The 144,179-nt window shown below is 44.3% G+C and overlaps 2 protein-coding genes across 14 annotated transcripts; one reads left to right on the top strand and one right to left on the bottom strand.

Annotated features, from left to right (window-relative positions):
- Positions 1-10,071: 10,071 nt before the first annotated feature.
- Positions 10,072-38,487, bottom strand: LOC144505038 (uncharacterized). Of its 8 annotated transcripts, none has more exons than XR_013499757.1 (5): positions 38,218-38,347; positions 28,761-28,893; positions 19,991-20,271; positions 13,456-13,533; positions 10,072-12,009 (listed from the first exon to the last, which is right to left on the bottom strand). XR_013499757.1 is itself a non-coding variant. In XM_078230724.1 (5 exons), the coding sequence occupies exons 2-5, from the start codon at positions 28,836-28,838 to the stop codon at positions 11,928-11,930; spliced, it is 501 nt and encodes a 166-aa protein (XP_078086850.1). In that variant the 5' UTR covers positions 28,839-28,893; positions 38,218-38,487; the 3' UTR covers positions 10,072-11,927. The 8 variants fall into 8 exon arrangements, 5 of the variants coding, with proteins under 5 accessions (XP_078086850.1, XP_078086852.1, XP_078086853.1 ...); XR_013499759.1 differs by having other exon boundaries at positions 28,761-28,887; positions 38,218-38,317; XM_078230724.1 differs by having other exon boundaries at positions 19,991-20,253; positions 38,218-38,487.
- g3bp1 (GTPase activating protein (SH3 domain) binding protein 1) lies at positions 36,971-67,973 on the top strand. Of its 6 annotated transcripts, none has more exons than XM_078230721.1 (12): positions 36,971-37,035; positions 40,579-40,695; positions 43,539-43,620; positions 50,177-50,350; positions 51,175-51,265; positions 55,075-55,168; positions 57,856-58,036; positions 59,712-59,813; positions 61,521-61,623; positions 62,657-62,800; positions 65,664-65,782; positions 66,273-67,973. In XM_078230721.1, the coding sequence occupies exons 2-12, from the start codon at positions 40,601-40,603 to the stop codon at positions 66,537-66,539; spliced, it is 1,452 nt and encodes a 483-aa protein (XP_078086847.1). In that variant the 5' UTR covers positions 36,971-37,035; positions 40,579-40,600; the 3' UTR covers positions 66,540-67,973. The 6 variants fall into 6 exon arrangements, with proteins under 6 accessions (XP_078086847.1, XP_078086849.1, XP_078086846.1 ...); XM_078230723.1 differs by having other exon boundaries at positions 37,014-37,035; positions 62,672-62,800; XM_078230720.1 differs by having other exon boundaries at positions 37,021-37,280.
- The last annotated feature ends 76,206 nt before the right edge of the window (positions 67,974-144,179 follow it).

The raw sequence follows: 144,179 nt of genomic DNA on the forward strand, positions 1-144,179 counted from the left end.
GCACATGTATTGCTGGAAATCTGGCAGATAACCACAGGTTATTCTGTATCTGAAAAAAAACAGATGACATTCAGTTTCCATTGGCCCAGGAGAAGAAATGGGAGATACACTCTACAATAAAATAAAACTAAAGTCTAAAAGAAAGGGCAGCGATTAGTAAATGAAACTGAGGAAAAAGATATGGGTGATGATTGATTCCTGTTGTCCTTTGAAGAGAGATATGAGTAGAAGAATCCTGAGCCATTATTCACTGGAGTTTAGAGAAATAAGAGGTGATTTCATTGATACCAATAAAATTCTAAGAGGATTTTTCAGGCTAAATGCTGAGAGGTTGTTTCCCTTGGCTGGAGAATCCAGAACAAGCAGTCACAAGTAGTTGAAAAGGTGATTGGATATTTAGGAAAGATGAGAATTTTTTTCACATGAACCTTTGGAACTCTGTCCCAGAGGCGCTGTGGATACTCAGTCAGTGAGTATATTTAAGACTGAGGATTTTTGAGTACGAAGGAAATCAGGGGATATGGACATTCAGTGGAAAAGTACAATGAGTACAGTTCAGTCCTGATCTGATTGAATGGTGAAGTAGCCTTGAGAGGTTAGATAACCGACTCCTGCTTCTCTTTCTTATGCTCTTAATGTTCATGCTAGGAAATGAAACAGAGATTTAGTAGCACAGACTCTCAGTTCACTGCTGGTGAGAACATTGTCTTGAAACCTGTTGATTTGTGGCCCTATAATGCAGCTGTACCGAAGGAAATTTGGCATGTCAGCTACGACTCTCACCAACTTTTACAGATGCACCATAGAAAGCATTCTTTCTGGTTGTATCACAGCTTGGTATGACTCTGCTCTGCCCAAGACCGCAAGAAGCTACAAAGGGCTATGAATTTGGCCCAGTCCAGCAAGCAAACCAGCCTCCCATCCATTGACTCTGTTTTCCCTTTCCGCTGCGTCGGAAAAGCAGCCCATAAGGACCCCATGCACCCCGGACATCCTCTCTTCCACGTTCTTCCGTCAGGAAAAAGATACAAAAGTCTGAGGTCACGTACCAACCGACTCAAGAGCAGCTCCTTCCCTGCTGCCGTCAGACTTTTGAATAGATCTACCTCGCACTAAGTTGATGTTTCTCCCCACCCTAGCTACGATTGTGACACTATGGGCCCGATTTTACCATTATGTTGCATGTGTGTGGTGGACTTCAGTTGTGCTTTTGTCCTACCTGGACTATTGTTGTGTGTTTGTCGTGCCTGGACACATCCCCTGCCGACTCGGCTCCTCCCCTTGTCACCTAGTATAAAGGTGGCTGTCTCCTCCCCCTTATTCAGTTCGGGTCGGTTACCTGTTGGGATGTGCTCCTGATTCTGTTATGAATAAAAGCCTACAGTTGTATTGGCACACAAGTAGTCCTTTGCCTAATTGATAGCACATCGATTTTATTCATAACATTTGACCGACATGGAGCAGCTTTTAAAACCCGACAAGTTAACATTAGACCCTCAAGAGGTCGGAGTCTCTGATAAGTTTGACCATTGGCTGGACTGCTTTGAAGCATTCATCGACGCCGCTGCGGTCGTCGACTCCGACGGCGCTAAGCTCCACGTGCTCCGCGCCCGGATAAGCGATGCAGTCTACGGTATCTTCCGGGACACTACTACATACGCGGACGCTATAGAACTCTTAAAAGGGCAGTTTCGAAAGAGCCCTAACGTGGTCTACACCAGACATCTCCTGGCTACTCGCAAGCAGCAGCCAGGAGAATCGTGTGCCCAATTTCTGCGCGCCCTGCGGGTCCTAGCTCGAGCTTGCGACTGTAAGGCTGTTTCAGCAGCTCAGAACACGGAGGACCTGATCTGGGATGCCTACGTTGCGGGTGTTGAGTCTACTTACATTTGGCAGCGCCTGCTTGAACAGGATGGCCTGGATCTCCAGAAAACGGCCACGATGGCTGAATCGCTAGAAGCGGCCTCCCGCAATCTCAGGGCCTACCCCGCATCCCATTCCATCGACGGTTCCACCGCAACGGCTGTTCCAGCGGGGCCCAAATGCTACTTTTGCGGCCTATCCAAGCATCCTCGGCGTCGCTGCCCGGCGAAGGATGCGATCTGCTCCGGATGCGGTAAGCTAGCCCACTTCGTCAAAGTCTGCCGGGCGAAGCCGATCGCAAAGCCTCGTGACGCCACATGTGTTCCGCGGGCGCAGGCATCTTTAATGCAGTCAGCGGCTGCGCGCGAATCGCCATCTTTGATGCAGTCGCCGGATGCGCGAGAGTCACCATCTTTGATGCAGTTGCCGGATGTGCAGGAGTTGCCATCTTTGATGCGATCGCCGGATGTGCGGGAGTCGCCATCTTGGATGCCGTCATCAAGACGCGTCGAGCAGGAAACTTTATCCATGACGTCATCAGACACGGACGAAGATGGATTCTTCCTGGATTCGACGGTGGCATCGATTTGCCTGGACCAGTCGCAGCCTCACCAACTCTCCAAGTCAATAATGGAGATCAAGGTAAATGACCATGCTGAAAACTGCCTGTTCGACTGCGGGAGCACAGAAAGTTTTATACACCCTCGCACAGTGCGTCGATATGCCCTTCCCGTGCGGCCCTGGAGACAGACTATCTCCATGGCTTCGGATTCCCACTCAGTGGAGGTCCACGGATGCTGTTTGGTAACGCTGACGGTACAGGGCACAGTCTACGAGTGTTTTAGGCTCCTTGTGCTGCCGTGACTCTGTACTGCTGGGGTTAGATTTCCTCACCCATCATGGGAGCGTCACCCTGCAGTATGACGGCCCTTATCCCCCGCTCTCCATCTGCAAGATGCCGTCACTGCAGCGCCCCCCGCGTGCCACCTGCAGTCTCTCGACCCTCAAGATTACCCCCCCCCCACTTTATTCGATAATCTCACCCCGGATTGCAGGCCTATAGCCACCAAAAGTAGGCGCTATAGTGCGGAAGACCGGGCCTTCATTCGGTCCGAAGTACTACGTTTGCTCAAGGAAGGGATTATCCAGGCCAGCACCAGCCCCTGGAGGGCATAGGTGGTCGTAGTTAAATCGGGGGAGAAACACCGCATGGTGATTGATTATAGCCAGACCATAAACAGGTATACGCAACTAGATGCGTACCCTCTCCCCCGCATCATGGACATAGTCAACCGCATCGCGCACTGTAGGGTTTTCTCTACGATTGATTTAAAATCGGCCTACCACCAGCTCCCTATCCGCTCGGAGGATCGCCCATATACTGCCTTTGAGGCGGACGGTCGCCTCTAACAGTTCCTCCGAGTCCCCTTTGGTGTCACCAATGGGGTCTCAGTTTTCCAGCGGGCCATGGATCAAATGGTGGACCATCACGGGCTACGGGCCACTTTCCCGTATCTGGATAATGTCACCATCTGTGGCCATGACCTGCAGGACCATGCTGCCAACCTACAAAAATTCCTCCGTACTGCCACTCTCCTGAATCTGACATATAATGAGGCAAAGTATGTCTTTCGGACACGCCACCTCGCCATCCTTGGGTACGTGGTAGAAAATGGGATCCTTGGTCCCGACCCAGCCCGTATGCGTCCCCTTATGCAGCTTCCCCTCCCTACTACTCTCAAAGCACTGAGGAGATGCCTGGGCTTCTTCTCCTACTATGCCCAGTGGGTTCCCCGTTACGCGGATAAAGCCCGTCCGCTCCTAAAATTGACCTCTTTTCCCCTGGTGGAGGAGGCCCGTTGGGCCTTCGACGACATCAAAGCGGACATCACGAAGGCCGCGATGCATGCTGTGGATGAATCCAACCCATTCCAAGTGGAAAGTGATGTGTCTGACTTTGCCCTAGCCGCCATAACAAACACACAACGGTAGTCCAGGTAGGACAAAAGCACAACTGAAGTCTAGCACATTCACCCCTCCTTTTAAAAAAACGGGGAGAAGCGGAAACAAAGGGGCCGTCTGGTGGCCTTTTTTTCCTGGACCCTACAAGGCCCTGAAATTCGACACTCCTCGGTTGAGAAGGAGGCCCAGGCCATCGTGGAAGCCGTCCGGCACTGGCGCCATTACCTTGCGGGCCAACGGTTCACTTTAATTACGGACCAGTGGTCCGTTGCCTTCCTGTTTAACACCAGGCAGAGGGGCAAGATTAAGAATGACAAGATCTTGCGGTGGAGGATTGAGCTCTCCACCTACAGATATGACATCATGTACCGGCCTGGGAAGCTCAATGAGCCCCCAGACGCCCTGTCCCGTGGAACATGTGCCAGCACCCACTGGACCAGCTACAGTCCCTCCATAACGATCTCTGTCACCCGGGTGTCACCAGATTTTTCCACTTTGTCAAAGCCCGTAACCTGCCCTACTCCCTCGAGGAAGTCCGGTCGATTACCAGGCAATGCAGGGTCTGCGCAGAGTGCAAACCGCAGTTCTACCGGCCAGGTGGGGTGCACCTTGTAAAGGCCACTCGCGCGTTTGAGCGCCTCAGCATTGATTTTAAAGGCCCCCTCCCTTCCTCTAACCGCAATATTTATTTTCTGAATGTCATCGATGAATACTCGCGTTTCCCTTTTGCCTTCCCCTGCCCGGACATGACCACGGCTACGGTGATTCGGACCCTGAACACGTTCTTCTCCCTGTTCGGCTTTCCATCCTATATTCATAGCGACCTTGGGTCCTCATTCATGAGTGACGGGCTGCGGCAGTACCTGCTCGCCAAAGGCATTGCCTCCAGCCGCACCACTAGCTATAACCCCAGGGGTAATGGTCAAGTAGAGCGGGAGAACGCAACGGTCTGGAAGGCTGTTCTATTAGCGCTACAGTCTAGGGGCCTTCCAGTCAGCCGTTGGCAAGACGTCCTCCCGGACGCATTACATTCAATTAGGTCACTCTTGTGCACAGCGACCAATACGACCCCTCACGAGCGGATGTTCACTTTCCCCAGAAAGTCCTCCTCGGGTACTTCGCTCCCAGCTTGGCTGATGTCCCCGGGGCCCATTCTGCTTCGGAAGCATGTCCGGACCCATAAGGCAGACCCCTTGGTCGAGGAGGTCCAATTGCTCCACACTAATCCTCAATACACTTATGTAGCGTACCCTGACGGGCGGGAGGACACGGTCTCTGTCCGCGACTTGGCACCCGCAGGTGTCCCCGAGGCCACCACATCCCTCCGCCCCACTGTCCCTTGTGTTGTCCGCCCAGAGACCACTATGCCCCTCCCCCCTTCAGTCCCAGTCTCCCATATAGTGCGCCCCGAGCCCTCTACAGCCCCCCACCCCCCAGCCCCAGTTCCCCCTGTTCTCTATACACCACCAGGGCCACAGCTCACTCCTCTCACCCCTATGTACAGCTCGCTTGAGTCGCCGGTGCCGTCGCCACGCAGTACCCGACTGTTGGACAGGACGACGGATGGGTCTGCCTCACACCACCTGGCGCCTCCTCTCGACGCTCACTGCATGGAGCCTGGGCCGACTCTGCTCTCTGCTCGGACGACTCTGCAACCTGCCCTACGATGATCGCGACGGCGGATCAAGCCACCAGATCGTCTGGACTTGTGATATTGTTTCTGCTTCACCCCGTGTTTTTTTTTAAAGGAGGGGTGAATGTGGTGGACTTCAGTTGTGCCTTTGTCCTACCTGGACTACCGTTGTGTGTTTGTTATGCCTGGACACATCCCCTGCCGGCTCGGCTCCTCCCCTTGTCACGTAGTATAAAGGTGGCTGTCTCCTCCCCCTTGTTCAGTTCGGGTCGGTTACCTGTTGGCATGTGCTCCTGATTCTGTTGTGAATAAAAGCCTACAGTTGTATTGGCACACAAGTAGTCTTTTGCCTAATTGATAGCGCATCAATGTGCTTTCAGGCGCAAAAACTTAAAGTTGGGCGTGAGACGAATAGCACGATCTGCGCCAGCGTCTGAGCCGATTCCCACTTTACCAAGGCCCAGAAATGGCCGCGATCAGGACCAAGGCCAAAACGGGCATGACATCAATTTAAATAAAGTTACCAGCATTTCCCCCGTTACCATCGCGTTCGCCTGTCCAGATTTGGCGCAAAACAGACATGCCCATCAAAGGTCTGTTTCCAGGCGCTCCAGCTTCTGAAGAGGTAAGTTCAGAGCTTCCAGCAGCTCTCTGACTCAGATCGGTGGTGTGGGGGGGATGGGAGGCCAGATCATTCTCTGGTGGTGGGGGAGGGGGGGAGGAGGAGGGCCAGATGTATTTCTGGTGGGGGGGGGGGGTGGCGGGAAGGGGGGGCGGGTGGAAGGAGGGAGGCCTGATCATTCTCTGGTGGTTGGGGGGGGGGGGAGGAGGAGGGAGGACTGATCATTCTCCGGTGGTGGGGGGGAGGGAGGCCAGATCGTTCCCTGGTATGGGTGCGGGGGGTCAGGAGCAGGAGGGTCTGCTGCCACTCTGTGGGTAATTGGTGGGGGGCGAGGAGGGGGCCGCTGCCACTCTGTGGGCGATCGGTGTGGGGCAAGTGGGGTAGGGGGTCGCAATTGGTCTGAGTAGTGGGGGGGGGGGTGGGTGGATAAGGGGGACAATTATGTCGTGGGGTGGGGTGATGTCTGTGGGGGCCATCGCTTCCGGGCTGCTTTATCCACTTTTGGCTGCCTGGGACCGATGTGACAGGGGAGCGTTTTTCAAATTTCTTTTCACTGCGCATGCGCCGTTGAAGGCTCTGATCGGAGCTGCGGCGTTTCGGGTGCGATAAGCCCCACCCACAGCGCGATTCAGATTCACGACTTTTTTTCAGGATGAGTGCGTATGGTGGCGCCTGAGAATCTGAATCATGCCCAGATTCAGCACTTAGAATCAAAATGGTAAAATCGCCCCCATAAATTCTGCACTCTCTCCTTTCCTTCTCTATTAAGAGTATGTTTTGTCTGTACAGCGCGCAAGAAACTATACTTTTCACTGTATACTAATACATGTGACAATAATAAATCAAATCAAATCAAAAAGCAACAGAGGAGATTTCATGAAATTATATCACGTTAAAGGTCATTTGGCCCAATCATTCTATGGCAGGGTTTATGCTCCAAAAATCACTCCTCCCTGCCTACTTCATTGTACCCTCTCAACACAGTGTATACTTTAGGTTCTTTCGTCCTCTGTGAGATGGGATCTCATAGAAACTTATAAAATTCTAACCAGATTAGACAGGGTAGATTCAGAAAGAATGTTCCCGATGGTGGGGGAGTCCAGGACTAGGAGTCATAGTTTGAGAATAAAAGGAAAACATTTTAGGACTGAGGTGAGGAGAACTTTCTTCACCTAGAGAGTGATGAATCTGTGGAATTCACTGCCACAGAAAGTAGTTGAGACCAAAACATGGTGTGATTTCAAGAAGGAATTAGATATAGCTCCAGGGGCTAAGGTGATCAAGGGATATGGAGGAAGGCGGGATCAGGATATTGAATTTGATGGTCAGCATGGTCATCATGCATACTCTTTTAGGCACAGTATTTATGTATCTGGTCCACTTAAGATTCTAGTCAACGGTAACCTTCAGGATGTTGATGAAGGGCAATTCAATGATGGCAATGTCATTGAATGTCAAAGGTAGATGGTTAGATTCTGTCGTGTTGACGATAGTAATTGCCTGGCACTTGTGTGGCATGAATGTTGCTTGCTATCTAACAGCTCCAGTCTGACTGTTGTCCAGATCGTACTGCATTTGGACCCGGACAGTTTCAGTAACTGAGGAGCCTTAAATGGTGCTGAACATGATGCAATCATCAGTGAACAGCCCCACTTGTGACCTTATGATGGAGGGAAGGTTGCTGATGAAGCAGCTGAAGATTGTTGGGCTTAGGACCTGAGGAGCTTTTGCAGTGATTTCATACTGAGGATTGACCTCCAACGAAGACAGCAATCTTCCTTTGTATTAGGTATGACTTCAGCCAGAGCGATCCCCTAATTCCTATTGATTCCAATTTTGCTGGGGTTTCTTGATGCCATACTTAGTTAAATGCTGATTTGATGTCAAGGGCAGTCACTCTCACTTCCGCTTTTACAAAGGGTCATCTGGACTCAAAACGTCAGCTCTTTTCTCTCCTTACAGATGCTGCCAGACCTGCTGAGATTTTCCAGTGTTTTCTCTTTTGGTCTCACTTCACCTGGAATAGCTTCTTCAGTGTTCCTTTTTTTGTTTTCATTCCAAACATCCAGCATCCCCAGTATTTTGCTTTTGAGTAAGGATTTGGTTCCTGAATTAGTCCCAAAGGATGTATTGTGTCTCCCAATGCCCCAAGGCATTGTTTAAATCAACTAAATCTGGACATTACAACCTTGAATGTTTGGTAATGAAAGTTATTTTAGTAGATATTCAACTGGACAAAGGATCATTGACTGGAATTAGAGTAGCTATGTCATTTTAAATATAAATAATATTGGTTTGGCAGCAGCAAAGTGCTTAATAAGCCTTTACCTGCTTCCTTTAAGTGCAGTTGAGATTTAGATTGAGATTGAGATATAGCATGGAGAAGTACTGTTCCTGCCAAATATTTTTATTAAACTCCAAGGAATATAAGTTTATTCTAAACCCTGAAGAGAGGCAGGATCCTGGTGTAGGAAACACAGAGTAGGGGATTTTAACATTGATGAGCTCATGTGATACAGAAGTCTGAGATCACGGGCAGGGATTTTATGGCCTTGCTCATCCTGAAACTGTAAAATCCTGCCTAAGGTCAATGGATTTTTCCATGATCGGCCCCCTCGCCCGCTCCGATTCCCGTGGCGGACGGGGAGGTAAAAGTCCGGCCCACGTACCAACTGAATCAAGAACAGCTTCATCCCTGCTGCCATCAGACTTTTGAATGCACCTACCTTATATTAAGCTGATCTTTGTCTACATCCTAGCTATGACTGTAACACTATATTCTGCATCCACTCCTTTCCTTCTCTATATACAGTATGCTTTGTCTGTATAGTGCGCAAGAAACAATACTTTTCATTGTATACTAATACATGTGACAATAATAAATCAAATCAAATCATGAGTTAGGTACAGGTGACAGGTTAAAGTTGACTAAAATGTTTGAGTGCCTGAAAGCTGACTCCCAGCATGCTTTGGTCCATCTGCAAACCAACAGCAGATATCCACTCCATCTGATGAAGGAGCAGCACTCCGAAAGCTAATGGCATTTGCTACCAAATAAACCTGTTGGACTTTAACCTGGTGTTGTTAAAACTCTTACTGTGTTTACCCCAGTCCAACGCCGGCATCTCCACATCATGACCAACAACTTGCACAGCGCTTTTAACATCTTGCAGTGAAAAGCACTAAGGCTCTTCATAGAAGCCTTATCAAATAGAATTTGTCACTGAGCCACATAAACAGATATCAGGTCAGGTGACCAAAAGATTCAGATTGGAGCTAGTTTTAAACAGCATCTTAAAGGAGAAGAGAGAGGTAGAGAATCATTGAGATTCAGGGAGTGATTCCCAGAGATCAGGCTGAGACAATTAAAGGCAATTCTCCTGGGGCATATTGATTAACATTGACGGTGCTCAGCTGACCAGAATGGGAGGGGGAGCACAGACATCGCAGAGATTTCTAGGACTGGGAAGGCTTTAGAGTGGAGGCATTTAAAACTGAGGTGCTGCCGGACTGGGAACTGAAACAAATCAGCAAGCACAAAGGTGACTGGTGAATATAAAATCCCTACAGTGCAGAAGGAGACCATTTGGCCCATTGAGTCTGCACCGACCACACTCCCACCCTATTCTTGCAACCCCACATGTCTACCCTGCGAACGCCCTTGACATTAGGGTCAATTTATCATGGCCAATCCACCTAACCTGCACATCTTTGGACTGTGCGGGGAAACTGGAGCACCCAGAGGAAATACACGCAGACACGGGGAGAACGTGCAAACTCCACACATATAGTGACCCAAGGCCAGAATTGAACCTGGGTCCCTGGTGCTGTGAGGCAGCAACACTAATCACTGTGATTTGATGCAAACCAAGATAAGGATAACAGCTTAAATTAGTAAATCATGTTTGACAGATCAGTTAGAGTTTTTTGAGGTATAGATCAAGGACAACCAGTGGATGTGGTGTATTTGGATTTTCAGAAGGCTTTTGATAAGGTACCAGAAGGGATTTATTAAACAAAATCAGATATAGGATTGGAGGTAATACATTGGTATGGATTGAAAATTAGTTAACAGACAGAAATCAGTGTAGGAATAAAGGGTTTAATCTCGGGATGGTGGGATGTTACAAGTGGGGTACCTCAAGGATCAATGCTGAGGCCACAGCTGTTCATAATCTATATAAATAATTTGGATGTGGGGACCACAAGTAATAATTCCAAGTTTGCCGATGACCCAAAACCAGGTTGGGAATGTAAATTGTGAGGTAATTATTCCAGGAGATTTGGACAGGCTAAGTGAACAGGCAAGAAAGAATATGACAGATGGAATATAATGTGAATAAATGTGTATTTATTAATTGCGGCATAAAAATTAGAAAGGCAGAGTATTCCTTCAATGGTGAGAGTTTGGGAATTGTTGATGTCCAAAAGGACCCGGGTTTCCTGGTTCATAAGTCACTGAAAGCTAGCATGTAGGTGCAGCAAGCTACAGTGAGTCTCGGATCGAGTTCTGGATAAGGGCTGGCTATTTAAAACTGTGAAGATGGGGAGTTTCTTCACTAAGAGGGTGGTGAATCTTTGAAATTCTTTACCCCAGAGGGTTGTGGAAGCTCAGTCATTGCGCATGTTCAAGACAAAAACAAATAGATTTCTGGATATAAATGACATCAAGGCATATAGAGATAGCACAGGAAAGTGTTCTTGAGGTAGATGTTCAACCATGATCTAATGGCAGAGCAAGCTTGACGTGCCAAGTGGCTTGCTTCTGTTCCTTTATTCCCAGCATCTTCTATGAAGTTAAACATATCCAAAATTCTGCTGCTAACTGTATGCTTTGACTAAGCTTGGGATCATTCGTTCTAATTTATCTTTGTCTAATCTGTCTGATAATTCTCCTGTACAGTTCCTTTGGACATTTTACTACAGTAAAAATGCTATATAAATGCCATTTGTTAATTGTGTTGTTGATGCACCTTCAATATGAATGAGCTGCTCTTGGATTCATTGGCCTGGTTTTCAGCATGATGGAGAGGCTCACCATCATACTGAAAATCCTGGAAATAGCTGAAGATTCTAAGTCCCGACCTTGAACCTGGTATTTCACATCTTTGCTGGGATGGGACTGGAGTCAGGCTGGAGCTTACACATGCACAATTTGCAGGGGTAGCTAGTCATTTGTATCATCGGCTGCCTCCACTGATGTGAAATTTTGGAAGAACAGGTATGTGGCATCCGGAGTGCGCAGATTCAAACAGTAAGAGCTCTGAATTTGGTGGAGATGTTGGACTGCTCTAGACAGGTATGGCATCCCTTTGGCTAGGGTCCCATGATATCTTTGGGAGAGTAAGGTACCCCTTGGGATTGTTAAAAGTGAACATGATTGTGCACTTTTTACAAACTAATTGGAACTGAACACCTGTAAAAGAGCTGTCAAACTGCTAAGGAACTGTCAACTGCAAATAAACTGCCCTGCTGTCAAACCTTTACAGGAAGTCTCAAAGCTGTCATGGAACAGTCTAAGGATACTTGATGAGTTGGTACCGAGGGGTGAGAGGCAGGTGGGGGGCATGAATTGGTGTGATTTAGCATTAAGTATCAGGCAATGGGTGTGGGTAGCAGGGCAGCGATTGGCATGGGGGTGTGGGGGCAAAGGGAGTGCATGGGGGTGAGGACAGGGAGGATGTTTTATTTTATTTAAACAGAGTGTTGTTTAAATAAGAGGCAAGCCTTGAGCCCAGCCCGCCTTGACACCCTGGCAGCTTGTACATTCATGCGGGGTTGTCCTTCCCGACTCATTTTTTCTGCCTGCCTCATCCAAGTATAAATCCGATCGCAGGGCAGCCACTTTTAAAGGTTAGATTTGGTGAGTGTGACACAAGGACAAAAATCTAGAGATTTCCACCGATTGCTGCAGCATGCTTGAAGATTCCTGTTGAGAGAAAAATTACAAATTAGTACGAGCACATGTAGAATGTTGCAATTTAGCACTATGGAAATGACCTGATCACTTGCTGCTGAAATCGAAGGTAATTGAGTGTTGTATGATAAGAAGACTGCTGGTTTTTAATTCTGGCACAGTGCAGCTTGGAGGTTTGAATCTCCACACCAATGATGGTCAAAACTGCCAAAATGCCATGTTCTCTTGCACTTCCTCCTCTACAATTATTAACTTTGAAGTTATTAGAAGACCAGTTTGAGTTCTCTCCCCCTCCCTAGTGTTCTGTACTCTCATCTCCCACAATGGAATAAAGAACAGATCTTTAACTGGCTACACTTCAAGTTCCTGTGGAAGAAGGTCAATAAATTTTACTTACCTGCAATCTGGGAGTCTGGCCCCTTAAGTAATATGGTTGCAAGGCCCATCTTTCTTCTTGACACTTTATATGAGGGGGAGTGTTCCTGCTGCCTGAGCTGGCAAACCCACCTGTGTTTGGCCAGCTTGCCCCATAGCCATTTAATGACTTTTAAATGGCGTGAGGTGGGACTTCCAAACTCACCCGAGGGGAAGTCCCGTCTCTTGTCCCAGCGGCGCCATCAGGAGCGGTGGCCACTGCTGGGAATACAGCTTGAGCCCTGAAGAAGAGAAACTCGGAGTGTGGAACGAGGTGATTCCAGGATCTTCCTGTAGCCAGGCTTGAAGACCCTTTTCCAGAGGGTGGGAATTGGGGGGTGGGGGGGAATGTAATTCAAGGTGGATATGGCAGAGGGGAAGGGAAATTCAGAGTGGGATGGGGGTAATGGGGGCAACATGGTGACACAGTGGTTAGCACTGCTGCCTCACTGTGCCAGGATCCTGGGTTTGATTCCCAGCTTGGGTGACTGTCTGTGCGGAGTCTGCACATTCTCCCCGTGTCTGCGTGGATTTCCTCCCGATGCTCTGGTTTCCTCCCACAGTCCGAAAGACGTGCTGGTTAGGTGCATTGGCCATGACAAATTCTCCCTCAGTGTACCCGAACAGGCGCCGAAGTGTGGCGATTAGGGGATTTTCACAGTAACTTCATTGCAGTGTTAATGTAAGCCTACTTGTGACACTAATAAATAAACTTTAAACTTAATGGGGGTGCTCTGATAGATTTATAAATCCCCACTGAATTCAGAAATCCAAGATTTATAGATCTAAACAGTTGTAAAACAATTTTAAAAATTGCAAACTTTTTTTGCCTTTGAAGTTGCTATTTTATTTTCAAAGTTACTCAAGGGAACTACAAAATCGATGACTTATTTTCTTCAGAGTGGTCTTGATGTTGTTAGATAGTTAATTGTGATCTAATTGTCGGGAGAGCATCATATCTGGTAATACGATGAAAATCCTCAATCAATAAAATGCGCCAAGTGTCCCATCACCAGGCCATGGTCTCTCAGAATTCTGGCTTGCCTGTTCAAATGATGGTACCAAAGTGGGGACATTCCTGGTGGTATACTTTGAAACTGTCTCCCAACGTTCCTGGGACATCTATGATAAATAAGAATCATACACGTAATGGAGATTAAATTCAGGACAACAAAAAAAGATTGTCAATTGTTGTAACAATTACTTCTCCCTTTTTCCTTTATCACAATCTGTTCCAATTAGTTACTTGACTATAAAGAAGTAGACCTGCAGTTTTCTAGTACTTTAATAAAGTATGGTATTATGATATAATGATCATGCCATTAATGATATAATGGTCATATAATGGTAATGTGTCTGTGTTGTAATCTCCAATACAGCACAGACCATAGGAATGGTCTCTCACATCATATATCAGCCAATTCAGCACAAGTGGAGATTCAACTAGGGAACTTGCTAGTTTGTGTGTCAGATACTCGCAGGAATATATGTATTGAAATGTTCAATCTCTTGAGCCTATTCTTCCATTCAGTTAGATCATGGCAGTAATGTACTTTAATACTATCAGCCTTCCTTGGCTTCAGAGGGGGAGGGGTAGCATTATTGGTCAGAGATTGTATCACAGTGTCAGAGAGGAGGTTTGATGAGGACTTATCTGTTGAGGTAGTATGGGCGGAGATTAGAAATAGGAGAGGAGAGGTCACCCTGTTGGGAGTCTTTTATAGACCTCCTAAAAGTTCTAGAGAGGTTGAGGAAAGGATTGCGGAGTCAATCCTGCTTAGGAGTGAAAGTAATAGGGCAATTGTTATGGGGGATTTTAACTTGACTAATATTGACTGGAATTGTTATAGCTCTAGCTCGTTAGAGGGGTCAGTTTTTGTTCAAAGCGTGCAGGAAGGTTTTTTGACTCAGTATGTAGACAGGCCAACTAGAGGTGAGGCTATATTGGATCTGGTGCTGGGAAATGAGCCAGACCAGGTGCTAGACTTGGAAGTTGGTGTGCATTTTGGTGATAGTGACCACAATTCGGTTACGTTCACCTTAGTGATGGAAAGGGATAGGCATGAACCTCGGGCCAGTGGTTTTAGCTGGGGGAAGGGTAATTATGAGGCTATTAGGAGAGAATTAGGAAACATAGGTTGGACTAGGAGATTACAGGGACTGGGAACGTCCGACATGTGGAGTTTTTTCAAGGAGCAGCTACTGCGAGTCTGTGATAGGTATGTCCCTGTCAGGCAAGGAGGAATTGGTAGGGCTAGGGAACCGTGGTGCACCAAAAAAGTTTCTTTGTTGGTTAAAAAGAAAAAGGAGGCTTATGTTCGGATGAGACGTGAGCACTCGGGTAGTGCACTAGAAAGCTTTAGATTGGCTAAGAGGGAGTTGAAGAGCGAGCTTAGAAGGGCTAAAAGGGGACATGAGAAGACTTTGGCGGATAGGGTTAAAGAGAATCCTAAGGCGTTCTATAGGTATGTCAAGAACAGAAGGTTGGTTAGGGCAAGTTTAGGGCCAGTTATAGATGGCAGAGGGAAGTTATGTGTGGAACCGGAGGAGATTGGTGAAGCATTGAACCAATATTTCTCTTCGGTGTTCACGCAAGGGGACATGAATATAGCTGAGGAGGACACTGGGTTGCAAGGGAGTAGAATAGACAGTATTACAGTTGATAAGGAGGATGTGCAGGATATTCTGGAGGGTCTGAAAATAGATAAATCCCCTGGTCCGGATGGGATTTATCCAAGGATTCTCTGGGAGGCAAGAGAAGTGATTGCAGAGCCTCTGGCTCTGATCTTCAGGTCGTCGTTGGCCTCTGGTATAGTACCAGAAGATTGGAGGTTAGCGAATGTTGTCCCATTGTTTAAGAAGGGGAACAGAGACTTCCCCGGGAATTATAGACCGGTGAGTCTCACTTCTGTTGTCGGCAAGATGTTGGAAAAAATTATAAGGGATAGGATTTATAGTTATTTGGAGAGTAATGAATTGATAGGTGATAGTCAGCATGGTTTTGTGGCAGGTAGGTCGTGCCTTACTAACCTTATTGAGTTTTTTGAGAAAGTGACCAAGGAGGTGGATGGGGGCAAGGCAGTGGACGTGGTATATATGGATTTTAGTAAGGCGTTTGATAAGGTTCACCATGGTAGGCTTCTGCAGAAAATGCAGATGTATGGGATTGGGGGTGATCTAGGAAATTGGATCAGGAATTGGCTAGCGGATAGGAAACAGAGGGTGGTGGTTGATAGTAAATATTCATCATGGAGTGCGGTTACAAGTGGTGTACCTCAGGGATCTGTTTTGGGGCCACTGCTGTTTGTAATATTTATTAATGATCTGGATGAGGGTATAGTTGGGTGGATTAGCAAATTTGCTGATGACACCAAAGTCGGTGGTGTGGTAGACAGTGAGGAAGGGTGTCGTAGTTTGCAGGAAGACTTAGACAGGTTGCAAAGTTGGGCCGAGAGGTGGCGGATGGAGTTTAATGCGGAGAAGTGTGAGGTAATTCACTTTGGTAGGAATAACAGATGTGTTGAGTATAGGGCTAACGGGAGGACTTTGAATAGTGTGGAGGAGCAGAGGGATCTAGGTGTATGTGTGCATAGATCCCTGAAAGTTGGGAATCAAGTAGATAAGGTTGTTAAGAAGGCATATGGTGTCTTGGCGTTTATTGGTAGGGGGATTGAATTTAGGAGTCGTAGCGTTATGTTGCAACTGTACACAACTCTGGTGCGGCCGCACTTGGAGTACTGTGTGCAGTTCTGGTCCCCACATTACAGGAAGGATGTGGAGGCTTTGGAGAGGGTGCAGAGGAGGTTTACCAGGATGTTGCCTGGTATGGAGGGGAGATCCTATGAGGAGAGGCTGAGGGATTTGGGATTGTTTTCGCTGGAAAGGCGGCGGCGAAGAGGGGATCTTATTGAAACATATAAGATGATTAGAGGTTTAGATAGGGTGGATAGTGATAGCCTTTTTCCTCTGATGGAGAAATCCAGCACGAGGGGGCATGGCTTTAAATTGAGGGGGGGTAGTTATAGAACCGATGTCAGGGGTAGGTTCTTTACCCAGAGGGTGGTGAGGGATTGGAATGCCCTGCCAGCATCAGTAGTAAATGCGCCTAGTTTGGGGGCGTTTAAGAGATCCGTAGATAGGTTCATGGACGAAAAGAAATTGGTTTAGGTTGGAGGGTCACAGTTTTTTTTTTAACTGGTCGGTGCAACATCGTGGGCCGAAGGGCCTGTTCTGCGCTGTAATGTTCTATGTTCTATGTTCTATGTTCTATGTTCATATCCCTTCTACCTTCTCAAGGGCAATTAGGGGGATGGGCAATAAATACTGTCCAGCCAGCAAAGCCCACGTCCCACAATTGAATAAAGAAAAACATCTTTATCTAACAAAGATCGATCATTCTCTGTGTTGACATTTTCTATTGACCTAACCACTACAACTTTTTTGGTGGCCATGATGTGGAGATGCTGGCGTTGGACTGGGGTGGGCACCGTAAGAAGTCTCACAACACCAGGTTAAAGTCCAACAGGTTTATTTGGAATCACGAGCTTTCAGAGCGCTGCTCCTTCATCAGGTGAATGGACAAGGTTCTTTGGTGGACAAGGTTCCAGATTACCACTATCTGTTGTGTGAAGAAATGCTTCCTAACATCATCACTCTAATTTTAAGATTATGACTCCTGGTTCTGGACTCCAGTACCTGGGAATAGTTGTTCTCAATCTACAGTCCAAAGATGTGCGGGTTAGGTTGATTGGCCCTGCTAAAATTGCCCCTTAGTGTCCTGAGATGCGTAGGTTAGAGGGATTAGTGGGTAAAATATGTAGGGATATGGGGGTAGGGCCTGGGGGGATTGTGGTCGGTGCAGACTCGATGGGCCAAATGGCCTCTTTCTGCACTGTAGGGTTCTATGATACTCTGTAAACTTCTGTAACTATCTGCAACAACTCAATAGATCATGCCTTAGTTGTCAATACTTAAGAAAATACAAATTTACTTTATGTAACTTGCTCTTTTAATTTAACTCTTTTTAGCCTTGATGTCATTTTGCACGAATCTGGATTAATTCCAGATTCATGCAGAATAATATTCTTCCTGATGTGCAATGCCCAAAACTGAACACAGGCTTAGCCCAAACAGAGCTTTATACATCAATAAAATAACATTTTAGGGCAGCACGGTAGCACAGTGGTTAGCACTGCTGCTTCACAGCTCCAGGGACCTGAGTTCGATTCCCGGCTTGGGTCACTGTCTGTGTGGAGTTTGCACATTCTCCTCGTGTCTGCGTGGGTTTCCTCCGGGTGCTACGGTTTCCTCCCACAGTCCAAAAGATGTGCGGGTTAGGTTGATTGGCCATGCTAAAATTGCCCCTTAGTGTCCTGGGATGCGTAGATTCGAGGGATTAGTGGATAAAATATGTAGGGATATGGGGGTAGGGCCTGGGTGGGATTGTGGTCGGTGCAGACTCGATGGGCTGAATGGCCTCTTTCTGTACTGTAGGGTTTCTATGATTTCTATGAACATTTACTCTTTTGTGTTGCAACACCCTTGAAATAAAGACCAATATTCCTTTTAAATTACCTTTCACATGCATCCACTGGTTTGTAGCGATTTTTATGCTAAATTTTAAATCTCCATGTTCTTCCACACTTTCTAGCTTCTCACAGTATTTTTTAAAACTCTTATTTAACTTTCTCAGGTCTAAAGAAGGTGATCTCACAAATCCCCACACTGCATGTCCTCAACCACAGGTTCACCTCTCACTTAATTTAACAACTTCCCTTTGAAACTTTCCACTCTAATCTACATCCACCTTGGACTCACTGTCCTAACCTCTGAAGCAATTAATGAAGGTTGGTTTGGAGATTATTTTTTTGTTTTATTCAAATCCTTTATGAGAGATTTTTCAACAAAGTGAGACTGGTGACATTTTGTCAGAGAATAGGTTTCTACTTGCAATCCCTCAGTGAGTTACGGATCTAAGCAAGGTCTCCTAGGGAGGATGACAAATCAAAATTGACATGTTTTCCCGAAGCAAGGGGGGATGGTTAAAAGTCAGAGGTTTGGGCACCTGTCCATTCTCACAGGCTGCTCAACCCAGTTGGCTGCAGTAGAACATGTACAGTCTTGAGAATGGGAAGCTACTTTGGTGTGATTCAAAAGTGAGAAGAATTCAACTTAATATTTTTCAATACTACAGGTAAGAGAAGGACTGTGAGATTTGAACTTTAGTTTTAACATCAATTTATATTGGTGCTCAGTATACTGCAAACATCTAATTCAACAATGATGTCTTAAATTATGCCGATAATATTTAAGTTTAAGTTTGTTTATTAGTGTCACAAGTAGGCTTACATTAATACTGAAATGAAGTTACTGTGAAAATCTCCTAGTCGCCACACTCCGGCGCCTGTTCAGGTACACATGGCCAATGCACCTAACCAGCACGTTTTTCGGACTGTGGGAGGAAACTGGAGCACCCAGAGGAAACCCACACAGACATGGGGAGAACGTGCAGACTCCGCATAGTGACCCAAGCCGGGAATCAAACCCAGGTCCCTGGCACTGTGAAGAAACAGTGCTAACCACTGTGCCATTGTGCTGCCTCAGTTAAAGTGTGATGTTAGTGTACCTTTAAGAGATTTTTTAAAAAATGATGATCTCTGCAGCTCTCACAGCTCCAGTGTTTCTCAGCTAACAGCCTGAGTTGGCTTTTCTCATTGTTGCCGAGCTGACTATGATGAGTCCTTTTATTGCTCCTTAAATGGTTTAAATGGGGATGTTTATGTTTACCTTGGGATTGATTTTATGGCCCTGCATTGTTAGTAGGAAGGTTCTGGTCAGGTTTTTTTTCCTTCCTAGGGAATTCAAGGTTTCATTTTCAGTTTTTGGCTAGCTGCAGTTTGAATTTTAGTTTTAGAAGGGACAGCAAGCGAAAAAGAAGTGTTTCCCTCTCTCCCTGTTGTTTTGGAAATTCTGTTCTTATCTCAAAGAAAAGCTATCTTCCTGCAGTAACAATTCTGCAGTTGATAGCTTGACCAGGGAGTCTCTCCCTGGGGCTTTGAGAAGCTATTTTGTCTTCAACATGTTCTGAGTGAGTTCAGAGGACTGCAGACTTCAACCAAAGGACTTAATTTCCAGGATCATGTAGGCATTAGTCTTTGCTGTGTTGAACTTGTTTAAAGGGTTTTGTCTATGGAAGGTTTTGGTTTTGAGTGGAACACATTAGATATATTTGTTAAGGGTTATACATTATAGTGTTTTTATTTGTAATTGATAAAAGTTGTTGCTAATTTTCTTACTATAAATGTTAACTATGTTCTTAAATAAATTTTGTTTAATAAAAGCTCCCCAGTGGGTTATTTGAAGCATACCTGAAGTGAAACATATCATGCTTATCCTAAATTCAAGATGCAAAACTCAGGCAGGCTCCATAGAACACTTTGGAGTTTCTGACCTGAACCATAACAAAAGTTAATGAACATTTTATAGGTCAATTTTAAATCTGAAAGGGAATGGAAATTGAATCCTCTGTTATTCCATATTCTTAGAGAAACCGCTTTTACACTTCTCTTATATTCCTGACCTAAATTTGTTAGTGCTGAGAGGTGTGAATCTTCTTGAGCTTTGCTTTGTGGATCTGGATGTACTGGATACTGATGATCTTGACTTTTCAGTGGTCGACGAAGATTCTGAACTCCTTTTAGACGCTGAAGATTCTGAACTTTTTTTGGACCCGGAAGATTCTGAACTTTTTTTGGACGCTGAAGGCTTTTTGGCTGCCGAACCTTTTTTGAGAGTTGAACTTCTTTTGGGCGATTTTCGACATTCACAGGGCTGAGATTCTTTCTAAAATGAAAGGAATTCCTGAACAAAGAGAAGATATAGCAATGTTCTCCCCAGATCAAGAGGTTTATATTACAAATTATTTCTACACAAAGATGTACAAGTGACAACAAATTGCACACAAAAAGTGCAGCATTTTTTCTAAATTTAAACTTTAAATCTATAATTGTTGTAGATTTTAATCCCTAGTTATAGCACATAAGCATAACTTACTTCTTCTTTACAGGTATTAGGAATTTAGGAACTTAACAAGGTTAACAGTTGAACTTGACATGAAATCAAAATATAAGTCCCTTAACAAGATTAGCAGGTGGCTAGAGGAATTGAGGTGCAAATTGCCATATCAGGAAAATAGTTCACCTGAGATTAATGGGGCTATACAAATGATAATGTCTAAAGGCAAGGCATCTGAGAGAAGTAGACAGCCAAATCCATGGGGTGGACTATCAAAGAGACTGAACACTATAACTACTAGAACCCTCATTGGGGAAGGAGGCTAGTTTTCCTTCCAACACTCAGACAGGCATCTCCATCAAATCTTCAGAGAGGTCAGTTCCATCTCTGATCAGAGCCATGGACGCCTGTTCTATCCAACATTTAGAGCCACGGTAGATTGTAGATATTCTCCTAGTTTCGTGCTTTTGTTGAACCAGGAAAAGACATTTCGTCGGATGTGGTTATCTAGCTTGTATTGCGTGGTTGTTATTAGCTGGATTTGACTAACATGCCGGAATTATACCGCCCCGCCCGCCATGGAATCGGAGCGGGCAAGGGGCGGACAACGGAAATGTCCATTGACCTCGGGCAAGAATTTCGGTCTCGTTCAAGCGAGGCCGTAAAATCCCGCCCATCGAGTTAATAATTTGGATGTTGTTTGAGAAGACGGGTGTCTCAGTGATTTCAGAGAACGTGGACATGTTTTGGGAACAAGAGGTGATTTCAGATAAAAAAGTGTGTGCAGTCATGAACCTATTTAAGTGTTATAGTGTATATTTGCCTTTCTTGTCGCGTGTTTTGCTTTTACTTCAATAAATACCCTTATTAATTGTTTACACAACAACTAGTTCTTCACTGGGTTCTTCATTGTTCCTCACATTATTCCAAATAAATATACAGCACTAAGAACTAGTGTTTCAAGTTATCCTTCGGGGTTTTGAGACACTCTTGCAGGAAATATTAGTGGGGTTCTTAACACAGGTTCCTTTCTTACATATAGGGACTGTAGGCTAAATAAAAGTTTAGTAAGACCTGATTTCAAGCCATGATTTACCATCTGACCACACCATTCCCAGTGGGCAGCATGCGAAACATTGACCTAACAACACGCAAGAGTAGCGTGTCCTTCTCAAAGGGAAGCTGCTCTGAATTAAAGGAGCTGCTCCTGACTGTCACCACTTTAATTGGAGAGAATGGAAATGGAGCTCTGAGTTTGGAACCTGCACGTCACACATATGCCACACCCCTCTTCCCAGACAACATCCAATTTATTAACTCTATGGGTGGGATTTTTATGGCCTGCATTCCCTGAGCTTGATGGAAGGGGTCATGCTCTACATCATGGGGCCGGCTACGGCAGAGCATCTGGGATCACAAGAACTCTGAGAATGATTGTAAGTTCCTGCCATAGTCCCTTCCCAGCTCCCCTTCATCTTTATGCTATGATACGGGCATGAAGTGCAAGCTACAGATGGTGTGATCATTTTGCCTAACAGCCAACATTCTCATCCCAAATCTCCTCTTTTCAGAACACAAGAACAGCTGAGTGGCCAGCCACTGAGGTCTCAGAACGAAAATGGGGAGCGGCACTAGACCTCCAAACAAGAAAGACTGTCACTTGATCTAACTCTCACAGCCACTGGCATCGTGCAAACTTTAGAGGCTAGTCTGCATTTGGCCTCTGCGTGTGTTGCGTCACAGGACATGAGTGAGCTGCAGCCAGACTAGAAGAAAAAGATCATTTCACAGCTCTCCGAACATTGAGGTCACAGATGAGTTCTACTGCAGGGAACTCAGATGAGGATGAAAGTAGGCAGGGAATCATACAGAAGTTGGAGCCCATCTTTCCCTGTGTTGAAACTGTGGTCAACTCCATGACAGCACTAGAGACCCAACTATGATGGAGCGTCTGGTGGCTGCTGTCTCAATTTCCATTTCAGCACAGGCAGAAGCCACCAAATGTCTATGCTGCAGCGGAAGGTCAGACTGTGATCATGAGATCCATACTTGTTGCCATGCAGGCTCAGACAGTTCAAGGAGAAAATTGACATTATTCCATGTCAATTAAAGGTGACTGGCAAAAGAATCAGAGCGAGTGATTAGGGTCTGGAATGCAGAACCCGAGAGTGTGGTAGAAGCAAATTCAATTGAGACTTTCAAAAGGGAATTGGATGATTATCAAAAGAGAAAAAAATTGCAGGCCTTTAGTGAAAATGTTGGAGAATGGGATTAGCTGAGTACATTTTACAGGGAGCTGGCAAGCACATGATGGGCCAAATGGCCTTTTGTGTTGTAACCATCTATTGACCATGTAATTTTTCTTTCAAAATCTCTGTAGATGAAGCAATGCCAACAAAATGACATGGGAATTTGTGCACAAATGAATGCTGTCCATGGCACCTTTGAATAATAATACCTGATTGTGAGTTAAACTTACAATATAATTTAATCTTTGCTTTGAAGATTCTCATGTTAGAGAGTCCACTGGTGATTATCGTTATGTACCTGCTACCTTTCCATTAATAGATTACGCTCTAATAGGATCTCCGATTGTAATCTGATCACAGACCTGTGCACCTACCTGTAACAGAATAACTAAAAATGCTTCGACGTGCAATAATAGGTTTTCCCACCACTGGTGCTGCCTGGTTTCACCCAGGTCCCTCCATCATTTTATTTTGTCCCCCACTTGTCCAGTGTCTAAAATATCACACAAGTCAATGTTAAAATCTCTCCTCCATTGCTCACAAAGCTGACAGCTGGTAAGGAATATGATCTATATATATATATATATATGTATATTTATAAATTCTGTCTGCAAAAGATGTGCCTGCCTCTGACCCTACCTCCAGCCCTGTCTTACATCTCACCGCTCAGCCTCAGATGACCCTGATTCTGCCTTTAAAAATATTGGGGGTGATTCTCCCATCTCAGCGGAGTGGTGGGGGGGATCCAGGCTAGCAATCGGGCTATGGGGGGTGGGGTCACACGGCTGGCAATGCGGGGGTTGCAGTTGGCCGGCAAACAAGGGCCACTGCACGTTTGCCGATCTCGGCACTGACAGATTGGCGCATGCGCAGTGGCCTGCTCAGCACTATGCTGCCGGCCTCTCCAGCAGGAAGATTTTCGGACTGATTTGCGCAAGTGCACTCTGCACCGCACAGAATGTGGAAGATTCATTTTGAAACTCCCCCTGAAAAGACCAGCAGGATTTACTCCAGTTTTTATGCAAATTCGTCACTTAAGCTGGAATTTTACCGGCACCTCTGCCCTGGAATCGGGGTGGGTGCAGCTGGCAGAATGGCATTCTCCGTTGGCCTTGGGCGGGACCTTACCAGCCCCTGGCAGGCGAGGCGATAAAGTTCTGGCACCTATGTGCCATATAACCTTCTCCTGAGAGCCCAGCTGCCACTTCTCTTCCTCCATCTTCCTGCTGCTTGTCCAGCTCTGTGTCATCTCTGCCTATTCTCCCTTACATGCTCAAGGCCAATGGGGCAATAAACTACCGCACCCATATGCGTGAGCAAGTAGTTTGTGCAGAATCTTTGAAGTCCGGCAAAGGTTTATCTGCACATCCCACACCACTCACAGTAGACTTCCGCAGATTTAAATAACCCTGAAAATGGTCAAAATCTTCACAGTCACAGCAAAAACCTGTAGAACTCTCAGCAATAAACTGAATGTAGTTGATAATTCCTTTAAATAGCACTCATTGTGGTGGGGGTGATGTCCATCCTGCTGCTAAACAATTGCTCAGTTTTGCAAGGTTAAGAGAGGCCATTAGCTAAAGCGTTAAGCTTCAAAATGGCATCAAATCAGCATTACATGCCCTCATTAAAATGGCAGCCAGTGTAGCTAGCAGTCGAAGTATATGCATATGCCATGGACATCTTTAGAGGCAAAATTACACTTGTAATGGCAAATAAGAGATGCTACAGAGCTCAATTACTTTGCCAACTCTGCCTTTGCTCGATAAAAAAATATAGCTGAAGCTGCCTACAACTTGCACACTCCGATCCTGCTACTGCTACTGATGCAAGATGTGGCTCAATGTCTTCCACCATTTGGAAGCTAAATGGCATTAATCAGACCAAAACACAAGTGCTGCAGAGCTGGACTGCAGCCTTGACAATACCTTTGGTTTGTAAAAAACTGATGACTCTTGTCTTAGCCTGGAGAACTCCAGCACATCAGTGCAAAAGATAAGGCTGAAGCTCTATTCTATTATATTCTATTATCCATCTTGGCCTCCTCCAGAGGTCCCCAGCATCACAGATGCTAGTTTTCAACCAATTCAATTAACTCCACATGATATCAAGAAATGGATGAAGGCATTGGATGTGGCAAAGGCTATGGGTCCTGACAATATTCTGGCAATAGTACTGAAGATCTGTGCTCCTAGACCATGTCAAACCCCTAGCCAAGCCATTCCAGTACAATTACAACACTGGCATCTAGCCACCAATGTGGAAAATTTGCCCAGGTATGTCCTGTACACAAAAAGCAGAACAAATCCAACCCGGCCAAGTACTGCCCAATCAGTCTATTCTCAATCATTAGTGAAATGATAGAAGGAGTCACTAATGGTGCTATCAATCAGCACTTCCTCAGGAATAACCTGTTCACTGATGCTCAGTTTGGTTTCCCCCACGGCCACTCAGCTGCTGACCTCATAACAGCCTTGGTTTAAAATGGACGAAAGAGCTGATCTCCAGAGGTGAGGTAAGAGTGACTACCCTTGATGTCAAGGTAGCATTTGGCTGAGTGTAGCATCAAAGAGCTTTAGCAAAACTGGAGTCAGTGGGAATCAGGGGGAAAACTCTCCACTGGTTGCAGTCATGCCAAGCACTAAAGAAGATGGTTGTGGTTGTCGGAGGTTAGTTATCTCAGTTCTAAGACATCACAGCAGGAGTTCCTCAAGGTGGTGTCCTAGACCCAGCCATCTTCAGCTGCTTCATTAATGACCTCCTTCCATCATAAGGTCAGAAGTGGGGATGTTCGCTGATGATTGAATAATGTTCAGCACCATTCGTGACTCCTCAGATACTGAAGCATTCCATGTCTAAATGCAGCAAGACCTGGACAATATCCAAGCTTGGGCTGACAAGTGTCAAGCAACATTTGCACTACACAAGTGCCAGGCAATGACCATCTCCAACAATGGGGAATCTAACAATCACCCCTTGACAATCAATGGCATTACTATTGTTAAAACCCCTACTATCAACATCCTGTGGGTTACCATTGACCAGAAACTGGACGAGCCATATAAATGTTGTGGATACAAGAGCAGTTCAGAAACTAGGAATCCTTTACTGAGTGACTTACCTCTTGATTTCCCCAAAGCCTTTCAACCATTTACAAGGAACAAGTCAGGAGTGTGGTGGATTATTTTCCACTTGCTTGGATGAGTGCTGCTCCAACAACACTCAAGAAACTTGTTATTATCCAATACAATCCATTTGATTGGTACCCCGTCTACTGACATGCAATCCCTCCACCACTGGCGCAGAGTAGTAGTAGTGTGTACCAACTACAAGATGCACTGCAGGACCTCATCAAGACTCCTTAAGCGGCACCTTTTAAACCCATGATCGCTACCATCTAGAAGGACAAGGGCAGCAGATTCTTGGGAACACCATCACCATGAAGTTCCCCTTCAAGCCACTCATCATCCTGAGTTGGAAATATATCACCTGTTCGGGTCAATGCACCTAACCAGCACGTCTTTCAAACTGTCCGGAGGAAACCCACGCAGACATGGGGAGAACATGCAAACTCCACACAGACAGTGACCCAAGCTGGGAATCAAACCTGTGCCCCTGGCACTGTGAGGCAGCAGTGCTAACCACTGTGCCACCATGCCGCCATAAGTATAATAAGGCAGATCACCACCACCTTCCCAAGGGCAATTGGGAATGGGTAATAAATTCTGATCTCGCCAGCGAAGCCCACATCCCTTGAATGAATGGAAGAAAAACCCTATCCTGTTTGAATGCTACTCACAAAAGATGCTGCTCAGCCTCTGGTCCCCATCTTGAACAATTTAGAAAATTAATGGCTTTGCTAGGCCTGCGGTCTTGCTCTGTTCCAACCCAGTCTTGTGGATGGTAATACAAGAACTTCCATTCATTTATCACTTTCAATTACCCCAGGATATTCCGACGCACTTCACAATGAAAACAGAAATAAAGTGAGTCGTCAAATCTGATTATTAGCTTGATAGATACGATTGAAACATTACTAAAAATTCAATTGATCATTGCAATGATTTTGTTTAAGGGCCCTATCTGCTAAGGTCCTAAGCTCTGGAATTCCCTCCCTGAAATTCTAAAGGCAGGATTTTCTGGCCGCGCTCGCCCCGAGACTGGAAAATCCCACTCAAGGTCAATGGACCTTTGCATGATCTGTGTCTCGCCTGCTACGATTCCCATGGTGGGTGGAACGGGAAAGTTCCACCTTGTGTCTCCATCTCTCTTATCTTCTTTAAGACTTTCCTTTCCTTACCCTTTTGACCAAGCTTTTGGTCATCTGTCTCAATATCTCCTTATGGGACTCAGTGTCAAATTTTGTTTAATAATGTTCCTGTGAGGCACCTTGGAATGTTTTACTATGTTAATGGTGCTATATGAATGTAAGTTGTTATTGTTGTAGTTTATTGACAGAGAAATGTTACCAGATACTAGTAGATGCATTGGTTTTAATTTTCCAAAATTCCCTAGATTCTCGAAAGATCCCATCAGATTGGAAAATAGCAAAAATGACCCCTCCAATCAAGAAAAGAGAGAGATAGAAAGAAGAAAACTAGAGCCCAGGGTGGCATGGTGCACAGTGGTTAGCATTGCTGCCTCACAGCACCAACAACCTGGGTTCAATTCCAGCCTTGAGTGACTGTGTGGAGTTTGCATGTTCTCCCCATGTCTGCATGGGTTTCCTCCAGGTGCTCCGGTTTCCTCCCACAGTTCAAAGATGTGCAGGTTAGCTGGATTAAAGTTTATTTATTTATTAGTCACAAGTAGACTTACATTCACACTGCAATGAAGTTACTGTGAAAATCCCCTAGTCACCACACTCCGGCGCCTCTTCGGGTACACTGAGGGAGAATTTAGCATTACCATTGCACCTAACCCACACACCTTTGGAGTGTGGGAGGAATCCGGAACACCCGGAGGAAACCCACGCAGCCACGGGGAGAACGTGCAAACTCCGCACAGGCAGTGGCCCAAGCCAGGAATCGAACCCAGGTTCCTGGCACTGTGAGGCAGCAGTTCTAATCACCATGCCGCCCATTAGTGGGATATATACATGGGGCTAAGGGGATAGGACCTGGGTGGAAGGCTCTGTTGGAGAGTCGGTGCAGACTCGATGAGCAGAATGGCCTTCTTCTGTATTGTAGGGAGTCTATGATTCTGTGAAAATAGCATCATGGCTTGTAAATCCACTTGAGAAGACATATGAGTTTCCTTTTATGGTTCATTCAAAGGACAGCAACTCAGACAGCATAAGATTCTTTCACGACTGCACTGGTGCACTGGCCTAGATTTTTTTTTGCTGAAATCTCTGGTGTGTCTGAGTCAGGGGCGAGAACGCTACCATTAAGCCAGGATAGAACTACTGCACTACTGTACCCCTTTATGAGATTGCAGCAACATTAATCAACTATCAGGACATAGTAAGAGCCTTTTGTGTGTACTTGGGAAGTTTGCCTTGAATATTTGATTAAAATTCTGATGTTTCAATTTATAACGTTTATTTATTCGTGTCACAAGTAGGCTTACATTAACACTGCAATGAAGTTACTGTGAGACTTCACTTCAATGTCTCCTCTTTTGCATCTAGTTTATGTTTGAAGTTGCGCAATGTGCTGTTTTTTCAGTATTTTTCAGACACAATTGTATTGATTAATATATTTTAACACATAAACTAATACGTTAGTTACCTAATAGGACTAATAACATGTACCAGTTGTATTTAATTTGGAGTTTGCTATAAAATATATTGCTTTAACATTGATTTAAAGCAAAACAAATTTGGCTTAATAAAATCCCAATGTAATATTTTGGCATTCATTCTTAATTAATACATCTGTGAAACATGTTAGGAAATCATCTGCAAACTTGAATTCTGTTGAACTGTGTCTATCTAGAGTTGATAACATTATTCAGCTTATCAACATCAATCTTTATTGTTCTTGGATTAGCATTTGTACATTTATAACTCTAAATAGTACCCACAGTTATCCATACATTTCTTGTTTCTACTATTATAAGGCCCAGATAAAAAGTCATCCTTACTTCTATACGTTCCATGGCTGCAATTCTCTTATCAAGGAATCGTTGTTTCTTTAACGCTTCCATGTGGAATGCTGCCATTTTCAGATACCTAATGGCTCAAGTAGATCTGGTCATGAGCAAGGAGGATCTGAAACTTTTAAGTTCACATTGTTAATCATTAATCAGTTGTTACCATAGTAACTGTAACCAAAGCTCCATGTTTGCTTGTGTTCTGATTTATGGTGTTTCTTACTAACCTCTTAGTTTATATGGCTCTCCAGTGTTTGTTTATTAATTCGTAGGCCATGGAGAATTATTATCAACGAATGTCTGCATCAGATCATAGAACCAAACTGTGTGGAAGGAGGCTATTTGACTGCTCACTCTTTCAAAGAGCTACCAATTTGTGCCACTCCCTTGGACTTTCTCTATTGCCCTACATTTCCTTCCCATTCAAGAATTGTGTGCATAAGAAACCCCATCTCATCTCTGCTCCTGCACTTCATTGAAAATTATAATATTGATGGTCCATAGTATGTAGCTGCTGGTGTTTCAGGGCCCATAACCCTTTAATGCAATGTTGTACTATAGTCATGGTGAGATAAAACATAATTTACATTGAATTATGCAGTAACAATAAGAAGACAGTGTTAATATGACACGACCAGGTAGGTGATTCTAAATGCCTTTGCCTGATATCACCATTCATCAGTGAGATTTGCATGTTATACTCACGCTTTTCAATTTGTTTTTATTGGAAAGGTGAAGGATCAAGTATCATCATGGTTGAAAAGAATATTAGAAAGGATAAGGAAATTGTGCAGTGAACAGACCCACAGAGTGGTAACGAAATGATGTGGGACCTAAGTGAGCAGTACTTCTAAATGTTAATTTGGTTAGAATGGGAATTAAAAGCAAAGGGAGAAGCAGAAGCCAATTACCGTATCTGAAATTATAGTTAAAGAAAGAGTATAAATTTAAATTTTTACTAGCACATATAGTAACAATAATACATGGTGGAACAATTCCTGCAGAGTGTGAGCATTTCGAATGGCAGATAGGGACTTGGCCAAACACAAGTGCAGGATTAGATATATTTGCACTCACGAGGCAGCATTTTCTGAGAATGGGGCTCATGTAATGAACTAACAATGCTAGGAGTTATGGGTTTTAAACAAAAAGAAAATATGTAGTTTACACACGTAGATTCAAAGTAACATACAACAGGTTTATTCAAAAACTGCTCTCTGCATAGAACAGAAATTGAAAGTAAACGTCAGCCTGTGAAACACCCTGATGACATCACCATCAAACCATGTGACTAGCTCTGAAAGAAATCATGCAACAACTTAAATATGTAACATCTCTCCCTCTTTATTTCTGTGGTCATGACAACAAATTACTACATTGCACATAGGATCAATAATACTCTAGATATAGTACAATGCATCATTAATCATTATACAACCAGAGGATGTCTGTCTTTGGTTGTGTATGACATTCGGTAATTTGGCTATCCTTGACCCTAGGAGTATGATTTGGAACTTAAGTAGACACTTCTTAAAACTAATTCTGCATCATTCTCATGTGGTATAGTAGCAAAGGCACAATCATCAGACAACCTAGATTCAACTAAGTCTTCCGTAGTAGTCATTACAACACTAGGGACTAAAGAAGTTGGTACTCTTGGATGTGATTTGGAGAAATCATTTTGAGATGACAACAATTGGTCAGCATGGCGTCACCGAATTAATTTATCTTCAGTTTGAACCGTGTAAAAAATTGGACCTGCTTTTGCTAAAGCAATGGCTGGTATCCAGCCCAGTCCTGGAGGTCAGTGTTTAAGAATAAGGGTCTTATTCTTAAGCATAAGAACATGAATAAGTTTAATACATCTAAGACTGAGGAGAATTTTTTTCTCTCAGAGTGTCATTAGCCTTTGGAACTTTCTTCCCCAGAGTGCAAGTGAGGCAAGGATCATTGCATATTTTTATATCAGACTTAGATAGATTCTTGGCTAACAAGGGACTCAAAGGATATGCAGGAATGTGGAGCTTATTGAATGATGGAGCAGGCTTGAGGGGCCAAGTGGCCTACTCCTAATTCATACATTTGTATGTTTGCATACCAAGAAGAGCTCCCCTACTGTTCCACTAACAGTGAAATGGAATCTATTACATCTATCTGATACGTCTACATCCCAAGAATTAATATTCTAAAAGGTGCTGTAGCACAATCGACCAGCTCACATAGTTAAGAGTCAACCATGTTTTTGAAGGATTGGAATCACATATGGAACAGGTGACATAACAGTAGCAAATTTCCTTCCCCAAAGGCCTTATTCGTGAACCAGTTGCATCTTTACAACGATGCAACAGCTTCCCTGACCTGTACTTGTTTTTTACTTCTATGTTCTTAAAACAAATAGTTCAAATTCTTATATGCCATGGTGAGATTTAGTTATCTTTCTGATCTTCTTCAATATGTGAAACAACTGTTCCTACTCCATAAGGTGAAGCATCGCAAGCAAGCAGTGATTCTAGCTTCATACAAAAATGAACCAATATTTCAGACTTCTGCAAAGCATCTTTGACAGCCTTGCATACTCTCTCACATTCTGTTGTCCAGTGCCATGACATTCACACATAGTAAGTTATGCAATGGCTTCAATAATGAAGCTAAGTTAGGAACAAATTTGCCACAATAATTTACTAATACTCAAAAGGACCTCTACCGCGCCACATTCGTTGGATGTGATGCTTCTAAAACAGCGTCCATCTTTTTACGTGCTTTATGTAGGCTTTTACTATCAATAACCTGACCCAAATACTGGACTGACATCTGGAAAAAGTCACACCTGATACACGGACCATGTGCTTGAAGACATTCCAATGTTGCTTCTAAATTATTCAAGTTCTCTTGTTCACTGGACTCTGTAATTAGAATATCATCCAGGTGAAATTGTACACCAGAGAGACCACTTAAAATCTGCTCCATCAATCTTTGGAATGGGGCTCGTGTGGGTGTTATTCCAAAAGTCAATCTTTTATGATGAAAAAGACTGTTATGAATAACGATGGTAAGCTATGGTTGAAATTCAGCAGCTACGTTCATCTGTTAAAAGTATGTGAAAGATCAATCTTGCTGAATTTCTGGCGACCTGACAATCCAGCAAACAAATCTTCAATTAAAGGAAGCGGATATTGATCAGCACATAACACTGGATTTATGGTTTTAAAAAAAATCACAATTACCTTAGACCACATGGAGGGACAACTCCGCTGTTTGTCCACTCAACTCAACATTGACCAAGATTTGACCTTTTAACGGCACAATCTCTTCCATGTATGTCCTTGAAATCACATCTGCTGGTTTTAAAGGAAGATGCTTCAGCTTTTGTTGGTATGTAATCTCAGGAATTAAAGATATAGCAGTATCAGTATCAACCTCCCTTCTAATATGTTGTCCACTTAAATTCGGAATCACCCAAAATCTATGTGATTCACCTTGTATGTTCAGTTGGAACTCTTCATCATATTTCTGGACATTCTCTTCTTTACAGTCTTAATTATTTTCTTCCAAGTTGTAAATTATTTTTGTGGATTGCAACTTGTTCTCTTCTTGAAGGTATCCAGATTCTTCTTTTGAATATTCTTCCCAGGGGAAGCTGGTCTAGCCCAACAAGCTTTTGCAATGCGACCCATTTTGCCAAAATTCTTGCATTGACTATCCTTGCTCCTGCATTCACTCGCTGAATGGCCCATTTTGGCACATCTATGACATGCTTGTTGTTGTTTTGACTTTTTAATGGGCAGTTCCCAACTTGTAGATCTTCATTCCTGCACCAAATGGGCGTCACGGTGGCACAGTGATTAGTACTGCTGCCTCACAGTGCCAGGGATCAGGGCTCGATTCCCGGCTTGGATCGCTGTCTGTGTGGAGTCTGCACGTTCTCCCCGTGCCTGCATGGGTTTCCTCCGGGTGCTCCGGTTTCCTCCCACAGTTCAAAAGACGTGCTGGTTAAGTGCATCGGCCATGTTAAGTTCTCCCTCAGTATACCCAGACACCAGAGAGTGGCGACTAGAGGATTTTCACAGTAACTTCATTGTAGTGTTAATGTAAGCCTACCTGTGACACTAATAAATAAACTTTTAAAAAAAACTTTAAAAATTGTAAAGCTTCTTTAGCAGTCAGTTCCATCAGCAGTGCAATTTCTACTGCTGTCTTTAAAGTCAAAGCATGTTCAGGAAGCAATCTTCTTTGGATAGCCTCACTTTGGACAATGCAAACGAGACAAGAAGAGTATCTTCTAATGACTCATCAAACTTACAATGTTGTGCCAGTCTTTTTAAGGTTGATGACCATTGTCGCTTGATGTAAAAACCTATCAGTTTCGCTAATGTCCTTTAGGGGAGGAAGTCTGCCACCCTTACCTGGTCTGGCCTACATGTGACTGTTGATCCTTTGAAATGGCCTAGCAAGCCATTTAGTTCAAGGGCAATTAGGGACGGTGATAAATGCTGGCCTGAAATGCCTTGAATGAATAAAAAAAGCCAGTTTTTATGGTCCCATTTGGGATGACAATGTAACAAAGGAAAGGCCTGATATCTTACAAAATGGGTTTAGGAGATGAGGAAGCAGATCCAAAAATTTCAGATTACTTCCGGAGCCAATGCTAAAAAAGTGAAGGTTTGCAAGACGATACGGAGCTCAATGTGTGGTTACAGTGTGATTTCAGGACAATTTACCGGCCCTTGACATCATTGTGAAGGAAATGGGAGTTTGTCAGCAAAGATGGGAAGCATGCGAACAGGAGAGGAACTAATGTGCTGGAAAAATAGTGTAGAGCTATTTAAACTCAGAAGGAGGAGGGCAGGAAAAATAACAGCAAGAGCAAGCATATATGTAGATGTGGCTAATATACAAATTTAGCACGAGGGATTGCTTGTAGAATAAGTAAAGTTAATAATGGAAGAAAACCAACTGTTTCATTCAAAGACTAAGATGAATGAACAAATTGTTTACTTGGACAAAGAGGATTAATAGAAAAGAAGCACCATTTTATGTTCAAATGAAATGCAAAGTGAAAGCATCACAATGTTCAGAGTGTTGAAAATAATGCCAGTAAATTGGAAGTAATTAGTCTCAGAAGATAAAGATTTCTTACCATTAAGAGAAACTTTGGCTGAAAACTGGGCAAAAACTAGAAAATAAATATGAGGTTGCAATATTTTTAGGAAACATAGAAACAAAAAATCAGAGAATGAATAGGCCCTTTGGTTCCCCCGAGCCTGCTCGCCATTCTATATGATCATGGCTGATCCTCTATCTCAAGGCCATGCTACTACTCTCTCTCTATGCGCCTTGATGTTCTTTGTGTCAAGAAATCTATTCCCTTCTTAAATATATTCAACGACTTGGCCTCCACCGCCTTCAGTGGATGGAGCTATTACAAGGGGGCATAACTATAGGGTTCATGGTGGGAGATATAGGAAGGATATCAGAGGTAGGTTCTTCACGCAGAGAGTGGTTGGGGTGTGGAATGGACTGCCTGCAGTGATAGTGGAGTCAGACACTTTAGGAACATTTAAGCGGTTATTGGATAGGCACATGGAGCACACCAGGATGGTAGGGAGTGGGATAGCTTGATCTTGGTTTCAGATGAAGGTCGGCACAACATCGTGGGCCGAAGGGCCTGTTCTGTGCTGTACTGTTCTATGTTCTATGTTCTAGAATTCCATAGGTTCACCGCCCTCTGAGTAGAGAAATTTCTCAGTCCTGAGACTGTGACCCCTTGTTCTAGACCCCCAGCCATGGAAACATCATCCTGATATACATTCAGTTCAGCCCTGTCAGAATTTATGTTTCAATTCGATTTATATGACTGAGTCAATTAAAAAGTGGCAATACTGTGGAAGGTGGAAAAGCATGTTATAGAAAGGACTTCTATAATAGCATGACCTTCAATCTCATAACCTGTTGTATACTCCTTCCCAAATAGGACTGTAATGAGAGGTTTTTCAATTCTGTATGCTTTTGTTCCCTGGGACTTATTTCTCCAAATTACAACCCAATTTGTTTTCCTCCCCTTGTCCAATTTTTCCAATGCCCTCCTTTTTCCATTTTCCTGGTATTAGCTGTCTCCTTTTCACCGTGGTCTTCCAGTCTCTCTACGCTTCCAACCCCACCAGAAGAATCTGACGCTCTACACTTCTTTCTTGAACAGAGGTCCAACTAGTCCCCAGTCAATACAAAAACAGAAAAATGCTCGAAAAACTCAGCAGCATCTATAGAGAGAAAATAGTGTAACATTTCAAGTTTGTATGACTCTTCTTCAGGACTCTGCCAAATCATCGCCACCACCCCCCATTTCATTCAACATTTCAAAGGGACCGTTAACCTTGTGACACCCATGTCTACTCTTCAATCACTCCAACAATCACTCCACTTTCCTTGGCACCTACCCATGCGATTGTGAGTGATGCTACACTGGCCCTTTCACCTCATTTTATCCAGAGCCCCAAACACTCTTAGGTGGAACAGTGATTTACTTGTATTTCTTTCAATTTAACACACTGTATCTATCAACATTAATGTCCTGGACTAGCCACATAAATACTGTGGTTACAAGAGCAGGTCAGAGGCTAGAAATCCTGCGATAAGTAACTCACTTCTTGACTCCCCAAAGCCTGTCCGCTGTCTACAAGGTACAAGTCAGGAGTGTAATGGAATACTCTTCACTTGCTGAGATGAGTGCAGCTCCAACAACACTCGAGAAGCTTATCACCATCCAGGACAATAGGCCATTCAGCCCTTTGGCCCTCTACCTCAAATCAAATTATTCAATTGCAGCTTTCGAAATGGAAGAGAAGAAATCTGCAGGGTCACAGCGATGGCAAAGAAATTGGACTAGTTGAGTTGCTCTTGCAGAAAGATGGCATGGGCATGAAGCACAGAATGGCCTGCTTCAGTGCTGTAAATATTCTAGAATTCTATGTGTACATTTCTAGTCATCTCATTACATGGAGGGTGTGATCGAACTAGAGAGTAATGAGGAGAATTATGAGGATGTTGCTTGGACTGGAGAATTTTGGGGAAAGATTGGTTGGGATTGATTACTTTGGAATGGAGAAGGCTAAGAAATGATAATCGAAAAATATGTGGAGAGATTCAATGGACAAGGTATAAATTCCACAGAATTGAGAAGATTGAGGTGTGATCACATTGAACCATATGAAATTCTTAAGATGATGTGAGAATGCTGCACTCAGAGGTGATGGATCTTTGGAACTTGCTGCCCTAGAGGGCTGTAGATGCTCAGTCACTCATATATCCCAAACAGAGAAAGCTCGATTTTGGAATACAAAGAGAATTAAGGAATATTTGGATAGTGTTGATTTGAAGCAGAGGGTCAAAGGGCCGAATGGCCTATTTCTTACCAGCATGAGCAGTGAAGAATACGGTGGACTGAAAACCAGCTATTAGAGGAAGCAGTACCTTCAACACCCAAAAAATTAATATGATAACCAAGATGCCCAGCACACCCTGACTGGCATGATGTCTCCATCAGGTGACTTTGATTGTCCATTACCTTCGAGAATGAATCGTTCTTTCACCCAGGTGAAGAGCAGGCAATGGTAACTACTTTGACTCAGGCACAGCAAATGGAGTTGATGTGTTAATTAAGTTGAGCATTGAGAGGGTATGCAAAAATGATTCACCAGTGACGCTGTGTTTGACTGCTGATAGTATTTGTGACATAAAGGATTACCCTCCCACCCCACCTACCCCCCAAGCTGAGAAAGTAAAAAAACTTTTCAGTATAAAAGCAATTGCAATCTTCTCTTGGAGGTTTGGCCACCTGCTTCAAATCTACTTTTGGGTATATTTACTCGCATAACTTGCACCATTCTTTTGTATATTAAAACACACACTTTTCAGGCACTTTTATTAACTTGGACTCTAACTTTACTGTTGCACCCACTTCTCAGGTTGTCTCAACATTCCTAATATGGAGACAGCAGCTCCCGGGCAGAGCCCGCCCCCTGGGCTGTCAATCAGGACCGATTGCGAAGCCTATTGGTTGTCCTTGGAGGGCGTCCCGCCTCCGCTACGGGGTCTCCCCGCAGCTCCTGCACTCGCTGCCGGTCGATCGAACTTGCTGGCTGCCGTGTTCCCGCCCCCTTCCCCGCTTGCCATTGGCCGGTCCCGGCGCCAGTCCCCGCCCCCGCGGCGCGGGCCCGGCCCGCCATTGAGTGGCGGAGCTGTCAATCAGGCCGTCCTTTTCCGCCAGCAGGTTAGTGTGCGATCGAGCCGGCACTCTCGGCGGTGCGGGGTGTTTTACTGAGAAAAATAAAAAAAAACAGAGACGAAGGGGGCCCCAAAGAATCCCCCCCCCTCCCCCCCAACCAACCAACCACCACACACCCACCCCCCGCCAAAACTTGCTTCGGCGCCGCGGATCGAGAAAGCCGAGGGTTTAGCCTCCCTCCCTGCCCGCTCTTTTCCTCCTGTGTGTGGCTCCGCGGCCGGATTCTTGCGGTGAGTGAGCGGCTGCTGTCGAGGTTCGGGGACCGGGAGCCCCGGGGGGGGGGGGGGGGGGAAGCGAGGCCCGCCGCCATTTTACACACAGCCCGCGGCTCTGAGGGCAGCGGCCATTCTGGGGGGGGGGGGGGGGGGTAAGCGGCAGGTCCCGGGCGGGCTGGATGGCGGGGAACACGGGCTGAGGGAGGAGATATGTGGGATGGCGGCGGGCAGCGTTCCGGCCTTTGTCTGTCTCGGGGAGCAGTGACGCAGGGGCTTGAGGGCTGAAGCCGCTCTCTCTCTGTCCCTCCCCCCATCCCGGGCTGGAGGGCGGCCGCCGCTGCCTCCCCCTTCCCCAACCGAAGAGCGGGGCTTCCACATCGCACGTGGTGATCACCCGGGGACGCGATTCCCGCATCGACCGAGAGGGAGCTGATTCCACCCCCCCCCCCCCATCACATATCATCACCCCCCCCCCCCCATCACATATCATCACCCCCCTTCCCATATCATCATCCCCCCTTCCCATATCATCACCCCCCCTTCCCATATCACCACCCCTTCCCAATATCATCACCCTCGCCACCACTCCCTTCCATATCATCACATCACCCCCTCTTCCATACTATCACACTCCCTCTTCCACACCATCACCCCTTCCCCATGTCCCCGCTTCCATATCATTGCCCCATATTGTTACCCCATCATCACCACCCCCTCACCATCATCATCCCCTCCCCACATCCATATCATCTCACAACCCAATATCATCTCCCCACCCCCCATCCATATCATCAAATCGCCACATAGCACATCCCTCCACATTGCCCACCCTCATATCTTCCCACCTCATATCTAATCATATCCCCAACCCCCCATCCATATCATGACCACATATATCATCTCTCTCAACCACCAGATCATCGTCGCCCTCCATCATCATATCCCCCCTTACCGTGGCCTTGTCCCCCCTCCTTTACCCTCGGCCTTGCACTCTCCCCACGTGTTCGCCCGGGCCCTGCCTCTTGCCGCACTGAGCCTGGTGTTGCCGCCCGGGACCTAGAATTGGATCCTCTTATCAGTCGTTCGCATGTGGCAGGGTAAAGCAGGTGGTCGGGAGATTGACTGGCAATCTTTTCCCCTCGGCCCCTTTCTGCGGGCTGTTTCTGCTCCCGATCACTCATGATTATTTCAGGGGGAGTCTCCGACTTCGACATGCCGCTCTTCTACGAGTTGAATCCTGCTGATCAGTTGGAAAGGGGAAGAACAATGCCTCGTTCTTCCTGTCGTTCAGCATTTTACAGCAATGTCTTGTCATTGTTATTCCTTTGCAAAAGCGGCCATAATCTCTTCGAGCCCTTCAGTTCTTTAGATGACGGATTCATGCGGTGATGCCATCAATGTAAATATAGGGCATTCCTTTGTAAATTAATTATTTGATTGTATGAATAGCAGAGTTTCAATGTTTAACGATTGCCATTGCATGCAATCGTTCGAAATGGATTCACCACAAGTCCTATAATGCTTGCGGAATTGTCCAGGCTGAAATTAGAAACTGAGAAGACCTGTTCCTGTCTATCATGGCAATTTAGGGAGTGGGGCAAAACAAAAGAAAAACAGAATGCTGCAGGGCTTAGAACTCTGGTTAGATGTGTTTCAGATGGAACCACATTCATTTTTCATTATTGGAAGCCTGTATTGGAAAGTTACAACAATTCTAGGTGGCAATGCCAGTTTGACTTTATTTGTCTGCGTAGTGATTCTCCCAAGCCTGTTTTATAGTTTATGATTATCCTGATCATTGTTTTGAGGGTGAATTCAAAAGTAATCTTGAGATGAGAGATTTAAAGATACAGACACCATGAAAAGAATAACATTATTATTAAAGAGGCTAACCTGAAAATTGTTCAAACAAACCAGGGTGGGAAAATTATACTGGCTCAAAGCTGTTATTTTCTAGGCATGGCCTTTCTTGAAATTGGGCAGGTTGAGTGAGCTGCAGTTGCTTTCTGCCTGCATACTGTATTGTCTGATTCATCTTCCGCACTTGTAATGTAACATACAATCCTAATGGGCTCACCATGGTGTTAATTACTCCAGTGACCTGAAAACAAGACTGATTGAATTAGATGTGTCAACTTGCCAGTAAAGTGTCCTCTGGTGAAATAAAGGTGCATTATGTGATTAGTGTAACAAAGATGTATTTTCATTGTTTTTATACCACCTAGCATATATCCTATACTTGCACTAATATTTTGGTATAGAGGAGATGTTGTGATCACATCATGTATTGATTCACCTGCGTAATTTGTCAGATATGAATATCAAAAAATTGTTAGGCAAAAAAGTTAAAGTTTTAGAAAAGTTGATGTTTTCTAAATTCAGAAGAGAACAGAAAATATTGAATTTCAAAACCGGTTACCTAGAACTACATAGAATTTACAAAATGATGGAAGTCGACCTTTCAACCCAACTGAGTTTCCAACCCTTTTCTCTAACCTTATCAGTATATAACTTTGTATTCCATTCTCCATATACTTATCTGACTTTCCCTGGAAAGCATTTGTTAGTCGCCTCAATTACTTCAATTGGTGAATATTCCAATCCTAACCATTGTCTGGGATAATAAGTTAACCCTAAATTTCCTATTGCATCTTTAGTGTCTATCTTCCATTTATTGTCCCTCGTTTGAGTGCAAATGATAGTTTGTGTGGCATTGGGAGCAATAATTGATATTGCCCATTGCTCTGGATGAAATTAAGTCGTATTGTGGGCTGTTCTCGATCCCCATTATCTTCCCCAATCTCAGATGAGCATCCACTGTTGAAGTATTTTGACAGTTTTCCATTTTCTTCTTTATCCTGCGATGACCTTTGAGGAAACTGCCGATCTCCTAAGTTTTGTGTTGTGGATCTGTCTCTACCAGAAGCTGGGTTGTAACTATCCAATCTTAACCCACATAGGGCTTGATTCTGTTCTTTATCGGCTGGAATCCGATCCATGTCCAGTTGTGAGCATCTAGTCCCTGGCTTCAAACATGTTGAGACTGGAGTATGAGGTATTTCGGGTGAGTCGAACGCTCCCAGCCTGGACCTTATGTAGTCAAGTGCAGAAGAAGACTCCGTTTATTCTATCCAGCCCAAATAAGAGTGTCCATTGCACTAGCTTTTGTTTGTTTGAGTTATTTTTTTTGAAGAATTATGAATTAGTGGCTTTACATTTTTGACTTGATTGTTTTAAACTAATATTAGTTGAGAGGTTGGTTTATATAATCAAACGAAGATATCCCTGATTATTTTCTAAATTCTTCTTATAGCAATTCTCAGTTGACCAAAGAGATGGTGATGGAGAAGCCAAGTCCCCTGCTTGTAGGGCGGGAATTTGTGAGGCAGTATTACACACTGCTGAACCAGGCCCCTGACTATTTACACAGGTAAGTTGGCACTTTTTGCAAACATCTGCTTTTCTGTGCTGAACGAAAGCAAGGGCATGTTTGTGACCGAGTCAGCTAAATCCTGGGAAAGTGGTTGCAGGTCAAGTGTGAAAATTATAGCAAGAGAGAAAAATAAGTGAATGTGGGCTAACATTTTCAGGCTGAATGTGATGGTTTGTTTGATTTGTTTCTACCGGTCCAGAGTGGCAGTTACTATCGCTAATACTTGTTCATTTTGGCCATATCAATTGAAGACTTAGATTTGAATTACAGTATGATTTAGTACTTGCATTTCAACTCAGTACCTTCTCACTATTTTACTAATCCGTTGAGCCTTCTGCGGAATTAATTAGAACTTTAAGGAAAATACTTACTGGCTCAGACAGTAACAAATTAATAAAATTATACTTCGCCAAGACCCACAAGACTTAAAACTTATTTATTATAGATTTGAGTTTCAATTGGGTATATATGTAACTGACAGTCTAAAATAAAAACATTAATTGATATGAATTTTCAGTACAGTAGGCTCAGTTACATGATACATATGAACATACAAACTAGGAGCAGAAGTAAGCCATTTGGCCCTTTGAGGCTGCTCTGCCTTTTAATAAAATCATGCCTGATCTGTATGTGTTTTGATTCCCATCATGCCTCCATTACCAAATATCCTTGATAACCTTGATTCCCTTCCTTACAGGAATCCATCTACTTGCACCTTAAAAATATTAATTGTCCTGCCTTCAACTTCTGAGGCAGTGTTCCAAAGTGTCTCAACCCATTGAGAGAGAAAAACGCTCATCTCTATCCTAAAGGAGCAACTCAGTCTTGCAGAAATATTGCCCCTTGAACCATGAATTTTAATGTATGCTCTCTAAGACAGAGGGACTGATCTGTCAGTTGCAGGCTGTGGTTGTTTCCTTGTACGCTAGCACTGTTGTTGTTTTGAGTTTTTGGTGTCTTTGCAGTTCTGCGAATAATGTTTAGTAATTTTTCAGTTTTAATACTTCTCTAACATAGCTTTTGTTAACTAATCAATGCATTGGGCCTCTGAATTAAGTCTAAAATGTACTTCTGATGGTCATGTGTTAGCTTACCTGCAGGCAGTGTAATCCATTACAGATGGGAATTACCGGTGAGTGAAAATAGTGCTGACACAGAATAAAAAAGATGACTAATCATAGAATCATACAACACAGAAGGAGGTTATTCTGTAGACCTTAAGAAATAGGAACAGGAGCAGATTGTTCAGCCCTTTAAGCCTGTTCCGTCATTAAATAGGATCATGGTTGATCTGACATTCCTCATGTCCTTTTTCCTGCCCTTTCCGTGTTCCCTGATTCTCTTACTGGTCAAAAATCTATCCATCTCGGCCTTAAATATACACAAGGACTCTGAATCCACAGCTCTCTGAGACAAGGAGTTTCAAAGGCACTTGACCTTCTGAAAGAAAAATTCCTCCTCGTCTCAGTTTTAAATTGGCGCCCCTTTATTCTGAGACAATGCCCTCCATTCCAGACTCTCCCATGAGGGGCAACATCCTCTCAGCATTTAGTCTGTCAAGCCCCTTAAGAATCCTGTATGTTTCAATGAGATCACCTCTCATTCTTCTGAATTTCTGTGAGTGGAGTTCCAACCTTTTTAACCTTTCCGCATAAGACAGTTCTTCCATATTGGAGATCATCCTAGCAAACCTCCAAACTGCTTTCCATGAAATAATATATTTCTTTACGTAAAGGGGCCAAAATGCTTACAGTGCACCTGATATGGTCTCACCTGTACCTTGTACAGTTGCAGCAAGACTTTTCCTATTCATACTCCAGCCCCCTTGAAATAACGACCATCATTCCATTAGCCTCCCTAAATTACCTGCTGCACCTGTGTGGTAGCTTTCTGTTTTGTGCGCAAGTGCCCCCTTGTGTTGCAGCTTTCTGTAGTTTTTCTCCATTTAAATAATACACTTTTGTTCCCCTTTCCAAAATGAACAACATTACATTTTCCCACATTATACTCCATTCAATCCATCCTGCCTCGGTCAGCTCTTTGAATTGGAGCTGTCCAATTTGTTTCAGTCCATTGCTGTTTTGCATAGCCCTGTAATCTTTCCTCTTCAAGTATATATCCAGTTCCCTTTCGAACGTTACTTTTGAATCTGCTTCCTCCATCCTTTCAGACACTTTAACTGTAGATCTTCATAGCTCGAAAGCAAACACTTGCATCTGTTATTTTTAAGACAAGGACAGTTGAATTTTTGAACAGTAAAGGAATTAAGGGTTATGGTGAGCAGGTGGGTACGTGGAGCTGAGTCCACAAAAAGATCAGCCATGATCTTATTGAATGGCCAAGCAGGCTCAAGGGGCCAGATGGCCTACTCCTGCTCCTAGTTCTTATGTTTTTATGTCTTTGTTTGGGCTGTAATAGATTTACTGTTTTTATTTGACATCAACTGCATTAGGGAATTCTTCCATGTTAATGTGTTAGTGATGGTTTGTGAACTTTGGTATTAACCAAGGATGTAGGAGTTTTCTTCTTCATGGATGTCAAAGTTTCCAATCAATGGATTGAAAATTCTGTTACTCAAAACGATTCAATAGACAAGTATGTTCTTGTTACTGTCCTGAATCCTAACATCTCTTTCTGACTGCACAGATTTTAATATTTTAAAATCAAAAACCAAATATGTTAATTCATATGAGATGCATTTCTTCCATTTGACTTTTTTTAACATTGTGCTATAATATATTATTTCATAACAGAAAGGCTTATCTGTTCATGATGATGGGCACTTTCTCTTTTGCATACAGTGATGTGGATGTTCCACTAATCATGTGTCTTGCGTTTAGGTTTTATGGAAAGAATTCTTCATATGTTCATGGTGGTTTGACTTCGAATGGAGATCCGGCAGAGGCAGTGTACGGACAAGCGGTAATGTTTTTACTTGTGCACATACAAATGTATAAAATTGCGCATATAAGCATCCAGTTATTCTAATGTGAGATTTGCAGCTCCTTGCTGTAGTTCTAACCAGAGTGTGCTAGGCACTGGTTACTATTCAGGGGGAGTTTGCAATTTGAGCTCTGCTACCTGAAACAGGACTCGTGTCATTGTGGCATTTTGGATTCAGTGCTATAAATGCCTTGGCAGACTGCAATCTTCAGATTTGCTTTGAGATTCTGTTACTGGATTACTTATGCGCCTGCACATTTATAGCCGAGGCTTTAATATTCCATTGCCTAATAATCCCACTGCTAAAGAGAGCTTGTTCCAATTGTCTTGTTATTGCTTTTGGTATTCACACCTTTTCTAGTTAGCAACAAATTTTTTGATCCAATCATTCCTGTTTGAAAACTTGTACTAATTTACCAGTTGATATGTCTTGTTCATCAAATTTCCCACCTTATCTTGTTATTTACCTTTGGCAGTAGGAATGGAATCAGTAATAAAACTTCCCATGAGCTCCTTAAGACTGACATTAGCAAGAGATTGAGTTAAGGCTGCCTGTAGAGTCTAATTCTGTATTTATTTGTAATTAAAACTGATGAGCATGTTTATCAAAATCCCACATTAAAGTGAAAATTAAATTATTAATCTACCTACAGATGTAGAAACTGAGTTATTAGCACACAAGCTATGAAGCACAAATTCAGAAGTGACTTCTTGCAACTCACTTACTGCTGGAGAGAATTTGTGTAGAAACATTCCTTAGGAACAAAATTAGAACTTGGTTATGACTTATTTTACTTCCCTCCCTCCTTTGTGGAATAAATTGATATTGGTCACGTTTTAAGTTGGGTAATTGTTGATACTCAACTATAATCCCAGAATGAGGTTTTAAAAACATAAATGAGAGAAGGAGTAGGCCATTTGGCCCTATGAGCTTGCTGCTCCATTCAATAACACCCTGGTTAGTCTATCTCAGGTATGCCTTCTGTATTGTGGCCAAATCCATATATTTATAGATGCTCTAAGAAAATCAATTGACTTGAATATACCCAATGACTGAGTGTTGACAGTTTTCTGCAGTAGAGAATGCTGAAGATCCACGATGTTTTGAGTGAAGACATTTTTCCTCATCTCTACAAAATGGCAAACCCCTTATTCTGTGACTGACCCTAATTTGAGACACTCCAACTAGGGGAGACATGCTCCCAAAATCTAGCCTGTCAAGCACCTTTTAAGAATTTCATGTTTCAATGAGATCACCTTTTATTTTTCTAAATTCTACAGAATATAGGCCTAGTCAACTTGTTATCTTCTGGTAGGATAATCTCCTTTTAGCAGGAATGAGTTCAGTGAATGCTCCCGAGGTAATATCCTTTCTTGGGAAAGGAGACCAAAACTACTCAGTACTTGAGGTGTGGTCTTACTAAGACCCTACACAACTTCAGTAAGACTTCTGTGCTTCAACCACTTTTCAATAAAAGGCGATTGCCGAATTACCTGACATACCACCAACATGTTATCCTTCTGTGATACATGAACAAGGACATTCCGACCTCAGTATTTCCCGGTTTCTCATTGTCTAGAAAAAAATATGCTTTTCTATTTTTCCCTCTAAAGTGGATAACTTTATACTACCCCAGTTAGTACATTCCATCTGCCACATTATTGCTTGCTCATTAGCCTAAATCCTTTTGCAATCTTTTATTACACTTCTCACACATACATTCCCTCTCAATTTTGTATCATTGGTAAACATGGATACATTAAACTCGGTCCTCTCATCTAGGTAATTGATGCGGAATATAAATAGCTGAGACTCTAGCACTTTTTTATACTCCACTGACTAAAGCTTTCCAACTCAAGAACAACACACGATTTCTTTTTATTTACTTGTTCATGGGATTTGGGCCTTGCTGGCAAGGCCAGCATTTATTCCCCATCCGTAATTGCCCTTGAGAAGGTAGTGAGGCAAATACATCCTTTCTCGGGAAGGGAGACCAACCTACTCAGTACTCGAGGTGTGATCTTACCAAGACCCTATTTAACTTCAGTAAGACTTCTGTGCTTCAATCCCTTTGCAATAAAAGGTGATTGCTGCCTTATTGAACTGCTACAATTCATGTTGTAGGAACACCCGCTGTGCTGTTTGGAAGGGAGTTCCAGGATTTTGACCCAGTAACAGTTAAGGAATGGCAATGTAGTTCTTAGTTAGGATGCTGTGTTTCTTGCAGGGGAACGTGCAAGTGGTGGTATTCCCATGCACCTGCTGCCTTGTTCCTTGAGGTAGTAAAGGTTGAGGGTTTGGGAGGTGCTATCAAAGGGATTTTGGTGAGTTGCATCTTGTTGATGGCGCATACTGCTGCAATTACTCATCAGTGATGGATAGAGTGAATGTTGAAGGTGGTGGATGGGGTGCCAATCAAGCAGGCTGCTTTGTCCTGGATGGCAACAATCTTCTTGGGTATTGTTACAGCTGAACTCATCCAGGCAAGTGGAGAATATTCCATCACATTTGTGACTTGTGCCTTGTAGGTGGTGGACAGACTCTGAGGAGTCAGGAGGCAAGTAACTTGCCACAGAATTTCCAGCCTTTGACCTGCTCCAAAATGCACAGTACTTATTTGGCTGGTATAGTTCAGTTTCTGGTCAACGGTACCTTCAGGATGTTGCTAGTGGGAGATTCAGCCATTGAAAATCGTGGGAGATGGTTAGATTTTCTCTTGTTGAAGATGGTCATTGTCCCGCACTTAAGTGGTGCAAGTGTTATGAATGCTGCTTCAATATCTGAAAAGTTGCAAATGGTGTTGAACTTCCGCTTCTGACCATATGATGGAGGGAACGTCATTGGTAAAGCAGCTAAAGATGGTTGGGTCTAGAACATTACCCTGAGGAACCCAAACTGAGGAGCAGTGAGCAGATTATTGCTGAGTAAATCCTGTTTGATAGTATGCCAACGGCCCCTTTCATCAATTTGTTGATGATTGAGAGTACACTGGTGGGATGATAATCGATAAGAGTTGGATTCGTCCTGCTTTTTGTGGACAGCATGTACTTGGACAATTTGCCACATTTCCAGGTAATTGCCAATGTTGTAGCTGTAGTCCGGCTAGGTGCATGGCTAGTTATGCACCACAAGCCTTTCGTGCTGTTGCTGGAATGTTGCCAGCGCCCATAGCCTTTGAAGTATCCAATGCCTTCACTATTTCATGAAATCACGTGGCTGAAAATGGCTTCTGTGATGATGGGGACTTCCATAGGAGGCCAAGATGGATCATCCACCTGGCACTTCTGACCGAAGATGGTTGCAAATGCTTCAGTCTTATGTTTTGCACTAATGTGCTGGGCCTCCCCTATTGAGGATGGGGATATTTGTGGAGGCTTGTCCTCCTGGTAGTTGTTTAATTGTCCATCGCCATTCACTGTACTGTGGGGATTCTATAATTCACGACTGGATGTGGCAAAGCTTCGATTTAATCCAGTGGTTGTGGAATAATTTAGCTCTGTTTGTCACACGTTGCTTCCATTGGTTAGCATGCAGGTAATCCTGTATTGTCGCACAACCACACTTTATTTTTAGGTAGGACTGGTGATGCTTCTGGCATACACTCTTCATTGAACCAGAGTTGATTCCCTGGGTTGGGTAGAATGGGATCCCAGATCATGAAATTATAGATTCTATGTTAAATACAATTCTGCTAATGGCTTACAATACCTCATGGATGCTCAGTTTTGCATTCCTAGCTCTATTTGAAATCTTTCCAATCTGGCATGCTGCTAGCGTCACATAACAGAATGGTGGATATCCTTAATATGGAGGGACTTTATTTCCATGAGAACTGCAGTTAACACTTCTAATACTGTCCTGGACAGGTGCATCTGCAGCAGATAGATTGGCGAGGAAGAGGTCCAATGGTTTTTCCACCCTGTAGATGCAGCTTAGCAGCTATGTCCTTTAGGATTTGGCTTGTTCGATCAGCAGTGGTACTATGGCGCCACTCTTGATGATGGACCCAACCAGATTACATTGTGTGCCCTTGCCATTCTGAGCTTCTTCCAGTTGGTGTTCAACGTGGAGGAGTAATGATTCATCAGCTGGTTGGGAGGGTGGTGGTGAAAAATGGTAATCAGCAAGAGATTTTCTGCTCCATGCTTGACCTGATGCTGTGAGACTCAATGGGGTCCAGAGTCAATGCTGAGAACGCTCCGTGCAACTTGCTCCTGACTATGTACCACCATGCTAGGTCTGCATTGCCAGTGAGTCAGAGCATGTCCAGTGATTGACTAGTTTGTAGGACAAGTCCCCAAAAGTTAACAAAGAGGATATTATCGCAGAGTCATAAGGCTGGGTGTGCCATTGTCGTTTCCAGTGCCTAGGGCAATGTTGGATAGTCTGTCCAGCTCCGTTCCTTCTCAACTTTGTAGATACAACTGAGTGACATGCTAATCTGTATCAATGGGCATTTGAGAATCAACCACATCGCTGTGGGTCTGGAACCACATCGCTGTGGATCTGGAACCACATCGCTGTGGGACTGGAGCCACATGTAGGACAGACCAGGTAAGTATGGCAGATTTCCTTCCCTAAAAGATAATTGTGAAGCAGATGGGCTTTTATGACATTTAATGAGGTTTCATGGTCACCATAACTGAGACTAGCTTTCAATTCAAGATTTACTAATTGAATTTAATATCCATCAGCTACCATGTGGGATTTGAACCCATGTCCCCTGAGAAGCCTGGGTTTTTGGTTTACGAACCAAGTGGCATTTCCACAAGACTATCATCTCACCACTAACGTTTTCTGTCTGTTAACCAATCCTCAATCTATGCTAATATAATGCCCAAAATCCTGTGAGCCCTAACTTCTTTTCTGACAGCTTATCGTAGAATTCTTACAGTGCAGAAGGAGGCCTTTCGGCCCATCAAGTCTGCACCGACTCTCCGAGTATCCTACCCACACCCTTTCTCTAACCCCACATACCCCACTAATCCACCTAATGTACAAATCTTGGGACACTAAGGGGCAATTTAGCATGGGCAATTCACCTAACCTGCACATCTTTGGACTGTGGAAGGAAACCAGAGCACCTGGAGGAAACCCACGCAAACACAGGAAGCACGTGCAAACTCCACACAGACAGTGACCTAAGGCTGGAATCAAAACACGGGTCCTACCACTGTAGGACAGCAGTGCTAACCGTGCCTCCCATGATTGAGTGCTTTATGCAAATTCCGATGCACTTCATCCATTGATCTCCCTCCCCTTATCTATTCTACAATTGCACCCTCAAAATCAGATTGATAAAACGATATTTCCCTTTCATGTTCATCCTGCCCAGTCATATTTTCTAAGAATCTAGGAAATTTTGGATGATCAAAACCAATGCAACCCCTTTTTAAAATCCTCGGATGTAGCTCATAGAATCCAGGCAATTTGTTGCCTTTTGATCCCATTAATTTCTGCAGTATTTGTTGCTAATGCTAAGTTCCACATTTCACAAAATGGCTGGTTCACCACGACAAACTTTTTGACGACAAAAATTTTTGACTTTTCTCATAGACAGATAAAAAATATTTATTTAAATGTGTCTTTTAAATGTGTCAACTTGGCTTAAGTCCTCTGCGAGGGGTTGTTGCCTGTTAAGGTGTTCTTTACAGTCCCCTGCCATATTCAGCTTTTCAAGGCTGAATAGTCCTGTGTTTTTCTTAATGCTTTCGTAATGCAGTATTCTGACACCGATGAGTCTCGCTACTCTTCTGTCCACCTTTTGCTTGTTTGCATTTTTCAGTGATCAGCAGTGAATATAGTTTTTAAGCTGTAGACTGATAAGCAGAGGTTCAGGATGAAGGGCGCAGACTTGAGTTACGATTTGCCACCAAAGTTCAACATTTTATTCCCACCGTTCTTTTCTAGGTATTGCGTATAGCTGTAGAATGTGGCCAAAAGTCTTGCCTCCTTTCCCCACCAGAAAAAAATTAATTTAGATCTAAAGGCAAAATACGGCAGATACTGAAATCTGAAAAATAAACTGGAAATGCTTGAAATACTCATATCAGGCAACACCTATGGGAAGAAAAACATTTCAAGTTTTGACGTGAGGCCGCAAACCTGAAATGTGCATGCTTTTTATATAACCTGCCAATTCTTTTGACTCGTAAAACAGCACAAGCTGATTAAAAGCAGAAACAGAAAATGCTGTGAAAAATACAGCAGATCAGTTCGCATCTTTAGAGAACAGACAAGTTACCGTTCAGATGTGGCTGGACGACTTCGCGTTTTCTTTTTTGGTGGCAAATTCATATTGGCAATTAGTCTTGATGTGGAATTGTAACAATATGAAAGACAGTAGCTTGTAAAAGAATCTGCATGTAGACCTTTTGAAAGGTAAATCTTAAATTTAAGGATTGTGTGGATTATTTCCATTTGTTTAGTTTTTAAGTTTAAAGCAATAACTAAAATATTTTTCTGTAAATAATGGTAGGTTTTGAAGTAGCAGAATCTCATAATCTGAAAATTTGAGCTTTTTTCCTTTTGTAGGAGATCCACAAGAAAGTTATGTCTCTTCAGTTCCGTGACTGCCACACAAAGATCAAACATGTAGATGCTCACGCCACATTGAATGATGGAGTGGTAGTACAGGTTATGGGTGAGCTGTCAAACAACAGGCAGCCCATGAGACGCTTCATGCAGACTTTTGTTCTGGCTCCTGAGGTAAGAGAACTGGTTCTATAAATACTGTAATAAATTTACCTTGCTCCCTTTCGGTGTAGTGATTTGCTGAAGCTTATTACTTAATTTGTTGATGTGGTTTTTATTGTATTTCTATAAACACAACATAATTTAAAGAATTAAATCATGCCTGGAATTGAAAGACTTTGAACCTGAGAAATTTATTTCTTCATAAGGTCATAAAAAATAGAAATAAGGGTAGGCTATTCTGCCCCCCGAGCTTGCTCGATCATTAAATATGATCATGGTTGATCTGTTTGTGTTCAGTTCCACATTTGCCATCCACCCCCAATATCCTTTGATTCCCTTCCCTGACAAGAATCTATATCAGTGCATTTGCATCCTTGAGACCAAAACTGCACACAGTATTTGAGATGCTGTCTCATCAATATCCTGTATGACTTAGGCGGAACATCTTTACTTTTATGTTGAGTTCCTCTCAAAATAAAGGATAGCCTTCCATTAACCTTCTTAATTACGTGCTGCACCTGCATTCTAGCTTTTTGTGACTCATGCATGAGAACATCTAAATCCCTCTGCACCTTGGCATTCTGCAGTCGTTTTCCACTTAAGCAATATTCTGATTTTAAAAAAAAATTCTTTCCTATCAAAGTGAATAACTTCACACTTATCCACACATCATTCCATCTGCCACATTTTTGCCTGCGCATTCAACGTGTGATTCTAACATCGGGCATTGTACAGAGTGAAGTGCACAGTATTAACTTCTGTAAGAGGGAGAAAATGCTTAATGTTTGTTGGTGTGCTATGTCTTTTTGTTTCTCAATCTTTGTTTCTCTTCTCAGGGTTCTGTTGCAAACAAATTTTATGTCCACAATGATATTTTTCGCTATCAAGATGAAGTTTTTGGGGATTCAGATACTGAACCCCCAGAAGGTGAGCAAATATATATCAATAATTTACCGAGTTAACTGTCAAATCCAGGCATATTGTTCACTGAATAATTGAGTTTCACCTTTACTGCACTTGTGTGTTTATTTAAACTATAGTTTATTTTGGCTGTCTGCAATGCTTTTCAGTATTATTATAAGCAGAGACATAAGGCATCAACTGTTGGTTATTTGGAATGACCAATGGAAAGGCTTTTCAGAGAGTTTTTTGGATGGCAAGGCTGTGCAGGTTGCAGGTCCACAGCCTGTTCCAACAAACCTGCTTCTGATTTTTTAAAAAACTTAACTTTTGGTATTTTTTGTGTTAGTTTAGGTATTTCTTTCTCAAAGTCTTTATCACTCAGGCTGTGATTTGCAAACCATTTGCAAATGAAGAGCAAACCTCTTCTTCACTGATCTGTGCTGGTTGAAGATCTTTTGGTGCACAAATCTTAAATTGTCGAGTTTTATCTTGGATGTTGGGGCCATAGTTCGGTTGCATTAAATTTGATGATCAATGTTTCAGAAAAACAGGCTGCTTCCAAATATGGAATGTTGCATATAATTTTCACCTGATGTGAAAAGATGTTCTCTTTTGTATGTCTGATGATGAATTGGATGTCCTTTCTTACCAACTCTCTTGGATGGCTCTTCAAATAATCAATTCTATGTGTTTTTTCTCAGCCAAAACACATCTTAATAAATATTTCTGAAAGTCTTAACTATCTTGGGTGCTGCAGGATTTCTGGAGTATATAGGTTGATATTTTCCAGAAGCAGGTTTCATTTTTTGTAAAAACTTGCTGCATGGGCAAGTCTAGCTGCTTCCAGCTGGTGCTCCAAACACTGACATGATGAATAATTGGGTCAATATATATGATGTGTTGGAAAAAGTGCTGCCATAGTGTACAAGTAGATCCTAAATTTCAAATCAACAAATTTTGTGATTCTAATGATAGTACATTGATACTTGAATTGGGCCATTGATGTAAATATGACTTGGTTCCTGTATGTATTGGTGGTATTAAATGTTACTTTTCAAAGAATGCTGAGTGTGTTAAAGGCACATTGATGTGCCTTTAACACTCTTCTGTCAAGGTGTAATTTATTCAGATAAACCACTTTCATTTTTAAACTAATTGCTCCATTTTGCTATAGGAACAAATGAGAAGTTTAGAAACAGCTCATCAGTTTCCAACAATTTTGTTTTGGTCATTTCAACATGGTGTGTTTTCAAAATGTTTTAATTCCACCCTGAGTTTTTTCTTTACAATTTAGTAAGGAAATTCTCTGCAAATTCTGACCCAGAGTCTCAAATGTATCTCAGTACTTGAAATTGACCAGCTTATGTTGAACAGGCATGGATTTGCCAATATGTTTCTTGTACAAAACAAAATTAAAGTATTCTGCACAGTGTGTGCACACCTATCGAGCCACGCCACCACACAATCAACCTGCTCCTATTCATAGTTAACTCATTGGCGGCTTCCACCGTTTTAATTGTGATTTGTGAAAAATAAGTTAGTGGAGTTTTTTTGTCTTGTCAAATTTGTTATGCCACTGAAATATCAGGATATTTCCTTAGATTTCAGATGTTTCTCCATTAACATTGAAGGTTTGAAGAGTTTAATGAATTGCTTGAACAAGCTGAGGTACTTGATGTGCTGTTTCTGTGGTGATAGAAATGGACATGGGAAATTGCTTGGTATGCAGTTGCCTTCCATTAGCAAGACTAGTGGGTTCTGTACTTTCAGGGCATTATATAGTTGCCACCTATTGCTCATTGAATGCCTGAAACTTTCATTCGCAAATGCATCTGTTTTGAAGTGGTGATATCATCTTCAGAGCTTTAGCTTTGGTATAATCTGGTTGGCTTTTACATTCCTTTCATTGTCTTGTGAATGAGATGCCAATAATTGAATTGTTTTTGAAACAGTCCCTTTCTAAACACCTTTGGGCCATCTTGCTTGTTTATAGGCATTCTCACACCAAGGAATTGACCTTAAACAGTTAACTACATTGAAGAGAGCTTGCTCTCATCTGAAAATGAGATCATAGAGGAAATGTTACAATGATCATCATTCACTGCATTGCAGTGTTTCCTGCATCAATAGACAATGTTATGGCAGTTAAATAGCAGCGTAATACAGTTGAGTACAGCAGCAGTTGGACATCACTTAGCTTCTTCTTTGGAATATGGTGCTGCACTTAACTTTTTTTTCTGCCTCTGCTGTTTCACGCTCCTCCCGCCCACCCCTCATCTAGCCCACCGAGGCTAATTTCCTCTAAGATTTCTCTCTGCCCTAGCCCTGAACTTGCACCTTTCTCTTGGCTCTCTACTATTTTTCTTCATACTCTCGCTGAGCTCATTGTGCCCACAAGATCCACCTCCGCTCCCTCAACTGTATTGCCACTAAACTGCTGACCACCCAATTTTCCTTCCTGTCTTTATTGTTCATTGTTCTATTGCCTCTCCTTCAAATCTGCAGTCATCACTCCTCCCCTCAGAAAACCAACCTTTGATCTCATCTCCAACTTCCCATTTCCCTCCAAGTCCCTTGAGCATGATGTAATCCAAATCAGTGCCCGCCTTCCCGAAACTCCTGGTTTGAATCCCTCCAATTATGTTTCCTCCTTTGCTGTAGTATCAGAATGGCTCTTGCTAGAGTCAAAAAAATGCATCCTGTGCGACTGACTGTGGTCAAACTGAATCTTCCTTAACATTTTCATTGTTGACCACACCATCCACTAATGCCTCTCTGTTGGCCAGCTGGGTGAGACCACACTCACCCGGTCTTGTTTTTATCTATTAAATCATGACCCACATTCGGTCATTTCTGTCCCTGCTCACACAAGGATCTAACATTGACAGTCCCTACTTCTCATCTACTATGTTCACCTTCAGCCGCACCACCTGAAAATATAGAGATGGAGTTCATGGAAGCTCTCTGACCCTCTCCCTGGCAATTTTCTGAGGCCAAACCAGAATGTTTGCAACCTAGTACCACATTTGACCCTGAGATTAACTTCCAACTACAGGTTTGCCCTATCACTAAAGTCTACCTGCTTCAGCCTTTGACATTGCCTTAATTTGCTCCTTGCTTAGCTCATTTGTTGAAATCCTCATCTGTGCCTTTCTTACCACTAGACTTGACTATTCCAGCGCGTTCTTGGTTGGCCTTCCATGTTCTGCCTTCTAAATTTGAGGTCATCCAAACTCCTGCTGCCCTTGCCCTCCAACTTTGTTTACCCATCACTTCTGTTTGCTTAATTGCAAACCAGTGTAGATCAGTAGCACCTCAATTTTAAGATTCTTATGTTAGCTTGCACATTCTTCCATGGTATTGCAGTTTCCTACCTCTATAATCCCCAGCCCCACAATCCTCTGAGCTACCTGTATTTTTCCAATTTCAGCTTCTTAAGCATCCCAAGCTTTAATCAGTCCTTATTGATTGAAATGCTTTCAGTCTCCCTAAGCTGTCAAATTTTCCCTCTGAGCCTCTGTCTGTCTTCCTCTCTATCTCCTCAGAAGCTCCTTAAAATCTGCCTCTTTGACCAAGCTTTTGGTCAACTTCCCTCAAATCTTTTTATATGGTTCAGCGTCATATTTTGTTTTGTAGCACAACTGTGGAGTCTCCTGGGGTGCATTTCACTGCATTAAAAGCACTATATAAATGCAAGCAGTTCTTTAGTTTGTTTCAGGAAGGGGATAGATCTGGGCATTGTGCAAACATCAATGAATATATTGCCCCTTTGGGCATTAGCATGAGGGTTTGTCTGGTGAGACCAGAGTTGCTTAAAGGTTTATTTATTGCAGAGTCTGAGGAAGAAGTCGAGGAACCTGAGGAGCGTCAGCCGTCACCAGAAGCTGCCCAAGATGACAGTGGAGTTTACTATGATGCGACTGTGAGGTAGAGGAATGTTCATTGCTTTAGGCTGATTTTCTTTCAAGTTTGGGGGCGTTGAGTTATTTGTGTTTGGGGCATTGGATATACGACATAGGAACAGGCCATTTGGCCCAACCAGTCTATGCCAGTGTTTATGTTCCACTCCAGTCTGCTCCCATTTTTTTCAATTTAACATTTAACTCTCTACACCTTTATACCTTGTCTGGTTTCCCCTTAAAATGCATCAATGTTATTTGTTTCAACCACTCATTGTGGGTAGTGAGTTCCACATTCCTAACATTCTTTGGGTGAAGGAGTCTCTTCTGGATTGGATTTCTGACTGTTAATTCGATTGACCTCTATCTATGCTCCTCTCTACAAGCAGAAACATTCCCTCTGGTATCCACTCTCTTGAAACCTTACAGAATTATTAAGACCCCCACCAGGTCAGTCTTTTCAAGAGAAGTCGCCCGGCCTGTCAACCGTTTCCTGGTATATGCCTCAAATTTCTATCATCATCCTCATAAATTGTCTCCTGCGCCTCTATAATATGGGGGCCAGAGCTTCACGGCATATTCTGTGTTCCAGAAATAAAGGCTCGTGTTTGCTTTATTTTTTGTGGTCTTACTAATGTGGCACAATTTTTAATGATTGATATGTTTGTATTCTGAGATCACTTTGTTCCTCTACCCCACCTAGACCTGCACTTTCCAAGTAATAACTGACCTCCCTACTCTTCCTACCAAAATGTACGAAGGTATGAATTAGAAGCAGGAGTAGGTCATTCAGCCCCTTGAGTCTGCTCTGCCATTTGATATAATCTTAGCTGATCTGACTGTGGCTTAAATGTCACTTTTCCTGCTGACCCCAGATACCTTTAGACTGTCTTGTTGGTCATGTCTTAAAAATAATCAGTTACCCAACACATTTTTTTTTGTGTTGAACCTCTTGGCAGTTATTTGTCCATTGTGTGATTCATTGGCTACATTTTGCTAACCTGAAATGATTCAGTTATCTTGATTTGCAATTGCAGTCCTCCTCAGTATTGACTGCCCCTCAGTATTGACTGCCCCTCACACCCCAATTTGGTGTGATGTAGAAATTTGGAAATTGTGTTTTTGTTTCCAAAGTCGAAGTCATTGATGTAAATTTTGAACAGCAGTTGTCCCAACTCCCAGCACGGATTATTGTGGAACACCGCTTCCCATCCCTGCCATTCTGAATAACTATCTCTTATTCCCACTCTCTGCTTTCTTGAAGCTAGCTAACAATCCATTCTACCACTTGTCCCCTGATTCCACATTTTTGTTCATTAGTCTATTATGAAGCACCATATTGAAGGCCTTTTGAAAATCGAATTACAGCTGCTGCACTTCCATTGTCTACTCTGTCACCTCCTCAAAAAAATCAAGAAGGATAGTTGAGCAAGATTCTCCCTCTTGAAATCACTACTGACTATTCTTTACGCTTCTCGTTTCTGGATGTTCTTCAGTTCTCTCCTTGAGTAAAGATTCTATTATTTTCCTGACCACTGATGTCCAGGGAATTACAGACCAGTCAACTTAATGTGTTCTGTCCCCATCTTAAATACAGGAATTACATTAGCTATCCGTCGGTCCTCTGATACTATACCCTTTATTGATTAATTGTTGAGTAGAAATTATTCTGCAATCTCTTTCCTAAATTATTTTTGAAAAGTAGATGCAATCCATCCAGACCAGATCCATTGACTTTGTTGACTTTTAGGTATTTAGTACATGTCCTTTTAAAGATTTTGAATAGACTTATCTCGTTACTTGTTATTTAATGTAAGGCCAAACAACCTGTTCAACCCTCTTAGCAAATGCTGAAGCAAAATAATTATTTAATATTTCTGACATGTCTTCAATTTTACTTGAGGTTTATTTTGCCTATCCCTTAATAGCCCTATTGCCATCACAGTCACCTTTTTTTGTTATTGATGTGCCTGTAAAATATTTTACACTTTATGCCTTGATAATTTAATTTCATGATTCCTCTTTGCCTTCATGATTGATTGTGCTAGAGATAGCTACTGCCCATTATCAAATCTTTGGGACAGCTTTGTAACAGGGGCATGGATGTATGAATGAGCATATTAAAGGCATCTTTATTATGGTTATATTTAAAGTCTTTATCATGGTTGTTCTTAAAATTTAAATTGTACAAATTTAATAGTTTTTTAAAAAACTTAGTCTGGCTCTCAGAATTCATGGCAATTGAATGTCATTACGCTGAGGGGATACAAACAATATTTTGGCAGTGTAGTAGATAATGATTTTTGTTTAGATTACAGTGATATCCTAGATTTTGCCATTTTGACTGCTGAGGTGACACTGCAGGTGTACATTTACCTGTGTTTGACAGAGGGATTCGAGATACCAGTGCTTCTTGATCTTTAATCACTTCCCCCTCGTTCGAGGGGCTGAGTGGCCTGCTCCTATTCCTAATTTCGATGTTCCCTGACCTACCTGCGTGCTCAATATTGATAGATGATTGAAGGGTTTTGGAATAAAGATGTATCTTGTTAATAATGAGCCAGATCTGCCTGTGTAATGTCTGACAGGCCCATTATGACTAATGATACTAGATTAATGGTGCTGATGTTTGGATTGCCTGGCAATAGTTTTTTAACTGATTAATTGTATCAAGATGCATGACGAATCTTGACTTTGTCCGGTGTCTAATTACAGCAATGGGTTAGAGGAACCCTTAGAAGAACACACTGTTCCATCAGAACCAGAACCAGAGCCACCTGTGGAGGAAGTGAAGCCTGAGCCTGTATTGGAGGAGGAAGTTGCTGAAGACCCTGTGGTAAAATCTCCATCCCCTCCACCTGCTGATCCAGCACCAGTTGTAGCTGAGGATTCCAGGGTATGAGCAAATTCCTTTAATTCGCTGTAGAAGAGACCTTCTGCACTTCCACAGGCCATTTATTATTTGTATTCTTAATTTCACTTCTAGCAGTTCATTCATTATTTTGGGTCATGTTTTTAAAACAATTTTCACAATAGCAGTTTCATTTATCTTCATAAAGCAAAAAAAACCCAACCCCAGTTTAATCTTTCCTGGGACGAAGGGATTGTCGCTTGAGGAGATAATGTATGGACTAGGCCTACTTTGAGAGTTTAGAAAAATAAGAGGCAATCTAATTGAAATAAATAATTCTTTAGTGGCTCGATGGGGTAGATGCTGGGCAAATGTTTCCCCAGGCTTGGGAATGTAGAACATGTGGTCATGTTCCCTGAATGGTGTGGGGGGTGTGCATTTAGGACTGAGATAAAATATTTTATCACTCAAAGGGTTGTGAATCTCTGGCATTCTCTAGCTTAGGGAGATGTGGTGGCTAACATAAGAACAAGATCTATAGATTTTTGGGTGTTAAGGGATATAAGGATGATGTGAAGTTGAGATAAATAATCAACCATGACTATGTTAAATCGTGGGCAGGCTTGAAGGATCATGTGGCCCACTTCAACTCATGTTTCTTTGTCATTATGAACTGACTTTGAGATTTTATTTGCTAAGTTCACTTTTTCTTCAGAACTTAAGAAATCCTGCAGCTCGGGTACATCCTTGTTCTTGATTTGTGAATTCATTGTTTAAAATGACAGTTTTAATTTGCATGTCAGTACATTGGATCTGATTTCAAACCTATTCAAAAACTCTCCACTTTTACGGGGTTAAAACCAGGTGCATAGGTCCAGAACTTATGATCTCTGGGGGGTTGTACCACTGAAGGACTCCAGAGGATGTGCTGAGGGATCCACTTCAAAGATCCTCTTGCAAGGACAGCACGAGAATTGCCTGGGAAGTTAAAACTTCTGATGTCACTGACCCTATTCCTGAAACTATCCAATGCACTGATTTAAATCAGAGACTTCAGGTGGTTTTCACTGTCTAAGCAGAATAGTTACCCAGGGAAAGTTAGAAGGATTCAAACCTCGACAAACTCCTGAGTAACTATAATCCTGACCCCGCCCAGACCTCATCCTCTCTTTCCCCAACTATCTTACGAACTATTCCCCGTGAGCCATCTACTCTCTCTCCCCCCCCCCCCCCCCCCCCCCCCCCCCCCCCAAATCCATACTCATTCACCTTCTCCATAGCCTCTTAAAGTAGCTGAGATCTTTGAAACTTACCCGGTTTACATCAGCTAGGGCTGTATTAAACAAAAAGGATGTGGCTTCACTTCCCCAATGCTGTTGCCTGCTTTGAACTGTAAGTTCCAGGAACTGGTGCGCCGTGCGTTTCTCACCAGGCCTGAGTCAGAAGATCGAGCGAGAAATGTCAAACTCCAGACTAAGTGAAAAGGAGTGAAGTGGCAGTCAGACTGTGATTGTCACTCCTTGGAAGTTTTGGCCCTAAATAATGTCTGAGCATTTAACATTTTGTGTTTTGGTGCATCTTCTATTTCAGTTACTTGGACTGTGACTTTATGCAGTACACTTAGATATATTGCATATTATTGCTGTGTATATCGGTGGCAATTTGTTTACTGTGGTAACTTCTTCTGAGTTTCTGACTATCACAACTGCTTTCTCCCCAGACATTCTCCTGGGCTTCAGTAACAAGTAAGAATCTGCCCCCTAGTGGCGTTGTCCCCACTACTGGAATTCCACCTCATGTTGTCAAAGCCCCAACACCACAGGTAATGTAACCTGTTAATGCTAGCACTAAAGTTCTGTTCCTTAAATCCACTACTACAGTTTCTTCTCCCGCTCGTTCCCTGATGACTGCTTATTGGTGTACAGTTCAGTGGGTACCAGTTACCATTTTGTACTTCACAAAACAGCTGCTAGTCATCTGTAGACATGATGTGGAGATGCCGGCGTTGGACTGGGGTAAACACAGTAAGAAGTTTAACAACACCAGGTTAAAGTCCAACAGGTTTATTTGGTAGCAAAAGCCACAAGCTTTCGGAACCTTAAGCTCCTTCTTCAGGTGAGTGGGAATTCTGTTCACAAACAGGGCACATAAAGACACAAACTCAATTTACAGAATAATGGTTGGAATGCGAATACTTACAACTAATCAAGTCTTAAAGGTACAAACAATGTGAGTGGAGAGAGCATTAAGACAGGTTAAAGAGATGTGTATTGTCTCCAGACAGGACAGCCAGTGAAATTCTGCAAGTCCAGGCAAGCTGTGGGGATTACAAATAGTGTGACATGAACCCAATATCCCGGTTGAGGCCGTCCTCATGTGTGCGGAACTTGGCTATCAGTTTCTGCTCAGCGACTCTGCGCCGTCGTGTGTCGTGAAGGCCGCCTTGGAGAACGCTTACCCGAATATCAGAGGCCGAATCCCCGTGACCGCTGAAGTGCTCCCCAACAGGAAGAGAACAGTCTTGCCTGGTGATTGTCGAGCGGTGTTCATTCATCCGTTGTCGCAGCGTCTGCATGGTTTCCCCAATGTACCAATGAATTTCACTGGCTATCCTGTCTGGAGACAATACACATCTCTTTAACCTGTCTTAATGCTCTCTCCACTCACATTGTTTGTACCTTTAAGACTTGATTAGCTGTAAGTATTCGCATTCCAACCATTATTCTGTAAATTGAGTTTGTGTCTTTATTTGCCTTGTTTGTGAACAGAATTCCCACTCACCTGAAGAAGGAGCTTAAGGCTCCGAAAGCTTGTGGGTTTTGCTACCAAATAAACCTGTTGGACTTTAACCTGGTGTTGTTAAACTTCTTACTGTGGTCATCTGTAGATCCAGTCCTGCATTCAGTTAATGTGTACATGCCCACTTGCAACAGGACTTGCTTGGATACCTGTGATGTATTTTTGCTCTCACTTAATGCACAGCCACTGAAGCTAATTATTGTGCATCTCCAGCCCAAGCACTTGGCATAGGTATAAGATCCAGCCAGAAACCAATTTATTCTGTATGATTTACAGATAGCTCAAAGAACGTGAAGTCTAATGGGATATTTATTTAGCTTTATTCCCCCCGATATAAACTATCTTTGGGAAGAAAAATGATGTTACGCTCCCTGTTAAAGTCGGTGCCTTTCTGTTGATAAAACGTTTTTGTATTTGTTACTCCAACCTGTCTGTGCCAATGCAACACTTGCGTGCATTTTGCTGGGTATGTCTTTCTGACTGGGATGTGCTGGAATTCATGATGCTGGGGTCTTTTTGAACATTTGCAACTTATTTTTTTCAACATGAATGAGATTTGATGTTAATGGGACTGCTGCAGTTCCACATGAATACTACTGTTTTATGGTTGAATTAATATCAAAGACTATCCTCCAAATGTGCGAACTCAAATTCAGTGCATTTTTGTGATTTTTATCCTAATCATTTTGAGAAGCACGGTATGAGAAGAGTTATTTGTTTTTGATTATAGCCCCGACCAGAGACAAAACCAGAAATACAGATTCCACCTCCAAGACCTCGTGATCAGCGAATTAGGGAACGGCAAGGTGTGCCACCACGGGGCCCCAGGCCAGGTAAAGTGCTGTTATGTAAGAAGTTAGTAAATTTTTATTTGGAGTCAACTGAATATTTGAGTGGATGACACGGTGATTAGCACTGCTGCCTCACAACATCAGGGACCCGGGTTCAATTCCCGCTTTGGGTCACTGTGCAGAATCTGCACGTTCTCCGTGTATGTGTGGGTTTCCTCCCACAGTATGAAAGACATGCAGATTAGATGCATTGGCCATGCTAAATTCTCCCTCAGTGTTCCCGAACAGGTGCCAGAATGTGTCAACTAGAGGATTTTCAAAGTAACTTCACTGCAGTGTTAATGTAAGCCTACTTGTGACACTAATAAATAATATCTAGCACCTGTAAAACTATGACTCTATTTGAAGTTTCCAAGTTGAGCTGGATAATACTTAATGAACTAATGGCAGGTCGTGGGAGAAAAAACATGGATGAGCAAACTGCTTGATCTAGTCCTCACCAGTCTACCTATTACATGCACACCTATTCACACTGCATTGATACGCTGCATTGTGTTGTGTGACAATTTCACAATACGCAGTAGGATGGATAAGAACTGATCTAACCGCTCAACATCTGGCCAGAGCCATGAGAAGGTGTGGGTCATCAACAATCTTTAAAGCCAAGCTTGCATGTGCTGAGTTTCCATTTGGATATCTTTATCGCAGTAAACTGGAGCCTCCGTATTGTTTTGCTGCCATAGCTCTTTTTATGCCCGTCTGACCCTAAACATCAATATTTTTATGTTTAATTTGATACCTTAAAGAGTCAAAATGGAGTTTGACAATGGAAGAAAAGTCTGTGAGGAATTAATATTATAGTCTTTTAACCTAGCTTAAAAAACAACAGTTGAAGCTGAATTAAGGTGTAGGTATCTGGAGAGACGAACTGTAATGTGTGCATTATGTGGAACCAGTGCCAACTTGATTGGCCATGAGTAGTTCCAAGAACAGGTTGAAAATGTTAAACACCATTGTTTGATAAAATGCTGCTGCAGCTGGTGTTCAAGGACATGCTGGAGGATCTTGAAAGTAGGTTTTTTTGTTTCAGGTCGCAGTGAAAATGAACCGGGGGATACAGAAACACGGAGGACAATTCGATATCCTGACAGTCATCAGTTATTTGTTGGGAACTTGCCTCATGATATTGATGAGACGGAGCTGAAAGAATTTTTCACAGGTTTGTTGAAAATTTTAAATTATAGTTGAGTATTATGTGTTAGGAAGCAGGGTTTGCTTTTTAATGTCTCGCTTTAGTGTGGATTTTTTTTCTCTAAAGATGTGATTCAGCATTGTATTCACAGCATTAAGATTAGATTGTGGACTCCAATAGCAACCTGTTAATCATTCCAGTTTTTTGAACTTCCTTTAAAGACACTGATTGTTGCTAAGCTATACTGTCCCGCAGTCTTACAATACAATGGGAATTGGCCATTCTTTAAAAGTGAACCAAGTCATTACCACAGGGTATTCATGTGAGGATGTTGTAATTGAGTTTGATCCTGTCCTTAACTGGAATAGTAAGAAGTCTCACAACACCAGGTTAAAGTCTAATTGCATTCTAATTAGTATTCTGTAACTTGATGTTGTGTCTCTGTGCACTGTTGGAGAACAGATTTTTACTCCATCTGATGAAGGGGCAGCGCTCCGAAAGCTTATGGTATTTGCTACCAAATAAACCTGTTGGACTTTAACCTGGTGTTGTGAGACTTCTTACTGTGCTTACCCCAGTCCAACGCCGGCATCTCCACATCTTAACTGGAATAGACAGGTACAGGAGAATGCAAGGCAATTATCACACTGCAGGTGTTAAACAAGGACAGACTAAATGCAATACCTGCAACCGATTGCTCCATACAACTTAAAGCTGTATGCTGTAGTCCAATGATTATTGTGTTATGATTGTTGATTGGTCACATTAATGGGGCCGAAGTAGAAATGGTCAAGAGCTTCAGGTTTTTAGGTGTCCAGATCACCAACAACCTGTCGTGGTGTCCCCACGCCGACGCTATAATTAAGAAAGCCCACCAATGCCTCTACTTTCTCAGAAGACTTAAGGAAATTTGGCATGTCAGCTATGACTCTCACCAAGTTTTACACATGCACCATAGAAAGCATTCTTTCCGGTTGTATCTGGTATGGATCCTGCTCTGCCCAAGAAACTACAAAAGTAGTTGCCCAATCCATCACGCAAACCAGCCTCCCGTCCATTGACTGCCTACACTTCCCGCTGCCTTGGAAAAGTAGCCAGCAAAATTAAGGACCGCACGCAACCCACACATGATCTCTTTCACCTGCTTCCATTGAGAAAAAGATACAAAAGTCTGAGGTCACGTACCAACCGACTCGAGAACGGTTTCTTCTCTGCAGCCATTAGACTTTTGAAAGGGCATACCTCACACTAAGTTGATCTTCTCTGCACCCTAGCTATGACTGTAACATGACATTCTGCACTCTCTCCTTCTCTATGAACGGTATGTTTTGTCTAGAGCATGCAAGAATCTTTTCACTGTATACTAATGCATGTGACAATAATAAATCAAATCAAACATGTTGCATCTCTGAAGCCACCAATGAAACCATTTTATAGAATCCTGAGCGTCTTAGTGTTCCAAGATGTGTAGATTGGGGATTAGTGGGATAAATACATGGAGTTACGGGGATAGGGCAGGGGTGGGCCGTGGTAACAAAAACAGGAAATGCTGGGAAATCTCAGCAGGTCTATAGCATCTGTGGAGAGAGAATAGAGCCAATGTTTCAAGTCTGGATAACCCTTTGTCCAAAGACAGAAATACAACGAAGGGTCATCCAGACTCACAATGTTGGCCCCATTTCTCTCTCCATAGCTGCTGTCAGACTGGCTGAGATTTTCCAGCATTTTCTGTTTTTGTTCAGATTCCAGCATCTGCAGCATTTTGCTTTTATCTTAGTGGGCCTTGATAAGATATTCTCACAGTCGATGCAGACTCGATGGGCCGACTGGCCTCCTTCTGCACTGTAGGGATGCTATGGATACTACGATGCATACGGCGGCTATTTGGCCCATCGAGCCTGCACCGACAACAATCCCACCCAGGCCCTAACACCATGGATTTACCCTTCTAATGCCCTTGACACTAAGCACCAGTTTAGCATGGCCAATCAACCTACCCCATCTTTGGAATGTGGGAGAAAACTGAGCACCTGGAGGAAACCCAAGCAGACATGGGGAGAATGTGCAAACTCCCCACAGACAGTGACCGGAGGTTGCAATTGAACCTGGGTTCCTGGCGGTGTGAGGTGGCAGTGCTAACCACTGAGCCACTATACCGCCCCTAATGTAGATAATTTTGTTCTGTCTTGCTGTATGTTGCTGGCACCTATTGGTTTCTTCAGCAATGTTTGTCTGCACTTGTGCAATCCTTACGTGAGTTAAAATCCATGCCAATTATTTTCTGAGCTAATTGGCAGGAAAATTTCAAGTCCACTGTCTTATCTGGCAAGCGTTTATAATTGTTGACCATATCAGGCAATAAAATGTTCATTGATTCTGTAGGTGAGATCTCAAGATTGGGATCTCCGTACTTGTCTCAGACTTACTGAGTTGAAAGCTCAGCCTTCAATTCTTAAATACTGGTATAATCTACAAGATAACTGTCTGAAGGGACTGGCTTCATATTTATTTCCACTTTTTAAAAATCTAAATGAACTAGACAGCAACATTTCTTAAGTGATTCTTTGCACTGCAGATTCATCTGAGTGAATACTACAAACTGTTGAATTCCTTCTATTAAATTGTTTGCCATAACAATAGCATTCATCTTGTTAATGTGCAGAATAAGAATAGCAAGTTCTCCAGCCAGTTTAAAGGGGAGATCTGGGTCCTTCAGGTTATAAACACCTGCTTGGTGAAAACTGAGGTTGGACAGTTTATCATTGTATAGTTAATCCACACCATACCATGCAGGACATCAGCTAGTTGGAAATGTCCCTGTGGAACCCTGGTATGCATAATAAAGTTGAAACGGTATTGGATATTATGTGGCAATTTCTTTCCTTTGCAGGATATGGTAATGTGGTGGAACTCCGTATTAATACCAAGAGTAGTGGTGGAAAGCTGCCCAACTTTGGCTTTGTGGTTTTTGATGATCCAGAGCCAGTTCAGAAGATCCTGAGTAGCAAGGTAATGTATGATAAGAGAGCATTCATGTATTCCCAAGAATGTAAGCTGTTTGCCCATTTCTTTACTGTTTATTATATTTGGGTTTAAAATGGCTGGAGTAATCCCTACCCATGCTCACTTTCAGAACTAGCTTTTCTATTTATCATTAAATATGGAATGCAATTGTGGCAAAGCTATCCCATTATAACTTCAACATTTTGTGATTTGAGAATGTAAACATAATTTTCTTTAATAAAACCCAGAGAGTCTGGTCTTGGTGATTTGCACCAAGTTAGTTAGAAAGTACATAGCTGATCTGAAACCCACATTTATACTCACTGCGCTGCACTGAAATTCGGTTGAGGTTTGTCAGTATTTCATGTGTGTAAGAATATTTGGGCAATTTTTTTTTGTTCATTCAAATTCACAGCTAAGTAGATGGCATTGTTTGTATGAAGGAGACTGGAAAACATTTTGCCAAAACGACTTATTTCTCTCTCCTTCCCTGTAGCCCATTAAGTTCCGAGGAGAGCTCCGACTGAATGTGGAGGAGAAGAAAACTCGGCCTATTCGTGAAGGTGAACGTAGGGGTGATGACCGCCGAGAAAATAGACCAAGAGGACCTGGTGGACCCCGTGGTGGTCTTGGTGGTGGCATGATGCGTGATCGGGAGGGCCGGGGTGGTCTGTCCAGAGGAGGGTTAACACAGAAACCCGGACCAGGAGCTGGAAGAGGAGGTGGACAAGGAGAGCCTCGGTTCTCAGGGCCACGCCACTGAAAGTACCCTCACTGGCTATTGGTGTGAGCTGATGGTACAGATGTTCTCTCTCATGCTCTTGTGATTCAGCTTTGTTTTTGGAATGTGATTTCGACCTGTACAGATTATCATTTTTTTTTTCAGTACAGAAAATGGCCTTTTTTTTGTTCTCGACTTGTGTAGTAGTCGTCGTCCCACGAAACATCCTGTCTGAAATTTTTATTTGTTTTAAGAAAAACGGATTTTAAAACCAGAATCTCTTGATTGAAGACAGATTCTGACTCCAGTGGATTGGGGTGACTAACAGCTATGAACTGGATTTTAGTACCTGCTGCCTCCCAGGAACGTGTTGGCCCTTTTGACTGAAATTTGGTGCAGAATTTTTAAATTGGAAACCAGGTTGCTTTTTGTTTTGCACAGACATCCATCTTCGGAAAAACTTGTAGCACTCAGCTATTTTTAAAGCACTCTCTCTACTTCGCACAGTGTTCTCCTATTCAACAAAGGGAACACAGTGCTTTATCTGTATTTGGAATGGAACCGATGTGATCACTAAATGGTGGGTAATAAGCTGCAATGCCATAAACTGGCGAAAGTTATCAGTTCCTGTGCAGAACTGCTGTGCTATTAAGATCAGGAGTGGACTAATACAATAGATGTAAGTCTTCAACTCTTTTTTTTTCTTTTTTGTTTTCATCATTGGAAGAATCTCTTTTACAGTGGGACTTTTAAAAAAAAACATTCAACTCTGGCATACTTGACATCAAGACACGTTTCCTCTGGAATTGTGAATTTTTTTTTAAAACTGTAAATTGCAGAAAAACTTTTCTGGTTTAGTTTGTATTGTAAAGCGTATGGTTGTGCCTTCTATTTATCTCTCATTCCAATCTTGGCAAAGTTGTACAAATAAATGTAGATTGCTTTATTCAATATGCACGGCTTTGTGGTGTTTGTTCTGGGAAGGTGGCCATTTGGGATGGGTGTTTAGTTGGCTGACTTGAGTAAAATTGTGAAGATATTAAAAGCTGGGAGGAGGTCTTAAGCTGGGCTGCATTAGTTCTTAATTCAATTCAGTTACTTTTTATACTGTGCAGACCAAAGTTTCTTAAAGCCTTAACCCTTGAATGGTTTGTATTTAAAACTCAGCTGTTTCAAAATGAACCTGGTTTACAAATGCTTTCTGTTAATACACTGGAATGGCGAACGTAGGTCATGAACATGAAACCCAAGTCATGAAGTAGCATTTGGCTCTTGGCTGTGTTGGCAGTTTTACATAACAATAGTCCTGTAACAAACAGCAATAATTGCTGATGAGCAGCTTGTATGGGTCGTAGTAGTTCTTCCATTGCTTTTGTAGGAGCTTACTCCACACATGCATTGTATGTTGTTTCTGTTTCAATTGCTTGCAAAGCAATGTTTGTTCCGTTCTTTGAATAAAATGGATTTTATACCATGTTTTCAACTGAGCTTCAGCTGAGTTTGCTTTTAGAATATGAAAAGTTTTCTGTTCATTGGGAATTAGCAGTTTTCAATTTGTAGGGCATGAATTGATGTGCTGAACTTGCTTTGCTTATGTAAAAACAACATTGTATTACACCTTTTAAAAAAAATGTGCCACTCACTATAGTGCCAGAATCACAAATGATTGAAGACTTTATTTTCTAGTATTTTATACTTCCCTGTTCCCCAATTGATACAACTAGGAACAAAATAGATCAGCGATTAACTGACAACAGTTACTTTCTTCACGAAAGCTTTTTCCTGGGTTTTGTAATTGAGATGAGGGGGAGGGTGGTACAGAAATATTGAAGACTTGGTAGTAACTAATTTTAAAGATTATTGGGAATGGTGCAAATAATAACTCAAACAGAAAGTAAATGCTTTGGAACTCAAAATTGAGGCATTTTGAACTGTAGGGGAGGGAGCCTTTTTCTATAGATTGGTGAGTTGATAATTAGAGAGGATTAACTTAAAATCAGTAAAACAAAGGGAGAGGCAAGGAGAATTTACCTGAGCAGAGGATTGTTAGGATATGGAATGCACAACCAGAAATAAGTGGGGAATAGCAATAAACGGGAAGTGTATAAACATTCGCCAATCCCCTTACAGGATAAGACAGGAGGAATTACAGTGGGTATAGTGGGCCAGATGGTCTCCATTAGTGGCTCTTATGTTGGACAAAATTATGACATCCACATAATTATACAAAGAAAATTTGGGTTTGAGTCGACTGAAGTCTGAGTGGACAGCACTGGTGAGAGATTGAGAATGTGGACCAGAGAAAGTAAGGTATATGGCGCCTTTATTGTCCATGCTGAGTAAACCTGTAAAAGCTGGGGCAGTGATGGGAACTGTTTTTAGTTGCAAAGAGGAGTGAAATCGGCTAAAAACAAATTGATCATCGCTTCTTAGAGCTTCACAAATTCCAGACTAGTGAAGGCACAGCTGACCCTGCATGGTGCTCTGGACCGAGTTTGGATTTTGGACTTTCGTGTTAAAGTTGGTATTTAGGAGATGTGAGGATTATTGTAGACATTGTTATTGACACTCATTAAATGCCTTCATAGGTTTTGCCTTCAGAACGAGAGAGGTTGATAATTAGACAAAAGTCGGGCATAAATTGTGAATGTCTTTTATTTGATTAAAATCACGGAAGATCTCTGGATTCATTTGGCAACTGCCTGCATTCATTGTCATCTACTTGCACATCCTATATGTATAGCTTCCCCAGCCCCTATTTTTTGAAAATCAAAACCTCCACTTAAGCAGCAATTGATGACCAGGGAGCTCGCCTGACAGTTTATTTTTGATCTATTTTAGATGGTAAATTGCCCTTTCTCCAGGTGAAAGCTACTTAAACTTTTACGTGGTTAATATTGGTAGGAAAGGGAACCAGCTATTGTTTGGAATCAAGAATGACTAGTTCTCAGTGTTAAGTTGAATTATGAACAGTTTAATGCAGTGGCCTAATATGCAACTTCGCATCAAATATTTCCACTCACCATTCAAAGTTGAATTCAAATTTTTCGCTACAAGGATGGCATTTGGACTCTGCCACCTCATCTTCCATAATAAAGGCATTTTTTGGAAATTGGAACTAAGGTTTTTCCTGTAAATTTCTGGTGTGCGAATAAGTAATAGCTGTTGTTCAAAATGGGAATTATGCAAATGAGTTAATGGGAGTGAAAATGTTAGAAATGGTATTGGCGAAATGGAAAGCGTCCAATTTGCCCTTTTTACTTGTAGGTAAAATAATGGTAGCTAAACATTGCAGTATTCACTGCACTAAACTGGAGTTTGGAATTGGCATTTTGAAGGATTTTTTTTGAGTCTGTTGAGAAAGAAACTGGAAAACATTACTTTCGATACTAATACCTACATCTGTACTTGGATGGTGAATATTCAGTTTTCCACAAAGTTTGTGTCTCAAATCTTGTCTATTCGTTGATATCCAATTATCACTGATTTAGGAACATGATGAAGAAAGAGCCATATTTCTCTGAAGTAAGGCCTATCTTACATAAACCAGGATGTGGAGATGTCAGTGTTGGACTGGGCTGGGCACAGTACATAAACCAGAATGGTGAGGTAGCCACTAAATACTAACTAGGGATAGATGAATTATTGAGTGGAGATTTTCTGTAATGTGTGGTGGGGCTTGTGCATTGATTTCTTTAGAATTGTATTCCTGATTTTGCTGCATTGTTTGTCCTTTTGATTAAGTGCTCAAAGCAAGAAGCCAAACTGCTTAATAAGGTACTGTTTTTGGCTGCCCTAACCTCATCCATGTACACAAAGTGTTCTGTGCTCTTCCAGCTGTTCAAGTATAAATATTGCTGCTTGAATGCTGGCAGTGCAACATTATAATTAATGCAAAGCAATGTTGGGATTGTTGCCAGAACATGCTCAGGGATCTGATAAGAACTCAGTACATCGGTGATCGAGCTTAACACTTCGAATGTTTTAAGAAAGTTGGAACAGAGGAGGTCCTCTGAAATCTGCTCAGTCTATAAGGACAAGTTGAATGAACTCTAAATTATTCCTGTTAATAAAAGTACCTGACTAAAAGGGAAATTAAGTCTGGAAGATGCAGCAAAGATCATGCCTCTTCATTTGGAAAACTGCTGATTTTTCTTTTTCATGTTTAAAGTGCATGGGGAAATCTGCATCTTGGCGGAATTATAATCTCCAACCAGTCAGAAGCATACCTTAAGGTATGCTTCTGACTGCCCAGGCAGTTACAGATAGTGTGACATGAACCCAAGATCCCGGCTGTAGACATTAAATCTAGGGCTCGGTAGGTAGAAATTGAAGTTCAGCAGTTGCGCATTACCTGACTAGGCTGGCTCCTTGCCCATAGTACAGATGTCAGACTAAATTGGCTGGTAACCTGGAGGATGCGATTGAGTTAAATAATTTCCTGCATCTAATATATACACAGCAAGTTAAAAGAACTTCAAAGTATCATATTCATCCAGAAGGATCCTCTTGTGATTCATAGTTGTGACAAGGTTAGAGTGAGGCGTGGCATACATACAGTTGCATGTTATCTTGCAAGTATAATCATACCACCTAAGAGCTGATTTGTCCCTTTCTAAGTTTTTAGTAACAAGAATTATTACTGCTAATTTAGCAATGTGCATTCAGGAAAAGAAAGGATTGCTCACAAACGAGAAGTAAATATTCGCCATGCTGTGTATCATTCCAGTAAGAGGTCTCACAACACCAAGTTAAAGTCCAACAGGATTATTTGGTAGCACAAGCCACTAGCTTTCGGGGCACTCCCCCTTCATCAGGTGAGTGGGAGTTCTGTTCACAAACGGCATATAAAGACACAAACTCAATTTACAAGATAATGGTTGGAATGCGAGTCTTTACAGGTAATCAAGTCTTAAAGGTACAGACATGAGTGGAGAGAGCGTTAAGCACAAGTTAAAGAGATGTGTGTTGTCTCCAGCCAGTGAAATTCTGTAAGTCCAGGCAAGTCGTGGGGGTTACAGATAGTGTGACATGAACCCAAGATCCCGGTTGAGGCTATCATCGTGTGCGGAAATTGGCTATCAGTCTCTGCTCAGCAACTGCACTGTCGTGTGTCATGAAGGCCACCTTGGAGAACGCTTACCCAAAGATCAGGGGCCGAATGCCCATGACTGCTGAAGTGTTCCCCAACAGAAAGAGAACACTCTTGCCTGGTGATTGTCGAGTGGTGTTCATCCGTTGTCATAGCGTCTGCATGCTCTCCCCAATGTACCATGCCTCGGGACATCCTTTCCTGCAGCGTATCAGGTAGACAACGTTGGCCAAGTTGCAAGTGTATGTACCGTGTACCTGGTGGATGGTGTTCTCACGTGAGATAATGGCATCCGTGTCATTGATCCGGCACGTCTTGCAGAGATTGCTGTGGCAGGGTTGTGTGGTGTCATGGTCACTGTTCTCCTGAAGGCTGGGTAGTTTGCTGCGGACAATGGTCTGTTTGAGGTTGTCATAGAATCATAGAAACCCTACAGTGCAGAAAGAGGCCATTAGGCCCATCGAGTCTGCACCGACCACAGTTGTGCGGTTGTTTGAAGGCAAGAAGTGGTATGGGGATGGCCTTGACGAGAGGTTCGTCAATGACATGTTGAAGGCTCTGGAGGAAATGTCGTAGCTTCTCTGCTCTGGGGAAATACTTGACGACGAAGGGTACTCTGTCCACTGTGTCCTATGTTTGTCTTCTGAGGAGGTCGGTACGGTTTTTCGCTGTGGCGCATCGGAACTGTCGATCGATGAGTCGAGCGCCATACCCTGTTCTTATGAGGGCGTCTTTAAGCGATCCTCATCTGAACAGATCCTGTGTATTCGGAGGGCTTGTCCGTAGGGGATGGCTTCTTTAACGTGTTTAGGGTGGAAGCTGGAGAAGTGGCGCATCATGAGGCTATCCGTGGGCTTGCGGTACAGTGAAGTGCTGAGGTGACTGTCCTTGATGGAGATGCGTGTGTCCAAGAATGCAACCGATTCTGGAGAGTAGGCCATGGCGAGTCTGATGGTGGGATGGAACTTGTTGGTGTCATCGTATAGTTGTTTCAGTGATTGTTAACCATGAGTCCAAAGGAAGAAAATGTCATCGATGTATCTAGTGTATAGCATTGGTTGAAGGTCCTGTGCGGTGAAGGGGTCTCGTTTGAACCTGTGCATGAAGATGTTGGCATATTGAGGTGCGGATTTGGTCCCCATGGCTGGTCCGTGTGTCTGGATGAAGAACTGGTTGTTGAAGGTGAAGACATTGTGGTCCAGGATGAAGCGGATGAGTTGTAAAATTGCATCTGGAGATTGGCAGTTGTTGGCGTTGAGTACTGAGGCAGTTGCAGCAATGCCGTCGTCGTGGGGGATGCTGGTGTAGAATGCCGAGACATCCATTGTGACGAGGAGTGCTCCTGGTTCAACTGCTCCATGTGTGCTGAGTTTCTGTAGGAAGTCCGTAGTGTCGCAACAAAAGCTGGGGGTTCTATGTACAATGGGTTTCAGGATGCCCTCGACATAGCCGGAGAGGTTCTCGCACAGGGTCCCATTGCCCGATACGATGGCCGGGTGTGTTTGCCTTGTGTATCTTCGGGAGGCAGTAGAGATCTCCAATGTGTGGGATGAGAGCACGGAGGGTGCTCTGAAGGTCCGGATCAAATGTCTTGATCAGTCTGTTGAGTTGAGGGGAGTGTTCTTTGGTCGGATCTGCGGGTAACTCTGTAGTGTTCCTCGTTGTTCAGTTGTCGTTAACCTGTGCTTAACCCCCCTCCACTCACATTGTCTGTACCTTTAAGACTTGACTACCTGTAAAGACTTGCATTCCAATCATTATTTTGTAAATTGAGTTTGTGTCTTTATATGCCTTGTTTGTGAACTGAAATCCCACTCACCTGATGGAGGGGCAGTACTCTGAAAGCTAGTGGCTTGAGCTACCAAATAAACCTGTTGGACTTTAACCTGGTGTTGTGAGACGTCTTACTTTGTTTACCCCAGTCCAACGCCAGCATCTCCACATCATGTGTAATTCCAACATGTTCTGCTTGCACAGGGATCATGGGTGCAGAGGAGATTCACCATGATGTTGCCTGGGCTGGAGTGTTTCAGCAAGAAGAGAGGCTGGTTAGGCTGGGGTTGTTTTCCTTGGAGCAGAGAAGGCTGAGGAGGGACTGGATTGAGGGGTACAAAATTATGAGCGACATGGGGTGGATTGGAAGAAACATTTCCCTTAGTAGAAGGGTCAATAACCAGGGGGCATAGATTTAAGGTTAGGGCTAAGAGATTTAGAGGACATTTGAGGTTAAACCCTCACCCAGAGGGTGGTGGAAAGTTAAGAGGTTTGGATAAAGGGTGCTCAAAATCATGACTGGGTGTAGACATATTTGTTCTCATTTGTGGATGGGTCGAGAATTAGAGGTGAAGGTGATTGGTAAAAGAACCAAAAGTGACATGAGGGAATAGTTACTTTTGTGCAGTTAAGTTCATTACAATCTGGAATTCACTGCTAGAAAATTTGGTGGAGGCAAATTCAATCGTAGCTTTCATAAATGTCCGAACAGGAAAGAAATTGCAAAACTACAAGGAAAGGGTCAAGGAAATGGACTTAGCCAAATTGTTCTTCCAGAGGGCAAGTACAGGCTCGATGGGCCAAATGGTCTCCTGTTTTGTAATCATAAGTTTAAATTATCAGAAGACTAATTTCTGTTTTAAAGGCTCCACTAGCTATCGAGCAATGCATTTTTGCAACATAAACTTGAAGATAGCTGCTTATGGGATTGATTGATGTCTTCAACCTTCTGCTTAAGATATAATGTGCTCTCTTAACTGCTAAGTTATTGTCAGTTTGAAGTAAAGTGGTAAACCTTAAAATTTTTGTTAATGCTTTTCCTTGCATCGCATTTGCGACAGGGCCAATACATCCAAGGGTACTGAGGGTATGTGAGAGTGAAAATTGCAGAGGCACTGGCCATAATTTGTCTGTCTTCCTGTCTTCCACTCAGGTGGTACTGGAGAATTGCAAACATTCCATCCTTGTTCTGAAAAGGATGTAAAGATGAAGCCAACAACTACAGGCCAGTCATTTTAACTTAAGAAGTGGGGAAACCTCTAGAAACAATAATTTGGTACAAAATTAATAGTCACGTGGACAAGTGTGGATTAAATGAGGAAAGCCTGCACTGATTTAGGGAAAATTGTGGTTAACTTGCTGGAGTATATTTGAAGAGGTAATGGAGAGGGTTGATGAGGGCAATGCTATTGATGCCAGGGAAGCGTTGGCCGGGTGGTATTGCTAGACTATTAATCCAGAAACTCAGCTAATGTTCTGGGGACCGGGTTCAAATCCTGCCATGGCAGATATTGGAATTTGAATTCAATAAAAAATATCCGGAATTAAGAATCTACTGATGACCATGAAGCTATTGTCAGAAAAACCCACCTGGTTCACTAATCTCCTTTTAGGGAGGAAATCTGCCGTCCTTACCTGGTCTGGCCTATATGTGACACCAGAGCCACAGCAATGTGGTTGACTCTCAATTGCTCTCCAAGGCAACTAGGCAATAAATGCTGGCCAGCTAATGACTCATGTCCCACGAATGAATGGAAACAAAATGCCAGAGTCCCAACTGCCAAAGCAAATCTTTGCCTGACTCCAGGAAGGTTCCCGAACAAGAGGACAAATGAAATGCTTCAAAAACACCCTGAAGGCTTACCTCAAGAAATGCAACATAGACGTCAACGCCTGGGAGACCTTGCTCAGAAGAGGCATACTTGAAGGAACCTCCTGGTTGAAGGGACACAATTCTGCAAGGACACAAGAGGAGGTCTGGAAAAGGAGCCTGTGAAAGAAATCCCAGTGATCGCAAGTCCAAGGACTGAACCTAACCTCCCAGAAACACCTGCCAAGTCAAAGAACCTGTGACCTGTTTTTTAGGTGGACAATCGTACTCATTAGCGAGTGATTGCCGAAGAAGAAAGCCTTATTTGAAGATCCTTTCAAGATATCCCTCTTTACTGCAGTATTTGATTCCTTAATAATGTGACTCCACTTCCTTTTATACCCTCCCTGTCTGACCTGAAGATCCTATAGCTGGAATGTTGAGTTGCCAGTCCTGCCCCTCCCTCAACCACATCTCTATGATGATAACAATGTTGCAATTCTAGGTGTCAATCCACGCCCTTAACATAAGTCTCACCTATAATACCCCGAGCATTAAATTTGAGGCCAGCTAGCTTTGTCTTACTCCCTTGGAACTCAAGATGGCTGTACTCCCTCTGTGTTGATTCCTTTATATAGTAAGCTGTGTCCCTATTGCACTAACACTCTGTGCCCCTGCCGAACTAGTTCAAACTCCTCCCAACAACACTAGCAAGCCCACCTGCAAGGATGTTGGTCCCATTCTAGCTCAGGTGTAGGCGCTCCTGCTTATACATGTCCCACCTTCCTCAGAAACGGCCGAAGTGATCCTGCCTCTTGCACCAACTCATGAACCATGCATTCACCCGCCCTACTCTCCTATTTCTGTATTCGTTAGCATGTGGCATCAGGAGTAATCCAGAGATTACAACCTTTGAGGTCTTGCTTTTTAACCTGCTGCCTGGCTCCCTGAATTCTTAGTGTAAGTGTTCAGTCTTCAGCCTATCTATATCGTTGGAACCATGGTGTATCATGACCTCATGTCTTAGGGATATGTCATCTTATAAAGTTGGAATCAGGAGCAATCTTTCCACTGGTTGGAGTCGTATCGAGCACAAAGAAAGGAGGTTGGAGCACAGTCATCTCAGCCTGGGACATCACCGTAGGAATTCCTCAGGGTAGTGTCTGAGGCCCAACTACCATCAGTTGCTTTGTCAATGACCTTTCCTCTATTGCAAGATCAGAAGTTGGGGTGTTTTTTGATGATTAAACAATGCTCAGTTCCATTAGAAACTTCTCAGATACTGAAGCACCTTGCCCCCAAATGCAAAGATCTGGGCATCATTCAGGCTTGGGCTGATGAGAGCAAATAACATTCATACCACACAAGTATCGGACATTGACCAATTCCAACCAATGAGAACCTAACCACTTTCCTTTGACATTCAATGACATTACCATTGCTGAATCCCCCATTATCAACATCCTGGGGGGTTAGAAACGGAACTGGATGTAAATACTGCACTGTGGCTACATGCTTCAGCAGTCGCGGGCATTCAGCCTCTGATCTTCGGGTAAACGTTCTCCAAAGCGGCCTTCATGACACATGACAACACAGAATCGCTGAGCAGAAACTGATAGCCAAGTTCCACACACCGGGATCTTGGGTTCATGTCACACTATCTCTAACCCCCATGACTTGCTTGGGCTTGCAAAATCTCACTAACTATCCTGGCTGGAGACAATACACATCTCTTTAACCTGTGCTTAACCCTCTCTCCACTCACATTGTCTGTACCTTTAAGACTTGATTAGCTGTAAAGACTTGCATTCCAACCATTATCTTGTAAATTGAGTTTGTGTCTATATATGCCCTGTTTGTGAACACAACTCCCACCCACCTGATGAAGGGGCAGTGCTCCAAAAGCTTGAGCTGCCAAATAAACCTGTTGGACTTTAACCTGGTGTTGTGAGACTTCTTACTGTGCTTACCCCAGTCCAATACTGGCATCTCCAGTCGATGGCTACCATCGACACTGCAAACTGCCAGTTCCAAGTGGAGAGGATCTCCAAGAAGATCGTGCATATTGACACAGACATCAAGTTTCTACAAAGATGCAAGAAAGCAGACAAGATACCGAAAAGACTACAGATCACGAACCCACTCAGGTCAACCTACAACACAGACTATGCTGAGAGGCTTTGCCGTCGCACCTCTCTCACACTCCTCAACCACCTCATACACCAGCTCTACAGCAGACGCCGCATCCTGGAAACCAAGATAGAGTCCATATTCTCAACTTGTGCTCAGGACGCAGACCAGCTGCGAAACACTGCCAAGCAGACGAGACGATGGAACTACGCCATCTACATGCACACCAAGAACAGGAAACTTGAGAAACTTGGCATCATCACCAGCAGCAACCAAGCCTCCCCCAGTACCACAGTAGAAAACAGTACCACTGCAGGGAAGTCCTTTGTCAACTTGTTGGACTACACACTTCAACCAGACGAAATTGAAGCTCTCAGCCGAGGGCTCAATTTCTGCCCCACCACCAAAATAGACCCCATCAGTCTCGCAGCAGACACAGAGGAATTCATCAGGCGAATGAGGCTGCAGGAGTTCTTCCACAAACCCCAAGAGGCCAACAGCGAACACAATGAGGCAGCCAATGAACCGGAACAGCCGGTTTAGGCATCCGCGGTGCAGCAACCGAAGAGGGAAGTGTCGAATTGGACTCCTCTGGAAGGCCGCTGCCCTTGACTCGACATGTATGCCCAAGCCATCAGGAGGTGCGTCAATGCCAGATTCATCAGCCGCACTCACAAGACAGCCCCGAACATCACCCAAGCACAACGCAACGCCATCCATGCTCTCAAGACCAACTGCAACACTGTCATCAAACCAGCAGACAAAGGAGGGGCCACTGTCATACTGAACAGAACGGATTACTGCAAAGAAGTGTACCGACAACTGAACAACAAGGAACACTACAGACAGTTACCCGCAGATCCAACCAAAGAGCACACGCGTCAACTCAACAGACTGATCAAGTCCTTTGATCCGGAGCTTCAGAGCACCCTCCGTGCTCTCATCCATGTACGCCCCATGTTGGAGATCTCTACTGCCTCCCGTAGATACACAAGGCCAACACACCCGGCCGTCCCATTGTATCAGGCAATGGGACCCTATGTGCTACGTCGAGGGCATCCTGAAACCCATTGTACAAAGAACCCCCAGCTTCTGTCGTGACACTGCGGACTTCCTACAGAAACTCAGCATACAGTTGAACCAGGAGCACTTCTCGTCACAATGGATGTCTCGGCACTCTACACCAGCATCCCCCACAACGACGGCATTGCTGCAACTGCCTCAGTACTCAACGCTGATAACTGCCAATCTCCAGATGCAATTCTACAACTCATCCACTTCATCCTGGACCACAACGTCTTCACCTTCAACAACCAATTCTTCATCCAGACACACGGAACAGCGATGGGGACCAAATTCGCACCTCAATATGCCAACATCTTTATGCACAGGTTCGAACAAGACCTCTTCACCGCACTGGATCTTCAACCGACGCTATATACTAGGTACGTCGATGACATTTTCTTCCTTTGGACTCAGGGCAAACAATCATTGAAACAATTATTTGATGACACCAACAGGTTCCATCCCACCATCAGACTCACCATGGACTACTCTCCAGAATCGGTTGCATTCTTGGACACATGCATCTCCATCAAGGACGGTCACCTCAGCACTTCACTGTACCGCAAGCCCACGGATAGCCTCATGATGCTCCACTTCTCCAGCTTCCACCCTAAACACGTTAAAGAAGTCTTCCCTTATGGACAAGCCTTCCGTATACACAGGATCTGCTCAGATGAGGAGGATCGCGACAGACAACCAGAGACGCTGAAAGACGCCCTCATAAGAATAGAATATGGCGCTCGAATCATCGATCGACAGTTCCGACGTGCCACAGCGAAAAACCGCACCGACCGACCTCAGAAGACAAATATGGGACACAGCGGACAGAGTACCCGTCGTCATCCAGTACTTCCCCGGAGCGGAGAAGCTACGACATCTTCTCCAGAGTCTTCAACATGTCATTGATGAAGACGAACATCTCGCCAAGGCCATCCCCATACCCCCACTTCTTGCCTTCAATCAACCGCACAAGCTCAAACAGACCATTGTCCACAGCAAACTACCCAGCCTTCAAGAGAACAGTAACCACGACACCACACAACCCTGCCACAGCAACCTCTGCATGACGTGCCGGATCATCGACACGGATGCCATCATCTCATGTGAGAACACCATCCGCCAGATACATGGTACATACTCTTGTGACTCGGCCAACGTTGTCTACCTGATACGCTGCAAGAAAGGATGTCCTGAGGCATGGTACATTGGGGAGACCATGCAGATGCTACGACAATGGATAAATGAACACTGCTTGACAATCACCAGGCAGGAGTGTTCCCTTCCAGTCGGGGAACATTTCAGCAGTTATGGGCTTTCAATCTCTGATCTTTGGGTAAGCATTCTCCAAGGTGGCCTTCATGACACATGACAACACAGAATCGCTGAGCAGAAACTGATAGCCAAGTTCCGCACACATGAGAATGGCTTCAATCGGGATCTTGGGTTCATGTCTCACTATCTGTAACCCCCACGACTTGCCTGGGCTTGCAAAATCTCATGAACTGTCCTGGCTGGAGACAATACACGCACCTCTTTAACTTGTGTTTGGCCCTCTCTCCACTCACATTGTCTGTACCTTTAAGACTTGATTAGCTGTAAAGACTCACATTCCATCCATTATCTTGCAAATTGAGTTTGTGTCTATATATGCCCTGTTTGTGAACACAACTCTCACTCACCTGATGAAGGGGCAGTGCTCCGAAAGCTTGTGCTGCCAAATAAGCCTGTTGGACTTTAACCTGGTGTTGTGAGACTTCTTACTATGGCTACATGGTCAGAGGCTAAGAATCCTGCAGTGAGTAACTCATCTCCACTCCTCGAAGCTTGTCCACCATCTACAGGGCTCAAATCAGGAGTGTGATGAAATACTGCCCACTTGCCTGAATGAGTGCAGATCCAACAGCACTCAAGAAGCTTGACAATATCCAAAACAAAGCAGTCTGCTTAACTGGCACCCCATCCATCACCTTAAACATTCCCTTCCTCAACCACTAATGCACGGTGACAGTAGTGTGTACCATGTACAAACGTAATCACAATATTTCAGAAAAGAAGGGAGAGAGAAAATGAGGACTGACAGAGCTGTTAGCCTGACACATTTGCTACCAAATAAACCTGTTGGACTTTAGCCTGGTATTGTTAAAACTCTTACTGTGTTTACCCCAGTCCAACGCCAGCATCTCCACATCATGCCTGACATCAGTAGCAGGGAAGGCTATGTTATAAGTTATGAAATAACGGTATGATTATGCAGCGTCAACATGGATTTATGAAAGGAATGTCATGTTTAACAAACCTGTTGGGAGTGTTTGAGGCTGTAACTTGCAGAATAGATAAGTGGGGGTGGATTCTAGAACCAGAGGACTCAGTCTGAGAATAAGAGGTTGGCCACTTAGGGCTGACGCTGGGAGGATTCTTTTCATTCAGAGGGTGGTAAAGCTTTGAAATTCTCTAACCCAAAGGGCTGTCATTGAGTGTGTTCAAGACAGATATCAATATAGTTCCAGATAGTAAAGACATTGGGGGTTATAGGGATTGTGTGGGAAAACTAAATGACAGAGCAGGCCTGATGGCCTAAATGGCCTCTTTGACAGCACCTTCCAAAACCTCTCCCACCCAGGAGGACACGGGCATCACCTGAAACGTGCCCTCCATGTCACACACCTGACTTTTAACAATATAGCCATTCCTTCACTCTATCCATTTCTAACAGCACTGTATGTGTACCTACACCACACAGACTGCAGCAGTTCAAGAAGATGGCTCACCACCACTTTTTAAAGGACAATTAGGAATGGGCAATAAATGCTGGCCTATCCTGTGACACCCATGAATGAGTAAATAAAAAATAAGATGGAAGGTTGGTCATGAGAGCATTGGAATGGTCAAATCTAGAACTAACAAAGGTTTAGATGAGGGTTTGAACAGCAAATGAGCCAAATGAGTAAGTGGTTTGGTGATCGAGTGGGTACTTTGTAGGAAGCTCAACTCAGTGTCAAATACAGGTGCAAGGTTGCAAACGGATAGTTGCCAGGTAGAATGATGGAATCAGTGGCACAGGAATGGAGTTTGTGGCAAGGACTGAAGATAGCGTCTGATCACTGTTCAAAATGTGTGAAGATCCTGAACAGCTACTACACATTATGGAGAGCATGTGAGGAGGCTATTCTACATTAGTAATATGAACGGATGCTAGTCTACACGAGTAATATGAGTTCGCTGATCCGCTGTTCTGTACCCAAATTATTACAAATGTTGCTCATTTTATTCACCACAATAATGAAGAGAGGCTGAAGGAACCTAACTAAGATTCCAACCTGAGACTTGCTTTCTCTCAGTCTCGTATTAATTGATTGAGATATCTATGCCTTTTATACTGTTCTTTTTCCCCATCTGCTATTATAGGCCTGCCCGTTTCCTCTCTGATATCTCACAAACCAAGAATAGAAAAATAAATCAAGGCACAACAAACCCAAAGGAATGTTTCAGTTAATCACAGTTATATAAAAATGGTTTTAACCTTGGATTGCTGCCAACTGATTATCTCACTGGGATGCAGTTGCACCATAGAGGCTGCCAATGCGATAATTCTTGCTGCAAAATCACATCACAAACTGACTTAGTTATGAACACATCAATCTTTACAACCCAAGCCTTGACTAGTTGGAAAGCTGGATGTATGCATTATTGCCAAAGTAGGGTTGCAATGCCAGCTAAGGCCAATACCAGACAAGTCAGATTCCAGAGTGAAACCTGGCATGATAGATCCGAACTTTTATTTTTCTTTTCAGAAATTCTGGAGTAAAGCTACTGAACAAATTCACAGGAATCTGCTGATGAATCTTTAGCAGAAAGAATAAAATGTTTATTAAGCAAGAAAAAATTAACTCTATTACACCAGACAGATGAAATGATCTCGGTACAAATACTAGAAAATGATTCAATTATTCAAATACATTATTCCTTCTTCCCAGCAATATATCCACAGAGACAGAAAATGACAAAGATAAAACAATTTACAATATGTATCTTATACTCTAATTCAGCATTCAGGGTAAGTATGCAGTTAATAGGTGAACTGTGGTCAGATGCACCACACTCCAAAGTAAATGATACATGTGATCAAAGCTATGGATTTCTCAGCAACTCACCCAGATGCTTGTCACCCTATAAGACAACCAGCCTCGCTGAATCTCCTCCACCTTTCTCATGTGGGTTTTCAATCTCCACACTTGAAGAACTCGCCTTGGATTTCTCCCCAGACATTGCTCCAATCCAGGCAGCTTCATCGGCATGTTGACACAATGATTGGCATTGCTGCCTCAGAGCGCCAGGGACCTGGGTTCAATTGCGGCCTCGGTTCCCCCTGTGTCCCCTTCTATCCCGTTTCCCGGAAGAAATATCTCATTCTTTCGGCATACCGGGGCCAATCCTCCACAACCACATCATAAGTTTCCGGTTTAGAGAGTGAAAGGGTGAGTGAGAGAGTGTTAGTGAGAGTTAGAGAGTATAAGGGTGAGTGAGAGAGTGTTAGTGTGTGTAAGGGTGAGTGAGAGTTAGTGAGAGTCAGAGAGTGTAAGGGTGAGTGAGAGAGTGTTAGTGAGAGTTAGTGTGTGTAAGCGTGAGTGAGAGAGTGTTAGTGAGTGAGAGAGTGTTAGTGAGTGAGAGAGTGTAAGGGTGAGTGAGAGAGTGTTAGTGAGAGTTAGAGAGTGTAAGGGTGAGTGAGAGAGTGTTAGTGAGAGTTAGTGTGTATAAGGGTGAGTGAGAGAGTGTTAGTGAGAATTAGAGTGTGTAAGGGTGAGTGAGAGAGTGTAAGTGTGAGTGAGAGAGTGTTAGTGAGTGAGAGAGTGTAAGGGTGAGTGAGAGAGTGTTAGTGAGAATTAGAGTGTGTAAGGGTGAGTGAGAGAGTCTTAGTGAGAATTAGAGTGTGTAAGGGTGAGTGAGAGAGTGTTAGTGAGAGTTTGTGCGTGTAAGGGTGAGTGAGAGAGTGTCAGTGAGAATTAGAGAGTGTAAGGGTGAGTGAGAGAGTGTTAGTGAGAGTTAGCGTGTGTAAGGGTGAGTGAGTGTTAGTGAGATTTAGAGAGTGTAAGGGTGAGAAAGAGTGTTCATGAGTGAGAGAGTGTACGTGAGAGTTAGTGTGTAAGGGTGAATGAGAGAGTGTTAGTGAGAGTTAGAGTGTGTAAGGGTGAGTGAGAGAGTGTAAGTGAGAGTTAGTGTGTGTAAGGGTGAGTGAGAGATTGTTAGTGAGTTAGAGAGTGCTAGTGAGAATTAGAGAGTGTAAGGGTGAGTGAGAGATTGTAAGTGAGAGTTAGTGTGTGTAAGGGTGAGTGAGAGAGTGTTAGTGAGTTAGAGAGTGCTAGTGAGAATTAGAATGTGTAAGGGTGAGTGAGAGATTGTAAGTGAGAGTTAGTGTGTGTAAGGGTGAATGAGAGAGTGTTAGTGAGTTAGAGAGTGCTAGTGAGAATTAGAATGTGTAAGGGTGAGTGAGAGAGTGTAAGGGTGAGTGAGAGAGTGTTAGTGAGAGTTAGGGAGTGTAAGGGTGGGTGGGAGAGTGTTAGTGAGAATTAGAGTGTGTAAGGGTGAGTGAGAGAATCTTAGTGAGAATTAGAGTGTGTAAGGGTGAGTGAGAGAGTGTTAGTGAGATTTAGAGAGTGTAAGGGTGAATGAGAGAGTGTTAGTGAGAGTTAGTGTGTGTAAGGGTGAGTGAGAGAGTGTCAGTGAGAATGAGAGCGTGTAAGGGTGAGTGAGAGAGTGTTAGTGAGAGTTAGAGAGTGTAAGGGTGAGTGAGAGAGTGTTAGTGAGAGTTAGCGTGTGTAAGGGTGAGTGAGAGAGTGTTAGTGAGGGTTAGAGAGTGTAAGGGTGAGAAAGAGTGTTCGTGAGTGAGAGAGTGTTAGTGAGAGTTAGTGTGTGTAAGGGTGAATGAGAGAGTGTTAGTGAGAATTAGAGAGTGTAAGGGTGAGTGAGAGAGTGTAAGTGAGAGTTAGTGTGTGTAAGGGTGAATGAGAGAGTGTTAGTGAGAATTAGAGAGTGTAAGGGTGAATGAGAGAGTGTAAGTGAGAGTTAGGGTGTGTAAGGGTGAGTGAGAGAGTGTTAGTGAGGGTTAGAGCGTGTAAGGGTGAGAAAGAGTGTTCGTGAGTGAGAGAGTGTAAGTGAGAGTTAGTGTGTGTAAGGGTGAATGAGAGAGTGTTAGTGAGAATTAGAGAGTGTAAGGGTGAGTGAGAGAGTGTAAGTGAGAGTTAGTGTGTGTAAGGGTGAATGAGAGAGTGTTAGTGAGAATTAGAGAGTGTAAGGGTGAGTGAGACAGTGTAAGTGAGAGTTAGTGTGTGTAAGGGTGAATGAGAGAGTGTAAGTGAGAGTTAGGGTGTGTAAGGGTGAATGAGAGAGTGTAAGTGAGAGTTAGGGTGTGTAAGGGGAGTGAGAGAGTGTTAGTGAGAGTTAGAGAGTGTAAGGGTGAGTGAGAGAGTGTTAGTGAGAGTTAGCGTGTGTAAGGGTGAGTGAGAGAGTGTTAGTGAGGGTTAGAGAGTGTAAGGGTGAGAAAGAGTGTTCGTGAGTGAGAGAGTGTAAGTGAGAGTTAGTGTGTGTAAGGGTGAATGAGAGAGTGTTAGTGAGAGTTAGGGTGTGTAAGGGTGAATGAGAGAGTGTAAGTGAGAGTTAGGGTGTGTAAGGGTGAATGAGAGAGTGTAAGTGAGAGTTAGGGTGTGTAAGGGTGAGTGAGAGAGTGTTAGTGAGAGTTAGAGAGTGTAAGGGTGAGTGAGAGAGTGTTAGTGAGAGTTAGCGTGTGTAAGGGTGAGTGAGAGAGTGTTAGTGAGGGTTAGAGAGTGTAAGGGTGAGAAAGAGTGTTCGTGAGTGAGAGAGTGTAAGTGAGAGTTAGTGTGTGTAAGGGTGAATGAGAGAGTGTTAGTGAGAATTAGAGAGTGTAAGGGTGAGTGAGAGAGTGTAAGTGAGAGTTAGTGTGTGTAAGGGTGAATGAGAGAGTGTAAGTGAGAATTAGGGTGTGTAAGGGTGAATGAGAGAGTGTAAGTGAGAGTTAGGGTGTGTAAGGGTGAGTGAGAGAGTGTTAGTGAGAATTAGAATGTGTAAGGGTGAGTGAGAGAGTGTTAGTGTGAGTGAGAGAGTGTAAGGGTGAGTGAGAGAGTGTAAGGGTGAGTGAGAGAGTGTTAGTGAGAGTTAGGGTGTGTAAGGGTGAGTGAGAGAGTGTTAGTGAGAATTAGAATGTGTAAGGGTGAGTGAGAGAGTGTTAGTGTGAGTTAGAGAGTGTAAGGGTGAGTTAGAGAGTGTTAGTGAGAGTTAGTGTGTGTTAGGGTGAGTGAGAGAGTGTGAGGGTGAGAGAGAGTGTTAGTGAGAATGAGGGTGCAAGTTCAAGAGGGAGAGAGTGCAAGAATGAGTGAGAGAGCACGAGAGAGAGAGTGCAAATTGAAATTGCTGGGCCTCTGATGGAAATCTTTGTCGCTTCTTTGGACACGGGTGAGGTCCCTGAGGATTGGAGGATAGCGAATGTGGTCCCGTTGTTTAAGAAGGGTAGCAGGGATAACCCAGGAAATTATAGGCCGGTGAGCTTGACGTCCGTGGTAGGGAAGTTGTTGGAGAGGATTCTTAGAGACAGGATGTATGTGCATTTAGAACGGAACAATCTCATTAGTGACAGACAGCATGGTTTTGTAAGAGGGAGGTCGTGCCTTACAAATTTGGTGGAGTTTTTTGAGGAAGTGACAAAAACGGTTGATGAAGGAAGGGCCGTGGATGTCGTCTATATGGATTTCAGTAAGGCATTTGACAAAGTCCCACATGGCAGGTTGGTTAAGAAGGTTAAGGCTCATGGGATACTAGGAGAAGTGGCTAGATGGGTGGAGAACTGGTTTGGCCATAGGAGACAGAGGGTAGTGGTCGAAGGGTCTTTTTCCAGCTGGAGGTCTGTGACCAGTGGTGTTCCGCAGGGCTCTGTACTGGGACCTCTGCTATTTGTGATATATACAAATGATTTGGAAGAAGGTGTAACCGGTGTAATCAGCAAGTTTGCAGATGACACGAAGATGGCTGGAATTGCGGATAGCGAAGAGCATTGTCGGGCAATACAGCAGGATATAGATAGGCTGGAAAATTGGGCGGAGAGGTGGCAGATGGAATTTAATCCGGATAAATGCGAAGTGATGCATTTTGGAAGAAATAATGTCGGGAGGAGTTATACAATAAATGGCAGAGTCATCAGGAGTATAGAAACACAGAGGGACCTAGGTGTGCAAATCCACAAATCCTTGAAGGTGGCAACACAGGTGGAGAAGGTGGTGAAGAAGGCATATGGTATGCTTGCCTTTATAGGACGGGGTATAAAGTATAAAAGCTGGAGTCTGATGATGCAGCTGTATAGAACGCTGGTTAGGCCACATTTGGAGTACTGCGTCCAGTTCTGGTCGCCGCACTACCAGAAGGATGTGGAGGCATTGGAGAGAGTGCAGAGAAGGTTTACCAGGATGTTGCCTGGTATGGAAGGTCTTAGCTATGAGGAGAGATTGGGTAGACTGGGGTTGTTCTCCTTGGAAAGACGGAGAATGAGGGGAGATCTAATAGAGGTGTATAAGATTATGAAGCGTATAGATAGGGTGAACAGTGGGAAGCTTTTTCCCAGGTCGGAGGTGACGATCACGAGGGGTCACGGGCTCAAGCTGAGAGGGGCGAAGTATAACTCAGACATCAGAGGGACGTTTTTTACACAGAGGATGGTGGGGGCCTGGAATGCGCTGCCAAGTAGGGTGGTGGAGGCAGGCACGCTGACATCGTTTAAGACTTACCTGGATAGTCACATGAGCAGCCTGGGAATGGAGGGATACAAACGATTGGTCTAGTTGGACCAAGGAGCGGCACAGGCTTGGAGGGCCGAAGGGCCTGTTTCCTGTGCTGTACTGTTCTTTGTTCTTTGTTCTTTGAGAGAAAGGGAGAGTGTGCAAGAGAGGCAGAAAAATGGTGAGAGTGCGGAAGTGAATATGTTAGTTTGAGAGACTGAGTGAGTGTGTGGATGAGTGCGAGAGACTGAGTGAGTGTGTGGGTGAGTGTGAGAGACTGAGTGAGTGTGTGGGTGAGTGTGAGAGACTGAGTGAGTGTGTGGGTGAGTGTGAGAGACCGAGTGAGTATGGGGGTGAGTGTGAGAGTCTGAGTGAGTGTGTGGGTGAGTGTGAGAGACTGAGTGAGTGTGTGGGTGAGTGTGAGAGACTGAGTCAGTGTGTGGGTGAGTGTGAGAGACTGAGTGAGTGTGTGGGGTGAGTGTGAGAGACTGCGTGAGTGTGTGGGTGAGTGTGAGAGACTGAGTGAGTGTGTGGGTGAGTGTGAGAGACTGTGTGAGTGTGTGGGTGAGTGTGAGAGACTGAGTGAGTGTGTGGGTGACTACGAGAGACTGCGTGAGTGTGTGGGTGAGTGTGAGAGACTGAGTGAGTGTGTGGGTGAGTGTGAGAGACTGAGTGAGTGTGTGGGTGAGTGTGAGAGACTGAGTGAGTGTGTGGGTGACTGTGAGAGTCTCAGTGAGTGTGTGGGTGAGTGTGAGAGACTGAGTGAGTGTGTGGGATGAGTGTGAGAGACTGCGTGAGTGTGTGGGTGAGTGTGAGAGACTGAGTGAGTGTGTGGGTGAGTGTGAGAGACTGTGTGAGTGTGTGGGTGAGTGTGAGAGACTGAGTGAGTGTGTGGGTGACTACGAGAGACTGCGTGAGTGTGTGGGTGAGTGTGAGAGACTGAGTGAGTGTGTGGGTGAGTGTGAGAGACTGAGTCAGTGTGTGGGTGAGTGTGAGAGACTGAGTGAGTGTGTGGGGTGAGTGTGAGAGACTGCGTGAGTGTGTGGGTGACTGTGAGAGACTGAGTGAGTGTGTGGGTGACTACGAGAGACTGCGTGAGTGTGTGGGTGAGTGTGAGAGACTGAGTGAGTGTGTGGGTGAGTGTGAGAGATTGAGTGAGTGTGTGGGTGAGTGTGAGAGACTGAGTGAGTGTGTGGGTGAGTGTGAGAGACTGTGAGTGTGTGGGTGAGTGTGAGAGACTGAGTGAGTGTGTGGGTGAGTGTGAGAGACTGAGTGAGTGTGTGGGTGAGTGTGAGAGACTGTGAGTGTGTGGGTGAGTGTGAGAGACTGAGTGAGTGTGTGGGTGAGTGTGAGAGACTGAGTGAGTGTGTGGGTGACTACGAGAGACTGCGTGAGTGTGTGGGTGAGTGTGAGAGACTGAGTGAGTGTGTGGGTGAGTGTGAGAGACTGAGTGAGTGTGTGGGTGACTACGAGAGACTGCGTGAGTGTGTGGGTCAGTGTGAGAGACTGAGTGAGTGTGTGGGTGACTATGAGAGTCTCAGTGAGTGTGTGGGTGAGTGCGAGCGACTGAGTATGTGGGTGAGTGTGAGAGACTGAGTGAGTGTGTGGGTGAGTGTGAGAGACTGAGTGAGTGTGTGGGTGAGTGTGAGAGACTGAGTGAGTGTGTGGGGTGAGTGTGAGAGACTGAGTGAGTGTGTCGGGTGAGTGTGAGAGACTGAGTGAGTGTGCGGGTGAGTGTGAGAGACTGAGTGAGTGTGCGGGTGAGTGTGAGAGACTGAGTGAGTGTGTCGGGTGAGTGTGAGAGACTGAGTGAGTGTGCGGGTGAGTGTGAGAGACTGAGTGAGTGTGTGGGTGAGTGTGAGTCTGCCTGATGCCCAATCTCAGCTTCCTTACTCACTCTTACCACCACACACTAACACTCACACTCGCCCACCCACATTCACTGACCCTCTTACACTCCAGTCATTTTTATGTAGTTTTTTAAAAAACATAACCATTTATTGCTCTTACTTTGCCATACTTTTGATCCGAAATCATTTATTTCCTTAAAACCTCAACATTTTTGTTTGAAATTCAGTTTATTGATCTGCCAAACTTTACCTATTCCAACATTTTCTTGTTGGGTGCCTTGAGTGAGGACAATATACAAATGTGTCCCCCTCCCGATCAAAAATGTTGGACGACCCTGCGTAATACAGTTACAAAGGTTTAACCAAATCGAAAATCAATATATGTAACAAGGAGGATTAGCAGAATTTAAACAACATGAAATTATCATTATTGATCCCTTGTGTTTCTTTCTTATTCTATCTATAACATGGCAAAAATTTCAGTCCATAGCCCAATTATTGTATCCTTCATTAGCTGGAGGTGGAATTCCCACATCCAAGTTTATTTTCCAAACTTAAGTGTGGCAAATTCTCCTTTTGAAACGATAAGGTAAAATGGCATCTTAGTGCGTTAACAACTCATTTCTCCTCTCCTCTACAGGGAGGTGGTGGGAGTAGGTACGATAGCAGCATTGAAGGGACAACTAGACGAATACATGAATAGGACGGGAATGGAAGGATACGGACTCCAGTAAGTGCATACGGTTTTAGTATAGGCAGACATCATGATCGGCACAGGCTTGGAGGTCCGAAGGGCCTGTTCCTGTGCTGTATTGTTCTTTGTTCTTTGATCAAAATTTCTTTTAGCTATCTCAGGATATTACTGAGATGCATTTTATGTTCACACAAAAGGGTTTCGTATTCCTTTGATCTTTGAATATATTTAATATCTTGTTGTTTCTTCTGATCCCATTTCAAATGGGTTTGATTTAATTATTTTTGAGCACCATTAACCATTTCCTCCCCCTGGAGTTTTATGATTCGTTCCAATACTTTTACACCATCCATGAGCCACATCATTCCACTCCTCTGCAGATTTTATATGGCCTTCTGCAAACTGTCCACTTGCCTGCATTCTGCCAGTGGTGCCCTGTGTGCCAACACTGGCAAGCTCTTGTATATTAGTGTCTCTGGTCATTGATTCTTCCAGACCAGACACCTTGGGGGTGATTTTCTGGCCGCGTTGTGTCCGGCGCAGTTTGCGTTGGGGCGGCACGGTGTCGGAGGATTGTGGGCGAGGAGTTTGGTAAGATCAGCAGGATCAGACACCAGCTGCAACACAATCATTGCTGTGTAACTATAGGGTGGCACGGTGGCACAGTGGTTAGCGCTGCTGCCTCACAGCACCAGGGACCAGGGTTCGATTCCCGGGTTGCGTCACTGTCTGTGCGGAGTTTGCACGTTCTTCCCATGTCTGCGTGGGTTTCCTCCGGGTGCTCCTGTTTCCTCCCACAGGACGTGCTGGTTAGGTGCATTGACCATGCTAAATTCTCCCTCAGTGTACCTGAACAGGCGCTGAGTGTGGCTACTAGGGGATTTTCACAGTAACTTCATTGCTGTACTAATGTAAGCTTACTTGTGACACTAACAAAATAAATAAAATAAATCTCTGCTTACCAAATCATTATCATAGAATCATAGAATCATAGAAACCCTACAGTACAGAAAGAGGCCATTCGGCCCATCGAGTCTGCACCGACCACAATCCCACCCAAGCCCTACCCCCATATCCCTAAATATTTTACCCACTAATCCCTCTAACCTACGCATCTCAGGATACTAAGGGGCAATTTTAGCATGGCCAATCAACCTAACCCGCACATCTTTGGACTGTGGGAGGAAACCGGAGCACCCGGAGGAAACCCACACAGACACGAGGAGAATGTGCAAACTCCACACAGACAGTGACCCAAGCCGGGAATCGAACCCAGGTCCCTGGAGCTGTGAAACATAGAAACATAGAAACATAGGAAACTACAGCACAAAACAGGCCCTTCGGCCCCACAAGTTGTGCCGAACATATCCCTACCTTTTAGGCCTACCTATAACCCTCCATCCTATTATGTTCCATGTACTCATCCAGGAGTCTCTTAAAAGACCCTATTGAGTTTGCCTCCACCACCACTGACGGCAGCCAATTCCACTCACCCACCACCCTCTGTGTGAAAAACTTCCCCCTAACATTTCTCCTGTACCTACCCCCCAGCACCTTAAACCTGTGTCCTCTCGTAGCAGTCATTTCCACCCTGGGAAAAAGCCTCTGAGAGTCCACCCAATCTATGCCTCTCAACATCTTATAAACCTCTATTAGGTCTCATCTCATCCTATGTCTCTCCAAGGAGAAAAGACCGAGCTCCCTCAGCCTATCCTCATAAGGCATGCCACTCAATCCAGGCAACATCCTTGTAAATCTCCTCTGCACCCTTTCAATCTTTTCCACATCCTTCCTGTAATGAGGCGACCAGAACTGAGCACAGTACTCCAAGTGGGGTCTGACGAGGGTCTTATATAGCTGCATCATTATCCCCGGACTCCTAAACTCAATTCCTCGATTGATAAAGGCCAGCACACCATACGCCTTCTTAACCACCTCCTCCACCTGCGGGGCCGATTTTAGAGTCCTATGGACCCGGACCCCAAGGTCCTTCTGATCCTCTACTGTACTAAGAGTCTTTCCCTTTATATTGTACTCCTTCATCCCATTCGACCTGCCAAAATGGACCACGACGCATTTATCTGGGTTGAAGTCCATCTGCCACTTGTCCGCCCAGTCTTGCATCCTATCTATGTCCCTCTGTAACTTCTGACATCCCTCCAGACTATCCACAACCCCACCAACCTTCGTGTCGTCGGCAAACTTACCAACCCATCCCTCCACTTCCTCATCCAGGTCATTTATGAAAATGACAAACAGCAAGGGTCCCAGAACAGATCCCTGGGGCACACCACTGGTGACCGACCTCCATTTAGAAAAAGACCCATCTATACCCACTCTCTGCCTCCTTTGGGCAAGCCAGTTCTGGATCCACAGGGCAGCAGCCCCTTGGATCCCATGCCCTCTCACTTTTTCAAGAAGCCTTGCATGGGGGACCTTATCGAACGCCTTGCTAAAATCCATATAAACCACATCTACCGCTTTACCTTTGTCAATGTGTTTAGTCACATTTTCGAAGAACTCCACCAGGCTCGTAAGGCACGATCTGCCTTTAACAAAGCAGCAGTGCTAACCACTGTGCTACCGTGCCACCCAAATTTGATATATTTCGCATATTACCCAAAATAAAATCTACTCTGTTCAGTAGGTGACCTGGGACACCTAGGTGACAATTCCATTTCCTAAGTCACTTCGTAAATTGACTTCACACAAGGGAAATGGTTTATAAATTTCGCAAGTATCTTCTATTAACACCCTTTCCTTCATCAAACTATCTGGGACACAAATAGCATAATCAGTCACCATCAATAACTGATCTTCCCCAGTATCTCTCAAAGTTTTAATTTGTTTAATATTTTGTTGGAAGAATAAGGGAGACATAACATCCAGTACCTTCAGTAGTCTGACTCCCTTTAACAGTAAGAAGTCTCACAACACCAGGTTAAAGTCCAACAGACTTTAGCAGTAGTCAGAGCTATACACCCTTTCTAGCAGGTTCTGAGGGAACACATTTCACCTGTACCACTGCTACAGTTTTTAAACCCGTTTTCTTTTCCAGTGCATTCTTTTCTGAGGACTCTTTAAGCATCCCTACAACTGCCACCGGTTTGCCTTTTAGCTTTGAACAATGGTCTTTGAGATGCCCTGCCTTATGGCAATAAAAGCATATTGGTTTATTTTCACCCCTTTCACTCGTTACACTATCAGTTTTCTTGACAAGAAAACTGCCTTCTCCATAAAGCTAGATTCTCCCCTATTCCTCCAGTTTCCCTGTTGGTTCCCATATGACCATTTCCTCACATGTAACTGCCTGAGTAATCGTCGGTATCAGCCAAAACTAGAAGTTATTGTTTCTGCAAAATGCTGGGTGGTCAGTCCAGTTTTACTCCGATTTGACAGTTCAGTACCAGTTTAATATGACTGAATGGCTTCCCAGACCCTTTCAGAGGGCAAGTAAATGTGACGCACATCACTGTGGGTCTGATGTCACATGTAGACTAGATGGGGTAAGGACAGCAGATCTCCTTCTCAGACAGACAATTATAAACCAGGTGGGTTTTTATAACAATCCAGTAATTTCATGAACATCATTACTCAGATTAACATTTTACTCTAAATTCCTCCAACTGTCACGCGGGATTTGAAATCATGGCCGGAATTCTCCAGCTGTTCACGCTGGCCCGATTTTCTGGTCCCCGTCAGCAGTGCATCTCCGCCCGCAGGTTACCCGCCGTGACGTCATTGAGAATTCCCAGAGAACCCCGCTGCAAGCAAACAACACGCCATCGCCCACTGGCAGGAAACATGCGGCTGGCAGGCCAGAGAATCTCACCCCACGTCTCTGGGTCATTAGTCCAGGCCCTGGGTCACTGGTCCAGTGACATCACCACTGTTTTGCAGTGGCCAATCAGGGAACATCTTTTATGGTCAAAGTTCATATTTCAAAAGAGATGTTGGGCAGAATTTTCCGGCCTCCTTGTCCCAAAACCGTAAAATCCCGCCTGAAGTCAATGGGCTTTTCCATGCTCCGCCCCCTCGCCCGCTCCGATTCCCGGGCAGAATGGTAAAATTCCAGCCATTGGGATCACAGGAACTCAGGGAACTGGCAAGTATACTAGTTAAATGATGAGGGTGAATAGTGTATTAAAAGTATAAAGAAAGAAAAGGCTGTTAAACAGAGAAAAGAGAAAACCAATGCTGTTTCCTTAAATTTAACAATGGATATATTTCAAAGGACAAGGGCATGCCTGCACCAAAAGGCCCCTCCTCCAAGCTACACACCATCCTCACTTAGAAATACGTTGCCCTTGCTTCATTGTCTCTCTCTGTCAAAACCCAAACACCTTAACTTCGTTCAAGAAGGTGGTTCTCCACCACTTTCCCAAATTTGGGGCAATTTGAGGTAAGCAATATCCCATGGAAAAGTAAAAGCGGATATACCTGAGAACAAATATCTCAACAACTTGTGGATTGATTTTGTTAATTTGGATCTTTAAATGTTGTATTCTCTGCGTTGCATCAGTTTCTGTGTGCTATTGTACCTTAAAATAAAACTCAGATTTTGCTTGTACCTGTTCGTTCTGTTGTTCTGTATTTCTGCCTTCTGAAAGAGACAGGAGAACAGGTGGTGGGCATCTGAAGTGAACTCCAATGCTTGATACTGTCATTGAAGTATGGTAGTTTTTTGCCACAGTTTAGCAGCACATATGAAGATATAGATTTTGCTCAAGACAGACTTAATATAATTGTTGTGAGAACAACAAATTATAAACGTGGATGTCTTGAGGATTTCTTGCTGAACTTATCCTGATGGTTTCTTCAGTGGGCAACATTAATGGGTGGCACGGTGGCACAGTGATTAGGGCACTGCTGCCTCGCAGCGCCTGGGTGCCGGGTTCGATTCCAGCCTCGGATGGCTGTCTGTATGCAGTGTGCACGTTCCCCATGTCTGCGTGGGTTTCCTCTGGGTGTTCCAGTTTCCTCCCACAGTCCAAAGATGTACAGGTTAGATTGATTGGTCCTTGGTGCCTGGGGAATTAGCAGGGGTTACAGGGATAGGGCCTGGATGGGATCATTAGCAGTGCAGGCTTGATGGGCCGAGTGGCCTCTTTCTGCACTGTTGGGTTTCTATGATTCTATGTGTACCCCAGACTAAGATGACAATTAAGGGGACAAGTATTTGATTTTTTTCCAGTTTGCTAGACAATTTACACAAGATGCATGGACTATATCATTATTTCATGAACGTTGATGACATCTCAATGTAATTTATATTTCTGTTACCTGATTTTGAATTGGTGACTACTCACAGTAACATTAAAAAAAGATTAACTGTATTGTATAGGGTAATGAACTACTTGTTCATTATATGCTTTGTAGTAAAATCAATATACTGTATGTGGAAAGGATTTAAATCATTTTCCAATCAATTTACTGAGGCTTGGAAGATGTAGTTAATATCAAAGCACGTGTGCAATCTTGTAACAATGCTGAAAGCTCAAATTCAACATCTCAAGAAAACTTTGAACAAAATATTTACTTGTCATGTTTCACTCAAATGGACAATTGAATCAAGTGCCACTTTATAAGATGCCAAAACCTTACATGCACATGGCTATGGCATGGTAGAGTGCCACGCTGCTCAAATCCCAAAGGAAACTCAAAACAGCTGCCAGAATGGTTTTTCAATTTGTGTATTATGAGGAGGTTTTCTGAACTCAGGAAGAAACTTGTCATTCTACCAATCAGATGACGATCCATTTATGCATAGTCTCTGTTTTCTGCCAACTAGCCAGTCTTCAATCCAGGCTAATATGTTATCCCCTACACCAGTGGTTCCCAAAGGGTGCGGCGCGCCACACTGGTGCGGCGAGAGAGGATGGCAAGTGTGGCGGGAAGATTCAAGGACAATCAAAGAAACATTTAAACATGGATAGATATTTTTCCAAAGTGAGAGCAAGAGCATCAAGTGATGCTGAGGATGATCCGAGTCCACGTTGTGATCTAGAATCGCCGTTCGAACAGAGTGCTGAAGAAGAGTCGTTTAATTCTACACCAGTAGCAGGCCCAAGCAAACGTCCAAAAAAGAAAGTTTGTCGACAATATATGGATAGCTATCTGAGTCTCGGTTTCACATGGACTGGAGATGAAAACGTACCTCGGCCTATGTGTTTGATCTGTGGTGCGAAGCTTTCCAATTCCAATATGGTCCCAAGCAAGATGAAAAGACATCTGTTGTCAAAACATGGAAATCTGGCAAACAAGGATGTTCAATATTTTGAAAGGCTTTTGGAACAGCAGAAATGCCAATGATCATATTTCGAAAAACGAATGACAGTCTCAGATAAGATGCAGATTGTATCTTACCAAGTGGCTGAATTAATTACTCAACAGGCAAAACCACATACAATAGCTGAAAAATTGATTCAGCCTGCCTGCAGCTTGATTGTGAAAACTTTGGTGATGATGCTGTGCGAGAAGTTATGGAAATTCCTTTGTCTGATAATACAATTCGCAGAAGAATAGTTGGTATGTCAGCTAATATTGAGAAGCGTGTTTCTGAAAGTATGAAGAATTCTAAATTTGCCATTCAAGTTGATGAATCGACCGACATTAGTGGAAAAGCACAGTTGCTTGCCTATATCAGATTCATTCACAATGACGAAATAATCACACAGCCTCTATTTTGCAAGGAACTTGAAAAACATACCAGAGGACAAGATATTTTCCAAACCTTGTCTGAGTATTTGGAAAAAGTTGAGATTTCATGGGATTCTTGCATTGGAATTTGTACGGATGTAGCACCATGTATGATAGGGAATGTGAGAGGCTTGGCGGCACTCATCAAACAGAAAAATCCAGATGTAATATCAACTCACTGTTTTTTACACAGAGAGGCTTTAATCACCTTGTAGCTGATTTGAAGTTGGTTCTAGATCAGACTGTGCGCATTGTGAACTTCATCAAAGCAAAACCACTAAAGGCACGGTTATTTGCTCAACTCTGCAAAGACATGGAATCAAAACATCAATGCCTAATTCTGCATTTGGAGGTTCGCTGGATGTCCCGTGGAAAAGTTTTAAATCGGGTGTTGAAACTGAAGAATGAATTAAGAGAATTTTTGGAACAAGAAGGGAACCCATTGTACCACCAACTGGATGACAATGACTGGTGTGCAAAGCTGGCATATTTGGCCGATAACTTTTCCCGGTTGAATGTGCTCAATGCCAGTATGCAAGGCTGCGATAACAATATCCTCACAACTGCAGACAAACTAACTGCATTCAAAAAAAAGCTTCAGCTCTGGCTCGGAAGAGCGATGCAACATAACCTCGAAATGTTCCCACTGGTAAAAAGTTTTAAAACGAGCAATGAATTGTACGGCCTCATACAGGAACAGGGCGGCACGGTAGCACAGTGGTTAGCACTGCTGCTTCACAGCTCCTGGGTTCGATTCCCGGCTTGGGTCACTGTCTGTGTGGAGTTTGCACATTCTCCTCGTGTCTGCGTGGGTTTCCTCCGGGTGCTCCGGTTTCCTCCCACAGCCTAAAAATGTGCGGGTGAGGTTGATTGGCCATGCTAAAATTGCCCCTTAGTGTCCTGGGATGCGTAGATTAGAGGGATTAGTGGGTAAAATATGTAGGGATATGGGGGTAGGGCCTGGGTGGGATCGTGGTCGGTGCAGACTCGATGGGCCGAATGGCCTCTTTCTGTACTGTCGGGTTTCCATGATTTCTATGATCTTGCAACACTGGTAGAAAAGATTGATCATTCCTTCCCATCGTTGTCTACAGAAAAATTCGACTGGGTTAGAGACCCCTTTGCGAATTCCAGCTGTTCAGGTCTGACATTGGATGAGGAGGAGGAAATGGTCTGCATTTCGAGTGATCGCACCTTGAAAATGAAACACGGGAGTATGCCACTGGACTCTTTTTGGATATACAACCAGAAACAGTATCCACGCATCTCTTCAAGAGCATTAGCTATTCTTCCACAGTTCTCCATGACATCGTTGTGAACAGTGATTTTCAGCTCTGACAAATATCAAAGACCAGAAAAGAGAAAGGCTTCTTTGTGTTGATGAGGAGATGAGAGTTTGTTTGTCTCAAATTAGACCTAATATAAATGAGATTACCCGACAAAAGGAAGCTCACATCTCTCATTGAGTTTGTATACTTACTTAAGGTTACATATGTAAGAGGCTCGTCTATAAGTATATTTTGGGAATGAATCATGTTTTTATGTAGCTGCATTGTTTTATACTTTCTGGATGTCCCATGATCATATTATAAAGTAGTTGTGTTCTATGTTATGAATCAAGCACTGCTTGGAGTTGTTTTTAAAAAAATGTATTTCTTATCAATAAAAAATTCGGTGTGGCGCGAGCAAATTTTTATTCCAAAAGTGCGGACCAGTGAAAAAAGTTGGGGAACCACTGCCCTACACCATGAGCTTTTACTTGTTGCAATAACGTTTGATGTGATACCTTATCAAATGCTTTCTGAAAATCCAAATATAAGCTCTACAAGCTCCCGGCTATCCACAACATCTGTTACTCCTTCAAAGAATTCTAGTAAATTGATTAATCATGGTTTCTCTTTCGTAAAACCATGTTGACTCTTCCCAGTTAGCTTGAGCTTCTCTACGTGTCCAGCCACAACCTCTTTAGTGATTAATACTTCCACCTGAGATGGCATACTAACTTCCTGTTTTCTGCCTTCCTCCCTTCTTGAATAGAAGGGTTATATTTGCTATTTACCAGTCTGATTGAACCTTTCCAGAGTCTAATGCATTTTGGAAAACTAACAGTAACACATCTATCTCATTAGCCACCCCTTTCAGGATCCTGGGATGAAGTCCATCACGACTCGCAGACCTTTCAGCCTGAAAATCCATCAGTTTGCTCAGTACTGCTTCCCTAGTGAGTGTAATTTCACCAAGTTCCTCTCTCCCCTCCACCTCCCGATTGCTGCATTGTTTCTTGTATCTTCTATTGTGAAAACAGAGGCAAATATTTAAGTTCATTGCCATTTCCTTATTATCTACCATTAACTCCCCAATCTCACACTCTAGGGGATCAACACTCATTTTACTTACTCTTTTTCTTTTTAAATGCCTGTAGAAATTCTTGCTATCAGTTTTAACATTCCTGGCCATCTTCCTCTCATACTCTAATTTAGTTCCTCTTTAGTCATTATTTGCCATTCTTTACGTTCTGACTAATCATCTGACCTGCCATTCATTGATGCTTTCCCTAACTTCTTTAGTTAATCATGGATAGTGGCTCTTCCCTTTGGAATTTTTCTATATCGCAGGAATGCACTTAATTTGAGTATTCTGACATATCCCCTTGTGCCTGCCACCCTTTCTCAATTGATCTATCCCCTAGCCCGGAGTCCCAGTTCACTTCAGCCAGCTCAGCTTTCATGCTCTCTCAGTCACCTTATTTAAGTTTCACCAATCACATTGCGGCCTGTGGGATCTTGCTGTGTATAAATTGGCCACCCATTTTACTCACAACGCAACAGTGACTAAACTTCAGAAGAAAAGCTCTTTTAGATTCCTGGAGATATGAAAAGAACCATGTTTGCACTTTCTGTCCAGTCAGGCTTTTGACCCGGTTCTATCTGCCCAGTCCTCTCAGGGACGCCAATTTACCTTCAATTTGAAGAGATAAAAAAAATAAAAACTTGATTAACTGTTGAAAAAATACAAAGCACACTTCAGTGATGGATTAGTCCTGGGATGCTAACCCACCTTCTCACTGTCCACCAAACTCCAGTGAATATGACGGTGATGTAGTGGTATTGTCACTGGACTAGTAATCCAGAGATCCAGGGTAATGCACTGTTTAAGTTTAAGTTTACTTATTAGCGTCACAAGTAGGCTTACATTAACACTGCAAAAGAAGTTACTGAGAAAATCCCCTAGTCACCACACTCCCACACTGTGGGAGAATTTAGCATGGCCAGTGCACCTAATCAGCATGTCTTTCGGACTGTGGGAGGAAACCAGAGCACCCAGAGGAAACCCATGCAGACATGAGGAGAACATGCAGACTCTGCATAGCCAGTGGCCCAAGCCAAGAATTGAAATGTGTCCCTGGTGTTGTGGGGCAGGAGTGCTAACCACTGTGTCACCATGCCGCCCTGGGCACAGGACTCAAATCTACCATGGCAGGTGGTGAAATTTGAATTTGATAGAAAAAATGGAATTAAAAGTCTAATGACGACCATGAAAACTGTTGCCAATTGTTGTCAAACCCTACCTGGCTCACTAATCTGGAGGCCAGACCAGATAACAATGGCAGATTTCCATCCCTGGAGGACATTAGTGAACCAGATGGGATTTTATAACAACAGTAATGTGATTTGACTCTTAACTACCCTCTGAAATGTTCTAGCAAGTCACTCAGCAGGACAACTAGGGATAGATACTAAACGTTAGCCCAGCTAGTGATCGCACATCCATTGAAAAATTGTGTTTAATTCATTTTAATAAATTAGAACACCCATCTGTAAATTAAGTCAACACTGACAGCAATATTGAAGAGTGATTGATGCAACTCTCAGGAGGATGATTAGAAGGAATTCATTCAGCCCTCTTTTCCCTGACGTATCTCACAGTGGAGATTACGAGGCAGGGGGCTCTCCAGCTGCTAAGTTGCAAGATTATTAACAGGAAACTTGTAGGTTGGCTGAAGCTCAAATCTATTTCCAGGCCTACTGGAACTAAGCTTCCTAACCTAATTCTTTCAGTGTCAGACTGGGATATCATTAAAAAGTCAAAAATAGCTCTGTTTAAACAAAAGCTGGACACAGCAGTTATCAGTGTGCCTACAGCGTAAGCTGACAAGGACAAGTCGTCCTGCCACACTTACTGGCTTGTATGAACCGAAAGAGAAACCTAAAATCAGCCCCAATGCTGATCAGCGACACAGGACAATTAATCACATGAAAGGACACAAAGGTATTACCAGAGCACCCCTTCACATCAGGAAGCACACCTATCACTTTTTAATTAGAAACACTACCTAATTGCAGTCAACATCACTTTCTGATGCGAGATATAGAACTTTTTTTTCTGTTCTGGGAGGAAGGCTGATCAGTTTTGAGAAGACTCTAGTCTTTATCACATCACTGACAGCAATGGGGCTAATTTAGGAAGCACCTTTTTATAGAATTCAGTCTGGAGCTTGGATATTACTCATTCTGCCGAAGTTAGCTCCCAGAGGCAATTCCAAGATTTTGTAATCAAGTACCCCAGAGTTTTATTTTTGGAAAAGAATGTCGTTGTCGTTGACTTTGCAAATGTTATTGAGTTACTTATTTTCGCTGGGCTCAGAGGTGTCTAGGAGTCCGGCCTTTTCAGCTAAAGTTTATTTATTAGTCACAAGTAGGCTTACATTCACACTGCAATGAAGTTACTGTGAAAATCCCGTGGTTGCCATATTCCAGCGCTGGTTCGGGTACACTGAGGGAGAATTTAGCATGGCCAATCCATCTAACCTGCACATCTTTTGGACTGTGGGAGGAAACCGGAGCACCCAGAGGAAACTGCAGACACGGGGAGAATGTGCAAACCCCGCACAGACAGTGACCCAAGCCGGGAATCAAACCCGGGTCCCTGGCGCTGTGAGGCATCAGTGTGAACCACTGTGTCACCGTGCTGCCCTGCTGGCTTTATTTGACACACAGAAGGCATTTTGCAGCACGGTGGCACAGTGGTTCGCACTGATGACTCACAGATGACCCACTTCTTGCCTTCAAACAACCGCACAACCTCAAACAGACCATTGTCCGCAGCAAACTACCCAGCCTTCAGGAGAACAGTGACCACGACACCACACAACCCTGCCACAGCAACCTCTGCAAGATGTGCCGGATCATCGACACAGATGCCATCATCTCACGTGAGAACACCATCCACCAGGTACATGGTACATACTCTTGCAACTCGGCCAACGTTGTCTACCTGATACGCTGCAGGAAAGGATGTCCCGAGGCATGGTACATTGGGGAAACGATGCAGACGCTGCGACAATGGATGAATGAACACCACTCGACAATCACCAGGCAAGACTGTTCTCTTCCTGTTGGGGTGCACTTCAGCGGTCACGGGCATTCGGCCTCTGATATTCGGGTAAGCGTTCTCCAAGGCGGCCTTCGCGACACACGACGGTGCAGAGTCGCTGAGCAGAAACTGATAGCCAAGTTCCGCACACACGAGGACGGCCTCAACCGGGATATTGGGTTCATGTCACACTATTTGTAACCCCCACAGTTGCCTGGACCTGCAGAGTTTCACTGGCTGTCTTGTCTGGAGACAATACACATCTTTTTAGCCTGTCTTGATGCTCTCTCCACTCACGTTGTTTTGTTTCTTAAAGACTTGATTAGTTGTAAGTATTCGCATTCCAACCATTATTCATGTAAATTGAGTTTGTGTCTTTATATGCCCTGTTTGTGAACAGAATTCCCACTCACCTGAAGAAGGGGCTTAGAGCTCCGAAAGCTTGTGTGGCTTTTGCTACTTTAACCTGGTGTTGTTAAACTTCTTACTGTGACTCACAGCGCCAGGGACCCGGGTTCGATTCCCGGCTTGGGTCACTGTCTGTGTGGAGTTTGCACATTCTCCCTGTGTCTGCGTGGGTTTCCTCCAAGTGCTCCGGTTTCCTTCCACAGTCCAAAGATGTGCAGGTCAGGTGGATTGGCCATGCTAAATTCTCCCTCAGTGTACCCGAACCGGTGCTGGAGTGTGGCGACTGGGGGATTTTCACAGTAACCTTCTTTGTTATTAGTGTCACCTCAACCAGGTGGAGCGATTGCTCAGTTGGCACATGGTGAATTCCTGAGTATCCACTTGATGCTTCTTATCAAACTGCTATCTCCCCCTGAGAAACTCAAAAATAACTGTACTTTAAACTGACCCATTGCTTCAGCTGCAAGCACATGAGTCTCCCAGTCGCATTGAAGTATTTCTTATCCCAGAGAGCTGAAAGTCCCTGGCCGGAATTTTCTCGCCGATCATGCCGGTGGGTTTCCTGCCGGAGTGGAGTGACGTTAATGGGAATTCCCATTGACAGCAGCGGGACCAGAGAATCCCACTACTAGCAAACAACTCGCCACCTCCCACCAGCAGGAAACACATGGCTGGGAGGAGGGAGAATCCGACCCCCCTGTCTTCACTCTGACACAGACTGAACTCTCTGCTGTCCTTCTCTGTGTTTCTCTCCCTCAGAATCACAGAATTTTTACTGCATAGAAGGAGGCCATTCGGCTCATGGTATCTGCATCGGATCTCTGAACGAGCATTATGAATGAATGAGCATTACAGGCGGCATGGTGGCACAGTGGTTAGCACTGTTGCTTCATAGCACCAGGGACCTGGGTTTGATTCCCGACTTGGGTCACTGTCTGTGCGACGTCTGCATGTTCTCCCCGTGTCTGCGTGGGTTTCCTCCGGGTGCTCCGGTTTCCTCCCGCAGTCCGAAAGACATGCTGGTTTAGGTGCATTGGCCCTCAGTGTACCCGAACAGGCACCGGAGTGTGGTGACTAGGGGATTTTCACAATAACTTCATTGCAGTGTTAATGTAAGCCCACTTGTGATACTAATAAATAAACATAAAAAAACAATGACTTAGCGACATTCTCCTATCTTTTCCCCATATCCCTGTTTCTATTCAAATAATCATCTAACACCCTTTTGAAACCCTCGATTGAACATCAGATGGCAGTCTAGAATATGTGCCCATGTCTCTGAAATCGATTAAACCTTGATCTTCTGAGTCAGAGGTGTGATTGCACCTACTGAGCCATGGATGATATATTGGACTTGCTTCAGTGCCATATCTTTCACCCACCACTTTTCTCAGATATTCCCTACAGTTGCTGTTTCAGGGAATGCCGACTTGTCGCATAGGAACATGTGAATGTATTGCAAACATCTGTCCTTTTTCTATCTTTCAGGTGGTGATGACCCTACTGTGCATTGCCAGTTTTCTACATTTGTATGGCAGGTGTGTCATCATCATCTTTAATATTGGCCGCTGACTGAACGATTTGCCGCTCAGTTGCAATTTTCCAGCAGAGTCTGTTGGTTCCTCCTGAAGAAGGCTGTCACTGCACAAAGCATGTTGTATCCTCCACATACTGACAACCCATTCTGACATTGAAACCAGGCACTGTTTCCTGCTACGGAATGAACCAAGTCATTTCCCAGGTTAGAAATGTCAATTACTAGGGGGACTTAGATTTAAGGTAAAAGGGGGAAAGTTTAAAGGAGATGTGAGAGGCAAGTTTTTTTACACAGAGGGTGGTAAGGGCCTGGAATGCACTGCCAGAGGAGGTGGTAGAAGCAGATACAACAGCAACGTTCAAGAGGCATCTTGACAGATACTTGAATAGGCAGGGAATAGAGGGATATGGACCATGTAGAGGGAAAAAGTATTTAGTTTAGAAATGCGTCAAGTGTCGGCACAGACTTGGAGGGCCGAAGGGCCTGTTCCTGTGCTGTACTGTTCTTATATTTTGAACAGCTTTAAATCAATTTTAGCAACTGCGGAGAAGTGTGATGAAAGTGTGCTTTGTTTCTAGTTCTCAGCTCCGCCTCCTTCAGTTGAAAATGAATATTCAGCAATGATTGCCTCATGAGACGGCCCAGGTTCAGATATGAAATGAACAAGAATCCAATCCTCGTACCTAATAAATCTATTATTCAGAGGACACAGCCAACTGCGTGCATCAATCTTTTTTTCCTTAATTTAAAGTCATGCAATGTACCATAAAAAAGTTACATTCCAACATGTAACTATGGAAAGTGCCAGGAGCACAATCATGCAGCAGCGTATAATCAACGGTGGCACAGACCATTAAGCGACAATGATTCATGTGGAGCAGTGTTGCACTTTGGTCAGTTACGTATTCATGTCGCCCTCTAGTGATCTGAGATTGTACAACAGCACAACCAAGGTATTGAATAGCTTCTGAAAGTCTGCACTCTATAATCATAGAATCCCTACAGCGCAGAAGGAGGCCATTCGTCCCATCATGTCTGCACCGACCACAATCCCACCCCGGCCCTATTCCCGTAACCCCACACATTTCCCCTGCTAATCCCTCTGACACTAAAGGTCAATTTTAGCATGGCCAATCAACCTAACCCACACATCTTTGGAGTGTGGGAGTAAACCAGAGCACCCGGAGGAAACCCACGCAGGCATGGGGAGAACATGCAAACTCCACACAGACAGTGACCCAAGGCCGGAATTGAACCCGGGATTCTTGCGCTGTGAGGCAGCAGTGCTAACCACTGTGCCATCGTGCTGCCCCTAAATGTGTGCAAATACTTTTAAACATTAAATTCTGGGCAGAGAAAGGTTTGAGACGGCGAAAGCGGTGATTTACGAGTATTTCTTTCAATTTAGTAAACTGTAGCTCCCACTCACAATGCTGTGTCCTCTACACTGGGGATGTCAAACACAGATTGGATAATCGCATGACCCCCAAGTTTCCAGCAGCTTGCCATTTTAATTTTTCATCCTTCTCTCGCGCTGATATCTCTGCCCTCCGCCTGCTGCACTGTTCCAATGAAGCTCAATGCAAACTGGAGGAACAGCAGCTCACCTTTCAGTTCAGCATTTTAAAGCCTTCTGGACTCAACACCAAGTTCCAAAATACAAATCTGCAATCTTGGGCACCCTCACCCCCGTCCCTTTTGTTTCCTTTCCTTTTTTTGTGTTAGCCTTATCTTGTTTTTGCTTTTGGATGGCAACTGGTCATTATTCTGCCACTCAAATATGCTCTCATCTTTTATTCCTTTACTTGTCCTGTTCCTATTCCCTTTGATTATTCCCACCAATTTGTTTGTCAGTTAATGTCTCCTGTCTTTTGCCCTATCACAGAACAGAGGGGAAGATCTTTTTCCACCCTTCCCCATCTCACCAACTTAAGATTGTTACGATCCCAGCTCTTGGTGTTACTGGACAAGTCAGATCCCAGGATGGAATCTGGCTCGATAGATCCCAACTTTCTTTTTTTTTGTTTGGAGACATGGATGAACAGAGTTACAGGATTGCCGATGAACTTTTGACAAAAGAACAACGCATTTATTAAACAAGATAAGATTAACTATAATACACTGTTCCTTCACCCCAACTATATCTTCACAGATTTATAAGATAGCACAAGTTACAAAATTGAACTTATACTCTAGTGTTCATAGTAAGTACACAGTTCATGTAAAGCAATATGTGACATGTGGTCAGATACCCCACACTCTGAAACCAAGTGGCAGATACCGTCCAAAGAACTTTTGTGGATTTCCCATCAAATACCCTAGATGCATTTAACAATGTGAGGCATCTAGTTTCACTGGAACTTTGACTTTCATATGAGGGTTTCTAATCTTTGCTCTTGAAAAATACATGCCTTAGAATTTTCTCCCAAGCAATGATTCCTCTGGGATAGCTTCACCAAGGATCCACCTCCAGGGTTTTAAACACTTCTTTTGGTATTCCTCTGCCCTGGATCGCCATGTGCATTCAAAGGGGATTTTCATAGTAACTTAATTGCAGTGTTAATGTAAGCCTACTTGTGACACTAGTAAATAAACTTTAAACTTTAGCTTTCACACAATCTCTCAGGTGCCCAGCCACACCAACACAACACCAGTGTTTCGCAGGTTGTATTAAAGTGACACCAATCATTTGATTACCTCAGATATCCGCTTTCTTGCAAGTTGACATTCCAGGACTGCACCTTGCAATCCTGCCTTTAACTTGGAGACTCTCTCCCTGTTTCCCACTTTACTGAACAGAATCCCTTTTTCAAATTCTTATTTTTTGTTCCTTTGACTTTACAGTCTTGCTGGAACTCTCTTCTGTCCCAATCCTTGGTTTTGGGAATTTTCTGTTCCTTGGATTCTCGGACTCACTTTTGTCCCTTTGTATTGACCTCCCTGTCCTGGCAATGCCTGTGGAATATTTCCTACCTCTGGGTTACCTGATTTCAAACTGAACTCAAGTACTTTTGCTGTCTCAGTGTGGCCCCTGGTTGCTAAGCAACCGAGTATTCTTTTATACCTTGTCTTTACTTTAACATCATTACAATTCAGGCCTTTAAACCAGCCTATAGAATTACAGGCACCCTTTTTTACATGAAGACAAACCTGAGGTTTTAACCCTTTCTTAGCACATGTATCCAAATGCACAGGAAAAGTTTATTTAAACCTATTCCTTATTTCTAATGCCCACAAAACAAATATAAATTACTTAAATAATCTCTATTTCCTAACAAAAGTGAATACTGATGAAAGGTCACACATGACTTGAAGCATTACCTCTGTTCCTTTCTCTACAGCCCTGCTGAATAGTTCAAGCAATTATTTTTTTAATTTGAGGGTCCGTGATGATTTTGATGAATCTGATTTTGCTAATTTTGAACTTTTCATTTAATTACATTGCATCCCTCGATGTTAAGCATTTCTGAGCTAATTTAAGATCCCTAGCAGCACGTCAATATCTCTTTGATGGCAGTACCAGAATTATCCTGTCAGAGGGCTATAAGTTCAGTTTAGGTGATCATTTCAGGATAATTGTACAGTTAACTTTTGCATGTGCATTTACTTAACTGGCTTCAACCAGAAATTGACAATATGTGCAATGCAATTGACCTGAATGGTGCAGGTTTGAAGAAATTTGAACCTATCAAAGTTTGGATTTCTGATTTTGTATCCAATGACTACTGAATAGGTTTAGCTGTGCTGGTCACTGTGTTAAAATAGCCCACCACCTGTTTCTGTGGAAGATATCACACAAAACATGGTTCTTTGGGGTGACCAACACCCAAAGAATTATATGATAGTCAAGAGTCAATGGGTTGGATTTTCCTCTGTCTGCTGGGTATATAGACATCTTAAAACCCACACAAAGCCACCGGAAACTCTCAGAGCGCCAGAGGGCAGGAGGAAACTGGGAGGTGAGTGTTGGGTTCAATTGTTTGGCGTTTGATTGTGCGCCAGTTGACTGTTTTCTCTGCTGTGTCAAGCATGTGGATGAGGTTATAGAGAAAGAGAAACTAAATGTAAACTTGAAGCTTGTGGGAGTAGACATTTTTTCAAAAACTGTTTGCAATAAAGTTCCAGATGACACATTGAAGCTGGAGTGTCATCTCTGCATACCTTCAAAGTATGACGAAATAGTGAGGAAGGAAAACAAACTGTGCCTCAGCAGAGGGTGGTTTAAAACTAGCGACAGCTAAAGAGCCTGAGCAACCAGCTTTCAATCTACAAAATAGAGCCGTTATGGAACATTGCTGCCACATTCTGACTATTTCCATATAAATGGTGTATAAATGGAAAAGTCTGCTACCCACATCTATAATAATATAAAGGCCATGCGGAGGCCATGCAGAGCACTTGCATGGTGCTGTGTGATAGTGCAAAAGGAACCTGCTGTAACAAGGAATAAGGGGGGGAGGGTGGGTACAGTGGTTAGCACTGCTGCATCACAGTGCCAGGGAGCCAGATTCGATTCCCGGTTTTGGTCACTGTTTGCGTGGAGGCTGTACGCTCTTTCTGTGTCTGTGTGGGTTTCCTGTGGGTGCTCCGGTTTCCTCCCACAGTCCAAAAGACATGCTGGTTAGGCGTGCATTGGCTAAATTCTCCCTCAGTGTACCCGAACAGATGCCGGAGTGTGGCAACTGGGGGATTTCACAGTATCTTCATTGCGATGTTAAGGTATGCCTACTTGTGACGCTAATAAATAATCTTAAATTATTAAACTCCTAGAAAAGCAGGGGATACATTTAATGAAAGTGAAAATTGGGAGTGATATAAAGCTGATGGATGACCCAACCGAGCCCATTTTATGTTCAAACCCTCAATGTCTCTGGGTGGACAGAAGGAAAAATGGGAGAAGAAAGTGGAGTCACAGGTGGACAGGGTGGTGAAGAAGGCATTCGGAATGCTTGGTTTCACTGGTCAGAACATTGAATACAGGAGTTGGGACATCTTGTTGAAATTGTACAAGACATTGGTAAGGCCACACTTGGAATACTGTGTGCAGTTCTGGTCACCCTATTATAGAAAGGATATTATTAAACTAGAAAGAGTGCAGAAAAGATTTATTAGGATGCTACCGGACTTGATGGTTTGAGTCATAAGGAGAAATTGGATAGACTAGGACTTTTTTCCCTGGAGGCTTAGGGGTGATCTTATAGAGATCTATAAAATAATGAGGGGCATAGATGAGGTAGGTACTCAATATCTTTTCCCAAAGGTAGGGGAGTCTAGAACTAGAGGGCATAGGTTTAAGGTGAGAGGGGAGAGATACAAAAGGGTCCAGAGGGGCAATTTTTTCATACAGTGGGTGGTGAGTGTCTGGAACAAGCTGCCAGAAGTAATAATAGAGGCAGGTGCAATTTTGTCTTTTAAAAAGCATTTAGATACTTACATGGGTAAGATTGGTATGGAGGGATATGGGCCAAATGTCAGCAATTGGGACCAGCCTAGGGGTTTAAAAAAAGGGCGGCATGGACAAGTTGGGCCAAAGGTGCCTGCTTCCTTGCTGTAAACCTCTATGACTCTATGACTCTATAAGACTGGAGATAAAAAAGGAATGGCACTTCTGTAATTGTGAGAGACGGGAATCTGAGCAGTCAGCACTTAATAAAGCACCTGCAGACTAATTTTCATGATCAATCTATCTACTAACAATCAGGCAGCTTCCCAGCTAAACTCCTGCTGCAGTGAAACATTCAGCACAAACACCTTGGCTTGGATGAAGCACGTTCTCACAGGGCTATTTATCCTCATGTCAGTATTCTGTTCAATTATTAAGAGTTGAGCATTTGAGGCTCCATTTATTACCATTATAAGGATCAGAAGTTGCATAGAGTGGCTTTCATTAATCATTTTAACCTTTATTACTATGGCTCTCTCTCATGGTCTACTGCACTCCTTTTACTCGATCACTCTTTCCATGTTATGCTCCAGTGCTCTGCCTCTCTCTCTCTCTTGTTCTGCCATTGCCTCTTTCAAACTTCAGTGCATACCCACTCTTGTCATCATTCATTCTTTCCCTTTTGTCATCTAATAGTCCTGTCAATTACTCTCTCCCTGCTCCAATTTTCTTTCACTCAATGCTAACTTCCTTGCTCCATTAGTCTCCCCGAGTCAGTTGCTCAGTCTCTCTCCCACAGTCTACCATTTGCTTTTCGATTGCCCTCTCGCTCTTCCTTTTTGCTCATGTTCCTTTTCACCCATTCATCAAAGTCTTCCCCCGTCACTTCCTTTCTCTGCCTACACTTACCCTGACACTATTTCCATTTTCTCACGCCATCAGTGTCTCTCCCTGTTCCCTTTCTATCTTATTGTCTCCTTTATTTTGAGTAACTCGAATTCTCTTTAGTTTTCCACTTCATGTACGCTAATTGATTTTCAAGAATTCTTTCATAGTTTGGAGTGTCGCTGGCTGGACCAGCATTTCTTTCCCATCCCTAACGGCCCTCGATAAGGGAGTAGTGAGCTGTCTTGTTGAACTGCTGCAGTCCATGTAGCAAGGGTGCCCAGACTTTCATGACTTGAGCTCTACTTTTTTTGACAGTCAGCCTAACACGATTTACCAGCGTGGTCTTCCCACCCTCCTCCACAGGAACACTCAAACATATTGCACAATATAGGCCGTATATGGCCTGTCTATCGATAAAAAGAAGAAAAACGTACAAAGAACACTCTTGCAAACAACGATGCAAAATTTCCCTCCCTAAAGGGCATTAGTAAAGTGGGGGGAGGGAGGTTAAAACAATCTGGTACTTTTGGCTCAATGGTTCCAGAATCTTAACCTAGCTTAACTGGGTGGCACAGTGGTTAGCACTGCTGCCTCACAGTTCTAGGGACCTGTATTCGATTTCCGGCTTAGGTCACTGCCTGTGTGGAGTTTGCATGTTCTCCCCGTATCTGCATGGGTTTCCTCCCACAGTCCAGAGATGTGTGGATTAGGTGCATTCGCCATGCTAAATTGCCCCTTAGTGTCCCAGGATGCGTAGGTTAGAGGGATTAGTGGCGTAAATATGTGGGGTTACGGGAATAGAGCCTAGGTTGGATTGTTGTCGGTGCAGACTCGATGGGCCAAATTGCCTCCTTCAGTAGTGTAGGGTTTCTATGAGTTCTATGCTTTAATTCATTAAATTTAAATTCTCCAAACGCAGGATTTAAACCTGTGTCCTCCAGATCATTCATCCAGGCCCCTGGATTAGAAATCCTGTCACATAACATATGTTTTTGTGCCCGAAGCAGCACAAGTTTGCTGTTGTACAACATTCAGTTGGCACTTATTCCACGGGTCCATGATATCTTTTATTTTTAACATGAATGCAAATGAGTCAGGACAGTTTTGTGCTGTAGATCCTTATCCACTAGGAATTGGCTTGAGAAACAAGGGTAAATTCTTACAATAATGTAGTAAAGGCTGCTTGAATTGTTATAGACAATTGTTATAGATTTTTTATAGACAACAAGGATAGGTGGGACAAAAACAGAAAATGCTGGAGAATCTCAGCAGGTCTGACAGCATCTGTGAGGAGAGAATAGAGTTAACGTTTTGAGTCTGGATGACCCTTCGACAGAGTGTTATGTGGGGGCAGACAGGAATATGGAGTTGAGACTACAACCCAGATCAGCCATGATCTTACAATAAGGGCACCTCATGGTATATACATTCACAATATTTGTCTTCTCCTCACTTTAACTCGAATGGCGGAGCAGGTTTGAGGGGCTGAATGGCCTGGGGCTCTGACGAAGGGTCATTTAGACTCGAAACGTTGGCTCTATTCTCTCCCCACAGATGCTGTCAGACCTTGCTGAGTTTCTCCAGCACTTTCTGTTTTTGTTTCAGATTCCAGCATCTGCAGTATTTTGTTTTTATCTGAAGGATAGGCAGGAGTTACTTTTCATCATTCTGGGCAAAATAGTAATAATTACCAATTTTGGTAATTATTATCACATAAAGTGTACTCTTATCTTTACCAGAGAGAATGCAGAAAACTGAATTTTGACTTCAGCTCCAAAATGGATGACCAATCAAAACAAGTTCTTGTTATATTTACGAGAGTAATGCAAACCTTGGGGGCGATTCTTCCAAAAGTGCTGAATTGGTGGGAAAACTGGTCGAGATCACGACTATTTTTTCAGTGCAACTTCAGACCCAAATCTCCACACTTTGTGCAATGCAGAGCTCACAATCGTGAAAATCAGTAAAAACGGGGAGGCGGGGGGGGGGGGGGGGGGTTGCGGGGGGAGTCTGACAGTTCTGGAAATCTGCGCAGGCGCAGTGGCCTCGATCTGTCAGTCTCCCCGTTTGCTGGCCAGCGATTGAGCTGGTCAACCTGGGACCCCCGCAGTGCTGCCCCTCCACCCCCCCCCCCCCCGCCACCCCCCCCCACCCCCCCCCCCCCCACCCCATGGCCTGATCGCGGCCCCCACAACAATTCCCGGGCCAGCCCCAACACCTTCGTCCCATCGCGCCCTGATCTTCAGACCTGCCCCAGCAATGGCGATCCCCCCCACACCCCCCACCACAGCAGACAGCCCCCCCACTGACCCCCTGCAGCAGACCAACTCCCCCCCCCCCCCCACTCAGAGGCAGACACCCCCGACAGGAGGCAGAACCCCTGGCAAAGCATCCCACCTCCCAGCCCGCCCCAATTGCTGGCCTCCCTTCAGCCCAGACCGATCACCATGCAGAGTGGCAGCGGGACCCCCCCACCCCCACCTTTCGCCCTAAGCCCTGCCCACACTGGCCCCGCCCACTTGGCACTACCCGATGCCCACTGGGCAGTGCCAAGGTGCCCCTTGGGCAGTGCCAGGGGTCACAGGCTGTCACATGCCCAGGAGGCACCACCCACCCCCGCCGCCCGATCCCCTGGGGGGGCCCCGATTGCCTACCCTTCTCTCTGGCGGGGTCTCCCGCTAGTTCCCCAAACGTGGGGATGTACTCTAAACCCCGCCGGTGAGAAATACTCTTAGCAGGGTGGGAGATGCTATTGGGCCCTGCACAGAACCTGCCGGGCCCGATAATGACATTTAAATAGATTAAAGATACATTAAAAACAGGTTAAAATCACTTATGTCTCCTCCTGCCAGTTTCCAGCGTGGTCCTGTTCTCTGGCTGCGCCTGTTCTCTGGCTTGGGAACGCGTGCGCAAATCCTGCAAAATGGCCGACACGCGCATTTTCCGACCCGCCAGAAAATCTGCGGGTCGCGATGGGAGAATCGCACACCCCCCCCCCCCCCCAACCCCCCCGCTAGTAAGTGAAGATATTCCTTAAGTATAGGGAGAAAGAGTAACTATAGACACATTGCATATCCATCAAGCATATTGGTGACATACCTCTATGTAAAGCTAAGTGACTATATTATGTAGCATTCTATTCTACCTCTAGGATTTTGGGTTGGATCAACTCAAACTTAATTTTACCTCTTGCCAGGCTTTGCACAAAGCGTAGACTGCGCAGGTGGCGAGTGTGTAGCTCACAGAAAGCATGCGGTCAACTGGAAATAAGCTCCTGATCAATCAGTCAGCCACAATTAACGTTTTGGGCACCTGTTGTCCAGGCACACCCACAATGATGTTCGGAGAGGAGTTCCCAGATTTTGATTCAGTAACAGCGAAGGGACATTTATGCACTTCCAAGTCAGGATAGTGCGTGGCTTTGAGGGGAACCTGCAGGTGGTGGTGTTCCCAGGCATCTGCGGCACGGTAGCACAGTGGTTAGCACTGCTGTTTCACAGCTCCAGGGATCTGGGTTCGATTCCCGGCTTGGGTCACTGTCTGTGTGGAGTTTGCACATTCTCCTCGTGTCTGCGTGGGTTTCCTCCGGGTGCTCCAGTTTCCTCCCACAGTCCAAAGATGTGCTGGTTAGGTTGATTGGCCATGCTAAATTTGCCGTTAGTGTCCTGAGATGCGTAGGTTAGAGGGATTAGTGGGTAAATATGTAGGGATATGGGGGTGGGGCCTGGGTGGGATTGTGGCCGGTGCAGACTCGATGGGCCGAATGGCCTCTTTCTGTGCTGTAGGGTTTCTATGATTTCTTGTCCTTCTGGTTGGTAGAAGTCACACGTTTGGAAGATGCTGTTGATAAACCTTTGTGAGTTGCTGCAACACATCTCATAGATGGCACACACTGCTGTCACTGTGTGTCGGTGGTGGAGGGAGTGAATATTTAAGCTAATGATGGGGTGCCAATCAAGCAGGCTGAAATATCCTGTATGGTGTCAGACTCATTGAGTGTTGTTGGAGCTGCACTCATCCAGGCAAGTGGAGAGTATTCCATGACAATCATGACTTGAACTTTGTCGATGATGGAAAGGTTTTGGGGAGTTAGGTGGTGAGTTGCACACTGCAGGATTCCCAGCAACTGACCAGCATTTGTAGCCACAGTATTTATATGGCTGATCCAGTTCAGTTTCTGGTCAAAGGTAATGGTATTGAATGTCATGGGAAGATAATTTGATTCTGTCTTGCTGTATATGGCACTAGTGGTGCATGAATGTTACTTGCCATTTATCAGCTCAAGCCTGAAAGTTGTCCAGGTCTTGCCGACATAAGGACATAAGGACTATTACACGATCTGAGGAGTTGTGAATGGTGCTGAACATCGGTGAACATCCCCATCTCTGATCTTGTGATGGAGAGAATGTTATTGGTGAACCAGTTGAAGGTGCTTGGGCCTAAGACACTACTCTGAGGAACTCCTGCAATGATGTCCTGGAGCTGAGATGGTTGACCTCTAACAGTCACAACCCTCTTCCTTTGTTCCAGCTATGACTCCAACCAGTGGAGAGTTTTCCCCCGTTTCTCATTGCCTCCAGTGTTGCCAGGGCTCTTGGATGCCATACATGACCAAATGTTGCCTTGATGTCAAGGGCAGTTAGTCTTAACTTGCCTCAGCTCTCTGCCCATGTTTGGAAGAAGGTGTAATGTGGTCAGGAGCTAAATATCCCAGGCTGACCCCAAATTGATGACCTCTTCTATTGCTCTGCTGATGGCCAAGCGTAGACTGATGGGGAGATAATTAGCTGGTTTGGATTTCTACTGCTTTTTGTGTACAGGACACACCTGGACAATTTTTCGCATTGCCGGTTAGATGCCAGTGATGTAACGGTTCTGGAGCATGGCTAGTTTCAGAGCACAAATCTTCAGTACTATTGCTGGAACCTTGTCAGGACCCAGTAACCAGTGCCCTTCAGCTGTTTCTTGATATCATGTGGAGTGAATCGAATTGGCTGAAGACTGATGTTTACAATACTGTTCCATTGTTAGCCATGCAGCAGCTATAATGAGCAAGACTTTTTACTGTGATATTACAAAATCTCGACTGACTGTTTGCTAGCTGTCACATTGATATCTAAACACGATCGAAGTGCCAGAGATCCTGGATTTTCCAATCAGAAATTCTATCATGTGTCATAAGGGAACCTAGTTCATTCTTTGCTAGCTTGCCATGACCTTTCTCTTACTTGGATTATACAGTACCTTATGATTTCATCAAGAACATCTCAAAGTGCTTTAACAGTGAATTGGTTTTGGAGTTTAGTCATTGTTGTGTCGGCATTCAGAATGCTCATTAAAACAGTTGGTGGCCGGAATCCTGTCAAGCCTTCCAAAGTTGTGTCATGCCAATGGGAAATCACATTGGTGTCAAACCTGATTGATAAAGTTTGCCATGCACAAGGCAACCCCCAAGTTCATCATAGATTTTGAGGTGAGTGCAGCTAAGGCTGCCTACCATAATGCTGCACTGCTCCTGATTCACTGTACAACAGTTTGCTGGGCAGACCTGCCCCTTCGCTCCATCTCCATGTCGAGCTGGTCTGCCTGGTCAGCACTGTGCTGCTAGATCAATGGACTCTCCTGTGTCATAGAATCACTACAGTGCAGATGTAGGCCATTTGGCCCAACGAGCCCGCACCAGCCACAATCCCGTCCAGGCCCTGTCCCCATAATCCCATGCATTAACCCTAGCTAGTCCCCCTGAGACGAAGGGGCAATTTAGCATGGCCAATCCACCTAACCCGCACAACTTTGAACTGTGGGAGGAAACCGCGGCAGCCGGAAGAAACCCACGCAGACACGGGGGGAATGTGCAAACTCCACACAGACATGACCCAAGCCGAGGATTGAACCCGTGTCCCTGGCATTGTGAGGCAGCAGTGCTAACCACTGTGCCACCGTACCACCAAGTTGGATCAGTACGGAGCCTGGGGTTGAGGAGTACTGGGGTCTCCTTCCCTCCAGTGCCACACAACAGTGTCTATCTGGACAGCAGTGTGCTGCGGGACTCATGCAGCCACCTCAACAAAGGTCTGACATTCGACTGGGGGTGGAATGCAAGGTGAGGATCTGATATTCAAACTAATGAAGGGTTTTGACAAGGCGAATGAGACAAAAACTGTTTCCTTTGGTTAGTGGATGGCTTAAATTTAAGATTACCAAAAAATTAATGGAGATGTCAAGATTTTGGTACTGGAATGCCCTAAAGAAAGTGGTGGAAGCAACAGCTTTTAAAAAGATAAATATTTGAATGAGAGTGAATTAAAAGTAAAGGGGAAGGGTACAATATGGATATCTCTTTCAGAGAATTGGCAAAGGGCTAACTTCTCTGTTCTAAATTATTCTGATGTTATCAGTTGCGTTTGGGTTATAACCCAAATATTTGGGTCCACATCTGTTTAATTTCTCCCTGAATGCTGTTTATCACTTTTATATTTGTAATCAGATGACATATAATGCATACATTGTATAAAATTATGGATGTGCATGATCCAAATCATTTATAAATGGTGTGAGTAAGGAAGTACCCAGAATAGGTTTCTGCTACTTCACCGTCCCCCACATTGAGCCTTTTCCATTGTCTGGGTTCCATCTAATGCCTCACATAGTTAATAAATAAAGAACTTGGGTGTAACTAGTACGCTTTGTGGCCATAGGATGTCCCATGCACCCTTGACAACCAATGTTATAGTTCCTGAAGGGCGCTCACTGTTGTAACACTGCAGCCAATTTTCACTCTCCAAGGACCTGCACATAGAACTAAAATAACGACTAGATGCTCTACATTAACCATTTAGCTGAGGGTGTAAATATTTCCAGGATAACTCCTCTTTTTCAAAAGATGCCATGAGATTGTTTTATATCCACTTGAGAGGGCAAAATGGGACTTTGGTTTAACATCTCAGATGAAAGACAGCGGTATCTCCGGCAGTGTATCACTCCCTCAGCACTGCACTGAATGCACTTAAAAAGAATTGTCTTCATTGATGCTCTGCCAGAAAGCAGCAGTCTTCCAACACAGCTTGGCAGACATCGACGTAGTGCTGCTGTCCTAGAAATCTCTTGGCATTTGGCCGTTCAGATTCTATACAAGCACGCATTGATTTCAAAGGATTTGTTCCCTGGATGCCCGGTTTCTGAGGATTTATTTCTTTACATCTTCTTGTTAAACAAATTCAATTGAATCTGAAGTGAGCTATGTTTTGCTCATGTAACAAGACTAATCCCAAAGGGATTTGGGAAGTGTGTTACAGATCTGAGAAAATGTAAGAATAGCACTAAAGTCTGATGACGCAAATAAAACACTATCCAGCATCTTTCTGTTCGTACAGAGGGCACACTTATATACACTTTATATACATGTAGTCTAATGCAATGCTGATAATAAGTTATGTTATTTGGTGATATAAGCCATATAAGCCATGGGGCAGCACTGCTGCCTCACAGAACCAGGGTCTCGGGTTTGATTCCCGGCTTGGGTCACTGTTTGAGCGGAGTGTGCATGTTCTCCCCGTGTCTGCGTGGGTTTCCTCCGGGTGCTCCGGTTTCATCCCACAGTCTGAAAGACGTGCTGGTTAGGTGCATTGGCCTTGCTAAATTCTCCCTCTATGGGCCCGATTTTACCGTTTTGATTCTAAGTGCTGAATCTAGGCGTAATTCAGATCCGACTTGGAAACCTGTTCTCAGGCCCCCCCAATATCTCTTAGCCTGGTAAAAAGAATCGGGGGTCTGAATCGTACTGTGGGCAGGGCTTATCGCACCCGAAACGCTGCAGCAAGGATCGGAGCTTTGAACTGCGCATGTGGTGAGAAATAAATTTTGAAAAACGTGCCCCTGTCACATCGCTTCCAGGCCACAAAAAGCAGGAGCAATGGCCCCCATAGACATTGCCCCACCCCCACAACTGTCCCCCTTATCCACCCACTCCCTGCTATCCAGACCAATCGCGACCCCCTGCCCCACTTCCCCTCCACCGATCACCTGCAGAGTGGCAGCGGACTCCCCCTCCCCCACCAGAGATCCATGTGGCTTCCCTCCTCCCCAACCCCCACCAGTGAGTGGTCGGGCCTCCCACCCCCCCCCCCCCCCCCCCCCCACCGACCAGAGATACATCTTACCTGCCTCCCTCCCCTCCCCCTGCCTCCCCACCAGAGAATGATCGGCCTCCCTCCTCCCCCACCAGAGGTACATTTGACTCGCCTTTTCCTACCCCTCTCCTCCTCACCAGAGAATGACCTGGCCTGCCTCCCTCCACCCCACCCCCCCCGCCTCACCACTGATCTGAGTCAGAGAGCCGTTGGAAGCTCTGAACTTACCTCTTCAGAAGCTGGAGCGCCCGAAACAGGCCTTTGCCGAGCATGTCTGTTTTGTGCCGAATCTGGACGCTCGAACACGATGATAAAGGGGGAAAATTGGCGGGTAACCCATTAATTCAATTTAAATGCAATGCAAATGCATTTAAATCGCCGTTGCGCCCGTTTTGGGTGAGATTCGGATCGCGGCCGTTTTCGGGCCTTGGTAAAGTGGGCATCTGCGCGGACGCGGGCTCGGATTGTGTTAATGGCCTCACACCCCAATTTACCAAGTTTTTCGGGCGCGACGCAATGGTAAAATCGGGCCCAGTATATATCTGAACAGGCGCTGGTATGTAGCGACCAGGGGGTTTTCACAGTAACTTCATTGCAGTGTTAATGTAAGCCTACTTGTGACACTAATAAATAAACAAAAAAAACTAATACTCAAAAAACCTGTGTTTCTGATTTCCTGTGTGCTTATGTGAATCTTTATTTGAGTTTGCGTACGCATTTATAAGTGCTGTGTGTTGCCACATGTGTGTCTGTACGCGCTGCCGGTTATCCTGTTTACGTTAGGGAGAACACCATTTATCACATCTACAACCGGCTCCAAGGGAGAATGTATCGTAATCTGATGCATTACAATTTCTTTGAAAATCTGACGGACTTTAATAACCAATGTCTGCACAACTTGAGACTCAGAAATGGGAACAGAACAACTTCTGTTTTCAAAATCAATCATTGGTTCAGAACTTTTGCATCAATCCTACCAAAAGCCAGACAGGTCTTATTCAGCCTCCGGGCTAGTTTCATTCTCGCTTGATTTCTGTGTGGTTTTTATTCAATATTCCTTTGCATTCACTCGCTTCCCAACACTTTCAGAAACACCAAGCGTGTTGCAATATTTTTATTGCTTTGAAAATAATCTCCTGGAACATTTGTTTTCTGCTGTCTCAGGAGATATTCTCCAAAATTGCTGTTCTCCAAGTGATTCAAGTAACACTGCTGCTCATCATACTGTGGTACGAAATAATGACCTTCAAGCCTGTCGAAAATAAGAGAAGTACATTAAAACAATACAGCTTTCATTAATGATGCCTTATTGATCGTATCCACTCTAAAAGATCTTTAAACCACACCTAATTATTGCGGGATCCTTAAGCAGTCAGGAGCATTTTATTTTTGCATCTGAGTTTTTTTTTGTCAAACAAGGCTGGCACAGTGGCACAGTGGTTAGCACTGCTGCCTCACAGCACCAGAGACCTGAGTTCAATTTCGGCCTTGGATGACTATGCGGAGTTTGCACATTCTCCCCGTGTCTGCGTTGGTTTCCTCCGGGAGCTCCGGTTTCCTTCCCGCCGGAGTATTCCGGAGTATTCAGTGAAATCACTCTCTGAGAGTTAAGTACAGTATATGGTATAGGAAATGCTTATCGAATTATCATGGAATCATTGAATAGTTATGGCACAGAAGCAGATTGTTCAGCCCATCAAGTCCCCACCAGGGTAACATATAGCAAGTTAACATGTCATTCTGTGAACATTACAATGCAGAAACATGATGGTAATTTTTCTAGTACTATATAAAAATAATTTTATTGAAATCTTTCACTGGTTTACTTCCATATCCAGCAGACTTTTAGCCAGTTCTTGGTTACCAAAGTTCCTTGGGCTCTGTTTGTTTGATTAGCTAGCCCTGAATTTGCTATGCTTGTGTGATACTATTACCTTGATGATTTTCAAATAAGACCCTATTATAATAAAATAGTTCTCTGTTAACCCCGATTTTGATGGGATCTCTATGTAACCCCAATCAATTGACCTAACTGAAACCCAAGACACACTGCTTCACTAGGATCTATTGATGAAATCGAGGTCCAGAAGATGAGGTTGCACAGCATTTATCAAAACATTCCAGGAACTTCCCATATAGAATCATAGAATCAATGGCACGGAGACAGGGTCTTCGGCCCCTAAGGCTCCATGCCGATCAAAATGCCCATCTGAGCTCATCCCATTTGCCTACATTTGGTCCATATCCCCCTAAACCTTTCCTATCCATGTATCTGTCCAAATGCCTTTAAATGTTGTCAACGTCCCTGCCTCGACCACTTCCTCCAGCAGCTCATTCCACACACGTACCACCCTCTGTGTAAAAATGTTGCTCCTCAGGTTCCCATTAATTCTTTCCCCTCTTAACTTAAACCAATGCACTCTAGTTCTCAATTCCACAACCCTGGGGAAAAGACTGAGTGCATTCACCCTATCCATACCTCTTATGATCTTATACACCGCTATAAGATTATCCCTCAGTCTCCTACGCTTCAAAGAAAGAAGTCTGAGCCTGTCCAATCTCTCTCTATAACTCATTCCCTTGAGTCCTGCCAACTTCCTTGTAAATCTCTTCTGCACTCTCTTCAATTCAATAATTGGGAAAACAAGCAAAGAAAATAATGATCTATTAAAGAAGCCATAAGAATATTAATGGGAAAAAACTTTTCATTTTAAATAAAATAACTTTTATTATTTTACGATAGAAGACAGTAATCCTGTGTACAGTTCTGGTTGATCACAGGATTCCATTTCAGCTGTAAAAACATTTCTGAGGTGCTCTCTGTTTCTTTGGAAGGAACTCTTCAAATGTAGACAATAAAAATATAACAAAACTTACTCCAACTTATAAATCAAAGAAAAAATTTAATAAAGAAATTCCATTACTCCAAACTTGGGGCCTCGCCCTGGGCCAACCCAAGTTCCCCACAATTCCCAACAGGTTCATATTTATCGTGAGTCAGCTGGTCAGCTGACCATCACATTATTCTGTAATTGGTTCCATGGTTTACTGGGTCAGCTGACCCTTACAACTTGTTACCATTGGTCACATTACATCCAATACTAAGTTGTCATCGGTTACATTCTAACACTCTCAAATTTATTTGAATCAGAGATTTAGAAGCTGCAATAAAGCTTCCTTCCCTGCCTCCTGACCCAGTCTTCAACCTCCTTCAAGTCTTCTATCACTCTAGTGGAAGACTCCTATCTTTTTACAGTCCCTCATCCATCTTCCCCGTCTTGTGTCTCATCCTCTTATTCCTTGCACTCAATTCCTGAAGTATCAGTTCTCCTTCTCATCATGATTCTTAAGAATATAAGGACTAGGAGCAGAAATAGACCATACATCCTGTTGAGCCTGCTCCACCATTCAATGCAATCATGGCTGATCTTCAGCTTAACTCCACTTTCCTCCTGCTCCCCATTTTTCTTGATTCCCTAAAAGACCAAAAATCAGCCTATCTCAACCTTAAATTATATTCAATGATGGGAAATTGTCCACCTTCTGGGATAGAGTTCCAAAATTCACAATCCTTTGAAGAAATTTCTCTTTATCTCAGTCCTAAATGTGACCGTCCCCTCATCCTGAGATCCTGTGTTCTAGATTCCCCAGTCCACAATCTTTCCATATCTATCTTGTCAAACCCCTTCAGAATCTTGTATGTTTCAATGAGATCACCTCTTATCTTTTTAAACGCCAGAGACTATGGGTATAATTTACTCAGCCTGTCATCATATAACAACCCTCTTATCCCAGGACCAATCTAGTGAACTTTCACTCTATGGTCGGAACTGTACCACTTCACCTGCCATGGAATTGATGTGGGTGAGGGTCCAACAACGGAAATTTCTGTTGACTTTGGGTGGGAATTTCCTGTCTCGCCTGAGCGAGGTCGTAAAATCCCGCCCTATGCCCACCACACAAGTATCTCCTTCCCTATAACAGGGAGACCAAAAGTGCACACAATGTCCGTGATTCTCCCAAAAGTGCTGAATTGGTGGGAGACTGTTCTAAATCCCAACTGTTCCGTCAGTTCAGCTTCTCACCTGAATCTCCACACTCTGTGCACTGAAGAGGTCCCAGTTGTGAATCTCATTAAAAACCCAGGAGGGCGGGGCCTATTCGCGCCGGATGTTTGACAGTTCCGGAACTCTGTGCATGCGAATTGGCCCCAAAATGTCAACCTCCCATTTGCTGGCCAGCCGGATCGCTGGCCAGCCCAGGACCACCGTAGTGCTGCCCCTCTAGCCCCCTCCACGGCCCGATCGCGGCCCACACAGCAATTCCCGGACCAGCCCTAAACCCTCCCCGTCCTGGAGCGCCCCAATGTCCAGGCCCCACCCCACCGCAGTGGCGATCCCCCCTGCCCCTCACTCCAGCAGACCCACCCCCCGCTAACAACCCCCCCCGGGATCAAACCCCCCACCCCGGAGGCAGGCCCACCCGGCACCCCCCCCCCCCCCCCCCCAATCGCTGCCCTCCCTCCATTCCAGACCCATCCTGGCTGCAGAGTGGCAGGAGGAACTCCCCAGCCTCACTGATCACCCCTAAGCCCTGCCCACAGTAGGCCTCACCTCCTTGGCACCGCCCAATGCCTGGTGGGCAGTGCCAAGGTGCCCCCTGGGCATGGGCACTTTGCCCCTTGGGCAGTGCTAGGGGCACAGGCCAGCACTGCCAGGGTGCCCATGCCCAGAGGTACCAGCACCCCCCCCCCCGCCGCCTAGCCCCCAGGGGGCCCCAATTGCCCAACCTTCATTCCGGCGGTGTTTCCCGCTAGTTCCCCAAACATAGGGAGCTAGTCTGAACTCCGGCGAAATGAAGTACTTCTGGCGGGGTTGGAGATTCCAGTTGGACCTGAAAGGTCCCGATAATTAATTAATTAATATACATATTTAAAACATATTTAAATGATTTACCTGCCTTCCCGTCGGTTTCCAGAGTGGTCTGACCGACGACAGTTCGCCGGCTCTGGAAGATGTGCATGCCTTCCCGGCGCATCCGCAAATCCCTGTTCACGGCTGCAGATGCGCGTCTACCTTCAAATGTTTCATCAATGACATTCCTCCCAATACACGGTCACCGATGATTGCACAAAATCTCGTTTCATTTACAATTCCTTAGATAATGAAATATTATTATAGTGCCCCTGGCACTGCCCAAGGGGCAAAGTGCCCATGCCCAGGGGGCACCTTGGCACTGCCCACCAGGCACTGGGCAGTGCCAATGGGGTGGGGCCTACTGTGGGCAGGGCTAAGGGGTGATCAGTGGGGTTGGGGAATTCCTGCTGCCACTCAGCAGCAGAACGAGTTGGACAACATTCAAACTTGGGCTGATCAGTGGCAAGTAACATACGTGCCACACAAGTGTCAGGCCATGATCATTGTTAACGAGAGTCCAACTATCTCCCCTTGTCATTCAATGATGTTACATGCGCTGGATCCAGAAATTTAACTGGAACTGCCACATAAGAACGGTGACCACAAGTGCCGGTCAGAGGCCGAGTATCCTAACTGCCCAAAGTCATTCCACATCTGCAAGGTACAAGTCAGGAGTGCGGTCCTATACTCTTCCGTTACCTGGATGAGTACAGCTCCAACAACACTCAACAAGCCTGACTCTATCCTTGACAAAGGAGTCCACTTAATTGTCACCCCATCCATTAATTCACTTCCTTCACCACTGGTACACAGTGCAGCAGTGTACATCATCTATAAGATACACTGCAGCAGGTTGTCAAGACTTCTTCAACAGCATCTCTCAAACACCTGACCTCTACCACATAAATAGACAAAGGCAGCAGGCAGGTGGAAACACGACCACCTTCAAGTTCCTCTTCAAGTCATACATCCTGACTTGGAAGTACATTGCTGTTCCTTCCTATCACTGTTTCAAAATTCTGCAATCCCCTCTCTAAAGCACCATATTAGTACCCTCACCACAAGGACTGCAGTGGTTGAGGAAAGTGGCTCACCATCACCTTCTAGGATGGCACATTGGCACAGTGGTTAGCACTGCTGCCTCACAGTTCCAGAGACCTGGGTTCGATTCCCGGCTTGGGTCACTGTCTGTGCGGAGTTTGCACATTCTCCCTGTGTCTGCGTGGATTTCCTCCGGGTGCTCCGGTTTCCTCCCACAGTCTAAAGACGTGCTGGTTAGGTGCATTGGCAATGCTAAATTCTCTCTCAGGCGCCGAACAGGTGCCGGAGTGTGGCGACTAGGAGGATTTTCACAGTAACTTCATTGCAATGTTAATGTAAGCCTACTTGTGACACTAATCAATAAACTTTAAACCTTCTCAAGGGCAATTAGAGATGGGCAAGAAACACTGGCCTAGCCAGTAATGTTCACATGCCATGGACAAATACGAAAAATAAGTGAGGAGAAACCTTTTCATCTGCACCACAGGAATGCATTGACATGAACGGTATAATTGGATTCATGAAACAATTAGAGGTGTTTCTGGAGAGAGGGGAGAATGAACCATCTGCTGATAAGATAATTAAGTGAAATTGATCTATGAACAAGAGATAGGACTGAATGATTTTCCCTGTTCCTAAAAGTAATCTCCCTTTACAAAGACTGGATGGGAACTCGCAGGAGGTCGCGTTCCCAGGGGTGGAATTCTCCCATCTGGGGACCAAATCCCATGGCGGGAATGTGGAGAGTTTCACACTGCGGAAGCCTGTGGGAAAACACACCAAATCTTTTGGCCCCGGCCTCATTAATTATGCAACCAGATGTTTTTTGCCATGTTCTGTGGTGGGGCAGATCTGATGGCACAGAAACTGCTGTCCTATCTGGGCGCTATGCCCAATATCACTGGCACAGTATTGAAATAAGAAGGTGGACCTCCTGAAAATGAAGAGAGGTCTCCGGGAGCACTCAGACCGGAAGATGGACATCCTGAGAAAGAAGATGGAACTTTCAGAACATTCTGAGGTTGGAAGATAGACCACCAACTACACCCCCCCGCCACCCCCCACCCACCCCTTCCCCACCTCTCCCAGGACACCGAATCTGGAAGGTCCATCTGAACATGCTCCCCCACTCACCGCTGTGGTGTTTGGGGGTCCAGGGTTGCTCCCAGCCTCCATCCTGAACTCCGGAGGCAGCTCCAGGCATCGTTCAGGTGAGTCCTGCTATCCTCACGCCACGTTATTCCAGATGTATTTCGCACCGGCATGTTTTCCCGTTGGCGTTGAGGGGAATTGAGCTTGGGTGTTCAGATCTTCATCAGCATCCCATTAGCGGGATGCAAATGACTTTCAGGCTGGCCTCCAGCGGGTTTCCCAATTTGCCATTACGGGCACCAGTGCAAGATCCCGCTGTAAATTCACGATGGTGTGAAAACGATTCTTGGGCTTCCTGCTGAATCTGCCCTCCCGCCTGTTATTGAACCTGCCACCAGAGGACTGGGGGAATTCTGCCCCATGTGTTTGCTACTCTCAGTGGTGGAGAATGGGGGATTGGAAGCCCCGGGGCGTTGTTCAAAACTTCATCCATTTTGTCCTTCCCAGACAGTGAATAGCAGCTGGAAACATGAATCATTCCCCCTTGTCTTATTAACTTTGAACAAAGAAAAGTGATATATATGAGCGTGGGTCAACATGTAAGTGTGGCTTACCAATTTTAAAATATTACAAACAACGCCATTATTTATCTCGTGGGACCTATTTTGATCCTGATCGGACACACGCAGACGGGATTTTCCGGCCGAGTGTGTCCCAACACTGAAAATTCCCACCTGAGCTCAACGGACCTCTGTAAATGGTCCGTTGAGTTTTCTCTCTTGCTCGCTACGATTTCCCTGTCAGTCAGGCTGGGAAATTTTCAGCCAGAGACCCAGGCTAATGCTCTGGGGATCCAGGTTCAAGTCCCAGCATGGCAGATGGTGAAATTTGAATTCAGTAAAGAAATAATCTGGAATTAAGAATCTACTGAAGACCATGAAGCCATTGTCAATTGTCATAAAAATCCATCTGGTTCACAAGTGTCCTTTATCATAGATCATAAAATCATAGAAGTTTACAGTGCAGAAGGAAGCCATTCGGGCCATGGAGTCTGCACTGACCACAATCCCACCCAGGCCCTACTCCCGTAACCCCACATATTTACCCTGCCAATCGCCCCGACAGTAGGGTCAATTTAGCATGGCCAATCCACCTAACCCGTACATCTTTGGACTGTGGGAAGAAACCGGAGCACCCGGAGGAAACCTACACAGACACAGGGAGAATGTGCAAACTCCACACAAACAGTGATCTGAGCTGGGAATTGAACCCAGGTCCCTGAGGCTGCAGGGCTAACCACTGTGCCACCCCAAAGGGAAGGAAATCTGCCGTTCTTCCCTTTTTATGGCCTACATGTGACTCCAGAGCCACAGCAATGTGGTTGACTCTTAAATGTCCTCTGAAATGGAGGACAGTTTGGGATGAGCAATAATTGTTGGGCACAGCCAGTGATGCTGACATCCCATAGGATGAATAAATATAAAATGCCTGCTGTCAAACACCCCCCCGACTCCCTGCAGACGCACACTTGTGGGGAAACTGGCGAAGCCCTCTTTAATTGCACATCTATGATTCTCCTAAGTTGTGGTTGAGACATGACTGCAAGTTGCTTATACAATAACTCGTGGCAATTGGGAACAGTCATTGCTGCAGAAGGTGGTGAACTGCAGTGATCTTCACAGTTGCACACAATAGAAATCAAACAGAGTGCTTTGAGTAACAAGTGACCTGGTTTTAATGTGCCAAGTCCAATACAGCCAATGACCACTCCATAACCTATTCCCAATCATCAGCTAAACGGTGGAAGGACGCAGCAAGTATAACATCACCTGCAGCCTGTTCAATGGCCCTATCTAAGAACAGTAAGAAGTTTAACAACACCAGGTTAAAGTCCAACAGGTTTATTTGGTAGCAAAAGCCACACAAGCTTTCGAGGCTCTGAGCCCCTTCTTCAGGTGAGTGGGAATTCTGTTCACAAACAGAACTTATAAGACACAGACTCAATTTACATGAATAATGGTTGGAATGCGAATACTTACAACTAATCCAGTCTTTAAGAAACAAAACAATGGGAGTGGAGAGAGCATCAAGACAGGCTAAAAAGATGTGTATTGTCTCCAGACAAGACAGCCAGTGAAACTCTGCAGGTCCACGCAACTGTGGGAGTTACAAATAGTGTGACATAAATTCTGATTCTAGGATCGCATGATAAAGACTCAGGATGAAAAAAGCAGAAATATTTATGTGAAATAGTGTGACATAAACCCAATATCCCGGTTGAGGCCGTCCTTGTGTGTGCGGAACCTGGCTATCAGTTTCTGCTCCGCGACTCTGCGCTGTCGTGTGTCGCGAAGGCCGCCTTGGAGAACGCTTACCCGAATATCAGAGGCCGAATGCCCGTGACCGCTGAAGTGCTCCCCAACAGGAAGAGAACAGTCTTGCCTGGTGATTGTCGAGCGGTGTTCATTCATCCGTTGTCGCAGCGTCTGCATAGTTTCCCCAATGTACCATGCCTCGGGACATCCTTTCTTGCAGCGTATCAGGTAGACAACGTTGGCCGAGTTGCAAGAGTATGTACCGTGTACCTGGTGGATGGTGTTCTCACGTGAGATGATGGCATCTGTGTCGATGATCCGGCACGTCTTGCAGAGGTTGCTGTGGCAGGGTTGTGTGGTGTCTTGGTCACTGTTCTCCTGAAGGCTGGGTAGTTTGCTGCGGACAATGGTCTGTTTGAGGTTGTGCGGTTGTTTGAAGGCAAGAAGTGGGGGTGTGGGGATGGCCTTGGCGAGATGTTCGTCTTCATCAATGACATGTTGAAGGCTCCGGAGGAGATGCCGTAGCTTCTCCGCTCCGGGGAAGTACTGGACAACGAAGGGTACTCTGTCCACTGTGTCCCGTGTTTGTCTTCTGAGGAGGTCGGTGCGGTTTTTCGCTGTGGCGCGTTGGAACTGTTGATCAATGAGTCTAGCGCCATATCCTGTTCTTATGAGGGCATCTTTCAGCGTCTGGAGGTGTCTGTTGCGATCCTCCTCATCCGAGCAGATCCTGTGTATACGGAGGGCTTGTCCGTAGGGGATGGCTTCTTTAACGAGGCATGGTACATTGGGGAAACTATGCAGACGCTGCGACAACGGATGAATGAACACCGCTCGACAATCACCAGGCAAGACTGTTCTCTTCCTGTTGGGGAGCACTTCAGCGGTCACGGGCATTCGGCCTCTGATATTCGGGTAAGCGTTCTCCAAGGCGGCCTTCGCGACACACGACAGCGCAGAGTCGCGGAGCAGAAACTGATAGCCAGGTTCCGCACACACAAGGACGGCCTCAACCGGGATATTGGGTTTATGTCACACTATTTCACATAAATATTTCTGCTTTTTTCCTCCTGAGTCTTTATCATGCGATCCTAGAATCAGAATTTATGTCACACTATTTGTAACTCCCACAGTTGCGTGGACCTGCAGAGTTTCACTGGCTGTCTTGTCTGGAGACAATACACATCTTTTTAGCCTGTCTTGATGCTCTCTCCACTCCCATTGTTTTGTTTCTTAAAGACTGGATTAGTTGTAAGTATTCGCATTCCAACCATTATTCATGTAAATTGAGTCTGTGTCTTATAAGTTCTGTTTGTGAACAGAATTCCCACTCACCTGAAGAAGGGGCTCAGAGCCTCGAAAGCTTGTGTGGCTTTTGCTACCAAATAAACCTGTTGGACTTTAACCTGGTGTTGTTAAACTTCTTACTGTGTTTACCCCAGTCCAACGCCGGCATCTCCACATCATGCCTATCTAAGAAGCCTTAGGAGGGAGAGAATTCGCGTTGCCCTTTCCTTTCAATTTGAGGAACCGAACCAGGGTTTCATTACAGGGCTTCGATTGTACAAGAGAAATCTGCTACTGCACGCAATAAACCATAACAAATCTGTCTTCTTAAACAGGATTCTCCCAAAACAAAACTAAGTGCCCAACAGGCGGGAAAACAGGAGAATTTCCCGCCTGTTTTTGGGCGTACTTACTTGAATGAATCTCTGGCACTCTGTGCAATGCAAAGTGGCATAGAGTGATTCACGCTGGTAAGTTGGGGGGGTGGGGTGGGGGGGGGGGTGGCGGAGGGAAGGGGGAGCCTCATTCCGCTGAGCGGGCCACTGCGCAAGCGCCAATCAGTCAGTAGCAAGATCGGCGCATGTGCACTGAACCCCACCCCGCATCACCGGCCTCCTGATTGCTGGCCTCCACAATGTTCCTGAACCCTCCCACCTGATCGCTGGCCTCCTGCCACCCCCCGATCACCGACCTTCCTGACCCCTTCCGCCTCAGTGGGCAGTGCCACGGTGCCAAGTGGGTAGTGCCAATGTGCTCCTGGGCCAGTGCTCCGAACCTCCCGGGAGGGTGTCAATCGCCACCAGCAGGGTGAGTACACCTATTCCCTGTTAGTGGGGAGCAGTTGTAAACCCCGCTGGTGGGCACCACTCCCGGTTGGGTGGATGGGAGATGCGAGCAGGCCCGGAGAATGCCGTCCTGGGCCTGCTAATCATATCAAAATAGCAATTTCAATCTGATAATCAGCTCCGCCGATTTCTGGCACAGAGCTAATTGTGCTGAATAAAAAGGGCCTTGGAGACTCGCAATCAGCCAGACACGAGTCGTGAATCTCGCTAAAGGCCCCCAATGTTGCCTCTCTCTCCCGTTGCACTACTCGAGAAGCACAGGGGGCTGAGAGAATCTTGGCCCCAAACTCTATTTTTTAGTGGACTAAGAATTACAGGTCTGCAATGTTCCAAGACTTCCATCTCAGAGGGAAGGGCAAAAGCTAGTGTGTAAGAGAACTTAAAAACTTTTAAGATGTTTTAAAAATTTTCAAATGCCACTTTTTGTAATCACAAGTATGTGTATGCGTGTGTGTGTGTGTATGTACGTGTGTGTGTGTACGTGTGTGCGTGTACATTTGTCTTTGGGTGAGTTTCAAAACAGAAAGATGAGAAAAGCTACCACTTGTTTGCGCTTCACAGGAAGAGCACTCGGGTTTAAAACATCTTTTCTTTTGAAATACATTTGATTTTGGCAGCAGAAAGATGGAGGAACCACCCCTATCATTTCTCCACTGTCTGTAACAATATGAAACAATATCACAGCTACTAAAAGACTGATAAATAATGAAGAAAAAAGGATGGCAAGATTTCCCCTTTGTGAAAAACACTGTTCTTCATTTTAGCATTTATCACCCATTGGTAATTAATGCCAAGTAAGAACTTGATAAGAGTTAATTACATCCACTGGGGATAATTCCAAAGGTACGAACAGTAATACTGCTGCAGTTCATTGTGGCTGTTATAATAAGTAACTAATAATTGACACATTAATAACCAAGGCTCCTAATGAACATGTGCGAATACTTTATTCCATTTAAACAGAGCTGGTGTACAGGGTACAGTTAGTGAGATCTATTTTCCACTGTTTGGCATCTTACTTTGTTGACCACTGAGCCTATAATCTGTGTCTGTAATGTTGCTAAAATATTTATCTGAATGCAGAGATGTCCATGCATGTGTAAGTAATGAGCTGTTCTCAGGTAAATGCAATGCAATGACTTTATGATTGTGCATTCCATTGGGACCTTGTGGTTCTTCTGAAAATTCTGTGCTCCAAATCTACCTCCAATTGCTGTAGTTCTTAATGGCTTTTCAAAGCAGGTAGGTGCAAAGTACCCCATTTATTTCCAGGGTAACAAAGGGTTCTCTATTCCTTTTAGTGCTTCTTGAGAAGCTGTCTCCCAATGTAAGACCCTTGCATTGGGTTTCCTGCTAATAGTGGACTACTGTCAGTATGAGAATAAGTAAGTAATCGGGTAAGCGTTCTCCAAGGCGGCCTTCACGACAACGCAGAATCGCTGAGCAGAAACTGATAGTCAAGTTCCGCACACATGAGGATGGCCTCAACCGGGGTCTTGGGTTCATGTCACACTATCCGTAACCCCCACAACTTGCCTGGTCTTGCAAAATCTCACTAACTGTCCTGGCTGGAGACAATACACATCTTTTTAACCTGTGCTTAACCTTCTCTCCACTCACATTGTCTGTACCTTTAAGACTTGATTACCTGTAAAGACTCGCATTCCAACCATTATCTTGTAAATTGAGTTTGTGTCTTTATATGCCCTGTTTGTGAACACAACTCCTCCCTCACCTGAAGAAGGAGTGACATTCCAAAAGCTTGTGCTACCAAATAAACCTGTTGGACTTTAACCTGGTCTTGTGAGACTTCTTAGTATGAGAATAAACCAGAATACTGCCATAGAACCATAGAACCATAGATAATTACAGCTCAGAAACAGGCCTTTTGGCCCTTCTTGTCTGTGCCGAACCATTTTATGCCTAGTCCCACTGACCTGCACTTGGACCATATCCCTCCACACCCCTCTCATCCATGAACCCGTCCAAGTTTTTCTTAAATGTTAAAAGTGACCCTGCATTTACCACTTTATCCGGCAGCTCATTCCACACTCCCACCACTCTCTGCGTGAAAAAGCCCCCCCTAATATTCCCCTTAAACTTTTCTCCTTTCACCCTTAACCCATGCCCTCTGGTTTTTTTCTCCACTCGCGTCAGCGGAAAAAGCCTGCTTGCATTCACTCTATCTATACCCATCAAAATCTTATACACCTCTATCAAATCACCCCTCAATCTTCTACGCTCCAGGGAATAAAGTCCCAACCTATTCAATCTCTCTCTGTAACTCAGCTTCTCAAGTCCCGGCAACATCCTTGTGACCCTTCTCTGCACTCTTTCAATCTTATTTACATCCTTCCTGTAACTAGGTGACCAAAACTGTACACAATACTCCAAATTCGGCCTCACCAATGCCTTATATAACCTTACCATAACACTCCAACTTTTATACTCGATACTCCGATTTATAAAGGCCAATGTACCAAAGGCACTCTTTACGACCCTATCCACCTGTGACGTCACTTTTAGGGAATTCTGTACCTGTATTCCCAGATCCCTCTGTTCAACTGCACTCTTCAGAGTCCTACCATTTACCCTGTACGTTCTTCTTTGGTTTGTCCTTCCAAAGTGCAATATCTCACACTGCCACCAATACCACACCTGACAGTGCTATTGGGTAGGGTTTTACAAAGTGCACAGATATGTTTTGGCACGTGGTGTAGGAGTTCATTCAGGTGCACCATCGTCTGTATGGTGGCTGTGGTTTTGTTCCTAAAGAGTAGAAGCTGACTCCCACAGTGTTCCCAGATCATGGGCAGCACAGTGGTTTTCCTCGGGTGGATGGAGCTATTACAAGGGGGCATAACTATAGGGTTCATGGTGGGAGATATAGGAAGGATATCAGAGGTAGGTTCTTTACGCAGAGAGTGGTTGGGGTTTGGAATGGACTAGCTGCAGTGATAGTGGAGTCAGACACTTTAGGAACATTTAAGCGGTTATTGGATAGGCACATGGAGCACGCCAGGATGATAGGGAGTGGGATAGCTTGATCTTGGTTTCAGATAAAGCTCGGCACAACATCGTGGGCCGAAGGGCCTGTTCTGTGCTGTACTGTTCGATGTTCTATGGTACAGTGGCTAGCACTGCTTTCTCACAATGCCGGGGACCTGGTTTGATTCCAGCCTCAGGTGACTGTGTGGAGTCTGCTTGTTCTTCCTGTGTCTGCGTGTGTTTTACTCCAGTTGCTCTGGTTTCCTCCCACAGTCCAAAAGACATGCTGGATAGGTGCATTGGCCATGCTAAATTCTCTCTCAGTGTACCTGAACAGGCGCCGGAGTGTGGCGACTAGGGGATTTTCACAGTAACTTCATTGTAATGTTAATGTAAGCCTACATGTGACACTAATAAATATATAAATAAACTTTCTGTAGTTGGTCTCCTACAGCTTCTATTTCAAAGTTTTATTTATTAGTGTCACAAGTAGGCTTACATTAACATTGCAATGAAGTCACTGTGAAAATCCCTGGCTACTGTGTGAGCAGGCACGCACTGTGCATATCGCTTTGCTCCTTGAGGCTCCTAAAGCACATGGCACATCTGGTGGCGTTTGGTACACTTCAGATCTCAAGACAGAGATGCGTTGCATTATGATCTTGTCCATGTTGTTCAGGCTGTACTGACTCTCTCAGTTTCTGAAGTGGTCTCACATTGCTCACTGCATGAAGCTGGTCTGCCACACAGATTGGGCAGAATCCTCTGCATGTACCTGTGATGGAGGCTTTCAGACATCTTGGCTTCTGCTCAAAATTGTTGTAATGTGTTATTCATGAATATATAATAGCGCATATCTTAAACTAATGTCGATCATTACACGCCTCAACAGGATGTTATGTATTAGTCCCATGACTTGTACTCAGTCAGCAAGCTGCAATGGTAGAGATTAGATGTACTATACTCGACCTCCTAGTTAACTCTATCAGTAAAACAGTCTGATCTTCTCATAAAGAACACGCAGAATGTTTTGACCATCCCTTGTCTATGACTGCTACATTGATGTCAAAAAAAAGGAGAATATAATTTTATGACAGGGTGGCTGCACTGTTTTTGACCATTTGACTGAGCAGAATACAGACGTCAATCCCTTCACATCAGCAGAAGTAAAGAATTGCTGTGTAAGTGAAACAACTCTCTATCCTCACCATGTGATTCTGCAGCTCTGTGGGAAATCTGCACATAACATACCGTATCGTTATTCTGGGATTGCATCTCGTTCCAGGTACCTCCAGGTCCTGGTAAGATTATTTATATCTCAGAGGGCTATTAGTTTACCTGCTGCAAACTTTAAGAGGGGACTGAAATTAAACAGCAGCCTCCAGGTGGGCTCGATTCAAGCAGAACTCCACAGGCAGAAGAATTCACTACTGTTTGCTGACTGAGGTCCGAGGAAGTTTAACTACTGCAGATTCATATCGTTAAAACCATGATGAGGAACACAGACCACAAGGAATGCCACTGGATACCCAATGTCTGCACTAAGTTCACCTAACTCTGCAATGCAGATATTCAGTCAACAGGCTGCATGGCACAGTTGGCACTATGTCTCACCATCCCAAACTTGCAAACTTCACCCTGCTGTGGAATCAGTGCCAAATTGCTATTAGGTAGACAAGTGTGGATAAACCTCATTAGTACTCACTCATCGATACTGCCAGCAGCAAGTGATGAATTACTGGAAAAACCAGGGAAGGTGAAAGAACCCTCGACCAGTATACAGATAAATGTTCTCAGCAAAAATATATTCCAGCAAAAAACAAGGATTGTAAGAAAAGGGAGAACCAGCCGTGGATAACGAAGGAAATAAAGGAGAGTATTAAAATAAAAACAGCTGCGTACAGAGTGGCCAAAAATAGTGGAGAAACAAGTGATTGGGAAAAATTTAAGAAACAACAAAGAGAGACTAAGAAAGCGATAAAGAAAGGAAGGATAGACTATGAAGCTAGGCTAGCAATTAATATAAAAAATGATAGTAAAAGTTTTTATAAATATATAAAAAGGAATAGAGTGGCTAGAGTGAATGTTGGACCCTTGGAGGACGAGAGGGGGGAGTTAATAGTGGGAAATGAGGATATGGCTGAGTCTTTAAATAAGTTTTTTGTGTCGGTCTTCACGGTGGAGGACACAAATAGTTTGCCAAATATTAACGATAGAGGGTTGGCAGCAGGAGAAATACTTAATACAATTAATGTTACCAGAGAGGCAGTGCTGGGTAGACTAATGGGACTGAAGGTAGACAAGTCCCCGGGTCCGGATGGAATGCATCCCAGGGTATTGAAAGAAATGTCAGAGGTAATAGTGGATGCGTTAGTGATTATTTATCAAAACTCGTTGCATTCTGGGGTAGTGCCGGTTGATTGGAAAACGGCTAATGTTACGCCGCTGTTTAAAAAAAGGAGACAAAAGGCGGGTAACTATAGGCCGGTCAGCTTAACGTCTGTAGTAGGGAAAATGCTGGAATCCATTATTAAAGAGGAGATAGCAGGGCATCTGGATAGAAATGGTTCAATCAATCAGACGCAGCATGGATTCATGAGGGGAAAGTCGTGCTTGACAAACATGTTGGATTTTTATGAAGATGTGACTAGGGCGGTTGATGGAGGAGAACCGGTGGATGCGGTGTTTTTGGATTTCCAAAAGGCGTTTGATAAGGTGCCCCATAAATGGCTGCTGAAGAAGATAAGGGCACACGGAGTTGGGGGTAGTGTGTTAAAGTGGATTGGGGACTGGCTATCCGACAGGAAGCAAAGAGTTGGAATAAATGGATGTTTTTCCGGTTGGAGGAAGGTAACTAGTGGCGTGCCGCAGGGATCGGTACTCGGGCCGCAACTGTTTACCATTTATATAGATGATCTGGAGGAGGGGACGGAGTGTAGGGTAACGAAGTTTGCAGACGACACAAAGATAAGTGGAAAAGTGAATCGTGTGGAGGACGGAGAAGATCTGCAGAGAGATTTGGACAGGCTGAGTAAGTGGGCGAGGATATGGCAAATGGAGTATAACGTTGAGAAATGCGAGGTTATACACTTTGGAGGAAATAATAACAAATGGGATTACTATCTCAATGGAAACAAATTAAAACATGCTACCGTGCAAAGGGACCTGGGGGTCCTTGTGCATGAGACGCAAAAGCCCAGTCTGCAGGTACAACAGGTGATCAAGAAGGCAAATGGGATGTTGGCCTATATTGCGAGGGGGATAGAATATAAAAGCAGGGATGTCTTGATGCACCTGTACAGGGCATTGGTGAGGCCGCAGCTGGAATACTGTGTGCAGTATTGGTCCCCTTATATGAGGAAGGATATATTGGCATTGGAGGGAGTGCAGAGAAGGTTCACCAGGTTGATACCGGAGATGAGAGGTTTGGATTATGAGGAGAGGCTGAGGAGATTGGGTTTGTACTCGTTGGAGTTTAGAAGGATGAGGGGGGATCTTATGGAGACTTATAAGATAATGCGGGGGCTGGATAGGGTGGAGGCGGAGAGATTCTTTCCACTTAGTAAGGAAGTTAAAACTAGAGGACACAGCCTCAAAATAAAGGGGGGTCGGTTTAAGACAGAGTTGAGGAGGAACTTCTTCTCCCAGAGGGTGGTGAATCTCTGGAATTCTCTGCCCACTGAGGTGGTGGAGGCTACCTCGCTGAATATGTTTAAAGCGCGGATGGATGGATTCCTGATCGGTAAGGGAATTAAGGGTTATGGGGATCAGGCGGGTAAGTGGTACTGATCCACGTCAGATCAGCCATGATCTTATTGAATGGCGGGGCAGGCTCGAGGGGCTAGATGGCCTACTCCTGCTCCTATTTCTTATGTTCTTATGTTCTTATGTTCTAAATGAACTACCCAACCTGAACATTGGACGGAAAGTTTGAGTACAACACTCAACTGATGGCACCTGGAATCCAGCAGGAATTGTCAGCCTATGCCTAGAATCAAGATGGCATTAAGTATGGACACCAAACAGCATGACAGCGCAACAAAAGCAGGAAATTTTGCATGTCAGCTACGACTCTCACCAGCTTTTACAGATGCACCATAGAAAGCATTCTTTCTGGTTGTATCACAGCTTGGTATGGCTCCTGCTCTGCCCAAAACCACAAGGAACTACAAAAGGTCGTGAATGTAGCCCAATCCATCACGCAAACCAGCCTCCCATCCATTGACTCTGTCTACGCTTCCCGCTACCTTGACAAAGCAGCCAGCATAATCAAGAATCCCACGCATCCCGAACATTCTCTCTTCCACCTTCTTCTGTCGGGAAAACAATATAAAAGTCTGAGGTCACGTACCAACCAACTCAAGAACAGTTTCTTCCCTGCTGCCGTCAGACTTTTGAATGGACTTACCTTGCATTAAGTTGATCTTTCTCTACACCCTAGCTGTGACAATAACACTATATTCTGCACTCTCTCCTTTCCTTCTCTAGGAACGGTATGCTTTGTCTGTATAGTGTGCAAGAAACAATACTTTTCACTGTATACTAACACATGTGAAAATAATAAATCAAATCAAATCAAAATAAATTCCAAATCAGAACAACACCATGACCAGCAACACTGAATAACTATATTGCGACGAGAACACAGTCTAAGATGCATTATAGACAAAACTCCTCTAACCAGCATTCTAAAAACTTACAGCAGCCTCCAGCAAAGCTGAACAGATAAGCAAACCACTGATATGTTTCAGATACTTGCAAATGTATTGTTCTGTGTATCGCAATGGGTGGGAGTTTCTGCCACCCACCCCCCCCACCCCCATTCCCCTGTAGCATGGTTTCCGGTGGTGGACACGGCTTGCCGTTGATTGCCAGTGGGATCTTCTGGTCCCAATGATGTTTACAGCATTTTGCATGCCTCATCGGCCGGCCCTTGACCGGCCGATGAGGCATGCCTCACCAGGGTGAGGTTAGGGCCGGTCAAGGACAGTAGTGGGAACTTGTGTATGGAGTCAGTAGAGATAGGCGAGGTGATGAATGAATACTTTTCTTCAGTGTTCACCAAGGAGAGGGGCCATGTTTTTGAGGAAGAGAAGGTGTTACGGCTAATAGGCTGGAGGAAATAGATGTTCGGAGGGAGGATGTCCTGGCAGTTTTGAATAAACTGAAGGTCGATAAGTCCCCTGGGCCTGATGAAATGTATCCTCGGATTCTTTGGGAGGCAAGGGATGAGATTGCAGAGCCTTTGGCTTTGATCTTTGGGTCCTTGCTGTCCACGGGGATGGTGCCAGAGGACTGGAGAATGGCGAATGTTGTTCCTCTGTTTAAGAAAGGGAATAGAAATGACCCTGGTAATTATAGACCGGTTAGTCTTACTTCGGTGGTTGGTAAATTGATGGAAAAGGTCCTTAGGGATGGGATTTACGACCATTTAGAAAAATGTGGATTAATCCGGGATAGTCAGCACGGATTCGTGAAGGGCAAGTCGTGCCTCACAAATTTGATAGAATTTTTTGAGGAGGTAACTAAGTGTGTTGATGAAGGTAGGGCAGTTGATGTCATATACATGGATTTTAGTAAGGCGTTTGATAAGGTCCCCCGTGGCCGGCTTATGATGAAAGTAAGGGGGTGTGGGATGGAGGGAAAGTTGGCCAATTGGATAGGTAACTGGCTGTCTGATCGAAGACAGAGGGTGGTGGTGGATGGAAAATTTTCGGATTGGAGGCAGGTTGTTAGCAGAGTGCCGCAGGGATCAGTGCTTGGCCCTCTGCTCTTTGTGATTTTTATTAATGACTTAGAGGAGGGGGCTGAAGGGTGGATCAGTAAATTTGCTGATGACACCAAGATTGGTGGAGTAGTGGATGAGGTGGAGGGCTGTTGTAGGCTGCAAAGAGACATAGATAGGATGCAAAGCTGGGCTGAAAAATGGCAAATGGAGTTTAACCCTGATAAATGTGAGGTGATTCATTTTGGTAGGACTAATTTAAATGTGGATTACAGGGTCAAAGCAAGGGTTCTGAAGACTGTGGAGGAACAGAGAGATCTTGGGGTCTATATCCACAGATCTCTAAAGGTTGCCACTCAAGTGGATAGAGCTATGAAGAAGGCCTATAGTGTGTTAGCTTTTATTAACAGGGGGTTGGAGTTTAAGAGCCGTGGGGTTATGCTGCAACTGTACAGGACCTTGGTGAGACCACATTTGGAATATTGTGTGCAGTTCTGGTCACCTCACTATAAGAAGGATGTGGAAGCGCTGGAAAGAGTGCAGAGGAGATTTACCAGGATGCTGCCTGGTTTGGAGGGTAGGTCTTATGAGGAAAGGTTGAGGGAGCTAGGGCTGTTCTCTCTGGAGCAGAGGAGGCTGAGGGGAGACTTAATAGAGGTTTATAAAATGATGAATGGGATAGATAGAGTGAACGTTCAAAGACTATTTCCTCGGGTGGATGGAGCTATTACAAGGGGGCATAACTATAGGGTTCGTGGTGGGAGGTACAGGAAGGATATCAGAGGTAGGTTCTTTACGCAGAGAGTGGTTGGGGTGTGGAATGGACTGCCTGCAGTAATAGTGGAGTCAGACACTTTAGGAACATTTAAGCGGTTATTGGATAGGCACATGGAGCACACCAGGATGATAGGGAGTGGGATAGCTTGATCTTGGTTTCAGATAAAGCTCGGCACAACATCGTGGGCCGAAGGGCCTGTTCTGTGCTGTACTGTTCTATGTTCATCCCTGTCCCGATGCTGGGGATCCCGCCGCGGGGATTAGCCTTTGACAGAACTGGAAAATTCCACCACTGGGAAGGGCTAGAAAATCCCATCCAGTGTAATTTTCTTTTGCTTACATGTAAGCAAAAGAAAATTCCACTGGTGGCACAGTGGTTAGCACTGCTGCCTCACAGCGCCAGGGACCCGGGTTCGATTCCCGGCTTGGGCCACTGTTTGTGTGGAGTCTGCACGTTCTCCCCGTGTCTGCGTGGGTTTTCCTCCGGGTGCTCCAGTTTCCTCCCACAGTCTGAAAGACGTGCTGGTTAGGTGCATTGGCCATGCTAAATTCTCCCTCAGTGTACCCGAACAGGTGCCAGAGTGTGGTGACTGGGGGATTTTCACAGTAACTTCACTGCAGTGTGAATGTAAGCCTACTTGCAATGCTAATAAATAAACTTTACTTTAAATAGCTTAATTCTTTAAGGATAAACCTTTGGTTAGATAATAAGGGCATTGTTATGATATGATGTGCATGAATCTTTAAGGACACATATTTTAAACTCCTGTCAGTCACTTCACACCTCAACTGGATATGATGTATTAATCCCATGATTTGTACTCAGTCTGCCAGCAGCAGTGGTAGAGATTAGATGTACAACACTTAATCTCCTAGTTAACTCCAGCTGTATGTATTTGAAGAGCAGACTAAAGAATCCACATTGTTGTTTCACCAATTGTCAGGCATGATTGGTCTGTTTATGTCAAAAAAGAATGCAATATGTACCTCAGAGCTTCTTGCAGGAATTTCCTGGTGATGTAAACTCATTGAATGGTGTTGTCCCCCCTTGCTAAGTGGGCCCCTCTTTAAAACAAAATGGGCAGTGCATATAGAACGTTACCTAAAAAGAGGAAGAAGAGTAACTTCTTCACTCTGGTGTGCATCATGTTCTTGGAAGGTGCCAGTGACCCAAATGCTGGATGTTTCACCTGTAAAGAGAACACACGGAACAATACATGTTCAGGAGAGGTTATTTTTACTGGTAATGGATTCTTCTATGGTTTTGACGAATGAGTGGTCAGGATGGGAAAACACACTGGTTTATGCTCTAGGTTGATGTCATCTCAAGAAAGACTTTAGTCCAAGTCTTCACTTGTGTAACTGATTGCAAATCCTGCCTTTGAAGTCAGTGTTGGAGGGAGGGATGGAAGCATTGGCTCTGCACCTCGCTTACTTGTCCTGAAGGCACTTGGCCCTGTTTTCCTCAGATGCTGAAATTGGTTGATGACAGAGAGTTTTCCATTTGGGGCTGTCCAATGTTGTTTCTCATCCCATGTATTGTGATCCAGATTGTAAACTCTGAGATTAGCTTTCAGATTGTCTTTGTTTCTATGTTTTGGACATCCTGTGGTATGGGACCCCAGTGCTCAGCTGGCTATTGAGTACTGCCCCTGGTATACAGAAATCCTCCATGTGAACCACATGACTGGCTTGGCCAAGCTGAGCTCTGCTGAGCATCCTCTCGATGCCGGGTAGAATCTCGGTGTTGGGGATTCAGTCCTGCCACCTGATGTTACAAGTCAATCTCAGGCAGTGAAGATGGAATGCTTCTAGTTGCTTTGTTCAAGTCTCGCACCCATAAAGAAGTCATAGAGTCATAGAGGTTTACAGCATGGAAACAGGCCCTTTGGCCCAACTTGTCCATGCCACCCTTCTTTTTTAAACCCCTAAGCTGATCCCAATTGCCCACACTTGGCCCATATCCCTCTATACCCAGATAGAGGGATGCAAGAAGTGATGCAAGAAGTTCCGAGACTAACTCCATGCTCTTTCCAAAGTCTGTGGGGGGGGTGCAATTTTCCTGTCCCATCCGCCACGGAATCATAGAAGGTGGGGGGCGGACCATGCAAAGGTTCATTGACCTCGGATGGGATTTTCTAGTTTTGGGGCGAGCGTGGCCAGAAGATCCTGTCCTGTGAGTGAGCCGGCCGAACACTGAAATTACTTTTGCCATACTATGGTGGATTTCATCACCCAGGATAGTGTAATTAGTGAGGATACTCTTGTACTGAACACAGGGGTATATTATTGATAGTGACTTTTGGGCCTTGGAGTAGCCAGGGGCAGCTTGATACAAGATCTCTGCATTGTACAAACTTATTGTCAGGCAAAGATATTCCGAGGTGAAGGCAAAGTGATCAACTAGCAGCCGAATGCCCTCCAGAGTTTTTTGCAATGAGAGTGGAGTCGCCCACAAACCGGAGTTCACTCAGCAGTAACCTTTGTGCAAGCCTTAAGCCTTTGCAATTTGATGAGGTTGCTGTCTCACCTGATGAAGGAGCAGCGCTCCAAAAGCCATGATTCCAAATAAATTTGTTGGATTTTATCCTGGTGTTGTGAGACTTCTTACTGTGCCTATCCCAGTCCAACGCCGGCATCTCCACATCAAGATCTTTGAGAGTGCAGTGGAGCATGGCTGAGAAGTATATGGCAAACAGAGCTGGAACGACTTAAACTTGCTTATATCATTGGTGAGAGGAAAGGCACCTGATGACGTACCACTTGCATCACGGTTGCCCTCGTGAAACCAGTGCACAACACTGATCATCTATATATATTTGTATGGGACATACAATCTTCTTGATTTGTTGTGCAAGTCAGGTTAGGTCAACAAACACCATATAGAGGTCCTGACTGTGTTTGCTGAAACTTTCTTGAACTTGACGTGCTGTAAAAGTCACCTTCACTGCTCCCCTTGCATAGAAGCCACACAGTGATCCTGGGTTCACAAAGTCAATGAGGTGAGTGAAAATCTGATTAAGAATAACCCTTGCAAGAACTTTTCCCGCTGTGACAAGAAGGGATATTCCATGATGATTATCACAGATGGACTTACTCCCTTTTCTTTAGTGTTCTTATTAATATCTAATCATGGGAGTACAAGGTGCACAGCGCATATTTCTTTTGTGGCTGCATTCTGTTATACTTACCACGGAGCTATTATGTTTAGCACTTACCATCTGGAGGGGAATCTTCCTCCCAGGAAGCTCCCATGCCTAATCCATTCCACTAAACAGGAGTAACATACCTTTTCCCTGAAACCTCTGCTTTCAATGACATTTATAGCCTTGCTGTTGTAAGATGAGGACCTGGAAGAAGAAAGAATCTGTAGCTGTACAAAACGTTGCAGTATGGAATGGACATGCAGGCTCTTTATATAATTTACTGAGTCAGGGACGCAGCGCAACTACTTGACCTGCTGTACCAGGTCATGCAAGTGACATTCCCATTCACACCATTTCAAACATGAAACATGACTGATATCACCCATAACAGGCATATCTGAATTCACTCTGTTCTATTGGAGGCACCTGCTTTTATAATAGATGCTTTCATGAAAATTCTTGCCTTTAAAATAGCAGCAAGGTCGATTTGCTCCCTTGGGGTAGCATGCTTTGTAACCATTTGTACATTAATTCCAGCTGTCACACCATATTTGGTTCAAAATGTGATGGCTCACAGCACGGGCAGTTCACCATATATAGATTCACGATATTTGTCTTCTCCTCACTTTAATTCCAAACTTATAATTATTACCTTCTCTGAAATGGTTAATCCAAAGATTGGCAGGTTTTTTTGCATATCTCATTTTTCTGCCTCAGGAAATTGGGGGTACATTGTTCACCCCGGTTGGGCCATCTTTCTATATTTCCTGTTGTCTGACCTTCGTGGTGACTCCCACAGAAGCAACTAGCACAAGATTCAACATTGTGTTGGCAGCTTTAGATTGTGACCTTTCTCCTCCATCTTAAACTCTTTTTTAATTATCCGATACACGTATTGCCTCAAAGCAAACCCCCCTTCTCCCTCCCGCACCATCTTTTGTTCTTCGAGTTGCGACATTTTGTTGCAATCTCTCACAGCTACTTTTAAAAATCTAACACATTGGCGGGAATGTTACTGCCTCGCCCACCCCACAATCGGGGCGGGCAAGACTCGCGGGACGGCATTCTCCTTTGGCCTCAGGCGGGATCTTACAAGCCTCGGGCGGGTGAGGTCGTAAAATATTGGCCATTCTCCCTGTCTTCAGTTCTGATGGAGAGACAAAATGACTTGAAACCTTAACTCTACTTTCTCTCCTTCCAGGTGCTGCCAGACCTGTTGCGTTTTGCCCAGCATCCTCTCTTCCAAGTTTCAGATTCCAGCATCTGCAGTATTTTGCTCATCATCTCTGGTTGTTTGAGATTCTCCAGGTTTTGAGTGTCAATTTTGGCCCCAGTGTGGGAAAGGTGGAGCTGAATTTAACAGGCCACAGTGTGCAGGGAGACCCACATCTCAGTGCCATATCCATCTCCTCCCGGCATTGCCACAATTTTCCCATTTAAGGCTGAGATGAGGAGAATTGTTTTTCTCTCCGAGGGTCATTAGTCTGTGGAACACTCTTCCCCTGAGAGCAGCGGAGGCTTGGTCATTGAACTTATTCAGGACTGAATTAGACAGATTTTTGCCTGACAAGAGAGACAAGTGTTACAGGGGCAAAAACAGAAAATGCTGAAATATCTCAGCAGGTCTAACAGCATCTGCGGAGAGAGAATAGAGCCACTGTTTCGAGTATGGGTGGGTTTTCGACAGAGTGTTACGGGGGACAGACAGGAATATGGAGTTGAGACCACAACAAGATCAACCATGATCTTATAGTAAGGGCAAATCATGGTATTTCCATTCATGATATTTGACTTCTCACTTTAACCCTAATGGTGGAGCAGGTTTGAGGGGCTGAATGGCCTACTCCTGCTCCAAATCTTTGCATTTTGTGGCCTGCTTGAGGTCTTTAAGTAGGTAATTAATTACCAATTCAGGACTTCATCTTGCTGCTGCTCCAATTTA

This window comes from Mustelus asterias, chromosome 16 (genome assembly GCF_964213995.1).
Source record: "Mustelus asterias chromosome 16, sMusAst1.hap1.1, whole genome shotgun sequence".
In the NCBI taxonomy this organism is placed as follows: Eukaryota; Metazoa; Chordata; class Chondrichthyes; order Carcharhiniformes; family Triakidae; genus Mustelus; species Mustelus asterias.

Excerpts from the sequence above, each read along its gene's own strand:
- LOC144505038 (XM_078230724.1), bottom strand. The coding sequence starts at position 28,838 with ATGGCAGCATTCCACATGGAAGCGTTAAAGAAACAACGATTCCTTGAT. Across the intron at positions 13,534-19,990 it reads CTCAGCACTAACAAATTTAG|ATGTCCCAGGAACGTTGGGA; the intron begins GTCAGGAATATA and ends TATTTATCATAG. Across the intron at positions 12,010-13,455 it reads TGGTACCATCATTTGAACAG|GAATCTTCAAGCATGCTGCA; the intron begins GCAAGCCAGAAT and ends TTCTCTCAACAG.
- g3bp1 (XM_078230718.1), top strand. Across the intron at positions 50,351-51,174 it reads CTTTTGTTCTGGCTCCTGAG|GGTTCTGTTGCAAACAAATT; the intron begins GTAAGAGAACTG and ends TTCTCTTCTCAG. Across the intron at positions 55,169-57,855 it reads TACTATGATGCGACTGTGAG|CAATGGGTTAGAGGAACCCT; the intron begins GTAGAGGAATGT and ends GTCTAATTACAG.